General features: G+C 44.3%; 3 protein-coding genes and 2 long non-coding RNA genes across 7 annotated transcripts; 3 read left to right on the top strand and 2 right to left on the bottom strand.

Annotated features, from left to right (window-relative positions):
* Window positions 1-3,222: 3,222 nt before the first annotated feature.
* On the bottom strand, window positions 3,223-12,749 carry LOC122458196. The gene is made up of 3 exons (XR_006278101.1): window positions 11,950-12,749; window positions 6,239-6,387; window positions 3,223-6,066 (listed from the first exon to the last, which is right to left on the bottom strand). It is a non-coding gene; the product is annotated as an uncharacterized LOC122458196 (long non-coding RNA).
* A 4,380-nt stretch (window positions 12,750-17,129) lies between these two features.
* On the top strand, window positions 17,130-22,819 carry FZD5 (frizzled class receptor 5). The gene has a single exon (XM_038422457.2). The coding sequence runs from the start codon at window positions 17,371-17,373 to the stop codon at window positions 19,252-19,254; it is 1,884 nt and encodes a 627-aa protein (XP_038278385.1). The 5' UTR covers window positions 17,130-17,370; the 3' UTR covers window positions 19,255-22,819.
* Window positions 22,820-27,815: 4,996 nt separating this feature from the next.
* Window positions 27,816-31,860, top strand: LOC122458195. The gene is made up of 2 exons (XR_006278100.1): window positions 27,816-28,972; window positions 29,194-31,860. It is a non-coding gene; the product is annotated as an uncharacterized LOC122458195 (long non-coding RNA).
* On the bottom strand, window positions 29,553-83,917 carry CCNYL1 (cyclin Y like 1). The gene is given in 11 exon segments (XM_038421560.2): window positions 29,553-29,873; window positions 33,116-33,278; window positions 40,267-40,334; window positions 40,336-40,434; window positions 43,487-43,607; window positions 47,961-48,011; window positions 52,449-52,484; window positions 54,770-54,870; window positions 56,909-56,943; window positions 62,518-62,592; window positions 83,523-83,917. Coding segments are annotated over 11 exon segments (1,077 nt in total). The 5' UTR covers window positions 83,734-83,917; the 3' UTR covers window positions 29,553-29,756.
* Window positions 83,918-109,511: 25,594 nt separating this feature from the next.
* METTL21A (methyltransferase 21A, HSPA lysine) lies at window positions 109,512-118,687 on the top strand. Of its 3 annotated transcripts, none has more exons than XM_038421032.1 (4): window positions 109,512-109,588; window positions 111,227-111,403; window positions 112,887-112,998; window positions 115,918-118,687. In XM_038421032.1, the coding sequence occupies exons 2-4, from the start codon at window positions 111,245-111,247 to the stop codon at window positions 116,313-116,315; spliced, it is 669 nt and encodes a 222-aa protein (XP_038276960.1). In that variant the 5' UTR covers window positions 109,512-109,588; window positions 111,227-111,244; the 3' UTR covers window positions 116,316-118,687. The 3 variants fall into 3 exon arrangements, with proteins under 3 accessions (XP_038276960.1, XP_038276962.1, XP_038276961.1); XM_038421034.2 differs by having other exon boundaries at window positions 109,554-110,807; XM_038421033.2 differs by lacking the exon at window positions 109,512-109,588 and adding an exon at window positions 109,903-110,849 and having other exon boundaries at window positions 115,918-118,655.
* The last annotated feature ends 3,209 nt before the right edge of the window (window positions 118,688-121,896 follow it).

Here is a 121,896-nt window from a genome sequence, read left to right as displayed (position 1 = left end):
TCTCAGTCCAGTTCCAAAGAAAACCTCCACCTCATTGTCATTCACTGTCACCTTTGCAGGACAAAATTTTGAGTGAACCATGGGCACTGAGCAATTTGTTCCCCCCAGGAAGCAGTCCTTACTGTTCAGACACATTGATGGACAGTATGGGGCCGGGACTCAGGAAAAAGCTGTTGGAGTTCGTGCTTCAATTTGGCAACTTTCATGAAACCCAAAATTCACTACAACTAGTGAAATTTTTAAACATACAAATTTCTACCCAACACAATTCCCCTTGCTGTTTAAAAATCCCAAATGAGCAAGCTATTTCACATTGCAAAGTACCCAGAGCAATCTCTTTTCAGGAAACATTTCACTATATGTAGCAATATCCATTTCAGAACCCATCCAACTATGTATTTAAACACCCATTAAAGTCTTTTGGGTAAATAACACATATTTTTAAAATTTTCTAAATAGACAATAGGCCCTAACCCAATAGACACTAATTGCTTTGAAGGAGCCATTAGATTCTATCAAGTCAATAGACTGGGGAAGGGGCTTAAAGTCGCTCACTATCTAGTTAGATAATCCACAATTTTAAGGTCCATAAATAAGTATTTACATAATGAACACTGCGGGCTTTGCAAGAGCCATAGTAATTTATCATGTCAACTTCAGCATGGAGCCTTTTCTCTTTTCCAAGGGCCAGTGTAAAAAAAAAAAAAATGTAAACCACAACTTGATGCTCCAAAAAGTACATATATGAAAAATGTCAGGTTCTGATGCACCGCAGCAGGGTTGCCAGGAAGATCAAAGGTAAAGCTCACATGCTGTCCTTAGCGCCCATATTGTTATCTTGGTAGTATGTCTGTCACCCACTTGTGTGAAATGTCAAGCACAAAGTAAGCTGCCCTGTTACTGAATGTGGGACTCTGGCTACATTGTTCAAAGGTAATGTAGGGCCTTGGCTTCGTATTTATAAACCATTCTCCCTTGGTTCAGGTAGTCAGAAGCAAGGCCCTGCAGTGAAACAACACTTGAGCAGGGAAACCACACAAGTGCAATTATTTAGGTACAATCCGTACATGTATTCCAGATACCCATATGCTGAGTGTTTAGATACAGAAAATGTGTGTCTTCCAAGACATGCATCTGATTGATACATATACATTATGTAAAAATAAAACAAATCATGCCTAATAAGGCAGTACCCAAGGGCCCAGCAGATGTGGCGTAAATGTGAGGTGAAGAGATTGCGATGGAGGCCAATCAGCACAAGGCTGAGGCAGACCAATCAAAACTGTAGGCAGTTCTCTGAATATCCACAGGCCCTTTCCCCGCTTTGGTGGCTTCTGCTCTGACCTGCTGGAGTCGCTGACTAACTCCTCTCTGCATTTTCCCCCCAGGGCAACATGGCAGGAGGGAGAGGAGGCACTTATTCTCCTCTGCCTTGCACCTGGTGTTGCTATTTTCACCTGGGCAAAGAGGGTGCAATGCGCTACCAAATCTGCATGGTAGAGGTGAATGACTACCCATGGGCTAGGCCATGGAGAATCAACCTCAGCAGCCTTGTGTAACTGGAAACATTTCCCTGCCACTGCTCGCACCAGTTCTGCTGTACTGAGTTTAGCAATGTTGGGATTGGCCTACCATATATGGGCCACTTACAATTTTAGCACCATTTCAACTAATCCTGTTTGGAGCAGGTCTAATTGTCATGGTACTTAAACAGATGGTGTCAACCAGCAAACTATCTACACTGGGGATTTCAGTGTTAATGCCAGTGGAGTTGACACAGTATTAACAAATATGGGAAGTATCTGTAAAACTCCCCGAGTGTAGACAAGGGGGATGGCTGGTATCTTCGAAGAAAGCAAAGGGAGTTAGACATCCAACTGCCTTAGGTCTTTTTGGCAATCCCAGCTGATATGTACAAAAATCCCAGGATTCCCTCATCAAGATAATTATTCAAGTTAATGCTTGTAGGCTAACAAAAGATCAATAAAAGAATCAAATACAGAAATGCTCGTCAGTTGATATGTCTCATTCTTACCAGGAATAGCTCCACTCTCAGTGAGCAGAAATGATCTACAACAGCGATACTCAGACCTCCGTGGTTCAGGAGCCAAATTAGTGATCAACATTACCCAAAAGAGCCACAGTAGTGTGAATTCATTGTTTCATTTACTATCGATCCATCTATCTATCTAATTCGCACAGCAAAATGACTGGCCGAGTGGTCTACAATTGGCTAATAACATAGTAAAAGCATCCTGGTTGGTTAATAACTTAGATTGGTTAATAATTAAATCACACAGTTTTAATATCTTGTGCTGCAAAGAGCTGCAGGGGCCATATTAAAGAGCCACTTGTGGCTCCTGAGCTTGTCTGAGTATCACTGATCTACAATGACAAGATCTATCTCCAGGAACTCGTATCGTGTCAGCCTAGGCCAGCAGTCTCCTGGAAGGAGACTTCCAAACAGAAACTGCTGGTAGAGTGGGGGATACACCAACATCTTTATTATATGGACTTTATTATATCTTATTTATTATATGGGGGGAGGGATAGCTCAGTGGTTTGAGCATTGGCCTGCTAAACCCAGGGTTGTGAGTTCAATCCTTGAGGAGACCATTTAGGGATATTGGGGATTGGTCCTGCTTCAAGCAGGGGGTTGGACTAGATGACTTCCTGAGGTCCCTTCCAACCCTGATATTCTATGACTAAAGGTAAAGAGCTACATTATAAATTGACAATATTTATCAACCATGTACTCCCTTAGATTGTTAAACTCTTTGGGGCAAGGCCAGTCTTTTTGTTCTGTGCTTATACAGCGCCTGGCAAAATGCGGTCCTGGTCTGTGACAGGGACCACAATACAAATAATACATTATAAGACCAACGTATTTGTTTGTAATGCAGTATGCTCACCTATGATACTATAAAGGTAAGTAGTAATCCTATCAAATGTGCTTGCACTGATACAATACGTAATCCTATTATGGATGTTCTGCTATGTATTCATAAAAAAAAAAGAACAGAAGCATAGACAAGCCAACAAATGCCTGCTAGATTTCATGTATCCTCAGCGTAGAAAATAGAGCATTATTTACAGCCAGGCTCTAAGACTTAGGGCAGGTCTACGCTACGCGGGGGATCAATCTAAGTCATGCAACTTCAGCTACGTGAATAATGTAGCTGAAGTCAACACACTTCGATCTACTTACCATGGGGTCTTCACTGCGGTGTGTCAATGGGAGACGCTCTGCCATCGATGCCCCTTGCGCTTCTCGTTGAGGTGGAGTACCGGAGTTGACACTAGAGGGATCGGCGGTCGATTTATTGCATCTATACTAGACTCGATAAATCAACCCCGCTGGATCGATCGCTGCCCCTCAATCCGGCTGGTAGTGTAGATAAGCCCTTAGATGCATCTGGACCAGTGGCAAAAACCTGCAACAAACTACAGCTGATAGAACAACTGGAAGCCAGAGCTTCTCTGTTTCCCCTAACCTGCATGTACACACTTCCCAGGACATATTATAACAAAGCGACATGAAACCACTCATAAAAATAAAAAACGCTAACAGAAAAAGAAGAGGAGGCTGTGAGTTTGCATCCAGCCATTCCTAATTACACAGTAAACATCACAGAAGAATGTCCTCCGCCACATACCATAGTTTGGATAAGGAACCAAAGGCCATAGTGAAATTTCCAATGATTGTTTACTGCCAGTCTCCTAATTTACAGAAACTCTTGATCAGGAAGAATTAAAAAGCTGCAAGTCGTGCCAAGGAGTGTGCTATTGTACTTCAGAGAGAAGGGGGGGCTTGTAAATAGCCACAGTCAGCTTCTGTGTAGCTTCAGCACAGTCAAACCTTAGCTTAACAGAGCTCCGTGGATGTGATGTGTGATTGTGTCAGTGTCGAGAACTCAGAAAATGATAACTGGGCCAAAACTATGACGAGTTACAGGTAGGGTTTAGAAAGCACAGCCTAGTTATCATTATTACAAACCTTGGCCTGCCAGGCACTAAAACGTTTAAATCAACACTGGCTGGCTGCTCTAGTTCAGTTACAAGCAGGAATTATGGGATGAAATCTCTGATTGGTGTTATACAAGAGTTACTTTAGCTGATCATAATGGTCCCTTAAACTCTATGAATCTGTGACCATTTTGACAGTAATGACCACAGAATCAGCACGAAGGCACTACACTAATGGGCACTGTAGAAATACCGACAATAGATATAGAGATTAGCTAGCTGGTGAACATTTTCCCCACCGGAGAAGTGTCAAGGTAAGAAAAACTCGATGAACGAAGGAATGTCCAGATTTAGTCTCCTAACCTGCTACCTGGTAGACTGAGCACTTAGGCCAGTGCTTTCATCTGAGTGAAGTGGGCCAGTGTGATACACGCCATCCATGTCTCGTGGCACATACCACACACTGCTTGGCTGGGGCACTGTGAAAAATATTGTCTGTCTGGTAGCCAATGGGCTGCCAATTTTACCTCCAGAAGAAGGCAAAAGCTGGATCTTATTTTGCATTTTGCATCCGGTCGCTGTTTAGGTTCTCATGGGAGTGTGCGTGGGAGGTCAGCAGTGGCTTGAAGGCGGAGGGGGACTGCCCCCCACACAAACAAAGTAGGGGAAGCTGTGGGGAGGAGCATGGCTTACCCAAGCCTACCCGGAAGGTGGTGGATCATTATAGGGTCAGTGCTGTGAGTCCCTCCCACTGCCCTGAATTGCTATCAGGGGCCCCGCTGCTCAAGGCCCCTGCCTCAGCACTGATCCATGCAGTCAGCAGCGGTGACTTCCTAGTGATTTCCCAGCCCTGCAATCTGGTGTTTCCTGTTAGCTGGCAGTGAAGGATTTGGCCATATCTGCACACAATGGGGACATGACACTTTAACAGCATTATGTCAGCTGATGATGGTGCAATTGACCCATGTCATCAATGGCTGTACACAGAGCTTTCAACAGGAGCAGGAAATTAAACTACGGCCGCCACTCCAAGGCGACAAAAACTGCAGGAGATATTTTGTATTAAAATGATGGATGGCAAAGGGAGAAACCTGATCCCATGCTCAGCCCCCCTAAATACAATAAACACTAGGTAGCTGTGCAACAGGGCCAGTTAGGAAAGAACCCTCCACCAGCCAAGTCACTGCACTGCTTCCGGGGTGTGGATGTGTATTATTTATTAATGTGTTTTGACTGGCAACAGAGGCCCTAACCTTAGGCTGGATAGCATACCCGTAATTTACAACGTATAATTCATACATAAGCTCAGATCAACCCAGCTCAGATCAACAGCCTTCCCCCTCCTCACGGCAGGCAACCAGGCAGATGAATCACAGAATACAATATTTTAAAAACCTGCCCCTGAAAAGCTCGGATAACCTCCCCTCAAACTAGGCCAGGGAGGACGCTTGTTTCATTTGCCTGAAGAGGGGCTCAGCTTTGCAAAGGTTCGCAGGGGCAGCTGTACCACAGTCTTTCCTGCTGTCTAAGGGAGTACACCCAGGAGGGGAGCTGAGGTACTACCATGACCTTTGTACCAAGGCTGTGGTGTGATTGCAGTTACAAAGCAAACAGTGGTCACTGCTGACTCACCCTGGCTCCAACACCTTTCCCCCAGCACTACTTCCTGATGTCTTCGCCAGGAGATGGGCTAGGTTGGGGGGGGGAGGGCATGAAACATGTCAAAAGTCCTGGGGTCCTGGGCGGGGGGTGGGGCAGCAGGACTTAACCTAATGGCTGTGAGTGGGCGTGAAAAACAACAACTAGGGAAAAGTCCATTATGGAGCCTTTATGGAGAAGTCCATATTACGAGGCGCATGAGAACCTGAAACACCACCCTTGTTCGCCAACGCCCAGACATAGGCTAAATCCTCCCGCCAACTCAGAAGGGGCGAGGAGAGAACGAGACTAGAAAATAATCTTTAAGCTCCCATCTTCCAGTTCCATCCATTGCCACAGGACAGTTTTGTTCTCTTTTCCATTGCTCTGCTCCGGTTCTGGGCTATTCGTTGACCACCTGCGAGAGCTGTCGCTGCCCATAGAAAATCCAAACAGACCCACCTGCGAGGGAAACAACGAACGGGGACACGCGACGCCCCCGGAGGCAGTGGAGCTATGAAGGGGATTTTCAAGAGCGAGAGGTCTGTTGGTGGAGCGGGGAGTGAGTTAAAATGCCTAGAACAGACACCGAGGACAAAGGCACAGGTTGAAAGGTTAATAGGTTAGACAACACCTTAACCTTTTCACTTCACTGACTTCTTGTGTTCCTTCGCTCTCAGCCAGGCTGCTTTAACCCAGTCTCCTCAGCATTGCTACGCGGTGTGTTTAGGAGCAGTAGAGTGATGGTGCACTGCACCTTTCCCAAGCTGTGTGCCTCGCGAGCTGAATAGGCAGAGAGGGTTTAAATAAGCAGCGTGTAATGCAGTAGACAGCAGTGGGGTGACCTTTTTAGCATGGTTTTTGCATCATGGGCAGGGTGTGGGGTTGGGTTGTTTGGGGAGCGAATAACAAGTTATTGACAAAAAAAGAAAAGGAGTACTTGTGGCACCTTAGAGACTAACTAATTTATTTGAGCATAAGCTTTTGTGAGCTACAGCATGAAGTGAGCTGTAGCTCACAAAAGCTTATGCTCAAATAAATTTGTTAGTCTCTAAGGTGCCACAAGTACTCCTTTTCTTTTTGCAAATGCAGACTAACACGGCTGCTACTCTGAAAGTTATTGACAGACTCAGCAAAACAGTTTTGTCCCTGTCCTTGTCCCCCCACCCTTCCTTTTTGCAGGCTAGCCGGACAGGCTGTCCATTGGGCTCAGCAGAAGTGGGCCTTGGTGGTCAGGAGCCCTGGAACAGGGCAGAGCCAAGGCCCTCCTACTTTTGGACGTGGACAGGCCTGACCAGTCCACATTTTGCCCCAGGCCTGGCCCCCTGCCCCTCCTTTTTCCCTCCCAGACAGCCCAGAAGCTGGAGCCCAGCCCGGGTAAGAGTGTCCCGGGACCCCAAGCAGCCATGGGGAGACAGGGACCCACCACCTGCCCGGGGTGGGGTGGCCCGAGAGCAGCCCCCAGACAATGTTCCCACCCCCGCAGACCCCTGCCCAGGGCAGGTGGAGGATCCACAGCACTCCACAGCTGCCCGGGCAGCTCATATCATTGCCCGGCTGTGGCGCTTTGGTGCAGTGCAGGGTGGGGGGGTTACGTCACTGGGTGGAGGAGACATGTGGGGCAGACACGTGTCTTCCCCTTTAGATTGTGTCCCTGCAGGATGGGGAGGCATGAGTCGTCTATGCATCTCCTGATGGCTTCAGTTCAAGATAGGCCACCTGTCTGGAAGAGTCAGGGCTTGTTTATATGTAAAACACTACGGGTGGTGCAGCTGTAGCCTTTCAGTGTAGACGCTCACCGCAGCAATGGGAGGGCGAAGTCTCCCATTGTTGCAGTTAATCCACCCCCCCCAAGGGGCAGTAGCTAAACCAACGGAAGAATTCTTCTGTCGACCTAACACTGTCAATGCCAGTGGTTAGGTCAGCTTAACTACACCACTTAGGAGTGTGGCTTTTTCACAGCTGGGTTGACCTAACTTTTGAGCGGAGACCTGGGCTCCGTCACAAGGTATTCGGCTCAATGTAGGAGTAGCTGGATGGAATTCTCTGGCCATGTGTGATCAAGCTACATGATCTAATGGCCCCTTCTGGCCTTTACATCTATGAATTTACACTACGTAGCTCTGAAGCAGGGCTACGAGACCGTGCCATTGGTTGTGTTTTGAATTCTGAAATTTATCTGCACGCCCCTCCGGTCGTGCTCCCCATGTTAGGGGTAGCTGCACTGAGTGGTGGAAGGATTAGTTGGGGAAGCTTGGCAGAGCTGTGCCCTGTGATAGAAAGGGAGGTACCGTGAGAGATCAAGTCTGCCTCATTTCACCACTGGATTTTGTAGGCGGTCGCTAGAGATGGCTTCGTGCCGTGGGAACTGTCGGCAGGCCGGGGTCAGACATGACAGTGGGCGGGGGGGGGAGGGGCTTCGTGAGGGCAAGCGAAGGCAATGTCTCCGAAGGGCTCCTCAGGGCAACATGAAAGCGTGGTTATATTTAGCAAGTCAGGGGTGATTTAGCTGATGTAGGCGTTGGAATGTGGGTCAGGTGTAGGTAGCTCCTGTTTGCCCTAAACCCATGTTTTGCCTTAGCAAAGAGAAGATGTCAGTCTTTCAGTGTTCAGGCACTCTGCTCCTCACATGTTCTGCAGCGTCTGGGAAGGTGTGATGCTCCTCTATGTGTTACTGGCAAATTGGGGCGGCTCTCAAAGAGGGCAGAGTTAAGGTTACATAGTGGGGGTGGCAGGTACTGTGTATTTCCTGGTTTGCAGAGGTTTACATTTAACTGATCTCCACATTCTCTGAAGGGCCCAAGGGCGCCACTGGGGAAACAATGAAATTATGGAGCTTTTCATGTCCTGGATTTTTTTTTAAATCATTTCTCCACAGCCCCAAGCACCACAGTCTGGCTCTCCCCCTCCACTGCCTCTGGCTCCTTGGCAATGATTACCCCAGCCACCAAATGCACTGGCTGCATGTAGGTCCCCTCACTGCCCCTGTATCATCTCCCCATCTCATGTCTCTCTGCCTGTCTGGCATAAGCTGGTTCTCTGGCGAGGCAGGAGACAGCAGTAGCTGGGGAGAGGATGAAGGAAGAGTGCTGGGACGAGCATGGGGCTGTTTTGTGCAGGGAGGGAACAGAAATGGGAGGCATGGATCTGAGGGGATTGGAAAGGACAAAGATGAATCCCCCAAACAGCTCTCACTGCACAGCTCTCTCCCCCTCCTTTTCACCCCTCTCTTCCTTGTTCCAAGACCTCCCACCCAATCCCCTTCACTACTCTGACCCTCCACCCCCCACTGCTCCAACTCCTCAAACAGCCCCTCCATCACTCCCATTCCCCTGCCCAACCCTCCCGCCACTCCACGCTCCCCCCCACATACCCCCCACTGCCTCGAGCCTTTTCACCCACCCACACACCAGCTCCACCCTCCTCCTTGCCACTGCATGCCCCTGTAAGCTGGTTGGGGCCTTGGGGAGGTGGTGAGGCTGTGCAGAATGCAGGTACCAGCTGGAGGCAGGAAGGGGCAGAGGGGTGGAGTGGCAGAGACCCTACCCCTGATCTAGATTTAGAGCACTAGGAATAGCCATCTTTTAAACAATCAGCGCCTTGCCACCTAAACGAAAGCAGAGCTATCCTTTTCATTCAAACACATTTTCAGTGTGCACATTTAAAGTAAGACTCGTGCCTGCCAGCCCAAGTTCTCCTTTGATGATGCAAAGAGTGAGAGAAAGAGTCTAAAAGATTCGCAAGTATCTAGTGCTCCAACTTGGAAACTGGCATGGAGCCAGTACTAATCGTAGAGTGACAGCCGGGCCATTTGTTGAAAACCTTTCTAGATCCAGCGCTGCTTGCTGAGTAAAACACAGGCCCTACTCTTGTCTTGCATGTCGAGCTAGAATTTTTTTAAAGTTGTTTTAAATGAGCTCTTGTGGCTGACGATCTCTTGTCTATTTCATTATTGGCTTCAAGAGCAAGACCCTAACCCTACCCACTCTTGCTGATTCACCAACACAAAGCATGGGAGTGGACTCCGTGGTCGGGGCAGGACACAGCACCTGGTCAAAATCCTCATAGTAGGGGCAGGCTGATGGGGAGGGTCTCAATATGCAGTTGGCGTCTTCTGCCTTGCGGAACATGCCCTTCCAGCTTTGTATTCTCTTCCTGCACTGGATTGCCACTTGCTTACTCCCCTCCTCCTCCAGCCTGTTGCAGAGATGCAGGTTTGGGGTATGTCTCCCAAAACCGGGCTGCTTACTGAACGAACACCAGCCCTCCAGCAGGATAGAGTTGAGCGTCTCTGGCCAGCTGGCAGCACGCTGGGATGAGGGTCTCCCAGACAGCAGCTCGGCTCTAGCACTGTTCGAGTGAGCTGAGCTGTGCAGATGTACAGCAGGTTGCGCGGAATGAAGGGTTTGAACGCTGAGGACGTGTATATCAACCAGCAGGTGGTTCACCATACAGAGGAAGCCAGCAGGTGGAAAAACAGGAAGAGACAGCCCCCAAGGAATTGTGGGAAGGCAGTGAAGGACTATTACCTAGCTCTATAAGCTGGGCTTCAACTCCATCCACACTGCAAAGTGGGTGGGTTAGAGCCCACCATAAAGTAAAACCTGGGTTCTAACTTATACCCGAAGCCAGGTAAACAGCGCAAGTTCAAGCACATCTAGACCTGGCTCGAAGGGTTTTGTGTGTGGACGGCAGAGGAGTTTGGACTAAAATCTGGATAAGAGCCTGAGTTAACTCTCACACCCTAAGAGGTACTAGCCTCAGCAGAGCCAGTCCCTGGAGGATTTCGCTGCAGGTAGGGTGATCCTCAGGTAGTGCGGGGTTCCTCTTAACCACCCCAGCTGCTAGTTTGGGGGCATAGCAGGGCAATACGACTCGGCTCTGTCTACACTGAAAACACTGCAGCGGCACAGCTGTAGAAATTCAGTGTAGACACTCAGTACAGCGATGAGAGGGGTTCTTCCATCAGGGTAGTTAAGTCACCTTCCCCAGAGGTGATAGGTACGTGAATGGAAGAATGCTTCTCTTGACCTAGCGCTGGCTACACCAGGGATTAGGTCGGCTTAATTACGTCACGCAGGCATGTGGATTTTTCGCACCCCTGAGAGATTTCGCTGTGCTATGTTCTAACTTATCCCCCCCCCCCCAGTTTTCAGCATTGAGCAGCTCTGTGGCTGCACTGGCATTTTTGGAGAACCCGCTCACCTTCTGGAGAACTAGTGTAAGCAATGCACAAGGGTAACAACAAACTGACCTAAAGCTGCTGATAACGAAGTGAAATGAAAATCCCCACTTGCTTCAGTGCCTTTCATTGGACTTTCACAGCTCATCCTGTTCCCTGCCTAGGCAAATCCCATTGTCATTAACAGCACTTAGCACCTGCCCAGGAGGTGCTAAGTGCTGCGCATTGACAATGATTAGCACCTCTTCCTCCTCCTGCTGCTGCTTTCCCTGCTCTGACAGGCTTTGTGTACCTTGAAAGCTGTAGGGCCAGCTCCTACTGTTATTCTAATACCAGGGCAGCTCCACTGGGACTGGTAACGATGGGAGCTGTGGCTGCTGGTATTTTTACCAGCCTGCCACCTAGATCTACAAATTTAGTCAGTCAGGCAATTTTTCCTACCAGGGTCAGATGAAATGGAGTCTGATCTCCCAAAGAGGGCTATTTTATTACTGAAAAATGCTGAGGCAGACTCCAGTGCTGAATTCATAGACATATTCCTGCCACCTGGATAGCAATGATGGCTGCAAATAAATACACGATTCCAGTGCAATTGTTTCTCTAAAACTGCAAGCCAAACAAGACAGTATTTCAATCTGGGGCCCAGCTGGTACACGCGCTTGCATTTGCACATGTGGGCAGTATTTGCATGTAACTGGGACACCCTACCTGCACCTTTGCTCCCACAATGTTTTGATTACACAGGCAAATACCAGTTTGCATGTGCAAACACTCAGATCAGCAGGTTTCAGAGTAGCAGCAATGTTAGTGTGTATTCGCAAAAAGAAAAGGAGTACTTGTGGCACCTTAGAGACGAACAAATTTATTTGAGCATAAGCTTTCACATCCGATAAAGTGAGCTGTAGCTCACGAAAGCTTATGCTCAAATAAATTTGTTCGTCTCTAAGGTGCCACAAGTACTCCTTTTCTTTTTTCAGATCAGCAGGAACATCTCTTACGCCTGCATCTGATCATTCGGTCCTAAGTGACTGAAAGTGACAACTGAGTGCATTCCGGGGGGGATGGGGGCTCACAATTAATGGATTAAAATCCCTCAGCTGGCATGGAATTTAATTCATTTTTTCATTGTTAACAATAACCAAGAAATATACAAAATAGGATACCTTAGACCAACTACCAATGGAAGTGGTAGATTCTCCATCTCCTGATGTCTTCTGATCAAAACTGGATGCCTGTCTGGGGAACATGCTTCAAGTCAGACACAAGTTATTGGACTCATTCCAAGGGTAACTGGATGAAATGCAATAGTCTGTGATATGCAGGAGATCATATTGCATGGTCCTTTCTACCCTTAAACTCTATGAATGTAAGAATGAATCAGCTTTCCTGGAAGCAGCAACATGCTGTCATTTTCTCTTGTTTCACTCCCATCCTCTCCCGTACCACTCAATGCCTGACTTGAGCATTGGCCTGCTAAACCCAGGGTTGTGAGTTCAATCCTTGATGGGGCCATTTAGGGATCTGGGGGAAAAAAAAATTGGGGATTGTTTCTGCTTTGAGCAGGGGGTTGGACTAGATGATCTCCTGAGGACCCTTCCAACTCTGATATTCTATGCCTGTGTAGTTTTGTTATTTAGCTGATCCAATGCAGCAAACCCTCACTCACGCATGCAGTCCTTAAGGTTTTGCAGATATCAGGCTGCCAGATGATTATTTAGATTACAATCATGACCCGTTGTGTTTGACACAGTAAAAACCCATAACAAAGAGCTGGTCCCTGTCCCAAAGAGCTTACAGACAGCATTCAATGAGATGCAGCAGACAAAGGAGACCACGAGGAAAGAATGAGTCAGTGACAAGGTTGTAAGCACTCTGAAGATGGGACCTGGTTGCTTTAAACCCTGCTAGCACTAGTTTAAAAAAAAAAATCAAAAATTTTCACCCAAAAAGGAACCAAGTTTTTGCAATTCTCTCCCCCCCCCCACCCTTTTTCAGCCAGCTTACAATAGCTGCAAATTGCCATTTACACCAAAGGTTGTGTTATCAATCTTACAATATTGATGACAAACTGCATTCAGTTTTGGAATGCTGAAGTGGCTGCAACATGAAGGAATCATAGCATCTGCTTATGAACAGAGAATATCCTTTTTCTAGCTGCTAACGCTCCAGACCTCTAAATTCTGTACGCATCTTCAAAAATTCTAGGAAAAGGAGCTCATTCGCTTAGACATTAGGCTTGTTAGTGTCTATAGAACCAGATTGTTTTCATCCCTGTTAAATTCTATAGGACATTTCCATAAGGAGCAGTGAGATTGAGCTTGAAGAAAGAGATTTACCAGGCCTTCTAGCTTGTCCAGTCCACTTCCTAATATGTTAAGCGCTTGTATAAGTATCAACTGATTATTTTTTGGTAAAGTGGCAGTTTTATATGTAGACAACAAAGGGACAAAAAAAAGAACAACTCACTATTATTACAGGACAGCAGTTACTAATGGTGGTTAGACCCCCAATCGTGCAAATATTTATGTACGTGCTTTAATACACACCAGGGCTCCCTTTGAAGTCAATAGAACTAGTCCCATGTGTAAAGTTAAGCATCTACTGAAGTATATGTCTACGTAAAGACCTGCACTGATTTAACGAACAGTAAGGTGTTTAAATTGATTTTGCTAAGCTGGTGCAATCCTGTCTGTAGGCAATCTTATGTCAGTTTAAATCTGGTTTCTTTTGATTTAGTGTAAATCAGTAAACCGAAACAGGGTTAAATTAATGTAGGGCCTTGCACTGTTTTCAAGAAATCGATGTAAAAATCCAGTTTTAGCAAAACTGGTGCACATTTTGTGTGTAGACAAGGTCTAAGTGTTTGCAGAATCAGAGTCTTGTAGTTGGGATTCACATAGGTATTTAGGCACCTAACTCCCATTGACCTGTTGAGAATTAGCACCTAACGTGACAGGCACTTTATAAATACAAGAACTGTGTTCGTTATAGTATATTGATTATAATATGAATGAGCTAAGATGAACCAGGAGCTGGCTACTGTTTTGAAAAATATCAGCAACTTCTTGCTTCTTCATGCCACTCAATGAGCTGGATATACAGCTGAGTGACGCTGCCTTGGGCTAGCGTCCAGCCTGTGGTAGCCAGGGAGGTGACCACTGATATTGTCCCTGTGGACACAGCACCCAAGGTGGGCCAATGCCACGGCTACTGTTCCCTGGTGGTACTGGGGGGGTGGAGAAACAGGAGAAACTGCTGACAGTTTCTGCATGCCAGGGTGCTCTATTGCTACTCAGACTAAAGCAAAATATTCAAGGGGACACCCATCTAAAAGGAGAAGGGATGGGATGTCAGACTCACAAGGTGTACCCTGACAGGTTTCAGAGTAGCAGCCGTGTTAGTCTGTATTCGCAAAAAGAAAAGGAGGACTTGTGGCACCTTAGAGACTAACAAATTTATTAGAGCATAAGCTTTCGTGAGCTACAGCTCACTTCATCGGATGCAGGGTCCAAGGTGTACCCTGGTTCATCATTTACTTTCTCTGGGCTGATGAGTTGGTCTTCAGGGCAAGCCGTGGGCACTAGGCCCAGGGTTTTGTAGTCGGGAGGCTCGATGTCTACTCTAGACATGCTACGGCAGCACTGCTGTAGCACTGACACTTAAAGCAATGGACGGGGTTCAGCCTCTCTGTGAGGTGGCAGCTAGGTCGAGGGAAGAATTCTTAGCGCTGGCTACACTGGTTGGCTTACCTACATCTCTCGGGGGGGTGGAGGGGGGAATTTTTCGCACCTCCCAAGCAACGTAGCTGGGTCGACCTAACTTGGTAGTGTAGCCCGGCCCTTATTTTCTTTGGAGAAACTAATTGGGCATGATTCTGTCATATCTAATCTCTCCTAGGCGGGGAAACAATATGGGACGATCCAGCTCCCACTGAAGTCAATGGGAGTTTTGCCATTGTCACAGGCACCGGATCAGAGCTTGGGTCTGTTTATACAGAAGTGAGAGCGGAATGGGATGTTCTCTGGGACACGTTCCAAAAGGAGTTCTAGTCTTCCTGAGCTAGCCCGGCAGCGATTCACTCCTGAGATATCCCTAGCTGCAGTGGCCCAGGCTCCAGCCAAACCGTCATTATGCATCTGCAAAGTAGATACTACCACCCAGACCTTGACTAAGAAAGGGCTGTTTACATGAATAATAATCTCTTTTAGACACAATTATACAGAGAAGACTTTGCAACCTATGTGCTGTTTCTGTATTTGTTTCCTGCTCTGGTTCTTTCTGGTTCAGTGTAGAGGGGGCTAGTATAGCATACTGCGTAGGGAAATAGGCGGTTGAAGGCCTGGAGACGTGCACCAATTCCCGCTGCTTAATCTTACATGCCAAAGTCCTACTCCACTTGTGTTCAGTGGGTGAAGTGGGAAAAGTTAATGGAGGGAGCAGGACAAAGATACTGCACCTTTGAGGGATGGGAAGCGAAGGGGGCAGTGAGGAGATGAAGAGGAAAAAGTAAGTTTCAAGATCTGCTTCTTTCCTGGGCGTGTCAAATTCCCCACTGAATTTAATCTGTGTCCCTGCGTCAGATGCTCAGCTCTCATGGTTTGGTATCTAAGCGAAACTGGGAGCTGTTCAATCAGCTTTTTATCAAAGAAAGCGAGCCGATCCCGGGCTGGTAGGGCCACAGACTGCTGCTGAAAGAGCAGCTGGGATTCTGCAGGGCCAGAAAGAGCTAGATGAGAGAGTCCAAGAGACCAGCAACGCAAACAAGAGGGACCCAATTAGAAAAAACTAACAAATAGATTCAAAATAGCTCAGACAAGGGGTTTATAAATGTTTCCCTGTTAAATTTGCTTATCCTGTTACTGGGAGGTACTTTTCATAGCGGAAGGATATGTTGGAGAAACATCCAAAAACTGTTGTTTGTGAGTTTTTAATGAAATGTATAATTAATGAGCGATCGGGCTCTCCAGCATATGCATTAGTAGGTTATTGATGCACTTCTTAGGTATTGAAAGCACAAAGCCACAGCTTATTTCTATCCTGTTCCTTCCTGTTCTCTTCACTTTAACTTATCTCTGTGGAGGGAACTGGGTTTGTTTCAATGAGCGCCATTATCCCAGTCCACCTATTGCCAAGCTTATATATAAGGTTACATAAACTATCGTTGCGTACATGCAAGGGGTGAACAACATCTGAAGCATATTAAATGTATATTATTCTTTTCGAGATGTTGAAATATTAGCAAATTAAAATATCGGGACACCTAGAATGTTTTTAGAGGCACTGTCATCTTACAAAGCCTAGGCTGAGATTTTAAAAAGTCCTCATCTGTGTCATTAAGCAACAGTTGTGACTGTGACAGCTGCATGGATGGCACAGCTCTAGCCTCCTTTATAGGGTTTGTTTACTACTTAGGTTTCAGAGTAGCAGCCGTGTTAGTCTGTATTCGCAAAAAGAACAGGAGGACTTGTGGCACCTTTAGAGATGAACACATTTATTAGAGGGTAAGCTTTCGTGAGCTACGGTTCACTTCATCGCATGCATTTGGTGTTTTTTTCCACCAAATGCGTCCGACAAAGTGAGCTGCAGCTCACGAAAGCTTACGCTCTAATAAATGTGTTCGTCTCTAAAGGTGCCACAAGTCCTCCTGTTCTTTTTCCTATTTAGGTTTGTGGTAGCTGCAAAGAGACTCTTGGCAAGTCAGTTTCGGGCTGTGGGTCTCATGCAGGAGCACAGTGCGGTGATGTTGTGCAACCAGGGCCTGCAAGGGAAGGGCCACATCGCAACACCCACCTTTGCATTTGACGGGGCGAGTCCCTTGCCCCAGCGCTGCCTGGGTGGAGCTGAGGGCTCCCGAGCGGCCGGGATCATAGAATCATAGACTATCAGGGTTGGAAGGGACCTCAGGAGATCATCTAGTCCAACCCCCTGCTCAAAGCAGGACCAATCCCCCATTTTTGCCCCAGATCCCTAAATGGCCCCCTCAAGAATTGAACTCACAACCCTGGGTTTAGCAGGCCAATGCTCAAACCACTGAGCTGGATGCGGAGCTGTGCCCGAGAAGGGCAGTGGCCGTGGCTTCCCCTGGGAAGCGGAGACTCCCCGGTGGCTCGGGGAAGGGCCCCAGTTTGAGCAGACTCAGAGGTGGGGCGCCCCGTCCCGCGCCGGCGTGTGCCCCGATGGGGGGGGGAATGAGACGCTCCCTCGGGGCATCACCGTGCGGAGTGGGTGGGGCTAAACGCGGGGGGCGTGGCCCTCGGCCGGGGGCGTGGCCAGCAGGCGAGGGGGCGGGGCGGCAGCCCGTGCATTTCAACTCAGGTGGCCGGCGCCGAGGCTCCACTCCGCCCGCGCCGGCTGCAGCGAGGGCCGGAGCCGGAGCCGGAGCCGGAGCCGGAGCCGGAGCCCGAGCCCGCGGCGGCAGAGGGGGGCGGGCGCCCGGGGCAGCCTGATGCCCTGCCCGCCCGGCCGGATCGCAGCGCTGCCCTTTCCCCTTCGCGGCAGGTGGCTGCCCGCGGCCATGGAGCCCGGCGTGCGGGGGCAGCGGGCCGGCCGGGGCTGAGCGCCGAGCCGCCCCCCGCGGGCGGGCCATGCCCCAGGGGCCGGGCGCGGCGCCGGGACCGCTGCCGAACTTCTCCGCGAGCCGAGCGCCGCCCGCGCCCAGGCAGCGCCCCGGCCCGCCGGCGGCGGGGGCCGGGGCCGGGGCGCGACTCCGCGGCTCCCGCCCGAGCTGGTCTGCCGCTGCCCCGGGCCAGCCGCGGCGCCGGGCGCTCACCATGCTCGGCGCCGGCCGGGGGCTCCTGAGCCTGCTGCTCCTGCTGCGGCTCCCGCCGGTGGCGGCCGCCGCCGCCAAGGCGCCCGTGTGCCAGGAGATCACGGTGCCCATGTGCAAGGGCATCGGCTACAACCTGACCTACATGCCCAACCAGTTCAACCACGACACGCAGGACGAGGCGGGGCTGGAGGTGCACCAGTTCTGGCCGCTGGTGGAGATCCAGTGCTCGCCGGACCTGCGCTTCTTCCTCTGCAGCGTCTACACCCCCATCTGCCTGCTGGACTACGCCAAGCCCCTGCCGCCCTGCCGCGCCGTGTGCGAGCGGGCCAAGGCCGGCTGCTCGCCCCTCATGCGCCAGTACGGCTTCGCCTGGCCCGAGCGGATGAGCTGCGACCGGCTGCCGGCGCTGGGGGACCCGGAGACGCTCTGCATGGATTACAACCGCAGCGAGCCCACCGCCGCGCCGCCCGCCCTGGCCAAGCCCACCCGCGCCTCCAGGGGGCCCCAGAGGAGCCTGGCCCCGGGCGGCGGCGCGGACTGCGGCCGGGTGTGCCGCTGCACCGAGCCCTTCGTGCCCATCGCCCGCGCCTCCCACCCGCTCTACAGCAAGATCCGGACCGGCCAGGTGCCCAACTGCGCCGTGCCCTGCTTCCAGCCCTACTTCACCCAGGACGAGAAGACCTTCGCCAGCTTCTGGATCGGGCTCTGGTCCATCCTCTGCTTCCTCTCCACCTCCACCACCGTGGCCACCTTCCTGATCGACATGGAGCGGTTCCGCTACCCGGAGCGGCCCATCATCTTCCTCTCCGCCTGCTACCTCTTCGTCTCGCTGGGCTACATCGTGCGGCTGGTGGCCGGCCACGCCAACGTGGCTTGCAACCAGGAGTACCGCCACGTGCACTACGAGACCACGGGCCCGGCGCTCTGCACCACGGTCTTCCTCCTGCTCTACTTCTTCGGCATGGCCAGCTCCATCTGGTGGGTGATCCTGTCCCTCACCTGGTTCCTGGCCGCCGGCCTGAAGTGGGGCAACGAGGCCATCGCCGGCTACTCCCAGTACTTCCACCTGGCCGCCTGGCTCATCCCCAGCGTCAAGTCCATCGCCGTGCTGGCGCTGAGCTCGGTGGACGGGGACCCGGTGGCGGGGGTCTGCTACGTGGGCAACCAGAACCTGGACACCCTGCGGGGCTTCGTGCTGGCCCCCCTGGTGGTCTACCTCTTCACCGGGACCCTCTTCCTGCTGGCGGGCTTCGTGTCCCTCTTCCGCATCCGCAGCGTCATCAAGCAAGGGGGCACCAAGACCGACAAGCTGGAGAGGCTGATGATCCGCATCGGCATCTTCACCGTCCTCTACACGGTGCCGGCCACCCTGGTGGTGGCGTGCTACGTGTACGAGCAGCACTACCGGGACAGCTGGGAGAAGGCGCAGAACTGCTCCTGCCCCGGCGACCCCCGCAAGCCCAAGCCGGACTACGCCGTCTTCATGCTCAAGTACTTCATGTGCCTGGTGGTGGGCATCACCTCGGGCGTGTGGATCTGGTCGGGGAAGACGCTGGACTCCTGGCGGCAGTTCACGGGCAAGTGGTGCCGGGGGACGAAGCCCTCCGTGCGCGCTGAAGCCGGCTCCGCTCTGACCGGGCGGGCTGGGGGGGCGCCCTCCGCTTCCTGCCCCAAAGCCGCCCCGCTTTCTCGGGTGTGACGAGCGCCTGGCTGGCTCACGGGGCCGTGCCAGACCCCCCCCCCCGAAGCGCGAGGGGGAGCTCTGCAGCGGGGGCCCGGAGAGCTGCGGCTTCACCCCGCACTGTGTGACGGGCGGGGGGGGGGATCCTGCTGGGACGTGCCCGAGGTCCACCGGCCGGAGGCGGGGAGAGCTGCCTGCTGAGGCCGGCCACGCTGGATGTACAGCGCCGCTGTACGATACCTGGGCTTGCAGGTAACTCCCGCCGCTCGGGGCGGGTACCCCCGCGGCGGCGGGGCACGGGCCGGCGCCGAAGCAGGACCGATCTTGGGCTAGTCCCTTGCCAGCGCCGAGAGCAGAGACCGCCAGAGCCCGGGACCGCGGAGGAGCGGGACTCGCAGGGGGAAGCTCCAGGGACTGGCGGGCCGGGGCAGGGGCCGGAGCCGGAGAAGCGGTTCCAATACGGACCAAGCCTGCGTTAGGGATCCCTGGATTTTTAAACCAATTCCGTTGGGCAGGGACGCCGCCGATGCTTTAATCCCCTGCGTGCGAACGCAAATAGCCCTCGCTGAGCCCACCCGGCTCCCTGGCCCGGGACCATACCCGCGCCCTTCCCCCTGCAAGGGGGGTTCCCCTGTCCCCCTGCGCCCCCCCAGGGCCTTCGGCCTCGTGGGGCGTGTTAGTTTGAGCTCAGCGGCAGCGGTGATTCGTAGTTTACAAGGGGCCTTTAAGTCCGCCTCTTTAACACGGAGTCAGTCCCCCGGGTTAGTAAAGCAGGGGGCAGGGAAGCAAGCGCAGGTTGCAGTTAGTGTCCTTACACGGGGGACTTTCAAGGAGCTGCGAGGGGGGCGCTTGTCATCGCCCCATAAGGGGATGGGGCCCCGGGGTGCTAGAGGTCGTTTATTGGCGCTGCGCAGTCGAAGCCTAACCGTGTTTGGAACCTGCAAGTTTTGCCGCCGCCTTGAGCAGGGCAAAGGTCTGTGCCTGCCCCAGGCTGCCAGGGTGGAGTTTACTGCCGCCTTTTCTCCCGCTTTCCCTCCTGTTTCTTGCAGTGGGTCAGGGCCCGACGGCCTGGCAGGCGCTAGCCAGCTCCTAGCGGAAAGGCTCCATCTCCCCCAGCCGGGCCGGCAGAGCTGAATCCGGGCGCACGCTGCCGAGCCGCGCCGGGCTGGGCTTGCCCCGGCTGCCGGGGGAGATGCCTAGCGGCTGCCCAAAGCATCGTTTAGCCTCGGCCGCCTGCAGTAGCCCTGGCCTGGTTTTCACTCCCCCGGGGGGACGAGGGCCAGGGGGTTTCTCTTGAAAGCGGCTTTGCCATTTCCTCCTCCGCTCCGTTCCCGGCAGCGTGCCAGGCGCATTCAGCAGTCGGGCTGGGCTGGGCAGCTGCTGGAAACAGCGCCCCACCCTCGCCCCCCCGGACGGGCCGTGGGGCTGGAGCGTGGCCGGATTCAAACGCTCTACAGCCAAAGCCCCGGCGGCCGGGCTCTGCCAGTACAAAACACGGGCGCTCTGCCCCGGCCCAGGCCACTTTCCACCGCCGGCGTTAGCCAGGCTGCTGGGGCCCTCAGCGGCTGCCCGGCCTTGGACAAACTAGTCCGGGGCCCTTTCCCTTTAGATCCCCTTTCGAAAGGGAGAGGCCTTGGCAGCAGCAGCACGTGTCGTGTTGCCTCAGCTCGTGTGTCAATTTCACGGGCTGCTGCGACTCTCCTGAGCGGCCAGGGCGCAACAGGCCCGTTTGCCTCTGGTTTTAGGCCTGGGCCGGGGAGAGGATCTTCTCGCCCCTTCCCCTGGAGAGCTGGCAGGAGGGTCTCACTGCTCCCTACGCCTGAATGTGGCCCAGGAGTGCCAGTGAGAGGCGGCTTCCCCTCCCTCTGCAGCCGCCTAAACCCTGATACAGACGGGAGCAGCTTACTCCCCCTGAGGGCAGCCAGGGCCCCGCCGGCCGGAGTCTCAGGACTGAAGGAGGCTGGAGGAAGGAGCTGTTGTCAAAGGGGGCAGGCAGCTTAACCCAGACTAGGGAGCTGGATGGCAAGCTCCTGGCTGCTAAGAAGCAGGAATTGCCAATTCTCAAAGGAGCAGCCCCCTGCAGCTGAGTTTAGTTTCCCAGGAGCTGCTTCTGCGCCCTGGGACGAAATCTAGGAATAAACCCCCAGGATGCGCTTCACTTTCTGGCGAGCCAACGCCTAATGCCCTCCCCCGTCCCTGCACCGGCCTCCAGCTCTGATGCAATGTGGCAGCAGCCCAGCGCCGGCTTTTGGCTATAAAGCGGGGCAGCTTTAAAGCGGCCGCTGACCCGGGAGCACTCAGGCCGGGCGACCCTCACGGGTAAGGGGCCAGGGCTGATGCATCGACCTTCTCTAGCTACCACCACCACTGACCTGCACTCCCCAGGCTCCGAAATGAACACAGCCCCTCCCCGCAGCGGCGGGATAGTGACCAGCCCCCCAACTCCAGCGGCCCCTTTCGCTTTGGGAGCAGCAGAGGGAGGGGGAAGCGCCAATAAACCCGGACTTCCCACAAGCCGCGTGTTCTCCTCTGAGCTGCACCACCTCAGACGGCCGCTCCAGCGCGGCGGCGCCAGAGAGCAACGGCGCAGGCAGCTGAACGCCCCTGGGATGGGCCGGGTTGGGAAGCTCTGCACGCCCCCTTCCGCCCAAGGTAGCTCTGTAGACAAGCTCTACGCCCCCTGCAGCAACAAAGGGAGGGGAAGCGAGCCTGCTGCCAGCCAGAAAACCAAAGACGGCCAGGGTCTTGCCCCTCCGGCGGCGGGGGGGGTGTATGAACAAGCCACCACCAGCCTGCCAATAACTTCCCCCAGCACAAGTTAGCAGCAGCTGTGACCCAGGGGCACTGCAATGCAGTGTGTGTACAGTACTTCACCTGGAGACGGCTCTGTTACACCCTGTAAATAAGGGGGCTGTAGAGACTAGAGAGTTTTAGTGAACTTTGATACGGGTTTGTTCTCATTAAACAAGGCAGCTTCAGCCTAGCTACACTGGGGCTAGTAGTGGCATGTAGTCCAGGGCCCCGACTCATTTTACATTGGCCAAAGTCATGACATCTTAACTGGGTCTTGCTGTAGTGACCTTTTGTAGACACAGCTAGACACGCTTCATGCAATACCTCGCACTAAACCATGTCAAAGGACTTTTCTTCAAGTGTAATTCCTCAGTGTGCATTTGTTTTTTAAAATCAGCTGCAAACGGTGGACTACTGAAAAATGTGAGCATAGTTGAAGCAAGGAGCAGAGTAGCTTTAGCCTAGTGACAAATCTTTGCAACAGACAATCATAACGGCTGAAACTTCACTGCCCCTGGCTTTCAGGATTCTCCTAAGTTTTCACCCCTGCACTGCAAGCAGCAGCAGCAGCAACTAAAAGCAGGCGTTATTTTGTGCTGAAGGGGATAGGGCCAACATCTATGCCTTAGACATCACATGCTGACTGACTTTTTTTTGTTTATAAGAAGTAAACTTTGTATGTATTTTGTGAAAAGTTGAAGAAAATCTGAGATTTTATTCAAAGAAAAAATATGGAGATTAGCTATTTATGAGAACAAAAGTGTCTATTTTTGTTTCTTTATTCCTGATGGTAGAGCAAAATAAAACAAACAGAGGGGAAAATGAGAACATGCTGGAGAATGTTTTTTCGCCAGTTTCTTATCAGCAGGAGGCACTGAAAGGGATGGGTTGAGAATAGCCCTGAGGCAATGAAATGGGGCTTATAGGAGTAGGGCCTCATGGAGCAAGCACTATTCCCACATTAGGGACTCCAGGCATTATACAAATAATAAACAGGTCACATTTCCTTGCAGGAACTAGGAATGCAGCTAGTGGAATCTCACCAGAAGTCCTCACACAGGTTATAAACAAAGCCTTCTAAGGAAACATTACAGAAATGGGGGGGGGGGGGGGGGGGGGGGAAGAGAAAGAGGAGAGCTTGGGTCTGTGTGGTTTTTTTTTTTTTTTTAAGTCACAGAAAAGAGGGTAAACACACTAGCAGATCAAGAGTTGCTTTTAAGGCAAGTGTTGCTGTTGGCTTGTGTCTATAACAGCTCCTGTAAAGTGCACTGCCCTGCCCGTTCAGGGTTACACCCCATAGTTAGAGCATAGGCCTTACTATAAAATGTACTGGTTTTTTGACTTGGAATAGTGTCAGGTCCTTATCCAGCAATAAACTCAAGCACCTGTCTCTCACCTCTTAACTTACCAGTTAACACAGTCTACCACGTCTCAATCAACTAAGAGTATATGCCACTCTCAGTCCTATATCCAGATTTGGTGCAGACCCACATAATCTAAAGACAGACCCTGGAAATCTTCCTCAGCAGGAGGTAACATCTCATTTTGAAAGGATTCAGTCTAAAAAGGTACTGATGCTGTAGGAAGAGCGTTTAAAATAGGAAGACAAGGGGTTAATACTTGCTCACTTGTGACAAATCACTCAGCTATCCAGTTAGCTTTGAAGTGTGCACACCTAGCATCCAGACTGGATTTCTGTCACCTGAGCAGCGCTATCAGAAGTGATCTTAAACAAAAGATAGTGGACAAAATGCAGATACTGACCCCCAAGATTACGATTCCAAGGCACCAATACCTGTCTGGCCATTCTCCATCAATGCACAGAAGATGGTCAGAGGGACTGATCCTGCTGTGCGTCAAGATCCACAACTTCCTTTGGGCAGCACCTCTCAAAATGGGGCCTTTTCTGATAAACTAGGGCACACCCACTTTCTTTTAAATACACGCTTTAAAACACACACTGGGTCTTGCCTTGTTCCAGCCTTCCCCTTTCCTGGAGTCTGGCATGCTCTGGGATCTGGAGGCCTGGAGCTGCATGGGGAGTTAGAAGCCATAAGGGAATAGGAGGTATGCAGAAGTAGCACACAAGGTTTCAGCACAGCACTGGTCCAGAGTTCATCCCTATGGATGGGGAAGGAAGCTGGTTACTGTACATGGCAGGTTGCTAGTCACTTGAGGTAGTCAGTCCCTTACTAACAAGTAAGGTATTGGAATAGTTTATCCCACAATTAGGCATCTCATCACTAATCTAGGGTGCGTTCCATCCTTATCTGTCTATTCAGACTAATCTCAGGGAAGCTGCTGCCTTTTCCATTGTCTTGTACAGCACCAGTCACAGCACATAAGAGCTGGCAGGGTTAACTCAATCCCTTCTCTTTCTGAGGTAGATACCACCCCCCCCTCCCGCCCAGCTGCCCTCGAACAAGGCATAGCCTTTACAGACTGACATTAGCCTAATTTGCCACCCAGTACAGCAAATCAGCAATAGTTCAATGGAGCCACAAAGGTGTGTGTGACAGGAAGATCAGGTCCAATGACCCCGAGCGCCTAGAACTTCTAAGATACCATGCACCATGAGAAAGGAAGGTAAACATTGTGAGCGTTAAGGACAACAGTGACAACACTTTAAGAAAAGAGGGGTGTAATTTGGTGCACTCTATAAACCCTTTCTGCATTTAGCTCTGGCATGCCACTTGGCAGGAGAACATGTACCACATAAGGATGGATATATTTCTTACAAAAACTGGGTACAGGTCACTCAAGAACTACACGAGTGACAGGGAATGGATCACTTGATGATTACCTGTATTGTTCATTCCCTCTGGGACACACTGGCCACTGTCAGAAGACAGGATACTGGGCTAGATGGACCTTTAGTCTGACCCAGTAAGGCTGTTCTTACATGGAAATTAGGTCTGAACAGATACTACCACTTCCTTTCTGGTGGAGCTCTCTCCACTACTCAGATCTACCCTTCAGCATTGATCAGCAGCCGTCCCTACTTAAGTGCTTGGAGCACACTCTGTAGCATGTACTCCACCTCTCCTTCAGCGCTTGCCTGAAATCACTCCCTTGTCCTCTTCCACTTGCCCACATTATGCCTGTTCTTGGTAAAAATATGGGTGGTGTTGACATTTATTCTATCCTAGGAGTACCTGTCCCCCTTAAAGTGGGTTTGGTGGGTCTCATACCAAATTGCCTTAGCAACAAAACACAATTTCTGTATCTAAAGGGAAAGGTTGCGCTGAAGCAAGTTTGCATTCTATCAGACTAACCACATATCAATGAATGGTTGGTAGAGTGTTTGATCTCCACCTAACACTAGTTGTGGATGGAAGCTGAGTGGATTCTACTAGCCTGCACTGAAGCAAGAAAGCAGCTGGGCAATTTGCTGCCAGCAATTGAGTGTCATAGCTACGACTAGAAGATGACAGTGTTGCAGCTCAATAAAGATTTAAGTACCCAACTGTTGGATTGGTGGGCATTTTTAATTGGGTTCTCTATACCCAGTACACATAGCCCAATGCACACACTTATCTATCCTGCCAGGCTGGCTCATAGGCAGAGAGAAAAAGAATTAATTTGTCCTCTATAATAAAATCCCATTATTGTTTTTAAATGGACATTTCCAATAGTGATTATGAATAAGTTCCCTCCCAACACCTGCTGTTTCAGAAACAAGACGTTGCTGATACCATCTAGGGAGCCTTTTCTAAAACCATCAGGTTTCCAGAGGAAAAACTGGATGAGATTCCCTTTGAAACACGCAGATGCTGTCTCTCCTTAAGGCGTCTTACAGCACCAAAAAGCAAAATCCAACTTCTTTGCTTTTGTGTGTATAAAAGGTCCAAAAGATTTAGTATCCAGATTTTTCTGAGGTTGAAGAGCAGATTTTAAAGGTTTGTCTTTGTGGTTTTGCTGGAAAACTAGAGCACTGGAGTGGGAGTTCAATCCCCAGTTAAAGGGGAACAGATGTTGCCAGGTTTAATTTCTCACAAGCGGTTGTCAGTTCTTTTGTTAACTCCTAATAAACTCTTTAAAACAATTAAAAATCACTTCCCCCTCAGTAGCTCAGATTTCAGTTTGATTATAGCAAGTCTCACTAGTTCTCAGTCAACCACCACCAAACTCCTCCTGCAAAAACAGGGTAGTAAGACTTGCTTTTTTCAAAGAAAGCGTTTAAAATATTCTGGCCTTTATACATCATGAAGCAGCAAAAAAAAAAAAAAAAAAAAAAAAAAAAAAAAAGCGTACCTTTTAATCCTCCCTACGTCATTTTCAATTGCTTTACATCTTTGCATTAAAAGCTATGGGTAAAGAGACTCAAAGCATCTATAATATAGAACTATGATCACCTACACCTAAAATGAAGAACACTGAATATCAGTAGAAATGCAGAGAACCTAGGAAGTATCTTACTATGTAGAAATTTCATACAAGGGTTTTTCATAGGTTGGAGAGAAAGGTGGGTGAAGTAATATCTTTTGTGGGACCAACTTCTGTTGGAGATGGAGACAGGGTTTTGAGCCACACAGAGCTCTTCTTCAGGTCTGGAAAAGGTCCAATAAAGATATTACTTCACCCACTTAGTCTCTAATATCCTGTGACTGACAAAGCTATAACTACACTGCATGTAGCATCAGTAGGGGTTGGTCACCAAAGGCTGGCTGAACCAAAGTGGATTTCCATGGGGGGGGTGGAAAGGGGAGAATGAGCATTCTGACTGGTAAGTAGCAATTTGTTAGCCAGTCTGTCCGATTAATGCATCAATGAAAGTTGATTCTTAAGGTAAACTGACTTTCAAATTCAGATTTCATCTATTTTGCATGGGTCATCAGATGCTCCATGCTGTTGCAGCACCACATATCCTGCATGATACTTGGTAACTTAAAATGCACTGAGCAAAGGCAGCTCCTTATTTCAGTCGGTTATGAGGAGTCAGATACAATCCTAGCCTTCTGTGAGAGCCTGTACTAGCTACACAAAAGATTAGCAATACGTCCGGCAGATTCAGATCACTTTGTGGGGAGTTCTTTTCCGATTCTCCCACCCTGTTAGGGAGATGTCTATTGACACATCCTAGGATCGGTCATGTGCCTACAAACCAGGATCATAAATCTCTTTTCTTACTGTGCTATTACATCCTCACTATTTCATCCGTCAAAGAAAAGGTGAATACCGGGTACAGGTGATTCTTTCCTTAGAAGTTCACACACCTGCTACGTGTATATCCAATCAGCAAAATAAACAGAGGAAAAGTGCGTTATAATCACCTCATATAAGCCAAAAAGTTCAAATCAGGTTGCAGAGTATTAACTAAAACACACACTTGTAAGAATTAGGTTACAGGTCAACCTGAAAGCCAGAGATTGGAAATTACAAGCGCTAACCTTGTTCCAACATAGATTCAAAAGGAGGACTAATGCAGCAGTGTGTGACAAGTTACCTCCAGAAAGTTTCCTTCCTTTAAACCAAAATCTACCAGTCACCATCAGTTACTTAAACATTATTGTTCACAAGATTTTAACAATAAAAAGGACCTGGAATCACAGAAATTGTCAGTCAGTCAAAACCTTTCCTTCAGCTTAAAACACACAAACCACAGTTGACTGCAAACTCTATGACCCTAGCAGACACAAAGCTGTTTGAAACTTCTAATAATATTCATTTTTGGCTCCTAAGAGGTGGTAAGACAAAAAATTTAATCAGCTCATATTGGGGTGGATTTCACACACACCATAGAACTAAGATTTGGTGAGATTCTAAAGTAGCCACACAGGGCCAAGTCATCATTTTAATCTGTTCAACAAGTCATTTTCAAACAAACTCAGAGAAAATGGTACAAAACATTCTAACCACCTTTAGCTTTAATTAAAATAGAGTTTATTATTAGCTTTTATTTTTTTTAATACAAACATGAGAAAGGAAAACCACCTGAAGATGTAGCATTATTTTCAAAATTGAATCGTGATCAATACCTGAAGTTCCAAGTTCCATGATTGCGGGCCCTGGAGCTGGTAGATTTGCAAACTTTAAAATACTTTACATATTTAAATAGTTTGAATGCTGCCAAACTGTTATGCTCAGAAGTCCCTAATCTCAAAGGCATGGGGACTGATAATTTACAGGACCTTGGATGGAAGCAGGGTTGAACAAAATTTGTCCTAGGAACTAATGTTATTCAGTATGGCACAAAGTGCCTAGAATCTATCTAGAACTGGGAGAAGGAGGTATATAAGGGCTAGTAACAGGAAAAGTCTATTAATACTTATCCTGTTTAGAGTTTCAAAGTCTGAAAGGAAACTCCATCCCAAATTCTCATTCTAGAGGAGTAAACTCTATCTTCAGGAAAAGCAGAGTGGCACAAACTATAATGTTCCCTTCTCCAAAAAAAATATGTCTGTCAACTTATACATTTGGGATTTGTTTTTTTAAGAACTCCTTTGAACGAAATCTTATGTGCTAATTGGGAATAAGTATCTACCCCACTGGTGAGTCCAGGATCCTCAAACTCACTACTGTCCCACCACAAAAAGTAAACCCCCCCGTCTGAAAGCAGGAAGTCTAGGGGAACCAAAACAGATATAATAATCTTAGCATCAACTTTGTCAGAACTCCACTGCATAAAGCACAACGGATCTGTAGTGGAAGAATTCAGAGAAGCAATGCAGTAGGCTATTCATCACTGGATTGCCACATGGTTTGGGATAGTGACATTGTTTCCAAAACAGCTCTCATTCAGTGCCTCAGAAAGATATACAGGATACATATTTCCAAGGCAGTAGTAAAAGTATTAGAAAGTGAGAAGCACCATAGTTCACAAGAAATGCAGCATGGACCCTATACATTTGAACAATCAATACGTAACACCATTTCTCTGCTTCCACCAAAACATTCAAAATCCTTTGACAGTCTCTACCGGAATGACACTGCTGGTACACAGGTTTCAGGAGTAGCAGCCGTGTTAGTCTGTATTCGTAAAAAGAAAAGGAGTACTTGTGGCACCTTAGAGACTAACAAATTTATTAGAGCATAAGCTTTCATGAGCTACAGCTCACTTCATGCATTCGATGAAGTGAGCTGTAGCTCACAAAAGCTTATGCTCTAATAAATTTGTTAGTCTCTAAGGTGCCACAAGTACTCCTTTTCTTTGCTGGTACACAGTTATTATATCCTGCTCAAACAGCTCCTTGGTTTTGAACTCATCACCAATAATAGCAGCTTTTGAATAGCAAAAACCCTTTAACACTTATCTATGCTACTATTTCAAGCTCCAGAGTGGCTTTATACTTGGTTAGAGTCCTTTTTTCTTTTTCTTAACACTGCATTCACTCAAAGGCAAATGCAGCAAGATTCTGGATGAAGCGGAGAAGAGGGAAGAACACTATCGTCATGTGGTTAGTGTTTAAATTCTAAAATTTAAAACTACTCATTATTAAAAACCTCATTGTTCACAGCTATAGGCCTACACAGTAAGCAAACATCTGTGGGGGGAGGGGAGAGCTTGTTTTTGCACCTCTGGATACATTAAAAGGAGGAGCACTGATTTGACAAGGTCCCATCTTTTGAATGGACTATGCTCCTCAGACCCTGGGGTCTCTAGGCTGGTTTTATCCTTCCTTCCCTTACTGGAAGACACCATCACTGCTGGCTTATGTGCATGGAGTGATGGTATTCCTCCGGTTCATACGTACGCTGGCTTCACGGTGCTGCACCCTTCTCTCCCCTCAGGAGAGGATGGCATTAGAACGACGGATACCAACTAAATTATCAGCACTGAAAGATCGTCTCATAGCAGCTTTGGACAAGTCTTTGTATTTGTCCTCACAGAGCCTGGAGATAGCCTGTAAAAATAAATTCAGATACAAAAGAATGAAAGAGTGAATTAGAAGTGTTCAAACATTTTAAAGAAAGCTCTTACAATGGCAACACTAATGGACCGAGCACTTACACTGCTTATATCTTTCAGTGACGCTACTGGCTGCTGCCCTGGGTATGCAATTACAAAAAAGGCCTTTTGTTGAGGGAAAACATTAAGGGGCTGTAGAAACTGCATCTTTAAGGATCTCTCCCCATGTTCACCCATATCATTATTAATCACAGGAGATTCTGATTTTTAAATGCAGTTAAATCTCCACATCTCTAAGCAACTTAAATCTTATACCAGCCTCTACATCTTAATGGAAATCTTGGATCCAACTTGAAGTATGTGTGTTCATGTGCAAATTACACTCAAAACTCCATGTAAATAAATGGGGTTTGGAGCCCAGGCTATGGATATGAGGCTCAGGAGGGATTCTAGAGATCCCCAAGCCCTGAAGGAAGAGGTTACAGGTGGCTGCTGGTCCCCCCAGCTCAACACAACCATCTAGGATTCTTTGGGTGTATAGTGGAGAATTTGAAAGGGAAATTTATTAGGGCTGGTGTTTTTGCCCTTCCTGAGCCAGCCAATTTTTTTTTTTTTTTTTTTTTTTACACTGACGTTTAAACCAGCACAAAGGTTTGTGAATCCAATAAGGAGATCCCGGTGCTGAACTGTACAGTACCATCCACCCTGCTTTAGCGCAGGTAATGTCCTATTAACACAGGTCTGAGAATTTTATTTAGTATTTGAACTGCTTTAACTAAGCTGCAGAGTAGCTCCGTTTATTGAAAGATTAAAGCAGCATGTACACGGGTGCAGTTATTCCAGTAGTGAGATTCCCATTAAATCTGTGTGTCAACTAATTCGATTAGAAATGCTTCAGGACAGCGTTTCAAGCCCTGATTGGGGCCTTTTGGGGCTATCATAATGCAAATAAATAAATAAAATAAATAAATAAATACAGAAGGGTGTCACTTTCTATCTGTATGCTAAGCCATTACTATTAGGCTTAGAATGTCAGTTGAGTGTATTAACTTCCATTAAAAATTTACCACCATCACCAGATGAGCTTTCACTCATTCAGTAAAAAGACTGCACCTTCCCTCTAGGGTAGCACCCATTCTGCACAGCCCAATATTCTCAAAGTTCAAAAGGTGAGCAGCGCTTCTCAGCATGAATAAATTGCTAAGTGTATTCTAAAATAATTATTTAGATTTCTTTCTGTCAACCTCCTTTTGGAGGCATTTATTTGGCTCACGAGTGGCACGTTTTGAGATACTGGCTGCACAAGCCCCCGCTGCAAGACCAGACAAAACCTCTCTGGCATTAATGCTAGCATATCTATCATAAAGGAACCTGTGTGTCACATTAAGACCCACTCCCCCCTATGGAGCAGATCAGTTTTCAATCTGCTGGAATACTAATTCACTGCTTAAGACAAGCTCCCAAACTGACCTTTGTGTGTTTTTAAGCGAAAGGCAGGTTTGTTTTTAAATTCAGAAACGTTTAGCAAATACTTTGAAAAAATATTTACTGCATATCTTGTCATTTAGAACGTTTACAATTTACTTACACACACACACACACACACACACACACACGAGTATGGTGTAGCAAAATCATATGCTATACTGAGAACCATTCAGTGAAGTAATACCGAACAACAGGTACCCGAATATTTGCAACAAAACTGGGGCTCACACCTGTCCAGAAGTCATCCACTTCTGCCTATGTACTGGCAGATTAGAGAACAATTTTCTGTCGAATATAGTAGTAGTAGTATTGGAGTGCTCAAATATAAAAAAAACCTTAGTTTGTAGTACAGTGGTACCTGGAGCCCCCATCCTGGACCTGGACCCCGCTGTGCTAGGCGTTGTACAAACAGACATTCCCTGCCCAGAGCTGCACTCTAATCACAGAAGCAGTTAGTGACAGTATGAGCTTTAACGTTACCTAAAAGGTTAAAACAAACACAAAACACCCAAAAAGCAAAACAAAAATCTGCAGAAAAGTAATGAAGTGACAGAGCACCATTGTTAGGCATGTCTTGTCTACCATTTCAAAAGTAAGTTCAGTAAGTGACTCCCCCTGTAATGCTCCTGGATGCCACCATTCCTGAAATGGAGGTAAGAACCCAGCATGCTGCATAATTTCTGCGGTGTAGATAAAAAGTGGTTTGAGCCATGGATGAAAAAGTGGTTTGTGGGGCCAAGACTAATGTAGCAAAACTCTATTACAAAAGGGGCTATCGGACCTTTTAGTATCTACACACAGTCTGTTTTTAAGGTCTCAAATTAAAGACCGAAAACTGCATGGACCTGTTATACATCCAGTCAATGTATCTACCTCAGAAAGAGAAGGGATTGAGTTGACCCTGACAGACAGGGGTCCCTAGTAATTTGTCATTCAAATGGTTCTCCTTGCATAGTACCCCAGTATCATGTTAAAGCAACCATGAAGAAAAGTTTGTGCTGTGAAAAGCAAGGTCTATTTTAATTATGTGAACTTGAATACTAGAGAACAGTAATGGAGATCTTGAGCAGTCATAAGGACTCTCTGGCAGGAGGTGTTTTTACTAGCCAAGTTCCGCTAGGTCAGTAATGGTACATAACACTGAAAGTGGAGATTTAAGATGATTTATAAAATAGTGCTTCCCATTGATAAAGGGATATTAGTTCACCGTGATTTGTTTTCAAGTTGTGAAATGAAACTACCACCTTCACGGTTGCTACCAAACATCCAATTTAATAATCATAATTAGGAGCATTAAGAGCTCCTTTAAAGCTAAAAGGAGCTGTGCACTGGGTGCTATGGAAACCTGCAGCCAGTATAATTTCAACAGGTTTGAATAGGATGTTTTAGGGTGCTTGGAAAGGAGAAGCGACCAGGGAAAGAGAGAAACCGTCCATTACGAATACAGCTTTTACAACTAAGTGGCCTAGCCGAACTACAGCTCCAGAAACCGATGCCTCGTGTTTTATTTAAGGACCCAAACAGACTGTAGCCCCTCTTAACTCCTGTCTCCTCAGGATATTTGCTTAGGTTATAAAGCACCAATGTGTTTTACAAGTGATAACTGTCATTATTAAGGGATTAAACCTCTCTAATACACTACTCTAAAAGCTTTTTAGTTTTGCTAACCACCACATAATACAATTAGCCAGAGATGCTGTTATTATGCAGACACAGGCGTGCCCAGCTCACCAAGTCTCAGGCCATTACCTCCAGTTTCTGTGCTCTCTCTTTACTAAGAGGCTCCAGCAGAAAATTCAAGTTGTTGTCATCTGCTAAGGAGCGAAGGTCAAAGTAGTATTTGGCATAAACACTGGCAGGAACATTGATATTAAACTGCAGCAGCTCCAAGAAGTGTCTTTCCATCTCATTCCTAAAAAGGGTAGTAGGGAAACAAAGAAATGGGATTCAACATTTGCAACCAAGTCAAGCTGAACAGACCACAGGTCACTTTCACAATTACCGGTTTTACAACAGTCCTTCAAATTATGTACTATTGTAGACTAACACGGCTGCTACTCTAAAACCCAATGGATTACTTCGCTAGTGCTCAAAACAAGATACAGCTTCTGAGCCCCTGCACCTTCAGCTTAGGGAGAAAGATTATTGCACTGTTGCACACTCACTCTACTGACTTAGAAGGTTCATTCTTCAGACTTCCATTAGTGCAGCTGTACAAGTCCTACTCCATTCTCATCTCTCATAAGGCCCCACTATAGAAGTCAGATGAAAGGAATGATGTATGCCATTTATTAGCTCTGAAGAACTTGCAGACATTTCCACCGGGCTGATAACAGGAAGGGGGTTTATTGAAGTAGAAGGGGACCAACAAAAGGAGTAGTCATATCACCACGGCAACAAATGGATCTATGAAGAGCTGCCGCTATTATCTCAGAGAAAAAAGCCTCTTGAGGCAACATGGATTCATCTCCAATAAGTAAATAAATAAGCAAGCAGCATTAGGTGGGAAAAGGACTTTTCTTCTCAATGGCATTAGGCAGGATAACAAAGAACTTGTCAGAGCACAGGCACTAGTTCTGACTCACTATGCTATCTGTAGTGTCCAAAATATTTGGGGGGGGGGGGGAGACAAAAACAAAACGCGTTCTTTGCCTATTGCAGATATCGAACAGACCAGAGATATTTTACAAAGAAATAAAGAGTTTTAAAAATTAACCGGTACCTCGAATAGGCAATTAAGTTCAATGCTGACTGAACAGCACCATAGTTCCCAAGAATAATACACAAGTGAGCAGATGAATAGACAAATTATATGCAATTTGAAAGGTAAGCCACAAAAATTCAGTAAGTTTTCTTGCTCTTTGGAAGCTTTTAAGATGGATGTTTTACCCACCGGAGGGAAAACAAATCGAGGAATCATCCAGATTGTGTCTTGGGTTGGATGGCTGGTCTCATAATGCGAATAAAGTAGCTTTGTGTTTGTTTCTAGCAGGGTGGACTTGACTCCCATTGAACCTACTACCAAAATTAATTTCCTGTTCATATGGTCATAAGCCTATAGAAATGTAAATCAGATAATGTTTTGATGATCAGCTGATCAGGGCTTGATTTATCCCATGAATAAATGCTCTTCATCACCCCTTTTGTTCTTGCTACACTAATACATTTTAATTGTATAAAAATACAATACTTCATAGGATTAAGAAGTCTATTAATGACAGTTTAAAAGAAAATCTAGCAAAAGCATAATACCCATGCATTTTCTGTACAAATGTAGGTAGACAAAAGAATGAAGAGCACGTTCCCTCCTTTGCACAATGTAATTTACAGGATTAGCAGCTGCATGGTTAATTTTGTCACTGATTAGACACAAACTCCATCAAGGCAGAAAAGTTTATAGCAAAGAAGAGTTTCCAAATATCAAATTAATTTTCTTTTATCTTTCAATTAAGAAATTAGAAAGTGTCTTTTGGTCCAAACTTTCTGCTGGGGAGATTGAGGCGAGGCAGAGGATGACGATACAGAATGTTGATGCTTTACTTTTGGTCATGTTGCCTCTCTATTTGCCCTTCATATCAAAATTAAATTCATATGCCCTTGAGAACTTCAGATAGCATTCACTTTCCACAGCCCCAAAAAGCTAATTTTTAACAGCTAACCAATGCATTTGGGACCTTAAGTACTGTACCACACTGCAAAATTAAGCACTTCAGTGGCATTATAAATAGGGGAAAGTGAGTTTATTCTGCAATATGCCTTCTTCTGTGGCACTGCTTACTTGGTTTATAAGTGGCTATAGAACTGTAAAGCACCTTTTTCATCAGTTCTGCAATTACCACTCTCAGGTAGGTAGGGGTGTGAAAGAAAGATCAATCATAGTCCTCGATCTTCCAAATTTCAGCTCAGAGAAAGTGAAGCATACAGGCTACTAGGAGTCAGCTACGTCGAACAGCTGTAGAGAGTGAAAGGCTTTATTTGCACAAAAAAGTTGCACCAAACTGATTTAAGTAGAACTGGTATAAACCCTTGTGACACAAACTGATTTAGGAGTGTTCACATAAGGAATTACACCAGTTTAGTTAGATCTGTTTCTAAATTGATTGAGGGCTTGTCTACACAGGGAAATTTACCAGCAGAATAACTATAGCAGTATAATTATTTAGTATGGGTCCCCGGTAAGTTTCCCCATTTAGAGAAGTCCTTAGTTAAAATCAGAGCAGCTTGTGTTTAGATATGGCCCAATTGTTTGGAAAATAAAAGTTGCACTGGGATTGCTGCTCTGGTGTCACTCAAACAATAGGGCTCTGCTTAACATTTGCAGCAAACTTAGCACTTGCTACAAAGCTGTCTCCAACATCAGAACATGACCATTTCTGAAATTCTTTCCCAAGTATTTCACTCAGTAGGATTAACATACAAAACTTAATTCCCACCATTGGAAAAGTAGTTTAAAAATAGCAGAACAGCTAATATTGGCAAATAAATACACTGCCAAGTACTAATTAAAGGGGCACCGAGATTGAATTGGGCCTAAGTTAGGTTTGGTTAAGAGGAAATCACTTCCCAGTAGCAGTTTCCTAAAGATCTAGATCACATTAGGCCACCACAATTGGGTCTGTTCTGCACAAACTCCAAGCTCAGAGTTCTAAGCTTCTAGTTTCAAGCAGAGGCCAACCCCTGCAGTGAAACATAAGCCACCTCCTAGAATGCCAGCTCCTTTCAAGCCAATGGTGGAAAGTTTTCCATGTGCACGAGAGACTTGATCAAAAAGAGCACAGAACCTTCAACTCAGCAACTGTCCACACTAGGGAAAAAATCTAAAAAAATTAACTTCTTTTCAGTCCTACGTCCATTCAGTTTGCTCCTAGCAGGGTTAAAGGATGAGATGCTGACTGTTAATAATCAGCAGGATTCCCCAGCATTGCCAACACCAGTTCAGCTGTACCAGTGATACCCATGTGAAATTTTTCAAGAATGCCATTAGCGTAGACAAGCACTTTGAGGTAAGGTGAATGGTGATTTATCACAACTGGTATCTGCTAAAAGAACACCAGTTCCACTTCTCCTCCAAAACAGTCAGTCAATGGAGCCCCATTCTTGAAGACCTGTCTGCAGGAAAGGGTGTGGTATAAAACAAGCAGTGACAGAGTAAAAGCCAAGGGAAATACCCTGAACTGTAACAAAGGAATGTTTTTGGTGTGAAGGATGATAAAACACAAAGTTGGTTGGTTTTAAAAGGATCATCATCTCAAAACACTTTTCTAAGGTTTTTTCTTTGGAAAGTACAATTACTATGTGGGAAGAGAAATGTGTGACCCTGGTTCTCAAAAAAAAAAAAAAATCCGTGGGGAAAAAATCCTGTAAACCAACAGGTCAAATTTTGAGCCCTAGTTTGAGGCTGAATCCAAAGTACAGTGCTTAGGGAACATATGCAGAGTACGTCACATTTCTGCATTACAAAGCTACCACTGAGAAAGAAACCAGATGCCTACTGTTATAGCACACACAACTGCCTTATGCTGAATAAGGCTGAACGTGTACTTGGAATTATAGCTCTGTCAGGCTGTTTATTATTATTGTTAACACACAGAAGAGCTAGCTAGAACCTGGAGAAGTGAAGCACCGAATCCAGTGTGAAGTTCCCCATGTACAATGCTTTGTGGATCCTCTGAGGTGCTTAGATACCATGACGATAAATAATTGAGAACAGAGATAAAACCAAGATTAACTAAAATATAATTAAACTGCTGCTTTGAAAATGTTCTCTTGGAGACCAAGCCTATTGGAGTTGTAAATTGAAATCAAGAGCTGATGGGTTTTGAGAGCTTAAGTCCTCGCCATATAAAAGCCTAATGACATTGGTTTTGGGGAGAATGGCCTTTTCTAGAACATTAGCAGGTTGATTAAAGGTATCAGTTAAAACCACCTTCGTAGGAAATTTAGTATTTGTCCTAAGCACTACCTTATTTGAATTAATTAAATAAATGGATTAGTCCCTGGAGCTTGATGTTCAGTTTGACATGAAGTCACTTCTACGAGAACAAAAACAGTAATGAAGTACGAGAAAAAAAAAAAGAAACAATGGGTAGAGATGCAAATAATATCAGGATGTTCATATTAATATAAAATGTCATGCAGTTTAAGTGCACCAATCACCATACAAATCCAAACCCCAGGAGGGATTACAGAAGGAGTGATCTACTTTTAATGCATGCGTAAAGCCAAATAGCTGGCCAAGTGAATTCTTCAGAAAGTATTCCAGCAAAGGCTTCCTAGTTACGGAGACAGATAGCCACATCAATTTACCTCAGTCAGGTTACCCCACACATCCAAAGGAAAGGTTTCCTCTGCTCTTTAGCTACCCTACCTGCTATTTTACCTCCCTGAATTCTTCTCAATCTACCCACAACAGGTAGTTCAGTTGATACTCTGCACTGGCTTTCATATTGCTACCCTTAAAAGGCTGGTGGGGAAAAGCAGCAAGATGAAGAATCTTCCAGACTGAGGATTCCCACCTCGTGTAGACTATCTGTCCTGAAACCTGAAGTGTTTAAGACTTCACATGCAAGATGGGCCTCAGCCTGTCATCCTTTGGGGAAATAGGAAAGTAGCTAGAATAAAATCTTCCCCTTTTCTGATGGGCTTTCAGGAGGGAGTGGTTGCCTGTAGTCTCAAACTGCATTCGCAAGGGGCAGTTTGGAGAATTCTCTGAAGCTAATTAGTCCTGCTAGCTAATGCCTAAGAGGCACAAATCCACAGCAATGCAAGTTTACTGGGGACATGTAGGGACACCAAAAGCCTTTTTTACCTCCAACAAAGATCCTCTGATAGAGAGAGACCCTGGTAGTCTGACTGGTTTCCCTCCTCAGAAACCTTGACGCTATTTCTTGTCTTAGGGCCTCGGAACACACTGCTTTTCGCAGGAAGGCAGAACCAGTTTTGGATGTAGTAAGCAACCCTGCAACCAGACTCATGGGCTGGCTTCTGCCTGATGCAGTCTCTTTATGCCATACTTGATTGGAAGAGGACTGGACTGAGCGAGCTTAGCATCTGCAACTAGCCTTTAACTTTTTCCTAGAAGATGTTCCCCATCCGTCTTTTGGCAGATCCTTGAATTTCTGCTGAACATGTGTGTGAAGTCTTAAAAAAGACAGTCTTGTTCTCATGGAAACATCAATACTGTAAATAGTTTATCATACTATCATCTCACTGATGTCAAAGGAGACAGATACCACTGCTGTCTCTACAATGCCAAATCAGCTTTTTGAGAACCTTTATTCTGTTTGGGAAGAGAAACTAACAAGTGCCTGGGCTGTCTAACACAGCTCTAGTTAGCATCTGTCCATGAAGTACAGACTCAATGCTTCCAAAGCACAGGAGACAACTAGGTCTTAAGATACCATGTCATAAAGTGGTTTAGTGTAGAAATCTGATGCAACATGAGTTCAGAACAGAAAAGAAGGCATCAGGCTGATCGATGCTTCCTGCTGTCTTGCACCAGAAATCCTGCTGACGAAGCTGAGGAACCTGAAGGTTTTGACCAGTTGCTTGCTGAAGTTGAAGTCAGCATAGGCCAGTCTTAATGCATACTCATCTTGCAGTTCAGAAGAAGAAACATTTTGCTAAACAAAGAGTCTGAATCAATCCCCACTGAAGTAGTATCAGGGGGACATGTAGGGACTTCAGGACGTCCTAAGGAAAGCAATATATTGGGTCTTTCTGGCCACTGAGGAGCTGAAAGGTTGGGATGCCCTATGATGGGAACACACACAAGGTGCCAAAAGAACTAATGACAGCTGGTCACACATGGTCAAGAGCCTTTAAGGCCTTCTGAGCAAACTATGCATCTGAGTAGGCCAGAAGAGATTCAGATAGTCAGGTCTTGACCTGAGCGCCTCAGGTAACATGTGAGGAAGAGTCATTGCAAAACCAGTCATGAACTGCTGAGAGGCAAAAATACAAGTCTAGCTTCTACACGAGGGACACACTGTGACTGTTCAAACATTCACATAGTTTTGTAAACGGAAAAAGTATTATCCCCCAACCCAACTCTTCTTCACACATTTTACCCATCAATACAAGCACAGAAGAACACAGCAGGAACTGTGGGGCTCAAGGCCTATGTGTAATCACAGAGGGTGGTTCACAGTTTCCTAAGATTTGCTATGGAGAACATGAGGCAAAAAGAATAGGCAAGAGAACAAGTTTATTTGTACAATGAGGCAGTACAGCTGAAGAACTGATTGCAGAGACCACGGCAGAGTGCTTTCAACAACTCATTCAGAAGAGAAAGGCAGTCGCAGTACTAGGGGTGCCTATGTGCCACAGTAGGTTCTGGCACAAGATGATACTTGGCTTCTGGACTAAACAGAAGGGGGTGTTCCTGATTTGGCTGAAAGCTGGAATATGGATCCGGGAGTGAGAAATCACAACTAATCCTGAAAGCTCTTACAAAAAAATCCAAAGCAACAAAAAGTATTTTAATTCAATTCTACTTTAAATTTCAATGGATTTTTTTTTAAAAAGTCCATTGTGTCTATAAACAAAGTATTGTTTAATTGCACTAGAAACGGAAACCTGAAAGTGGTATCGATTAGTAACTAGCTTGAGGTTTTTGTTTTTTTTTTAAATCAGGCTAAGGGAAGTGAAAATGGCAGACAGCAAAAATTAAAAGTTATTGTAACATCAATATGGACTTGTTCTAAGAGAACGCTTTTATCTGGAGTTTCCCTGTTAACAGACAGATAATTCTACTTTCAAGGGAATGAAGCCTGACAACGTGAACTATTTCAATTCTCCATACTGCACACCAGCCTTAGAATGGACAACTTTACAATAATGGCAGCTCTCCAAAAACACTGTTTTAAGAAAGCAGCAAATTGACCAAACTTGCAACTTACATGTCCTCAACCGTAATGTCCTTCAATATTTGGCAGTAATCCACATTCCACACAGCCTGATCATCCCAAAACCTTAGAAGCCAGCAGAATAGCTCCTAGAACTATTCTTTTCCAGTTACTAGGACAGATGTCAATCTCCGCATAGGTTAAGAGTCTTTCCAAGTAAACCTACAGAAAGAGAACTCATCTTAGACATCTCAATCTGAAGTTTGAGTTCCAAACAAGTGTTCAGTTGGATTTAATTAGACTTTACCAATTATGTTCATTTATTTATCCCATATCCATTAGCTACCAGAATTAGTGGCTATTACTGAATGTTAGCATTCAGACTTTCAAAAAGATTACACATTCCATTTTAAATACAAGACATTAAAGGACTGAATGATCCTGAAGTGCAGGAATACAACTCATGAAGTAAACCAGTTTCTAACAATAAGCTCTGCTGCACAGTAAGACTCATGATGAAAGTCATTAACAACAGTGTGACTTTTTCATTAATGCCAATCCGGGATTATTAACCACTCCACTCTAATGCATTAGCCTTCTCTCTTCATGGCTGGGCTGGTGTGTTTAAAGCAAGAGAGTAAGTATTGAGATCTGCATTTAAGCAAAAATTTTCACAGCCTTAAGCTGTATTGCATCTATTTGCCCCCATGCCTATCATTATGGTATCCAGGTTCCTTCACATCACATCTCCACTTCAATCTGAATGAAACAGATTGTTAGCCACCACACACACATCTCAGTAAGAGCTACCCTCACGTCTCAGCTTGCCGCACTGAGAGGTAGGTGGTGACAAAGCCACAAGTAGAAAACTTCCAAAGTTCCAAATGGATTTCCTACCTCCTCAGATGCAATTTCTAACAGCCCCCAAGCAGCTTTAATCTCAACTGTTTCCTTACGGACACTGCGTTCCTACAAGTACATGCTGTTTACTCCAGGGCTACATGTGCCAAGCAGCTGACACTTTTATAGAAAAAAATTACTTTTGAAAAAAAAACTCTACTTGTGAATCTAGATTTTAAACTCCATTCACAAGTGGTGTGAGGGCCTGGAGAGAACTATAGCTTAGTGATCTCAATGTTTTCAATACTTTTTCATCTATTCATAAGACTTTTTGAATGGAAAAAATGGACTCTAATAAATAGTGAATTAACCTTCTGCTTGTAGGCTGAGACTGGAATCCCAAAGTTTTTCCAATAGCTAATAGAGCCACCTACTGGCTGAAGTGCACTTTTTAAAAACAAACTTCTTTCAGCTCAGGGGAATGCTAATTTCCGAGTATTTGTATTGGCCAGAATGCCTGAGGTCAGATACAGCCTGTCCTGTAAAAATGCCTGCGTGCTTTAGGAAAGCAATACAAAATGCTTATAGAGTTTCAGTAGCTCAATGTAGTTATTTAGCCTTCTTGGTCACAATGTTATTACATCATTCTTAACTTTAGGAGTCTGCTTCTTGCCACACTCATTTCTGTTACCTCTTTTTGGTTGCAATTCTTTCCTCCTCTACTCATCTCTGCATTATTGCTTCCTATACCAGATGTGAAACTAAACTGAAATTATCATATAGTTTTAGTAGGCAACCAACGCCAAATTTCAGTAGTCTCTCATCCCCAGATATTTATATAAGTTAGGAAGTGATTTTTTGGGACAATCAGTGTCAATCTTCAGTTTCTTTATCTGCCACACTTTTCAAAGTCTCATGGCAAGAACATAATGAGATGGTTGTATGTTTTGGATGGGTTTTTTTTTTTTGTTTTTTTTTTTTAAAAAGGTACTATCAAATATACCTGGAAGCAGTCAAAGGACTGAACTTACAGCTGGATATTAATAAAACTGGAGGAGGGGCTCCAGCATTGCAAGGGCAAGGTGGCTCAAGCTGCTGGGATTCTACAGAGTGCTGTTCCTGGACCCACTTAGGGGCTCTATCATCTACCTCCAGTCTCTGGCTAATATACATCTGATAAACTAGAAGAGGCCCACCTCCTCAATTGATGGAAGGGAAATTGAGTTAATTCCCCCCCAACTCTAGAGGTGTTTAGGGTGGTGGTCCATTACTGTATCTTCCTCTAAATTCCCAATTCTGCAAAAGGCCTCGACTATATTATACACAACCACATTTTTTGTTTTCTCCGCCACCAGTACATAACTCCTCTGTCCCTCTGGTATCATGCAGAAGCAGAGTAAATATGACATGGTTAGTTTTACTGTTGCTCACAGGTTTCTGAATAAACCAGTTACATTCAGTGCACTGTGGCTTGGAAAAGTCATGAGCAGCAAGGGCTCCTCACTGCTTCAATTTACCCAATAATGCATCTTATTCACTGTAAGGGCAAGTAGCTTATTTTAAAGGAAAGCTAAAATGCTGTGAAACTGATTACTTAAGATCACTTTAGAAAAGTTTCACTGCTCTCCAGGAAATTATCCTACATACCACTGGTGAATGGATTTTTCAAGCCCTGCCTGCATACCTCAGGAGAAATGAGACGTGATGTCAAAGGCCACTGGCCTTCAGCCACCTTGTAAAGGAAGGTCACTGCTACATCTGCAGTTAAGAAAAAGTAGGGAAGTCCTATACATGAATTTGAAGTTAACGTGCCTGACTGACAGTCTTGGAAACCAAATACTGCAGATATCACATGGGCAGATATCGCACGCTTCATAGTGCTTCTAGGATTTAGACAGCAGTTCAGTCAATTCAATCCTAGGCATCTGTGCGACGAGAAAGGGCAATAACTTTCTAATGTGGATATTTCCCTTAAGAATTACATTGAAGCCACAACTCAGTTCGTATTGGCCAACCAACAGCCATTCAATAGTGGTTGTTTTAATATCACTACTGACGGGCCAGATTTCAACCAGTGGCCCAGGGGTTAAAGTGCCATAACCCTGTCACCATTCCCCTATAACTGCATCTCACTAGTAACTATTCACTTTTCATTAATAGTATCAAATTGGAACAAATGGTTCATTTACAAAACTGATCAGACCTCAATATGCAGACACAGGAAAGGAACTGTAAGTGCCATTCCTGAAATATCAGAACCTTATAAATAAATGTTACAGCTGATTGATCAACACTGATTTGCAGTTATATCTGCATTACGTCCAGACAGACTCCTTTTTCAATTTCGTCTACCTTCTATCAGCAAAGTTTAATCAACTTGCTCAATGGAAAAGAAATGTTGACAGATTGAATTGAATGACCGAGTATGTCTTACCAGTGTCACTATTGCACATTCAGCCGTCAGCTGCGCCGCACTAAAAAGCGTCCGGTACAAAACGGTAATGTGCTTGTGATCAGGGTCATGCTTGCTGTAGTCATCTGGAACTTCTTTCCCGCTGAACAGAAAATGCCTAGAGTTAGTCACTGCACTTCTATGTTTATTTGGAACTGCTTTTTACAGCAATACACTATTGTTTCCTTTCACCAGTCTGAAAGACAAATCTACACAAACTTTTGCTTTGGAAAGAGAAGAAACAAATCCTATACAAACAGAAGCAGCATGGCCATACAAGTAATATTAAGAGAGGCCTCTAACAAAAGTAATAGTTTTACCTGGACTTTTGTAGTCCAATTTTAATTCACATTTTCTCCTATAAGAATATAGGTTTGAATGAAAGGCAGATGATTGCTTCTGTCATCCTGAAGTTACATTTCTTGGTTATATCCTTGGAGTGATGATTAGAAGTACATAATTTTGACAGGCAAGATGGTAGGTAACATTCTTGGCATATCTATGTCCACATTGCATTTTTTCTATATCCACACAGCAATTACATATACATCAGGAATCCCTAAGCATTCGGCTTCTCTGAAAGTATCATGCAAGATTTTCACTGCTCTGCATGAACTACCTAGCATGATGCAAGGGAAATTCCAAGTTCTGAAAGGTAATTCTTCCCTATGGCAAGAAGGTAAGAGCATGAACCGACCCCATGGGGGACTAACTCATCCATGGAACCTTCCTATTTAGCAGGAAGAAAAAATTCCATCCCAAAATAAGCCACAATCACAATATTGGAGCACTGACTTTTCAAAAGAAAGTGAAGCTCTATACAGATACCTCATAAGGTTTCCCTCCAGGCTGAGGGGGAGGGTGGTGGATGAGAAAAATCCTGCAAATGATGCCAGAAAAACAAAATTAAAAGGTAACTATCCCTTCTTTAAAAGATAGGATCCGTCAGGGATTTACTCCTGGCAAAAAGGAAGAAGTTTAAAGGAAATCCCAAAACAGTTTCAGTAAGACAAACCAACAGCTACAGCAAGGCCAAAGCCAAATATAAATGTTTTAGAATATGGGAGAAGACAGGCATAAGGATTAAGACAAAAACAATCAAAGTCTTCAAAAATTGGCCCAATCACGTATAGGACATCTGGTATCCAAAACTTTATGGTGACATGAGAGAGTTTGGGCTCTCCTATTTTAGGAACAGGTTTTGCAGGACTGAGATGAAGAGTTCTTCCTCGAGTCCAAAGCAAAGCAAAAGGCAGCAATGTATGGGGTGAGAATTGAAAGCTGCTTTGCATATGTCCAACAACATTCTTAACATAGGCAGGCAGAGGCTGGTCTGTGTCTGATCAAATGAGCTGACGTTGTCCTGGCTGGCTTCAAACTAAGCTTAAAAAGCAACCAAAAACACAAGCCATCCAGAAAGTCAGACGTGGTGCTCTTATATAAGAGATGTCAAAAGAAATAAGACTGATGAGAACAGTTCTTGCCAAATAGAAACCCAAGCCCTTTTGACAAACCACACATGAAGAAAGGCCTCTCCAGGACAGGCATGCAAACATGGGAATAATGCCAGCAGGAGGTCATCTGAATCAGAGGCCATGCCACACACACCTGATGCTGAGCCAAGCTCAGGCCCTTATGCCCTGACTTTGAGCTCCTATCATTTGTCTAGGGAAATGACAACCTGATAAAAGGTCTCTGCCCTGAGGTCCACCTGCCTTTTGGCCATGAAGGCCAAGTTGTCTATAATGTAACGTTTTACCTCTGCATACTGGTTAACCTGTCAGGACAGATTCCAGTATCAAATATCAGGTTTCCTGGCTTCTGTTCTTCCATCTGGCCAGACCATCCACAACCAGCAAGATTTCAGGTACAAGGTGGAAGACTTAACCAAGAGTTGTGCTCAGCACAATATTTTCTCAGCTGCCTTTGAGACAGGGCCAGTGGTGAGAATATCTACCACAGCTTCACTCATTGATCTGAAATAGGGTACAACTTTATTGGACAAGGATCAATAACTAATAACCCGGAGAGCTCTGATGACACACAATATAGTTTTAAGGAGAACATCTAAGGTGGTACAGCACTCAGATGGCTAGGTCTGGTTCTGAACTTGTCTAGAGAGGAGAGAACCTTTGGGTATGTCTACACTGCAATTAGACACCTGTGGCTGGCCCATGCCAGCTGACTCAGACTTGTAGGGCTTGGGCTAAGGAGCTGCTCAAATGCAGTGTAGAGGTTTGGACTTGGGCTGCAGCCCGAGCTCTGGGACCCTTCCACCTCACAGGGTCCTAGAGCCCAGGCTCCAGCCTGAGCCTGTATGTCTACACAGAAACCGAGCAGCCCCTTAGCCCGAGCCTAAGTGAGCTTGCACAGGCTGGCCTCAGCTGTCTAACTGCAGTGTAGACAAGTGCTTTGAAGCAGAGCTATCCTAAGTTAAAGGCTTTAGCAGCTGAGAGTCAGGGGCAACTAGTCACTTGGAACCTCCTGCTGATGCTCCTTTAGAACGTAAAGTCTTGTTCAAGACGGACCAGACCTCAGCACTACTGACTCAAAATAGACCAGAGGATATTGGGAACTCTGCAAACGGTGAAGTTTCTATCTTTGTAAAGGATGATGTTGGACTCTGATCTCTGGGCTGAAAGGGAAGCAGAGTCTGAGAGGGCACAGTGGCACTGGCACAACCCAAGTGTCCAGCTGTCAAACCTGACTGCCATACAATTCAAGGATTTCTTCTTCAAATCACTGAGCCAGATTCATAAGTTTCTGGGGTATTTAAAGGAGGGAAGAAAGGATGCTTTTCTCCTGTTCCAAGTGGCTGAAACAGAGGATGATATCCGAAACAGACAAAGGAATTCTAAAAGCAAGTAGCAGTGGAGTGAGTGAACTTTAAGGCAAAGCTACCTGAAGTGCCTGACACTGGAAATAAAACACAGGACACAGAATCAAGATTCCTCAGAGGCTGCTGGAGCATGGAATCCTACTGATGATCTTAGGCCAGCAGATTCAGGAGAGAAATAAAGTGAAGAAAAAAGAGTTATGATCTGACTGGAAGGCAGGGAGGGTCATGGAAAAGGATATCGGGAACAGTCAAAGCTGGACAGGATGATACTGAATAGTGTGGTACTGAAACATCTGCCGAAGAGATACAAGCAGGAATGTAAAATTTCAAAGCTTAATCTCTGTGGTGACAAGTGATCAACAGGCAAAGGTGACCTGCACTCCTACTCATCATCACTGTCTTCAGGGACAGAAAAGATGTAGAGCTTGCAGATTTCTGCCTACCTCACACATGGAGTTGAGACTCCTCTATGGAAGGTATCTTTACAGAATAATTCTTTTGCCAATTTAACTTCTTTTAAAGAAGTTTTAGATACTAGAGGTCAAACGCCGCCACTACACAGACACTGTAAAGAATGATTTGTAAAGTTACTTTAAAAAGTATGAAAACTCAGCTACTGCAAGTCAATACACACACCCAACACCAGAAATATCATTTATATTTTTAACATTAATAGTTATGCTAATACTAATGCATATTTTTAGGATCTGGCAGGAAGATTAATCAAAGCTGTATCCGTTTAAATATTTGAAAGGCAATTTTTTTTTTTTTTAAACCACAAGTCTTTTAAACCAGCACAGGCACTTCTAAGTTCAATCCTGATGAAAAGGAAAACAAAAGTAAATGATTAGGACTCTGCAAGGCAGTCAACTTGACACCACTCAACAACTGCATGCTGAAGCACACAGTCTTCAGCTCAAATCTACTATCAGGTTTATACCTTAGAAGACTGTCTGTAAATAGGAGCATGAAAACTAATAACTTTAGAATAATGTTGAATGCCTCAAACTGCCAGGATAAGAGACGTTAAGCGTATTTACTTTAAAATTTTGCCTTTCAGGTTCGTTAAAGGCCAGGACTCACCGTCTCCTGCTTTGTGTGATGCTTATGAACTATGTACTCCTATTTGCTATCACTTAAAGGTTAGGCACAAGGCTATAAAGGTAAAGCATGCTTCCTCCAAATGATTATACAGCCTTAGCAAGTGCTTGCATGAAATAGTGTTAAAACAAACAAAAAACAGACACAGGGAATAGTAAGAATCAGAATAACATGGAACTAACATAATGCATGTTAAATGTCACCACTTAACTTTTTTGTCACATCTTGTTCTTCAAATACCATGAGGAAAGTGAAGGGTACACCTGCAATTGCCTATTGACATAATAGTTGGTCGTCTAGTCATAAACCAATTTGGTTTTAGAAGCTCCAAGAGGAGAAGACCACATATCTTTGCCTGCACTGAGATCTATATTAACAAAAAGTAATTAAAAAAAAAAAAAAGGTGATTTTGCTCTTTTGAAGTGAATGCTATTTATATTGGATATACAAGACCGACAAGGATGAAATAAATACATGAGTAACAACACAAAAATAAGCTCAAGAAATTACACTTACCGTGAGAGGATGCGATTTTTCATCAAAATATCCAATGATCTGACTGAATCTCTATCAAACAAGAGTATGCATTTACCAATGGAGATTAACTTATTGGCAGAGCAAGCATTTGATACTGTAAAAATGTTCACCACATTAAAGCACATTTTTTAGTTTTGCAGAGTTTTTCCTGGAATTTGGCACTAGGTTTTGCTGTAATCCTATAAGCGTGATTATGAAGGGATTTTCCATAACTGAAAGAATTTAATAAGCAAAATCAAGCTAGCTGTTTCACATGCTATGTTCTCACTACCAGAAATTAAATTAAGTATCTGCATAAAGGCCCTAGAGTTGACATTATATTAAATGTCTTACTGTATAGGCTCTTCTGAAACAAACTCATCTCATTATAAAGTAACACTTCTCATACAGTCATACGATGTATGCTGCAGCTAAATATAATGCGATACAAGCCCTGGCAGCATGGTGCCAATGGACCTACTGCTAGGTCTTTTGCCGCAAAAAAAAACAAAAACATGTTTTTAACATTGAAACCGCTAACTTGAGTGAGCTGTCTTGATGTAAAAGCCTAGCAGAGACAAAGCACAGGTGGTTTGCACTCAGTGTAGCTAGTTGAGACAAACCCCACGTGAGGGCTATAGCTTTAACCTCAACTAGTGGCATCAAGGCAAAAAACTACCTTCACCTTGTCTCTACTAGGATTTTACAACAGAGTTAACGTGAGTTAACTATCTCAATGTCAAAAGCACCTTTTTTCCAGGGAAGATATAGCAAGCATTATTGAGTGACTCCCTCAGCTGCAGCTACCCCTGGGAGCTCCTATTGGCCCTGTCCTCACTAGGAAAAATGGTGTCATTAATACATGTTAAAATCCTAGTACAGGCAAAGCCACTACATTTTTAACTTGTGTTAGCTAATCAAAATAAAACCTTTGCTCCCCAGAGTCTCTCTCAGCCAGCTAATGTTCGTAAAACTACAACAGCCTTGCCGAGAGTAGAATTTTAGCATGCTAGCTAACGTGCTTTAGAAAATGCACCTTTTTTTCTAGTAAAGGAAGGCCCTGATGTATTTTTTTCAATTGTGTTAGCTGAATTAAGTTAGCTGAACATGACTGAAAAGCCCTCTTACTGTTCCTCATGATGCAGGCTAGCGCATTTGAAGCCATGTCGCTGGCCACACTGAAACCTAGGGCTTCCCCTAGACTTTAACTAGATTAGTTTAACATATGTTAAAGGCAGTATGTCTCGTCTACAAAAGACTTGGTACGTATCAGCATGTTAGCTAACATCACATCTTAAATCCTAGTCTATACAAGACCTCAAACATGAAAAGTGCTTTTCAAAACATGTTAGCTCATTGAGTTAGTGTAACAGTGTTAAAACTGCCCCATTTTTGCCCATCAAGAAGAGTGGATACCTTTCAAGGATATTCTCCCCTCCCTAAGAAGAAGGGCTCTGTAAAACCTGTAGGGGTGAAGTTAAGATTACATGCATCCTTCCCTCCACCCCACGCCACTCTTGGGGCTGCCCACTCTCCATCCTGAGGTTTTTTTTTTACCTCAAATTAATCTATTCATAATTGATCAAGGCAGTTTATAGGATTGTAGAGCCTAGCCTAGATAGTCCCCCAGACATTTGTGGTTTACTCTAGGGACTAGTCTCTGCCATCACACTGGCAGTTCTCTCAAGGTAGTAAATCTTAGGTAAGCCCTCTAGTGAAAGAAAGACTGCAGCAGATCCCAACTCTACCAAAGTGACATCTCACAAAAAGGGACAGTGACAGAGAGATGGCTGGCACCCCTCTGCTGCCAAATCTTATAGGACATGATCTGGCTTGTTTTTAAGAAGCTGCTGATTGTTTAATACATGATCAGACAGTTCATGTTCTTCTCTATTTCCATTCCCTGGAAAGGGCAGCGCTAGCAGCTTCATTTGAGTGGCAAAATGTTCTACGAGGCTCAAGCTTCACTTCCCAATTCAATATTAAGCATCATACCATGAAAAGGGATTAGGTCATAAAAGAATCCTTATTGAGGTTACAGGAACAAACCATCCCTATGTGTAGAAGAATAGTAATATGTCAGGTGACCAGCTTGGCTTAACAGTGAAATCCTTGCTGACCTTAAACACAAAAAGAAGCTTACGAGAAGTGGAAGATTGGACAAATGACCAGGGAGGAGTATAAAAATATTGCTCAGGCATGCAGAATGAAATCAGGAAAGCCAAATCACACTTGGAGTTGCAGCTAGCCAAAGATGTTAAGAGTAACAAGAAGGGTTTCTTCAGGTATGTTAGCAACAAGAAAGTCAGTCAAGGAAAGTGTGGCCCCTTACAGAATGAGGGAGACAATCTAGTGACAGAGGATGTAGAAAAAGCTAATGTACTCAATGCTTTTTTTGCCTCGGTCTTCATGAACAAGGTCAGATCCCAGACTACTGCACTGGGCAACAACAGCATGGGGAGGAGGTGACCAGCCCTCTGTGGAGAAAGAAATGGTTCAGGACTATTTAGAAAAGCTGGACGAGCACAAGTCCATGGGGCCAGATGTGCTGCATCCGAGACTGCTAAAGGTGTTGGCGGATGTGATTGCAGAGCCATTGGCCATTATCTTTGAAAACTAATGGCAATTGGGGGAGGTCCCGGACGACTGGAAAAAGGCTAATGTAGTGCCCATCTTTTAAAAAGGGAAGGAGGAGGATCCAGGGAACTACAGGCCAGTCAGCCTCACCTCAATCCCTGGAAAAATCATGGAGCAGGTCCTCAAGGAAACCATTTGAAGCACTTGGAGGAGAGGAAGGTGATCAGGAACAGTCAACATGGATTCACCAAGGGCAAGTCATGCCTGACTAATCTAATTGCTTTCTATGACGAGATAACTGGCTCTATGAATGAGGGGAAAGCAGTGGACGTGTTATTCCTTGACTTTGGCAAAGCTTTTGATACTGTTTCCCACAGTATTCTTGCCAGCAAGTTAAAGAAGTATGGGCAGGATGAATGGACTATATAAGGTGGATAGAAAGCTGGCTAGATTGTCGGGCTCAACAGGTAGTAATTAAGGCTCCATGTCTAGTTGGCAACCGCTATCAAGCGGAGAGCCCCAAGGGTCAGTCCCGGGGCTGGTTTTGTTCAATATCTTCATTAATGATCTGGAGGATGGCGTGGATTGCACCCTCAGCAAGTTTGCAGATGGCACTAAACTGGGAGGAGTGGTAGATATACTGGAGGGTAAGGATAGGCTACAGACGGACCTAGACAAATTAGAGGATTGGGCAAAAAGAAATCTGATGAGGTTCAACAAGGACAAGTGCAGAGTCCTGAACTTAGGATGGAAGAATCCCATGCACTGCTACAGACTAGGGACCGAATGGCTAGGCAGCAGTTCTGCAGAAAAGGACCTAGGGGTTACAGTGGATGAGAAGCTGGATATGAGTCAACAGTGTGACCTTATTGCCAAGAAGGCTACAGCATTTTGGGCTGTATAAATAGGGGCACTGACAGCAGATCGAGGGACGTGATCATTCCCCTCTATTCGACATTGGTGAGGCCTCATCTGGAGTACTGTGTCCAGTTTTGGGCCCCACATTACAAGAAGGATTGTGGACAAATTGGAACACGTCCAGCAAAGAGCAACAAAAATGATTAGGGGACTGGAACACATGACTTATGAGGAGAGGCTGAGGGAAGTGGGATTGTTTAGTCTGCAGAAGAGGAGAATGAGGGGGGGGATTTAATAGCTGCTTTCAACTATTTGAAAGGAGGTTCCAAAAAGGATGGATCTAGACTGTTCTCAGTGGTAGCAGGAGTCGAAAAAGGAGCAATGGTCTCAAGTTGCAGTGGGGGAGGTTTAGGTTGGATATTAGGAAAAAACTTTTTCACGAGGAGGGTGGTGAAGCACTGGAATGCGTTACCTAGGGAGGTGGTGGAATCTCCTTCCTTTGAGGTTTTTAAGGTCAGGCTTGACAAAGCCCTGGCTGGGATGATTTAGTTGGGGATGGGTCCTGATTTGAGCAGGGTTGGACTAGATGACCTTCTGAGGTCCCTTCCAACCCTGCTATTCTATGATTCTAATATGTGGTATTTGCATATTAATGTAGTACACAGGGCAAAATTTTCTTATGAACATCTAAACTGTAATTATCTAAAGCCCATTTTATTTAGAAGGAGGCAAGCCAAAGCCCAGATCAAGTGCTGGTACACTTAAAAGCAGCAGCAGGTTTTAGAACAAGTTCAATATGTTTTTCCAACACTGCCACTTTAATTTTTGTGCTTCACCCTTGACGCAATATTGAACATAAGCATTGTTTTACAAGGTTGATCAGCCTATGACATACTATGAGGGAAAAGCAGAGGCTCCATAAAACTGTTTTGAACTTAAAATTAATTACGCCAACAGCTGCTCAAATGACTGGGACATACAACGGCTGCTTGTTGTTAAGCCACAGTTATGATTTTGCTTAACTAGAGAGAAATTTAGAGAGAGAGTGCTCACCTGTTCTTTATGTGGTAGTATATTGCTAACGTCACACTGCGAGGAAAGGGGGAAAAATGGTTATTTTATGAAGCATATTCTGTCTTGACACAGATGTTGCTCATGACAAAAACAGATTTCTAGAACCCATTTAGAGTATGACTTTATTCTATTTCTGATGTGGAAATGAAATTAGTGATTCCCCAATCTCCCAAATACATTTTTTTCTTAAGTTCTCATTCCCTGGTTCTGGTTCTCTCCTGTGAACAGAAGTTAACCAAGACACATACAATAGCTGAACTCATTTCAAAATGACATATATACATCTTTGTATCATAAAAAAAGTCTGTGGCACCTAGCTGAATGCATGTCTGATTAACCACTGACAACAAGCGTAAAAGCTTCAGCATGCCAGAAGCCAGCTCATCATAAGCTCCCTTTGAAGTTTTGTTTTTTTTTTAAACAGTGTACTTTAATGGTAAGATGGGCTTATTGGCTGAAACACCTATTCCTTCCACAGCCAGAAAGCAATCAGTCCATAATGGCATTCAAACACTACAGCGATGTGCCATATAAGTGGAACAGATGCAACGGTGGAAGGAGGCTAGCACTCACTACTGTATGGTACCAACATATACCAGAAACAAATCAAGTTATTGATCCTGAGTTATACTGACAATATCATGCTTTGAAAATAAACACGGCCACATTTATTAACAGGATACCACTAGACTAGCAAAATAAACTATTCAATTATAAACTGTCATTTTAAATTAGTCATGTTTTTATTTTACACCTAGTTCACCATTAACCATCTAAATTAGATCTGCTGTCTTCTTCGTTTCCAAAAACTGGCCAAAGAAAATTCTGAGTAAGAGTCTCACTTCATCTTCAAATCAAACAATTGGGCCTAAGTTCTTCTGTACGGGGGTTTCTAAGAAGCGAGCAGCCTTAAAAATTATGACTCAGACGGAGACAAAAACACAATGTAAGCAGAGCTTCAATTTGGAAGTTCCCTCGCTACAAAGGAGCATTTTACATTCATAGTATATACTCAAGATCTGATTTTAAAGTTTCAGGTACTTCACCTGCCCAAGCTCCCGCCAAATTGTTTTCGCTTGTTTCTTACTGTGTATGAGACTCACAAAAACAAGGTAAGTAGTAAAACTGTGAGAGACAAAATGGAAGTGAAGCTTCCTAATCCCATTACAATTCTGAGCCGCACAGCCCTCTACTAGTCTAACCTTAGAGTCCTACCAAAAGGAGAAACTTATCAAGTCCCAAACAAAGTCAGACATGCCCAACAGGCCACCTAAACCATTGCTGAAAGGACAGCCAGGCATATGGCAAGGCGAGAGAGGACAAGAGGGGATGGGATAGTTTGAACTCCTCCCCTTCAGCATTTCCCTTCTGGACGAGCGGCAGCTGTGCCTCATGCTGCTGTCTCACTTTCAGGTCTGGGTTTCAATAGCCAAATCAGCAGCTTTATACACTTCCAAAATGTGTTCAAACTTTAGCATCTGTCTGCAGGTGCAATGCCTTGGGGGAGCTACCAAGTCTTCTTCTGTGTTGCAACAAGGAACGGAAAATCACTTCTCAGCTTTGGCTCCCTACCAGCTGTGTATGAAACTAGTTCTCACTATGCCATCAGCAGCACGTGGATCAAAAAGAAGCCTCAGATGGGGAACAACAAAGGCTGTAGAGTCACTTCTTTGTAAATGAAGACGTTTAGAACTATACTCAAATACATGACTACAACTGTGGAACCAGAGCTAAAACTACACACTAGGTATAGTCTGTTACCGCTAGAGGGCAGACTAGCACTACAGGCAGCTTGGGAAGAAGTTCCAAAGGACTCCCTTATACGGAACACCACACAAAACCACTTCCCATTTTTCAATCTAGAGTTTTTGCTTTGCTTTCATTTTAAAGAATTAAAAAGCCCTTTTATTCAACATCGATGCTCCAGTTCTGCACAAAATCATCAAGTGAACTGAGCGTGGCTGAAACTAAGGTCTTGTCTACACAGGACATTAGTGTGCAGCAGAGTGTGAATCTACAGTGCACTAGCCTACCATGAAGCAATGTCCTATGAAGACAAGCCCCGACATGTGAAAACGCCTTAAGCAGCATTACCGGATGCAAAGGGAAAAGCTCAGCCCTCATGCCTCCCAAAACCCTGCTAGCCCCAAGTCCCTTTCTGTGTCCAAACTGTCAGGGATGAACTGTCAAATCAGAGCCAGCTGAATACCTGGACTGACAGAGACCAGCATGATTAGCCAATCGCAGGCTCAAAGCCTGCAATGTCACTCTGCCTCTTGCATGAGCAGAATGGTACTTACCATTTTATTGTGCTTCTAAGATTAGGCTGGCTGACTGTGCTGTCATCTATAAATATGGTTGAGCATGAGCTATACTTTTTCGTAAGTTGCCCTGGAGAAACCTGAAAAAAACCACCACCAAACAAATTTAAGAAAGTGCTTCTACAAGTTTGTTTACAGAAGTTTGGGTTCTGGGTGTACAACTTCATCAACACATCCAAAATACCGTAGATGGATACTAAGTAGCAACCAGAAGGCACTTGCAGATAAATGCTCTTTGCGTCTAAGCTGCCCTATATCAGTACAGTTATTCAAGATGCTGCTAATTCTGCAACACATACAGGAATGTTCATGTACATAAACATAAAAGACAAAAAACATAAGATTTCTAATTTTAGTTTTATATCAGCCTTTTCCTCCTTTTAATACATTTATCTACTTCCTCTGCGCCAATTGCTCCCATATCTCCTTCTCCCACTCCTTTATACCACATCCTGCACTTTACACATGCTCCCATTTCCTGGGCACTCCATCCTCCCTTTAAATCCCAACTCTTCCATAAACCCTTCATAACATTAGTCTCTTCCTTGTATCCCGTTTATCATTTTGAACCAGAATGTGAGCTATCTGGAGATCTTTGTTTTAGTGTGAGGCTGTAATCTCAAGCAAAGAAGGGTCTGTACTTCGGATAGGAAGCCTCAGAAGAAACCTAAGCATGCTGGAGGTTGCAACATTGATAATTTCATTACCAATAAGTGACTCTTCCCTAGTAAGGCATAACTCACTTCCTGTCCTCCAACTATGTAGTGTCTGATGTATGAACAAGGTCTGATTGTTTAAAAAATATTTAAAGGATTTTTCTGCCTTTTAGTATTAAAAATATCAGGATTTGATTTCCCTTTTTTTCTTGGAGGACTCCCTGAACAACTAAAGGGACATGACCTCACAATCAGGTTGAAGAGATTTAAATGAACAGTTTAAGGTTTGCCAACTTCTACTTAATACCAAACCTCAGTCACTGAGAAAGCTATGTAAGCTCCAACACTCTTCACTCCCTCCACTGAGGCCTGGGGAAAGATCCCATGACAGTTCTTAAGTCCTTCAGCAAAACCAAGAAAGCCTTCAACCTGAGTTTTGGCAGACAGAACTGGAACTTAATATAAAAAAAAATATATGAAAATAAGAATGACAAAATACACAAGTCGTTGTGCTATCAATGTGGGCATATACATTTTACCTTCAATGGCACATCCAAAAAGCTTCAGCACCAAGGTAGTTTTACTAATTTAAGTACGAGAAGTGTAAGTTATTAGAAGACATCTCCTTGACCTATTGTTCAGTGGCATACGAAAGTCTCATGCATTTCTCTCTCTGGTGCGATGTCAAAAAGGAAAAAAAAAGGGAAGTGAGCTAGATGTGTGAAGTATCAGCAAATGATAAGATCAGAACAGTTTTGCCTACTAAAAAGTTACTGCTAGGTTATCATGGGCCCAATTTCCAGAGGTGCTGAATCCTTGCAGCTCTCACCGAATTCAATGCTACTACGGATGCTCAGCACTTCTGAAGAGTCAGAGCACTTCCTTCTGTTTATTAGGCACCATCACTCAATTTTTAATTTCTTTTAACAAGAAAGTTTGCATTGAAGAAAAGTCATTACTTCAATGAAGACTAGCTGCATTTCCTAAAATTGCCTTTAGATAGCAGCACTCATAATAGCAAATCTTTCTCGAATTAAGATTTAAATAGCTTGTCATCTCAGCTTTTAAATGTACCTGGTTTTACTTCTACTTTAAAGAGAAATCAACTAAAGAAACACACTTGTCTGAATTTTTCCCCTACGAAGGTTTATAATTAATACACAAGGTCAGTAGAACTGAAAAAAAAATAAAAATGCTATTTTGTGCTTTGACAGCTCATTCATCGCGGTACTCTCCTGTGTCTGTTTCCTCCATTTGCGTAATCTTTCACACAGCAATGTAGGAAAAAAATAATTGTGGGGTTTTTTAAACTTGGAAAAGGTAATTGTAAAATCAATAATATTAGCAGTGGGGGTACATAAAGGACCTACAGCTACTCCGATTTTGTTTTTGAAATGACTAGGTTCCAAGTTGACAGTATCCCTTAAAACAAACCATCAGACGTAAGATGCCGTTTACTTACATGATTGATATGGTTACTCTTCCTCTTCTCTCGCACTAGGAATGGGGAAAGAAAATGAACTCAGTTATAAATTAAGAAGTTCCATAGCAAGGCACACAGTGGTATCAAGCAAGCTATATAGTTTTCCCAAAATATAAACAAGCAACACACAGGATGCTCTTTTAGCTTTTGTACTTTCCGTATCAGGAATTCAGTTTTGAGGACAAATCAATACACTTGTTTTTACATGTTTCACAAAGCCATTATTAATAAAGTTATCCAAATGACCTGGGGACAGCCAAAACTTTCAGATAACTGGACATTTGGATAAACAGAAGTGCAGAGCATTTAGTGCTAGAAGCCAGAGGAAGCAAGAGGCAGTGGTTGAGCCTTCCTGTGCTTTGAATCTGCATGCTGCAGCGATGCCAGATGATGCTGCATGGACAGAGTCCAAAGGGAGGTAAAGAGAAGGCAAAGGAAACGGTGAGTAGCCACAGGAACATCCTTGAGAGCCTCAACCTCTGCAAGCACCACTACAAATAGGGAGAGGTAGGACTGGCCCCGGGCCACTGGGACTTTCAGTGCCAGGAAGCACTCAAGCGGCACCAAGGAAGCTATTCCCCATTGCACCTACTCCCTGCTCCGCCTCCTCCTTTCCTTTCCATGCTCTCCCCTTCACCCTCTCCTCTGCCTCCCTTCCTTTCCCTTCCTCCTTCCCCATTTGCTTTCCTTAATCCATCAAGTCTCCCTCTGTCCTCTCACTGACCCCCTCATTTCTTTCTTGCCCTCACCTCCCCTATGTTCTCATTCTCCCCCCCACCTCACTTTTCTCACTCCCATCTCTAGAAATCCTCTCAAATCCCAGTTCCTGCAACCTTAATGTTAACCAAACAGTAGGTGATAACTGAGATTTTTGTTGGGGAGGCAGAGATACAAAGCCATGGTGCATAACTAGGGTTTCTGGATAAAGGCAATTCAGATAATGGAAATTATACTGTTGTTCAAATAAAATCATTAATGACAGAGTCTAAACTCAGTTTACAGCCACAATTAAGAATTGCAGTATTTCACTTGCATAGTCTTCTAAAAAGTACAGTAGTCTTGAAACTATGTGTGGAGGCTAAATGAACTATTTGGCAGCCAGAAACACTTGATAAAAGTTTTACATTCAAGACATTATCTTATCTGTAAAAGTTGGGCACATTTTACAAATAGCTGTTAATTTTCATATGCACAGATGGAAATATTCTCAGCATTCTGGCCCTACCACACAGTTCAAGGATAACTACCTCAGTTTTGGGAAGACTTCAGAGGTTCAGAAAAAAACTCCATTTCCGCTAAAGACGATTAGACTAGATGAAAAAGCAGTCACTTAGCAAATGAGTAGCCAGCTTTCATAAGGTTTTCACACTAAGTAATGGTAAGGGCAAAGTGATGGGCATATCAGTATTTAGGCCTGAGTTCTCCCGCTACCTATCAACCATAATAGCTTTGGTCCTGGCTATTAGCTCGGATGGACAGAGATAGTGTCCCTAGCCTCTGTTTGCCAGAAGCCAGGAATGGGCGAGAGGATGCATCACTTGATGATTACTTGTTCTGTTCATTCCCCCTGGGGCACCTGGCATTGGCCACTGTCGGAAGACAGGATACTGGGCTAGATGGACCTTTGGTCTGATCCAGTATGGCCATTCTTATGTTCCTCTCCTCTCAAGATAGAGAGAAGCATGGGGTTAATTCCACTCAAATTGGGCATTAACAAGATCTTTAATTTAATATCTTTTTATTTACTGCCACCTCTGCTATATTACTTCAGATCAGAGACCAATACTATTTTCCATATTAACCACAAAGGAGCGAAGGGTGATGCTCGATCCACAAGTCCATTCATTGCCACCACGTTGCATAATCAAGTCAGTCCAAGAAATGAAATACTCTGGCTATCACTCAGATCAGTATTGTATTATCTCTAGGTGAGAGGTCTATGGCTTGTAGCTCTTCCAAGATACCCTACCTACTTAAACCCCAGACACTTGCATGACGCTCACCAGCTTAAGTCTTAGTCAAGAGTACTTCTGAATGAACTTGCTGTAACTTCTGTTTCAGCAAATGGAAGTGATATAACACACACAGAGAAAACAGAATGTTTCACAAAGCAGGAAAATACCTTAACCGATCGTATATTTAAATTGAATGAAATATGACACTATGTCACACAACGTCATAAGAGTGCCCATACTGGGTCATAAAATCATAGAATATCAGGGTTGGAAGGGCCCTCAGGAGGTCATCTAGTCCAAACCCCTGCTCAAAGCAGGGCCAATCCCCAACTAAATCATCCAAATTTTTTCTTTTTTGCCCCAGATCCCTAAATGGCCCCCTCAAGGATTGAACTCACAAAGCTGGGTTTAGCAGGCCAATGCTCAAACCACTGAGCTATCCCTCCCCACAATGGTCAGACCAATGGTCCATCTAGCTCTGTATCCTGTCTTCCGACAGTGGCCAATACCAGGTGCCTCAGAGGGAATGAGCAGAAGAGGTAACCATCAAGTGATCCATCCCGCTGCCCATTCCCAGCTTCTGGCAAACAGAGGCTAGGGACACCATCCCTGCCCATCCTGGCTAATAGCTATTGATGGACCTATCCCTCCATGAACTTACCTAGTTCTTTTTTAACCCTGTTAAAGTCTTGGCCTTCACAACATCCTCTGGCAAAGAGTTCCACAGACTGACTGTGCATTGTGTGAAGATATTACTTCCTTTTGTTTGTTTTAAATCCGTTAATTTCATTGGGTGATCCCTAGTTCTTGTATTATGAGGAGTAAGTAATATTTCCTTATTCACTTTCTCCACACCAGGCATGATTTTATAGACCTCAATCACATCTGCCCCTTAGTAGTCTCTTTTCCAAGCTGAGACGTCCCAGTCTTATTAATCTCTCCTCATACGCAGCTGTTCCATACCCCTCATCATTTTTGTTGCCCTTTTCTGAACATTTTCCATCTTTTTTGAGATGGGGCGACCATAGCTGCACACCGTATTCAAGATATGGGCGTACCATGGATTTATATAGGGGCAGTATGATATTTTTGTCTTCTTATCTAGCCCTTTCTTAATGATTCCAAACATTGTTTGCGTTTTTTGAATGCCGCTGCACGTTGAGTGGATGTGTTCAGAGAACTATCCACAATGACTCCAAGATCTCATTCTTGAGTGGTAACAGCTAATTTAGACCCCATCATTTTATATGTATAGTTGGAATTATGTTTGCCAATGTGCATTACTTTACATCTATCAACATTGAATTTCATCTGCCATTTTGTTGCCCAGTCACCCAGTTTTGAGAGACCCTTTTGGAGCTCTGCGCAGTCTGCCTGAGACTTAATTATCTTGAGAAGTTTTGTATAACCTGCAAATTTTGCAACCTCACTGTTTACCCCTTTTTCCTGATCATTTATGATTATGTTGAATAGGACCAGTCCCAGTACAGACCCCTGGGGGACACCACTATTTACCTCTTTCCTTTCTGAAAGCTGACCATTTATTCCTACCCTGTTTCCTATCTTTTAACCAGTTACAATCCATGAGAGGACCCTCTCTCTTATCCCATGACAACTTACTTCACTTAAGAGTCTTTGGTGAGGGACCTGTCATACAATCTTTTTATGCCATAGACTTAACAGAGGGTGAAAAGGGACTTCTCATTTCAAAGATGACACAAGCTGATGCTCATGGCCATCTGGCCACATTTTTATTTGTTATAGAAAGTCAACATGGGGTTGGAACTGCTTCAATTTTCTCTTGATACTGTGTTGGTCTTTTTAAAAATACAATAAGGATTAAAAGCCAACTATAAAGTAGCAGCAGTAAACAGAACTAAAACTGGCTAAGCAGAGGGAGCAGTTGGGGATATTTATATGTACAGTTCTAAAAAAACAGGACAAGCTGAATGATAATCAGCAGTCTGGCTAGCTGCTTGTACAACATACCCCCTTTCCAAACCTTCAACCTTTGACTTTACGGATTGCTAGCTCCTGAAAGCAGAGACTGTCTTCCTACCTGTCTGTACAGAAAGCAGCACATTTGACATCAGTCTCTAACTACCACTTTTAGCAAACAAGAACTACTGGCCCCGATAAATGTTCATGTCTCAAAGTGGAAATCATTGATTTTACTGACCTGGCAAAAAGTTCAGAAATAAAAACAGATCCAGTACAGTCTAAATAAAAGAGTCTGCATCTTCTACTCATGGAAAAGTCCTGTCCACTGTAGCACAAACAGTTACTAATCCACTTAGCAGATCCATACTACTTTTCCAAAACAAAATGTTTACACATCAGTTCCAAGGAATACTGAACATGTCAGACCCACGTTTAAGACCGAGCCTCCGCCAGCAGGACTTTCGTATAGTTTAACAGATTTCTGGCATGGCTTAAATACTGCATACTGCACAAGGAGGCCACATTCCCAAATTTGTCAAGTTCCCTGATACAATTTAAAGTGGTATTTGGTTACTAAGTTCTAATATTTGCATCTTCAGCTCTATAGCTGCCCCAACCTCTCTCTCTCTTTTGGTGTGGGGGGGGGGGGGTTTGGTAGGGTGGGAGCTAGGTGGAGTCTTCCTTCCCTGTGACTAACTGCAGTGCCCACCTCTATCACTTAGAGAGATTTCCCAAGCAGCATAATCATGATGCTGACATGACTGAATCTCCCTAGAAGGGCGATTCTGAATAGCAACTCTGAAACCAACAGATTTGTCAATTTAACTCTACTGTTCTTTGGCAAAACTATAAGTAAGCAGCAGCCACATGGAAGCTTTTTGTCAAGGCAAGTAGGTCCTTAACTCTTATGACTGCAAAGATAACATTCCAAGTAAGGGTTAGAAACTTTAAAAGAACTGAACCTTAAAGGGACCAATCAGTTTAAATCACCGATTTTTTTTTTTTACACTACTATTGTTACAAATAACAGATTTCTGTAACTAACAGATGAAAATATATTTCTCCATTTTTCCAGTTTGTTTAGCTTGTGCATTCAACAGCCTTTTGTGATCAGACAGCTTTACCCTGAACAGTCAGTTTCCAAAGTGTGGGTGTTTCAAAGAAAAGGAGATTTTTTTTAAAGTTAGTAAATCTATTCATGTGTTTAAGGGAGGCTCAAGAATAGGTGTGCTTTCTGAAACTACTTAACACTTACAAAACTGAACAGATTTCAAATGGTCAGTCTTCTTTACAGAATTCATAGCTTTGGCCCACCATTCCCCGGGTCAAGCTTCCCACTTGCAAGTGGATTTTTTTTCAAGCCCTGGTCATAAGACAACTGTCTTCTGCAACTAAATACCAAAGTGAGATAAGGCAAACCTGTTCTCTCAGACTACTAGAATCAAGAAGTTTGAATCTCCTGATATTTGACACCAATAAAGCATAAATGGCACTGTTATAATAAAACAGCCTATGAAGACACTTCTCTGAAGAGTTGCAAATTTTTAAGCTAGTAACTCCTTATTGTGACTAAGGTTAAACACAAAGACAATTTATGTTTCGAAGACTCAGCTTGACCCGCAGTTCAAATATCTAGTTATTTTTCATTGTTCTCCCACCCCCTTTCAAAAAGGGAAACAAGTGTTCGCTTACCATCTGTTTGGGACTTGCTCAGGAAAATTGTGCTTGCTCTGGGATGGTCAGATGGATTTGATTCCAAGGCTAAATCTGAAAGACAAGGGACAAAAGATGGAATTTCAGTTTGGGGTGGACAGAGAAGAAATGACCACGGAGGGGTAGTAAGGATGACTATTGATGAGGCTGAGGTGAACATTCTGAAGGTTGTCCGACTCTTGGAGAGTTCTATCAGCTTTCAAATCAAGGAGCCAGTGTTAAAATCTTGGCTTTTTAGCTTAATGTCCCAAAGAAAAAATCAAGTCTACACTACCAGTTTTAAAACTATAAGCAAATGGAGGTACAATTTACAAGCCAAGTTGTTTAGGGTAGAGGACAAAAAAATGGTCTCACTAAGAAAACAGATTATTTTTCACTTTAGTAAAGTTTCCTTTCCCACAAAGAAAAGCTGCCTGATATGAGTAAATAGCATCAGTCCTGAGAAGTGGCAAGATTCATAGATACTAAGGTCAGAAGGGACCATTCTGATCATCTAGTCCGACCTCCTGCACAACGCAGGCCACAGAATCTCACCCACCCACTCCCACGAAAAACCTCACCTATGTCTGAGCTATTGAAGTCCTCAAATTGTGGTTTAAAGACTTCAAGGAGCAGAGAATCCTCCCTCAAGTGACCCGTGCCCCATGCTACAGAGGAAGGTGAAAAACCTCCAGGGCCTCTCCAATCTGCCCTGGAGGAAAATTCCTTCCCGACCCCAAATATGGCGATCAGCTAAATCCTGAGCATATGGGCAAGATTCACCAGCCAGATACTACAGAAAATTCTTTCCTGGGTAACTCAGATCCCATCCATCTAATATCCCATCTCAGGGGATTAGGCCTATTTACCTGAATATTTAAAGATCAATTAATTACCAAAATCACATTATCCCATCATACCATCTCCTCCATAAACTTATCGAGTAGAATCTTAGAGCCAGATAGATCTTTTGCCCCCACTGCTTCCCTTGGAAGGCTATTCCAAAACTTCACTCCTCTGATGGTTAAAAACCTTCGTCGAATTTCAAGTCTAAACTTCCTGGTGGCCAGTTTATACCCATTTGTTCTTGTGTCCACATTGGTGCTGAGCTTAAATAATTCTTCTCCCTCTCCGGTATTTATCCCTCTGATATATTTATAGAGAGCAATCATATCTCCCCTCAACCTTCTTTTAGTTAGGCTAAACAAGCCAAGCTCCTTAAGTCTCCTTTCATAAGGAAAGTTTTCCATTCCTCGGATCATCCTAGTAGCCCTTCTCTGTACCTGCTCCAGTTTGAATTCATCCTTTTTAAACATGGGAGACCAGAACTGCACACAGTATTCCAGGTGAGGTCTCACCAGTGCCTTGTATAATGGTACTAAAACCTCCTTATCCCTACTGGAAATGCCTCTCCTGATGCATCCCAAAACTGCATTAGCTTTTTTTCACAGCCATATCACATTGGCGGCTCATAGTCATCCTTGATCAACCAATACTCCAAGGTCCTTCTCCTCTTCAGTTACTTCTAATTGATGCGTCCCCGACTTATAACTAAAATTCTTGTTATTAATCCCTAAATGCATAACCTTACACTTCTCACTATTAAATTTCATCCTATTACTATTACTCCAGTTTACAAGGTCATCCAGATCCTCCTGTATGATATCCCGATCCTTCTCTGAACTAGCAATACCTCCCAGCTTTGTATCATCTGCAAACTTTATTAGCACACTCCCACTTTTTGTGCCAAGGTCAGTAATAAAAAGATTAAATAAGATTGGTCCCAAAACTGATCCCTGAGGAACTCCACTGGTAACCTCCCTCCAGCCTGACAGTTTGCCTTTCAGTAGGACCTGTTGTAGCCTCCCCTTTAACCAATTCCTTATCCACCTTTTGATGTTCATATTGATCCCCATCTTTTCCAATTTAAACTAATAATTTCCCATGTGGAACGGTATCAAACACCTTACTGAAATCTAGGTAAATTAGATCCACTGCGTTTCCTTTATCTAAAAAATCTGTTACTTTTTCAAAGAAGGAGATCAGGTTGGTTTAGCACGATCTACCTTTTGTAAAACCACGTTGTATTTTGTCCCATTTATCATTGACTTCAATGTCCTTAACTAATTTCTCCTTCAAAAATTTTTCCAGGACCTTGCATACTACAGATGTCAAACTAACTGGCCTGTAGTTACCCGGATCACTTTTTTCCTCTCCCCCCCCCCCCCCCCCCCCCCCAAGATCTGCCACCTCTTGCTGGAGCGATCACAGGGGCTAAGAAGCGATCTCCTGTTATCCCCCACTTCAGGAATTCCCCCATCCCAGTACAGGAGATCCTATTTTGTGGAAAGCAGGGTAAGCTGAAAAGGTACTTGTTGTCGTCAGATCCCTCTTGCTCACCCCCCTCCCATTCCCAGCCAGCCAGGTTTCCATTTGGTGCTTGTTTCACCACACTATACTGCCTCCTATGAGGGTGGTTCACATCTGTTTCAAATAAGGTTCTACTTAGCTATAAGCATGCTCAAGCCTCACTGTAGTCTCAAGCTGTTTGATTTTATCTCATCACTAGTCCTACCTTTATAGAAGCTATGCCAGATGCACAATTCCCAGAATATCATGTGGACAAGCTAACCTGGCTTTAAAAGCCGTTTCACAAACTGGGATAAATACTTAAAAAGCAGTTTGGCTTTTAAACTACATCTATCCCTGCACTAGTGGAAAACTAATCTCATAAAACTTAAATTAGATTAATTTTAGGTAATCAGGAAATGTTTATGAATATTTAAGACTGAAGGGGAGGACACTTTTAAAAATCTTACCCAGTCAGAAATGAACACGAGAGCCTGCTCCTCCACTAATCTATGAAACACTGATGTAGACTAAGTAGTCAAGTAAGGAAATGTCAGAATTAAGATTGATTTAGTCTCTTGCTATGATGAATCAAAGACATCAGAAAAGAATCTACATCTCACGTAGACTGAGACAGGCACAGTGCCTGGAAAAGTTGTAGTAGTGAAGGGGTGTAAACATCATGCTAATATCAAACTGGCACTATGTTTATGAAAGGGGAAACAGTTGTTCTGAGGGATTCATGTTGTAGAAATACCAACCTATGCCTCATGATCCAATTCATGCATGTTCTGGTGAGACTTTAAAAAAAAAAAAAAAATACACCACAACACTACGCTCTTACACCCTAAGAAACAAAATTCCTGACTATTTACATTGGTCATTCTGACAAACCCTCTTCCAACTTATGCTGCATTTAGTACATAAACTATACAAACCAGGAATAAGAAGTCTAATATCTCAAAACAACGCGACTCCTTCAAGGGTACAAACCAACTTAAAATGCCCCATACCACTTTCCCCAGAAAAAGTAAAGGGAGATTAAACTAAAAATAAAAGGAGTACTTGTGGCACCTTAGAAACTAACAAATTTATTTGAGCATAAACTTTCGTGAGCTACAGCTCACTTCATCGGATGCATTCAGCTGTAGCTCACAAAAGCTTATGCTCAAATAAATTTGTTAGTCTCTAAGGTGCCACAAGTACTCCTTTTCTTTTTGCAAATACAGACTAACACGGCTGCTTCTCTGAAACCAGAGATTAAACTGTTTACACCCTTAATCCCGGCGCATTGAAAAGTTAGGTCAATCCAGCTATGTAGTTCAGGGGTGTGAAAAATCCACATCCCTCAGTGATGTAGCTAAGACGACCTTCTTCCACTGACCTAGCTACCACCTCTCAGGGAGGTGAACTAACTACAATGCTGGGAGAACCCCTCTTGTTGCTGTCACGAGTATCTACACGGACATGCTACAGCACTGTGCTGGTGTAGTGTTCTAAGTGTAGACATAGTTTAAGCCAAGTTACTGGTTAGGTGAATGGACTCCTCTTGAATGAAAGGACTGAGATTCCCCAATGGTACACTACATTGGTTTCTATCCCTGGACATTTGCCAAATATCTGGCTTAAAACATCATGGATCACAGTCCAACAGTATTGTTTTGACATTAGTCCAGGATTGAACACAGCAAGTTTCACCACAGTGTAATTCTGAATCTTACTATACAAATATGGTGCATAAAGAGCTCTTCTAGCAATATGAAGGTCTGGGTTTTTGGGGTTTTTTTGTTTGTTTTTTTTAATTCTTTCAGTCCTCCCACTTCAAACAGGTCATAATCAATTAAAAAAATTGATTCCCCCCCCCTTTTTTTTTTTAAACTTAAACCAAAATTTCTTGGTACAATTTTACACACACACACACACACACACACACACACACAGAGTAAGTTTAGTGCTCATGGTGCCCACGTAAAGCTTCCTCATAGTCCTGAGCAATAGGCCATAATGATTTGGCAGGACCACCTCTAAAAGACGGGTGGTTTACCCTCTACATCCATTAATTCCTTTGTTTCTATGCTGAGGACTGTCAACAAGAATATTAATTTTAATACTTCACATTAATATTTTGAGGATGTGTGTGACATGGACACCTGCCCACTAGGAAATGGACAAAGATCAACACATTTCATATATGACTGTCTGGATTGCTAAGATGGTTGCTACTTTGACTGCCAGTCACTACCAACCTGAATGGGAAAAAAGCAGCAACCCAGATGTAAAAGTGCTCTGTATCTCATCTACCATGCAAGTTACATTTCCTCATTAGCTAAGCAGACAATATAGCATATCATAATTCAAACTGATGTTTGTAAGTCAATGCAATACAAAGACTGTGGGACAAGTATCATGGTTTTAAAGCATAAAGACGACAACTGGACGGACAGCTCCTTTAATGTATCATAATGGAGCAATATCTCCGTGAAAAGTTGGACGAAAAGTTTTAAGACCAAAGAGTAATGCTGCTTTTTTTTTTTTTTTTTTTTTTAAAGTCAGTCAAATGAGATATACCCGCTATTGCTTCTTTCACTTCGCTAAGGTTTCGTGAAAGTGGTGTTTGTCTAACCGACTTTGTTGGGTTAAACTGACCCCCACACCACCTCCATTATTTTGGCCTCCTCTCATTCTTCTCTTCTGCCAATCTCTATATCCTTTCATAGTATTAGATACTAGAAGGTAACAGAAAGTTAAAAGTACTACCAGAAATACAGATACAGCTCTTCTTGCTTCTCGTTACACATACTAGTAAACCACTTTGAGACAACATATTGTGCTGTCCCTGGGACAAAACCCCAGCAACACCTGATCAGGATTGCATGTGTACCAGTGCTTCTCATCCCCTGAGCAGTGTGAAAGGACTAGCAGGAATAGAAGAGCTGCATTCCTCCAAAGCTGCTGAGAATGCAAGGGAGGAAGAGATGCATTTGGTAGCTCACCACTCTGAAGCCCCTACCCTCTGAGCAGCCATGGAGGATTGGTATCTATATGGCTGCACTGTTCCTCCTGCACAGCGCAAGCAGTACAAAACTGGTCAGCTGTGGCAGTTTCACTTTTCTGGTATTTCCGTCTGTGTCACTGGGCAAGTGCTATAAGCAGGAGCAACAGAACAGGTGGTGAACAAAGCAGAACATAAGGAGGACATCAGGAGCAGTGAGGAAGAAGACAAGAAAGCAAGTGGAGAGAAAAACCCAGGGAAAGGGCTGATCTGCTAGTAACACAGTGGATTCGTGACCAAACCAAGTCCTTTATGCATGGAGCATCTGTGAGCCAGAAACCAGCACGCTCAGCTTTTGAGAAGATGTGCTTTTAAGTCATTGTCTGGCTACTACTCCATGACAACTGAAAGATCATCAAGCTTGACAAGTGGCCTTGCAGATGGAGGAAGTAAAGGGACAATCTTCTGAAAGAGCACAGAATTTCAGGGAGGAAAAAAAAAACTGAACTTCTTAGTTTTATTGGCTACCAGTCGAGCAGAAGTCAAAACACAAAGTCTTCCCATAATTTTTTTCAATCAAGCCCACAATTTGAAGTAGAGAGGAGAAAGGAAAGCTCCCAGACAATTGTGAAATCAAGTCACTGCAACGTACATCACAACCATAGTAACTACATTACTAAGAGATTTAATCCTGATATCAGAAGCAAAATACACAATTTAGCAAAAAAAGTTTTCTTCCCATTCCTTCACTTCTTGGAAAATAAAATTTATTCACGAAGTGCCTCAGCTTGTCAAATTATTGGATCACCCTGCTCAGCTAAAGTGACATGGAACTAAAGTAGGTTTCTGATCACGCTTCATTCTTCTACAAAACTTTCATTTATGAGCATCTTCCTCATAATGGCTGTAGTCTGAAAGGCAAGCAAACCATAATCTCTGCAAACACCAGTGCTGCTGTTCCATGCATCTCTTCCCGCCCCACCCCAAGGCAGATCACGACTTCTAAAAGCAACCATACTTTACCAGCTCACACCCGTAGTTTGCCCACCTCTAATCTAATCTCTGTCGATAAAATTAAAATAATGCAGTGTATTATGTACTAATTTCCATAGTACGCCATCTGATTAAGGGGAGGTTGTGGGGTTTCTTAACTTCAGTTTAAACAGTGAAGTGAAAATGCAACAATACCTTCCCTCAGTAAAAATTTTATACGCTTAAAATAGGCGGCTTGGGCTTTTATGAAAAAGTTACTAGAGGACTTTTCAAATTTCCTTTTAAAGGTCACTTCAGGCACCAATCCAAATTCTCCCTTCATAGTCGTTTTGATTGATGGTAGCCTAACTGCTCAGCCTTTAACATTTTGTTTTCTAAGAGGTTAGATAATGTCATTTTAGTTTAAGTTTTTTTTTTTTAATTTAGTAAAAGCTGCTCAATTTCAACAGCGTAAAGGGTTTACTCCTGATGTGCTCCTGTCACAACTGATACTGAGCCAGTATTATCTATAATATTGCACAAAAACAGTAAGAGTCTTACAAGAATTCCAGCAGTGGAAGGCAGTTCTGTATATCAGTATGTTTCATTAACAACTCAACAGAATTTCATTAGGCTCAAATTGGGATTTTTTTAATTAAAAATCCCAATTTGTATCAATCCACACTCATGATCTTATTAATTTTAGTATTTTTACTATATGCTTGAATTTATGCTCGTAGAGTTCTCTGAGCACAGCCATCACCTTCTTTCTGATGTGGATTTTCAGTTTATCTTCCTTACGGACACTGAAAATAGGATTTTATTTCCCTTTGTAGATCTATTTCTATACAATATTTTTTTCCAAATTCTCAGTTCCATTTGTATGGATAAGGAATAAAATAATGAAAAAAAGATAACCCAGAACCATAAAGAGAAATATAGTTGTAGTTACAGTTCTAAGGTGAGTGATGTGTATCCGAGATCTCAGTGCCAATTTCACACTAATATTCTGCCCCACACTCCCAGCCCCACTTCCCTGTTCTTCCCAGGTCCTAAATGAAGTGCTGTCAAAGGCCTGAAGTTAGCTCCCACACACAGCAGCAAAAAGCCTCACGGTCCCCACTCACTTCCCATTAGCCAACTTTTTCAGCATGAAACCACTATAGGCTCTAAGCAGGCTCTGGGATATCCCTGGACGCTTACACACTCTTAGCCAACTTCCCCCTGCTACTTCTGGACACGAGACCTGGCCAGAGAGAAGCAAGACAAAAGACACCTAAACAAGGCAAAAAAGGAAAGGGGTTCTCAGTGTGAGGGAGTCAGGGTGGGAGGCAGACTAGAAATGCTATTTTAAAAGCTGCTCCTACTTTAAATTTTGAAGTTTATTCCACTGATTTTTCTCTTTCCATTCTTATGCACTTTTCTGCTGCTATCCGTGTCCTCCCCCCATCCCCTTTCTGCAGCAGGGCCAATATTTTACAGTAACAAAAAATTTTAAGTAAACCTATGACAGGTCTATCAGTCTGTCTTTTAAAAAAAAAATTAAAAGGAGTCCTATTTAAGATGAAAGGAATTACAGTTCTGAGTGAGATACCAAACAGAGCTCACACAATATGTGGACGAAGCAGAGAGCTGAAATTTAATCCTGAATTTCCCTTACTTTGTAAGTTTCATCAAACCAAGCTACTGTTTATGCTCTTATTGTTGCATATTTTAACCAGCATTTCCAAAGTTAGATTGCTTTTCATGTTTCTTGGAATTTTTATAGCCAGAAAAGAGTTCCACATAGCATGATCCCACAGGGCAGTAGAGCTAGTATCATAAATTAATCAGACAGCTGCAGCGGCACAGGAGCTAGCAAACAGAGCTCTAAACAGGGGAGTTTGAGTGGGAGTTTGCAAGGGGCGTTTGGCTTGTGGTGCTTGTTTGGGGTTTGCTTTTGCTGGGGGGTGTGTGGTCTTTTTGGTGTGGCTTGTGTTTCCCAGATTAACAGGATTTAGGTGGGAAAGGAGATGACAGATACAGAGGCAGCTGTGGGAGTGATTCCTGTAGTGAAAGACACATTGAGGATGACTGGATGTGGAAGCTGTGGTATGTACATGATCCTGGAGGGGGGAACCGGTAAGAGTTTTTTCTGCATGAAATGTCGTCTGATAGAGCTGATGGAGGAAGAGATCCGAGGTTTGGAGATGCAGGTGGAAAGTCTGGTTGAGTTTAGGAAGGGGTTTGAGCAGATGATGGAGCAAAGACATGAGGTATCTGAAGGGAAAAGCTCAGACTTACAGATGGAAGCAGGGCTGGGGAATTTTGAGGAGAGACTGGATGAGGAAAGTGGTCAGTGGAAACATGTGACTCAAAGAACCAGGCAGAGAAAAAGACGGGCTAGTGAAGGAGAAATAGAGCTTAGGAACAGGTTTGCAGAGTTGGAAAATGAAGAAGGGGCTCAGCAGGTACTTGTTGAAGGTGGAAGGGTAAGGAAGAAGAGAAGAGAGGCTAGTCCTATAGAAAAAGGGGAAGAGTCAAGGGAGACTACACCAAATATGAGCCCCAGGAGGATACAGGATGGGTTGAAGAGGATTGTAAGGGAACATAGGAATGGAAAGAACTTGCAGCCAGAGGGAACAGGGGAGAGACTGGAGAATAGCACTGTCACCAGGAAAAGGCAGGTCTATGTGATCGAGGACTCTTTATTGAGAAGAATAGACAGGCCTGTAACTAGAGCTGATCCTGAGAATAGAAGGGTGTGCTGTCTTCCAGGTGCTAAGATACGGGATGTAGACCTGAGGTTGAAAAGGATCCTAAAGGGAGCGGGAAAGAATCCCCTAATTATCCTTCATGTGGGAACAAATGATACAGCCAGATTCTCGCTGGAAAGTATCAAGGGAGACTATGCTAGGCTGGGGAAGACGCTTAAGGAAATTGAGGCTCAGGTGATCTTTAGCGGGATCCTTCCTGTTCCTAGAGAAGGGCAACAAAGGTCTGACAAGATTATGACTGTCAACAGATGGCTTAGGCAGTGGTGCTATAAGGAGGGCTTTGGGATGTATGGCCACTGGGAGGCATTCACGGACAGAGGTCAGTTCTCTCGGGATGGACTTCATCTGAGTAGGGAAGGAAATAGACTTCTAGGATCGAGGCTGGCACAACTGATAAAGAGAGCTTTAAACTAGGAATTGGGGGGAGATGGATGGGAGATGTCCAGAAAATCTCCACGCCAGATTTTAGCATTGAGAGGGAAGAAGATGAAGTAAGAAAGGATACAGCCATGGGTAGGAGAATGTATATAAGGAGCGAGGGCGGTGTGGATACCAGTCTAATAGGTTATACTGGCTGTAGAATGATTGTGCCTAATAGGGTACAAAATGTGAGCGAGTCCAAACAGCAAAAATTAAGATGTTTGTACACCAATGCGAGGAGTCTAGGTAACAAAATGGACGAACTAGAGCTACTGGTGCAGGAAGTGAAACCAGATATTATAGGGATAACAGAAACATGGTGGAATAGTAGTCATGACTGGACTACAGGTATTGAAGGGTATGTGCTGTTTAGGAAAGACAGAAACAAAGGTAAAGGGGGTGGAGTAGCATTGTATATCAATGATGAGGTAGAATGTAAAGAAATAAGAAGCGATGCAATGGATAAGACAGAGTCCGTCTGGGCAAAAATTACATTGGGGAAGAAAACTAGTAAAGCCTCTCCTACGATAGTGCTTGGGGTGTGCTATAGACCTCCGGGATCTAATTTGGATATGGATAGAGCCCTTTTTAATGTTTTTAATAAAGTAAATACTAATGGAAACTGCATGATCCTGGGAGACTTGAACTTCCCAGATATAGACTGGAGGACCAGTGCTAGTAATAATAATAGTATTCAGATTTTCCTAGATGCGATAGCTGATGGATTCCTTCATCAAGTAGTTGCTGAACCGACTAGAGGGGATGCCATTTTAGATTTAATTTTGGTGAGTAGCGAGGACCTCATAGAAGAAATGGTTGAGGGGATAATCTTGGCTCAAGTGATCATGAGCTAATTCAGTTCAAACTAAATGGAAGGATTAACAAAAATAAATCTGCAACTAGGGTTTTTGATTTCAAAAGGGCTGACTTTCAAAAATTAAGGAAATTAGTTAGGGAAGTGGATTGGACTGAAGAATTTATGGATCTAAAGGTAGTTGAGGCCTGGGATTACTTTAAATCAAAACTGCAGAAGCTATCGGAAGCCTGTATCCCAAGAAAGGGGAAAAAAATTCATAGGAAGGAGTTGTAGACCAAGCTGGATGAGCAAGCATCTTAGAGAGGTGATTATGAAGAAGCAGAAAGCATACAGGGAGTGGAAGATGGGAGGGATCAGCAAGGAAAGCTACCTAATTGAGGTCAGAAGATGTAGGGATAAAGTGAGAGAGGCTAAAAGTCGAGTAGAGTTGGACCTTGCAAAGGGAATTAAAACCAATAGTAAAAGGTTCTATAGCCATATAAAGAAGAAGAAAACTAAGAAGGAAGAAGTGGGTCCGCTTAACACTGAGGATGGAGCGGAGGTTAAAGATAATCTAGGCATGGCCCAATATCTAAACAAATACTTTGCCTCAGTCTTTAATAAGGCTAAAGAGGATCTTGGGGATAATGGTAGCATGACAAATGGGAAGGAGGATATAGAGGTAGATATTACCATATCAGAGGTAGAAGCGAAACTGAAACAGCTTAATGGGACTAAATCGGGGGGCCCAGATAATCTTCATCCAAGAATATTAAAGGAATTGGCACCTGAAATTGCAAGCCCATTAGCAAGAACTGTTAATGAATCTGTAAACTCAGGAATAGTACCAAATGATTGGAGAATTGCTAATATAGTTCCTATTTTTAAGAAAGGAAAAAAAAAGTGATCCGGGTAACTACAGGCCAGTTAGTTTGACATCTGTAGTATGCAAGGTCCTGGAAAAAATTTTGAAGGAGAAATTAGTTAAGGACATTGAAGTCAATGATAAATGGGACAAAATACAACGTGGTTTTACAAAAGGCAGATCGTGCCAAACCAACCTAATCTCCTTTTTTGAAAAAGTAACAGATTTTTTTAGATAAAGGAAATGCAGTGGATCTAGTTTACCTAGATTTCAGTAAGGCATTTGATACCGTGCCACATGGGGAATTATTAGTTAAATTGGAGAAGATGGGGATCAATATGAACATCAAAAGGTGGATAAGGAATTGGTTAAAGGGGAGACTACAATGGGTCCTACTGAAAGGCGAACTGTCAGGTTGGAGGGAGGTTACCAGTGGAGTTCCTCAGGGATCGGTTTTGGGACCAATCTGATTTAATCTTTTTATTACTGACCTTGGCACAAAAAGTGGGCGTGTGCTAATAAAGTTTGCAGATGATACAAAGCTGGGAGGTATTGCCAATTCGGAGAAGGATCGGGATATTATACAGGAGGATCTGGATGACCTTGTAAACTGGAGTAATAGTAATAGGATGAAATTTAATAGTGAGAAGTGTAAGGTTATGCATTTAGGGATTAATAACAAGAATTTTAGTTATAAGTCGGGGACGCATCAATTAGAAGTAACTGAAGAGGAGAAGGACCTTGGAGTATTGGTTGATCATAGGATGACTATGAGCTGCCAATGTGATATGGCTGTGAAAAAAGCTAATGCGGTTTTGGGATGCATCAGGAGAGGCATTTCCAGTAGGGATAAGGAGGTTTTAGTACCGTTATACAAGGCACTGGTGAGACCTCACCTAGAATACTGTGTGCAGTTCTGGTCTCCCATGTTTAAAAAAGGATGAATTCAAACTGGAGCAGGTACAGAGAAGGGCTACTAGGATGATCAGAGGAATGGAAAACTTGTCTTATGAAAGGAGACTTAAGGAGCTTGGCTTGTTTAGCCTAACTAAAAGAAGGTTGAGGGGAGATATGATTGCTCTCTATAAATATATCAGAGGGATAAATATAGGAGAGGGAGAGGAATTATTTAAGCTCAGCACCAATGTGGACACAAGAACAAATGGGTATAAACTGGCCACCAGGAAGTTTAGACTTGAAATCAGACGAAGATTTTTAACCATCAGAGGAGTGAAGTTTTGGAATAACCTTCCAAGGGAAGCAGTGGGGGCAAAAGATCTATCTGGTTTTAAGATTCTACTCGATAAGTTTATGGAGGAGATGGTATGATGGGATAATGGGATTTTGGTAAGTAATTGATCTTTAAATATTCAGGGTAAATAGGCCAAATCCTCTGAGATGGGATATTAGATGGATGGGATCTGATTTACTATAGAAAATTCTTTCCTGGGTATCTGGCTGGTGAATCTTGCCCATGTGCTCAGGGTTTAGCTGATTGCCATATTTGGGGTCGGGAAGGAATTTTCCTCCAGGGCAGATTGGAGAGGCCCTGGAGGTTTTTTTGCCTTCCTCTGTAGCATGGGGCATGGTTGACTGGAGGGAGGCTTCTCTGCTCCTTGAAGTCTTTGAACCATGATTTAAGGACTTCAATAGCTCAGACATGGGTGAGGTTTTTCATAGGAGTGGGTGGGTGACATTCTGTGGCCTGCGCTGTGCAGGAGGTCGGACTAGATGATCAGAATGGTCCCTTCTGACCTTAGTATCTATGAATCTATAAGTTGCCTTTCCATATGAACTACACTTGGCTTTTTATGAACTGGAACTGTAGATACAAGCCACAGACTGATTAACATATCATATAAGATACCCTGTTTACGGAATTATTTGCAGAATTTAATGTAGGAAAAAATGGAGAGGAGAACAAAAGATGCTTTGGTTACTAGTATCATCTAAGCATGGAAGAAATAATCTAAGCATTGAAGAAATAAAATGGGTACACAACACTGGCATTTTTCTTCATGTCAACTACTACGTGGATACAGTACCTTCATGGGGAAGACATTTCAATCCACCCTCTCACCTCCATCTACCCAATGGGAACTCATCAAGTTGACCACTGATCAGGTGTTGACTACAATAGAACCTCAGAGTTAGGAATACCTTGGAAAGGGAGGTTATTCATAACTGACATGTTTAACTCTGAACAAAACGTTATGTTTTTTTTCAAAAGATTACAACTGAACCTTGACTTAATACAGTTTTGAAACTTTACTGTTCAGAAGAAAAATGTTGCTTTCCCTTTTTATCCCCAGTAGTTTACATTTAAAACAGTACTATACTGTATCTGCTGCTGCGTAATTGTGTACTTCCAGGTCCAAATGAGGTGTGTGGTTGATTGGTCAGTTCGTAACTCTGGTGTCCGTAACATTGAGGTTCTACTGTACCTACCACCAGGAAGATACATTTTAGGTAGTGTAGGGCATCAAGAATTGAGCCAACATGCTGCAGGTGTGTGAGAACATGTTATACCATCTGTAATTCTGGGAAAAATAGAAGATCACAAGAGGGAGAGATTAAAGAGAAGAGCAAGAAGGATAAAACCCAGAATGCAAACAGGACAGCAAGCCTGAATAGCACAAAATGGACAACACAAAAAACAAAACCAAAAGAGATTGTGATTGTGTCAAGCAAAGCTTGTCTTCCACTAGCAACTTCATCTTTTACTTCAGCAGACAACTGAATGCACCAGTTCTTTCACTACTGATCTTCAAACACAATGAGCCACAAAAGACGACACAGTATAAGCTGGTTAAGCCTTTGATGCCAGCAGTTGCCAGCATGGGGAAAAACTGACTCCTTGAATCAAAGGATATTTTTGATTTAGCTTGCAAACTATTTTACTAAGATCAAAAAGAGCAAAACACCCACACGCTTTAGGCTATCTGACATGTTATGCTATAAAATGGAATAGTGCTTAGAAATTTGAAATGAAGATTTGCGAAAAGACCATAGTTAGTAAATGTATTATTGCACTGTATATTCATCACTGAATAGATAACTAAGAAAAAACAAAAAGAAAAGAGTACTTGTGGCACCTTAGAGACTAACAAATTTATTAGAGCAGGAAGAGTCTTTCCAGATTATGCCTTCCTCTAGCTAGGGAACGGCTTCTGCGCTCCTCTGGAGAGGCTTCATCTTTTGAATGGGCCTTTAACTAGTTAGATAAATTATACTAATACTGACAAAAGGGAAGAAAATAGGATGGCATGTTTATCAAAGCAAGAACCAAGTACTGTGCTGTATTCCAGTAGTAAGGTTCTCATCCTAGACAGATAGACTTCACTTCTCTCTTCCCTGCACTATGCTTTTTCATTCTTTGTTAGCCCTGATCTTCATCTTAACCTTAAGTGGTTATTTCACCCCACCTGGTGCCTCTCCTGATCTTGCCTGGTTCTCTTCCCCATTCCTGGTTATCCCAGTTCTTAGTTCAACCCAGTACTGTTATCTCAGATCTACTTCTCATTTCTCTTCCTTTTCTGTTCAGCTTCCTCTGTTCCCCATATATATCCTCCAAAAGTGCTTTTAAGAAGTCAACACTGACTTGTTTGGAATTCAGATTTGATACATGTAGCATTTCTCACACGGATTTGATTCATGTAATGCAAGTAGTGCTATTAACGATCCTTGCTGGGACAGTGCAAGGACATACTGTCCTCCCTAGGAGTACACAAATCAATTGATCTCAGATCAGGACCTTAAGCCATCAGCCTGCAATAAATACAGAAACTTCTTTTTAAATGACTAAATTTAATGAGTATTCATATTGAAGTCCAATGAGCCACACCACCACCAGGCTCCATTGCAAACAGGTTAACAGTGCTAAGCCTCAGGTATTAGCTGTCAAGTTCCTGTTGCCACTGAAACATTCAATTTCAGCAAAATAAAGGCAAGAGTGTTAAAGTGTGGATTTAAAGTGTAATCCCTGCTTTACTGTCATCGTCCCCGCAAACAGCACTTCAGAGAGAATTCTGTTTAAGCCAGAAATTGAGCAAGATGTCTCTACTGTCACTTTCAGACACTAGTGTTACCTGTCAGCTCCGTGTTCTTGGGGAACAAGGTCACAGTATCCAACCTGTCTGATTCACAAAGCTTCCCCCCCCCCCGTGGCATCTGCTTGAACCAAAGCTGATCAGAATAAAGACTTACAAAAAGCAACGAAAAGGCAGTGGGAGATACACATAAACCCCTCCGGACAAGGGTGAAAAGGAAACTCCTCTAGATTCATTTGCATCGAAGATGGGACAGGGAGACATCCCTATTAGCATACAGAATGGAGAACAGAGATTCCAAGGCAAGAACCGCACTGAACTATGGGTCTAGGAAAGCACTGCATGATGGGGGACCTCTGCTCCAGATGTTAATGAACCCACACCTGCACACACCCAGTTCAGTAGTTATCAGACCAATTCTAGTAATAAATCCTTTTTTGGTATCCAAAATACTGAAGCTTCCCAATTGCATTGTGAGCTCCCTGGAAGAAATGCCACCCATAGCCAGGAGCAATTAGCTCCTATTGTCTAGCTGAACAAAACAACTTTGGTATACTCCCTTGAGCCATCACTTGACCCATAAACAAATCTAGTGTTCTCCCTGAACCATTGTTCTTTCCCTACAAAAACCCCTACCCATGCTCAAGTAAGTGTTCTGATGCCTGTATCCAACATCTGCATCAATTCCACTGGAACTTCACCTTCTCCTGACTGATCACGTTGGGGGCTCTGCCTGTTTCCAGCACTTCGGATCACCACCACCTGGGAACCCTGATCAATTCAACCTTCACAGAGTGGTGAGAACTCAGCTCTCTCTCTCAGTATAGCCTTCTGACCCTGATTTATGTGATCAGTTATAGTTTTCTAAACCTGACTTTTATAATCAAATTTAAGTTAGATTTAAATATTATAACTGTTTTGTTTGGCTCCCCTCGTATGGTTATTACCTGGCAATAAATAACTTTCACAGTTAAGCTGGTTGCTTCTCTCCCCCCACGTACTCCATGTGGCCGTTTTTTGGCTTCCTCATTCGCTCTGCAGCAACACTCCTCGTACCTAAGCTAAAGATCCCTGCAACACCCAAAAATCCTGTGGAGTTTGCACATCAAGTGGGTTACTACCAGAACAATTGTGACATGAAAGTGGGGATAGGGACGTGCTGAACCTGGGACATATGACGGTGGCAGCTTGGAAGTGCTGCTCAACCCAGCCTGCTCAGGTGAGCTCTATTCCAGTGCAGTGCCCATGGCATGAGGGTGACAGCTTGGAGGTACTGTTCAACCCAGCATACTGTCCAGGGACATATAAGGGTCAGCTTGGGAGAGCTGATTAACCTGGTCCTCTCAAACGCGGTGTGTGCGTGTCTGAGAGCGCATACGTGTGAGATTCTGGGGCTGGAAGAACCCAGCCACGGGGAACCTCGGTCCTGCAGGATAGCTCCATTGGTAGGGAACTTGTAGAAGGGAGAAGTAGCGCTCTGTATGAGAACACAACTGACACAAGCAGTATATTGACAGAATTACAGAACACCCCCCTCCAGCCCTGAGGAGTAACCCTAATAAATGTGTACACCAAAGTAATGGGCAAATCGGTAATACTAGCTGCCTGCTGCGTAATGAATAAGTGAATGTTCTCAAAAAACCTTGAGAACAACTGACAAAAAAAATTGTTGGGATGACCATTACTTCTGTCCCTTGAATTGTTTTAATCATTAGAGAAAGGCAAACTGGCTAATAAGTTCCAACCCAGCAGTTACTAGTACAACTGGAAGCATCCTCAACCATCACATCATTCCTTTCATAAAGCCCTTTTCATGTAAGCCCTTAAATTGCTGGGGCAAATCAACCAATATCAGTAAGGCTGCAATAGTCAAAAGTATGGAACTTGTGTAGTTATAGTGGATGCTTGTATGTCTTGAGTGCCATGTGACAAAGCTAGCATCTTTCAACATCTTGATAAACACAGGTATCTAGTACACAACAGCAACAGTTAAAGTTTGTCATTTTATAGATTGTTAAATTATACTGACACCTGCACAAACCGAACCTTTATGAGAAGCCTTCCTTCAAAACGCTCATTTTTTAAATCTTGCATATTGAGAGTCCTTCATGGTGTGACGTGAACCACTCCAGGATATTACTGTAATTACTGAAATCACATTTTAAAGTTACGCACTCATTTTAGAACTTTAAAAAATACAGTTGTAGTGGTGGCCCACAGTACATCTATTTGCATGACTGTCATTCCAAATTTACCTGGGACAATTCAGTTTTGTTCTGCAGCCTCATAAACAGGAACCAAATATATTCAAGACACACAATAATATTAATAGAGATTGGAAACAGTCAGTGATTTACTGTAATGAAGACTAACTTACCAAAGGCAACATAAAAAAAAAAAAATGAATTAAGAGCAATGTTGTGTGACTAACTATGCCTCTGAAAGTCTCTTATAACATGTCTAATTTGTGCCTATCACAAATTCTAGAATTACGTCCAACCTCAAGATCAAAATTTCCACAACCCCAAAGCCAATCTGTGTTAAATAGCCAATATGTTATCCTTTGATTATACAGGACTGTCATAATAGTCTGCAAACCCAGAAAATTAAATGCTTCCCTTCTCCAAGGCCAATTCTGACATTGGGATGAACTCACAATTAAGCTTACCATAGCTATTCAGCACTGGATCAAAACTGAAGTGATTACGTAGTTGAGAGGTTCAGACAAACACAGCCCTTATTTCTGAGCAGCTTTTTTTAGTTTAGGCATTTTTGCTCAGATTACTAGAATCTTTATTAGAGAATTTAATGTAATTTTATACTCCTACCCAAAAAGAATTAGGAGAGAAATAGTTCATAGATTCCATAACAGTTTCTTGCAAGATTAGAATTTTCCTTTTCCTAAACCGTAAATGTGACTTTTCCCATTGCCACATTACAAAGCTGTCTCAGAGGAAATCTGGCTATTCTATTTAGTTTCATTTCTATAAAAACAGCTGCGCCATATGGTCCTGTGTGCAGAACCACAGATGTTTAAACGTCCCATTTCTGACGGTTTTCTCACACTCCTCTGCAACTAGTTTCTAAATGACTGCCAAAAACGTGTCCCTAAAATTCAGGAAGAATGGAAGACCAATGTTAAATGTTATTGCAGGAATCCTACACGTCAGGTGGCAAACATGCTGTCTCTTTCAAACTGTGTGTATTTTGCATAGCGATGGTTGTTATAATCATGAAGTGGATGCCAAAGTTTTCTTATACAAGTTATACAAGTCAGAAGTTAAAGATGCCAAGCAGAAACTCATGAAACATGAAAGATTGAGCGTAATAGCATTTGAAGTTCACACACACACACACACACACACACACAGAGCAGCACCAGTAAGACATCAGGTGATGTCTAAACAATTCCCACCACAGCATAACCCTGTCAGTTCTTCCTCGGTGGTAGGTGCAGTTGAGAGATTAGAAATTAAACTTATAAGAACAGATTTAACAATTTTATTAAGATGTTAAAATAAAAAAATGGTACAGAGTTTAACCATAGAAGTTCCGGTTATCAGGGAATAATGTACAGATTACCAAGGGGTGCAAAACTTGGTTTAGGATCGGATGGTGTAAGGAACACAATCTGCAATATCCCCAATTGGGGGTAAAATGTTAATGGGTCAAAGTACAGACACTGAGATACGAGGGTATGTTCTTCATATAATGGCTATGTTCAGGCGTGGAGTATAACGAGTGGATACAATGAGGAGGATGGATTTACCCTCATTTGGTGAGATTTAATGTTCAGTGAGTTTATGGTTCCAGTTCATATGGTCCAATGGAAAAAGTCTCTCCATCTCTTTCTCATAGTTGATGCACGATGTCATTCCGGCTCACGCCTCCTGGTACCGTCAGTGACCAGTGATGTATTCGATGTAGATGTCCCTGGACCATCGGATAGTATCTGAGACCATGAAGCGCTGCATGAGCCGTGTGTAGCGTCGACCGATCCCACAGGTCCGCAGCACACACTCGTTGCAGGGGTCCCAGGCATCCAGGGCTCCGACAATCAGGGCATCCATCCGCACCTTGTAGCCCTTTGCTCTCAGGGCGTCCGCCAGGGAGGCGTATTTTTTCAGCTTACGAGCTCGGGCTTCGCGGAAGGCCAGGGTCCTGTTCTCAAAGGAGACTGCGACATTGACGAGGATGATCTTTTTCTGGGCCTCGTCGGTGACTACCACATTAGGTCGCAACTGGCTGTCAGTACTGGGGATGGCGCAGTTCACAGCAACCTCCCCCACGTGCGGTGCAATGGCTTTCACCAGACGGTTCTGGATGGCATTGTGGCACAGCTGCCAGGCTCTGAAGTGAGGCTTGCAACTGCACAAGACATGGGGCAGGGTCTCGTTGGAGTAGCCGCACTTCCTGCAACGCTTGACTCGTTACAGAATTATGTTCACAAGCACACCCAAGTTTGCTGTTCAGATTGCAATTAAACTTCTGGCATCCCTAAGCCAATGGGGAAGTAAGTGTAGAACCACAAGAACTATGTGAAAATGGACTTTCAGTGCAATGTATCTACTGCTGTAATTTAGCTCCCTGTGGGGCTAGTTTATAAATTGTCCTTGTCTCCCAGGGTGGTGTCACATTACATACAATCTTTATAATCCCTTTACTCTCCAACCCTCCTCCTCCTCCTCTCAGCTAAACAAATATTGGGAATGCAGCAACTACTGTCAGCTCCATAAAGGTTATGAAGTTAGTTATGACTCCAAAGTTAAAGGACTATCATCAATATAAAAAACATTTACACCTAAAAGTGTTTTACTTACTGATATTACCACTGGCAGCTAAAATTTAAAGAAAAACTCTTCAGAGATTGCTTGTCTACAGCCAGCGTCACTGTTTTCTCTGTTGAGTTAGCCTTTCCTGCTTTGGTGGGGCTTCCACACACAGTCTAGGAGGAAAATCTTATGAAACCACAAATTTGACTGTGAATTCCAGGTTAAACTGTAGAACTTTTAACTTTTTTTTTTTTTTAAAAAAGACACTGACTAGATTGCAAACAAATAACGTCCCTCTAAGCTCGTCAGCAGTTTTCCATTTTAAGCCTTATTTCTGATCCCCCCTCCCCAAATTCCTTAAGAAAAGTTCTTTGACCTGAAATTTCTCATGTTTAGTTTCAAGCCAAAAATAAATTGTTCTAGAAAACAAAGAAAACCCAGTAATCTGTAAGCATTATAAAATTTAGAAAAACCCAAAGAATCTTTGGTTTCAGCTACATCATGATCTACAGAAGACCATCTAGAGGAGCGGTGCAACACTAACGAAAATGAAGACATGGATGACAGCACGGATCTTCAGAGGGCCTCAAAAGCAATAACATGCCCAAATGAGAAGCTGCTTCAGTCTTTGTCCACCCAAGGGGCAGAAGACTGTATGCTGCATCTAGTCTCCCCGGCACACCCCCTGCAGCCAGGCCATCGATGGGGCAAGGGATGAGAGAGGCACCCCCTGCAAGAGGTGGGTATCCACGGGCACCCATCCCAAAGGAAGCGGGGGGAGGGGGGGCGCCTCCAATAGGGGAGAGAGACATCAGGTAGCAGCATCTCCCCCTCCCACCCCAGTGCCGGGGGCTCCCTCCCGCATTGGGGTGAAGCAGGCTCCATCACACCGCAAGAGGCCCCCCCATCCGAAGGGCGCAACCACAGGCAGCTCCCCTCGCTCTGCCCGGTGCCCCTCTGCATCCCCCAGGCCGCCCGGCCCCACCCTCCGGTCCAGCCCCCGGCGCCGTGCTCCGCCCCCCCGGGCCGCTCACCATCCGGGAACTCCCGGTCGCTGATGTGCTGCAGGTGGGGGCCGCCCCCAGGATCCGAGTCCCCCGGCTCGGCCTCCGCCGCGGCCGCCGCTACCTGATAAGCCTCCGCCCGGCGCTCGGGGCCCGGCGCGGCCCCGCCGCCGCCGCCGCGGGCCCGGCTGAGCTTGGGGCTGGCGTCCGGCGACACGCAGCAGGTGACGGTATTCCCCATGGGGCCCGGCCGGAGCCCCCCGGCCCCGCTGCGCGGCTCCCAGGCGGGGGCCGAGCCGGGCTACGGGCGGGCGCCGCGCCGCATCCCGCCCCGCCACGCACCCGGCCGCTGCCTCAGCTACGGCTCATGGAGCGCGAGCGCCGGAGCCTGCGCCGCCTTCCCAGGAGCCCCGGAGAGAGGCCCCCCCCGCCCGTCACATGATGCCGGGCAGCCAATCCGAGGGCAAGAACGGCCTGGGGGGCCCGCCGGGTCGCGTGACGCCGCGGCTCCGCCCTCTCCCCTCCTCGCTCCGCCCCCTCCGCCCCTCCCACACACGCCGGCCGCTCCCCGGCCTGGGGACGGTTCTGACCTGGCCCTGGCACGTCCCACACGCCTCCGCTGCCCGTGCCGGAGCCCAGCCTGCCAGGCTAGTCCCCGCAACCTCCAGCGAAAGGCCCTGGGCCGGAGCGAGCCAGCCTAGAGGTGAAAGATCCAGCAGAGGGGACGGGCCCAGGCCGCTCCACGTGGTTCCCTTATGGCCCACTGAGGCGGGGCACGTTTTACAACTCATTTTTATGCCGCCTAGTGTGGACGGGGTCTGAGGTGACGTCAACCAAACAAGACCAGTCTACGAGCCTCGCCTGAGCCAGACGTAAAAGCTGTTCAGCTCATCCAGATTGAATAGTTCCCGAGGGTCCGTAGGCGCCTGTATTGCACAGACACGCCTTGTGCGGCTCTCCCCTTCTCCCCGCACGGTAGTAGGCAAGAAGTAGCATGCAGAGGCCCCCCATCAGGGACTGGGGTTCCCTTCGGGGATGCAGTGTACATGCACAACCCGGAAAGGATGGTCCTACCGAGTTTCAAATCTAGGTTCATTTTACGGAAAAATCTATACGTTTAAAATCTTTTGAGTTTTAAACATTTTTAGTGGCTATTCATATATTTATCCCTCAACCGCTAAACCAGGACCCTTAATTATCATAAGTCCAACTGCATGGGAATCAGAAGAAGAGGGCTCTAAATTCATCTAAAGTCACCCTTTTGACATTGTAAGATAAGGTCTACCAAGCTGCTTGGGCTAGAAACAAGTGTTGTATCCCACTAGGGACATGGGATTCCCATGAGAAAATGTATATGCCTTATGGCGATGGTTTGAGAGATAAGGAACCATAAATCCATCACCAGTTCAGGACTGAATATTTCCCATCCTACTTTTAAACCAGTGTGGTTTGGAGGAGAAAACCCCTACAGTTAATGAGGGAAAAAAACCCTACCCTTCCCCAATAAATGTTGGGGGCGGGGGGGTTGTCTGTTTTTTGTAAATAGCAACTATCTGATGGCTGCTCAGAGGTTAGGAATGTTAGATTACACCCTAGGGAAGATGGATTACTAGGCAAGATACCTCATGACACAGTCAAAGTTCATGATAAGTACAACCTATGCATGGCTCTGCAATGTATCACCACAAAAAAATGTATAAATCTAGATCCTGATAAGAATGAAACCACAAAAGATTGAAGAGAATAAGATTTTTGCAGGAATATATTGAAATAAAGGACCCTAGAACACAGGCATTTATCCAAAAATTAGTGGAATTGATATCCGTTTTGTAGCAGTAATCCTAACAACTGAAGGTGCATCTTGCATATATGATTGCATATATAATTTTATATATTTTTGCATGTATAATTTTAGAAACAAGATATCCACCTTATGAAGAGAAGAAGTTATAAATGCTATATGACTAGAGTCCAGCTGAGTTAACAGTGTTATAAATACAGGAACCTATTGATTTATATAGTCCTAGTCTTACATGTGGGTTAAACCCTAATACTTATAAATTATGTTTTTCACCTGCATGCTAGTTCTGCTAAACTTTAGTACCACCTATGTCCATGTAACATGTTGTTAAAGTCTAAAGGCATGTTACCCTAGAGAAATGTGTCATTTCATACAAGAGTGGTTTGGAGTAGACCAGCAGTTTGGGACGGGACCCCAAAGTGAGTCGCAACCCCCTTTGAATGGGGTTGCCAGGGCTGGCTTAGACTTGCTGGGGCCTGGGGCTGAAGTCCAAGCCCCACTGCCCGAGGCTGAAGCCAAAGCCCGAGGGCTTCAGCCCAGGGCGGCACGGCAGGGCTCAGGTTTCAGGCCCCCTGACTACGGGCTGAAGCCCTTGAAATTCAGCTTTGGCCCCCATGCCTAGAGCGGTGGGGCTTGGGCTCCCCCTTTCCCCCCCAGGGCAGTGGGTCTTGGGCAGAGGCGACCCCTGCCTGCCTCAGTACAAGCAACAAATCAGGGGGAATGACCCTGCCCGCCTCCCCCTATGCATCTCCCCTGGGCTTGGGTGGGCTCAGGCTTTGGTCCCCCCTCCTGGGGTCATGAAGTAATTTTTGTTGTCAGAAGGGGATCGTGGCTCAATGAAGTTTGAGAACCACTGGAGTAGCCTTTTAGTGCTTGTGTACACAAAACACTGAGGCTAGGTCTACACTACAGCTTATATTGGCATAATTTATGTCGCTCAGGGGGGTGAATAAATCAGCCCTGCTTGGCGGACCACCTGAAACCTGCTCGCAGACCCCTGGTTGAGAACCACTGATGTAGACAAATCCTAGCCCCCGAGTAACCCCTATGTTTCAATGTGGTCTTAAAGGGCACTTTGCCAAGACTGAGGTTTGGGGATGCAAAAAATCTGTTGCAGGTTAAAACACAGACAACTGAATGAGAGAGGTGAGGAACAGTGGTTAACTAGACTCCAGCCCAGCTGATCATTAGGACTCACCCTATGATAGAGTACCAGTCATAAAAGCCTGATGGATTAGTACAGCTATATAGAGGTAGATGGGAACCAGGGTGGATAAAAATCTATGAAAATCCAATTTTTTTTTATTTAAATCAGACTTTTTTTGATAAAATTCTTTTTGAGGAAAAAACCTATCTAAAGATAAAGATACATTATAGCTCAAAGATATCTCATCATGGAATAGGGATTATAAATTCTAATTCTTATAGTATGAATTCTATAGTATATATTCTAGTTCTATAGTATATATTCATGTAATGTTTAAGAAAAGTTTTGTAAATGAGTTCCAATAGTTCATGGATTAGGGACCCAATCTTATGGGGTTCCACAGGCTTCTGTATAGATTATTTAGGTTAATCTTTCTATCTACCCAATGGGACTCAGTGCTCAGTCTAGAAGATACCATCAGAGATGCTTAGTTTTGCAGGTCTCAGACTGTGGATTTGTGTCTCCAGAGATAACATGCCTGTTAGCTGCAAAAATGTTTTAAAATAAATAAATAACTACATATATACATACATACATATATAAAGGTGAGAAATAAGAGACCCTATTGTCCCTCTGCAAATTTGTGTACAGAGAGTCAATCCCTTACCTCTCTCTAAAAGTGCAAAGTTTCAAAAAGTTCAATGAACAGAAGATTGTTGGGGGCGGAATAGATCTGGACAAGGAGAAGTCTGGAGATAAATGTGAGAAGCAAGGTACATATGCTTGTTTTGTTAAAATATTATATGTTTGCTGTTGAAGAAAAAAATCCAGAATACATAACATCATTGTTTTAGTTAAATATAACAATTTAAATGCCTGTCTGGGGATGTTCTCCTCCTAATATAGCATGGCAAGAAAATCCTCCAAATATTAATGATTAACCTGTTGAATTGGAGATAGTTCACCTCCCAATGACTTCATAAATATCTGCTTCAATTACCTTTGGTAAATGAAATAACCAAACAATCATTCATTTTCTGATACAGCTGTAAAACTAATCTGAAAAGTTTTCAAAATAAATCACTTTAAAAATGTATAGTGTGTATCTTCTAAAAATGAAACCTACATCTATCTCTGAGTTGTGAAGAATCTGTCTTAAGGTTATAACAACCAACAAGAATGCACTTTTATGTAGAAAACCATGATTAAATCAAGTCTTCCTGACTAGTGATTTAAATTATTATTTAAATCAAATCCACCACGATGGCCATAGGCGCCGACTTCTGCTGGCGCCGGTGGGTGCTCGACCCCCTCCTCCCCCGCCCCCTGCCAATCCCCTCCCGCACTTGCCTTGCCCCCATTCCAACCCCTTCCCCAAAGTCCCCACCCCAACTCTGCCCCCTCCCTGCTCCTATGCCAATCCCTTCCCCAAATCCCTGCCCCAGCCCCATCTCTTCCCCGCCTCCTCCCCTGAGTGCACCGCATTCCTGCTTCTCCCCCCTCCCTCCCAGAGCTTGTTGTGCCACGAAACAGCTGTTTCGTGGTGGCAAGTGCTGGTTGGAGAAGTGGTGGCAAGTGCTGGTTGGAGAAGCCCTGGAGCACCCATGGAGTCAGTGCCTATGATGGGAACCAGCGTTGATGTGGGTGTTTTCTGCCACAGTTACTAGCAAGTGGAAGTTTATGATTTGCACAACTCCCAGAGGCTGAAGTTTCTTGCTGAATTTTGAGCTTGATACATCAGGCTGCAAAGGAGATTGATTAGGATAAACATATTCCTTCTGCAACAAGCTCTTTACAAAAGGAGCAGGATGCAAGAAGAAAAGAGACTAATCAGAAGTCAGTTTCCCTTTACAGCCTTGTTCATAAAGATCAAAGTCCAAAAGGAAACTCCAGCCCCTGGGAACCCCAAAACTGCAAACTGTGTCACATGTCAGTAACTCCAGAAGAAGAACACTTTTCCTAGTATCTAGTTTAACCCTTTCCTTCCACATTCCCCAAATATGGCCACACATTATACTTCCCATCCTGTAAGAAGTCATATCCAGATCTTTTTATGTCCCTTTAGGTACAGAAATGGGGGGTCTTCAGTTTGTTCCCCAAGTTTATCAAGTTAACTCTTGGGGTATGTTTATACGGTGATAAAAACCCACGACACGGCTGAAGCTGGCCCAGGTCAGCTGGCTCAGGCTCATGGGACTCAGATTATGGGTCTATAATATAGCAGTGTAGACATTCAGATTCAGGCTGCACTTGGGCTCTGAGATCCCGCGATAGGGAAGAGTCTGAGCTGAGGCTCCAGCTCGAGCCGGATCATCTACAATGCAGTTTTTTAGCCCCGCAGCCCATGCTCTGTGAGCCCAAGTCAGATGACCCACCCAAGCTCTGAGTCTTGGTGCTGAAAGTTTTTTATTGCAGTGTTGTTTTGCCACTGGAGGCTTTGTTTCTTGATAAACCAGATCCTTCGTATCATGAATCAAACTCTGTATTCTCTCCAGGACCAGGATATCCTTTTTTAATCAGGTTTCAGAGTAGCAGCCGTGTAAGTCGGTATTCGCAAAAAGAAAAGGAGTACTTGTGGCACCTTAGAGACTAACAAATTTATTTGAACATAAGCTTTTGTGAGCTACAATTAGTCTCTAAGGTGCCACACGTACTCCTTTTCTTTTTTAATCAGTGTTTCCTTACTCAGGCCTGTGGAGAGGGACCATTATATCTTTGATTGAAACATTATTCCCTTATTTATGAAATTTAACACCCTATTGACTCCTTGCTAATAGCAATACACTGTATCTACTATCACAATTTATTACCAGCCGTAGGTCTCTTTCTTCTACTGTCTTACTTATTTTGATTTTCTGCTTGATCTAAGTCGATAAATCAGACAGTTCCCACTATAACAAAATCACTTTTGATTACAAATATGGACATTGTTCCATATTTCACACAATAAACGGGGTTTGAATATGATCAATGAATAACATAATGAATTCATGTGCTGCAAGCAGTTTACTCTATACATGAGATTTGAACCATTGTCGTGCTACCTCAGAAAGCCTCCACCCCTTGACCTAAAGGAAAATTTCCATCGTTGCTGCTATTAGTAGACCTTTTATTCTCTGTCTGATAGTCGCTAGAGAGCAACTAGTCACCGACTCCCACCCAACCAGTGCCATACCACTATGCAGTCCAGTGGATTGGAGTCAATATTTTCTTGACTGTTTGCAGGAACGAGGAATTGCCCATTACATACAGAATCCCCTTACTACACGGTTTATCCTGTCTGGGCCCACAGCATATATAGGACAATTGAAACTATAGTTTCACTAAAGTGCAAAGAAATAGAGATAAATCCTTAGCTGTGGTAAATAGCTACATTGAAGTGTGGCAGTTTACACCTGGTGAGGATCTGTGCTATAAAGGTCAATATAGCTTTATTACAGATCAACAGTTATAATATACGACAGCGGGAGAGTTACTTACTAATTCTATTTATTAGGCAATTAAATCTATATTAATTATTTACAACATTGGTAGTGTGGGTTAGTGCTTCATTGCTATGAGACCTGTACCTTTTGAGTACAGTAAGTTTAAATTCATACCACTAATGCTCAATTAACCTTTTGTGGATTACATTTTATCTTGTCATTTGAACACACAACTCCACGTTGCACAAGACTAATACAGATTCATAGATTCCAAGGGCAGAAGGGACCCTGTGATCATGTAGTCTGACAGTAGTCTGACCTCCTGTATGACACAAGCCACAGAATTTTCCCAAAATAGTTCTTTGTGAACTAGAGCATGTCTTTTAAAAAAAAAAAATCCAATCTTGATTTAAAAGTGGCCAGTGATGGGAATCTAAGGGGCAATTGAAACAAGAAGTACATAAACCAAACTCCTGGATTCAAACACCCCTATATCCCTAATTAAAGTAAACTTTTCAATTTGTAATCATATTTCAAACAAATTTCAGCCACTCACTAAAGAAGAGAAGAATCATTCAACATTGTTTTCTTATGAATGTGTAATGTGAACTTAAAAAGTGGTATTTACATTATTGTTCCCACGACACCATGTGATATTGTTAATATAAAAATGAATGCTTTATCAAGAATAGATCATGCTAGGTTTTGTTTTGTTTTTTAACAACATGCCATCCTATGGTTAGATATGCACTTCTCAGTATTTTATGGCCCCACAGAGAATATCTATTTGCTGGTTTCAGAGTAGCAGCCGTGTTAGTCTGTATTCCCAAAAAGAAAAGGAGTACTTGTGGCACCTTAGAGACTAACACATTTATTAGAGCATAAGCTTTCGTGATGAAGTGAGCTGTATCTCACGAAAGCTTATGCTCTAATAAATTTGTTAGTCTCTAAGGTGCCACAAGTACTCCTTTTCTTTTTATCTATTTGCTAGAGAACTAAACTGATCCAGTTGAGGTGATGACATAGGCAATACTGTGAATATCAGAGACTGGTCATACAGCAGTGAAAACCAAGAGCAGGAATCCCATTAACTTATGGGAGCAGGAGCAAGCCCTAAATCAGTGTTTTCCAAAGGGTAGGGAATATCCACTCTCCCTCCCAAGAGCCAAAGGGATGCAGACAGGCCTTTTAATTGTTCTCCAGAATCTCCACTTTCACAAAGAAAAAAGTAAGTCTCTTGTTGTTATGATTACAAAGAAAATCTTACCCAAGTGTAACATATTCAGCCATGAATGTCTGAGTTTGCAGAGAGCCTGACACAGTAGTTCAAAGGTGAGAAGTCTTGATGCATTTCAATGAATGCTAACAATGATAGTTAATGTTGATAGTTAAAGTATGTTTCTGTCAAATTATGTAAGAAAGGAGAGCAAGTATATTGTGTAGATCTGCGCATTCTACTCTGACTGCTTATTTTGGATGGGGTTTAACAACATAAGTTTGAAGGCGGTGTGATGAGTTTCATTTTCCTGAAAGGGGGAAATCAACTTACAAAAGCGTGGAAATGCCGCCTAAGGTTACTAGGGAAACTTCAAGCAGCCTCTGAATATTGTTCAGGATTCATAGGTGGACCTAGTTGTCACTGTCACAATGACATTAGGAGTAGCCTATATCCTAATAGGTCCTTTCTCTCTCCAAAGTCTATGATTCCTTTAAGCTATGAAAATACAATGGGACAAATTCATTCCTGGAGTAACTCCAAGGACGTCAAAGGAGTTATACCAAGGAGGAATTTGGCTCAGTGACTATTGTACATAGCATTTAGGTGATAAGCATATCTTTGATATGCATCCCGCAAGTTATTATATCAAATAATTTGTAGGATGCATATTAAATGAAGTCTGTCAAGGCTAGACAGACTAATATTAGAGCCAGCAGCTGTGGTTGTGCACACATGACAGCATGTCATTCTGTCTTTTCACTGTGTCTGCCTGCTCCGTACATAGAATCAGGCAGGTCCTTGAAAAGAATCCTGCATCTCAGATGAGTCTTTTACATTTTGAATCTCCACACTGACCCAGGCATGGTTAGCTCTCTCTGTTGATTGCTATATGTTTTCATGAACTCTCCCCCTCACTTTATAAGCTCAGCAGTAATGTTCATAACCACATAATTAATGCTGTTTCCTTACACCCTTGCTTCACTGTGTAAAATCATTCTCTCCTGAGATCTGGGGAGCAGAGGGGGGAGAAATAGTCTCGTGGAGAGAAAAAAAGATACAGTAGCTGAAACCATAGTTACCGGAATTCCGGTCTCAATAATGGCTCCTGAAAAATGCCAAAAATTTAGGGTATATTTTTACCCAAACTAATTGCAGCAAGGAATTGAGATGCTCCTAAAAGCTATTTCAGAACCAACAGAGGCTCTGATGCTTTCCCAGTCCTTTCCCTCCTCTCCTTTTGTAGCAGCCCTTATTCCTGTAATGGGAGAACAGCTCTTTGAAACATCTATGCTGTGCTTCCCATTGCTAAGAGTCTCCTCTTGCAAATGCTAACTGAGATCTTGACACTAAGGGGACATCTTCACCCAGTGTTGGATATAGAATCCGCAACCTCTTTCCCAATGCACAACCTCCTCTCTCGCACATCCATAGGTGGATGCCACCAGTTTAGGAGTGCTCTTCCTTCATCTTCTCCCTTCTTAGAAAGTATTTCAGCTGTCACAGATGACTGTATTTCTGCTCTTCCTCTCAGGACATTCTATGGATCCTTTGGACAGGAGCCAAGACAGAAACATAGCTACAGGAAGAGTGAATCAGCAGCTGAACCTGTATAACCAACTGAAAACAAAAGCTCAGACTTGGGTGTTTTCCTGTGGCACACAGCAGGCATTCTGGGAAAAGAAAATCTTCTGTTTGGAAAATCCACCACCAAGCAACAGGCCAAGAATGTTGGCTAGAATGATTTTCTTCTGAAGCTGGCAAATAATGCAATGAAATTATAGCAGGCAGGATCATGGCCATTTAAGTGAAAGAGCCGGAAGGAAAACAGTAGTTAACAGTGAAGTATAAATTTCGGACCTATTCATTAAGACTTGATTTAACCATTCATTAGTGAGGGTGAGTGAAACACACACGCCTAGATTTTCAGTAACCACATAGATTTGCACTTTTCTATCATCTCCATGCTACTCTTGGCTACTGCTAAATATAACCTAACTAAGGCTATCATCCCGTGCTTGATAGCACAAAGGCAGACTGCTATGCCTCTGTCTTAGATTAAATGAGTACCTTTGTTATCTCAGCAGCAATCTAAAGTGCTATTATGGGCAATTTAAAGTTTGCTGTATTGATATCCATAGTATGTCAAAACACAACCCTATATAGAGGTTTGGTTTGACTTTCTCTCTTCTGATCCTACCTTCAGTTTGTCCTTAAGTAGACTAATTTTGTGGGTAGCTAAATAGTACAACGAAGTGCAGCTAGTAGAAATCAACCAACTCTTTAAAATGCTTGCAAGGGAAATCTATCAACTCAGGTAAGCATAAAGCCTAGTTAGCTATATTGTGTGTAAAGTGAGGCAGAGAACTGGTAGAACCACTTCTATGACTTAGCATGCTCTAGCAGAAAAAAAGTTGATGCTACAGGTCGTGTTTAAAAGTTTCCTTTGCTGTGAGAAAGAGGTAAATCTTTTACAGCACTTTGGCCTGGGGCAGTGGAATGTCAATGTGAAAGTTCTTCTGGAGGAATAATGTTGCAGCCTGATTAGTCAGTGCTGTTAGAGGGCTCATTCCATCTCTGGCCCACCGCTAGTACCACCCACAATTGGGGAGAGGCTATAAATGAGCCTCAGAATAGCTTTGACAGGTTTCAGAGAAGCAGCCATGTTAATCTGTATTCGCAAAAAGAAAAGGAGTACTTGTGGCACCTTAGAGACTAACAAATTTATTAGAGCATAAGCCTTCGTGAGCTACAGCTCACTTCATCGGATGCATTTGGTGGAAAAAACAGTGGGGAGATTTATATACACACACAGAGAACATGAAACAATGGGTTTTATCATATACACTGTAAGGAGAGTGATCACTTAAGATGAGCCATCACCAGCAGCAGGGGGGGGAAAGGAGGAAAACCTTTCATAGTGACAAGCAAGGTAGGCCATTTCCAGCAGTTAACAAGAACATCTGAGGAACAGTGGGGGGTGGGGTGGGGAGGAGAAATAACATGGGGAAATAGTTTTACTTTGTGTAATGACTCATCCACTCCCAGTCTCTATTCAAGCCTGAGTTAATTGTATCCAGTTTGCAAATTAATTCCAATTCAGCAGTCTCTGGTTGGAGTCTGTTTTTGAAGTTTTTTTGTTGAAGGATAGCCACCCTCAGGTCTCTAATCGAGTGACCAGAGAAATTGAAGTGTTCTCCGACTGGTTTTTGAATGTTATAATTCTTGATGTCTGATTTGTGTCCATTTATTCTTTTACGTAGAGACTGTCCAGTTTGACCAATGTACATGGCAGAGGGGCATTGCTGGCACATGATGGCATATATCACATTGGTAGATGTGCAGGTGAAGGAGCTTCTGATAGTGTGGCTGATGTGATTAGGCCCTATGATGGTGTCCCCTGAATAGATATGTGGACAGAGTTGGCAACGGACTTTGTTGCAAGGATAGGTTCCTGGGTTAGTGGTTCTGTTGTGTGGTTGCTGGTGAGTATTTGCTTCAGGTTGGGGGGCTGTCTGTAAGCAAGGACTGGCCTATCTCCCAAGATCTGTGAGAGTGATGGGTCGTCCTTCAGGATAGGTTGTAGATCCTTGATGATGCGTTGGAGAGGTTTTAGTTGGGGGCTGAAGGTGATGGCTAGTGGCGTTCTGTTATTTTCTTTGTTGGGCTTGTCCTGTACTAGGTGACTTCTGGGTACTCTTCTGGCTCTGTCAATCTGTTTCTTCACTTCAGCAGGTGCGTATTGTAGTTGTAGGAATGCATGATAGAGATCTTGTAGGTGTTTGTCTCTGTCTGAGGGGTTGGAGCAAATGCGGAAATCTATCAACTTCATGAAAAAACTCGTACAGATACAGAGAGACATCATCTTCCTCTCCAAATGCAAACAGATGGACATCATACCAAAAGGACTCAAGGTAAAAAATCCGTTACAATCTACATACCAACAGACTATGCTGACAGCTTGTGCCACACACTCTCAAAGAAACTGCGGAACCACCTGATCAACATCCTCTACAGCAAACAGGGACAGATTAAGAATGAGCTCTCAAAACTGGATACTCTCATAAAGAACCAACCTTCCACACAAACTTCCTCGTGGCTGGACTTTACAAAAACTAGACAAGCCATTTACAACACACACTTTGCTTCTCTACAAAAGAAAAAGGACACTAAACTATCTAAACTACTACATGCCACAAGAGGGCCACAACAGTGGTTCCGGTAACCCACCCAGCAATATTGTTAATCTATCCAACTATACTCTTAACCCAGCAGAAGAATCTGTCCTATCTCGGGGCCTCTCCTTCTGCCCCTCCACCCCCGAACATGATACAGTTATATGGTGACCTAGAATCCTATTTTCGACGTCTCCGACTCAAGGAATATTTCCAACAAACCTCTGACCAACATATTAACTCACAGAGATCTTCCTACCAACACTGGGTGGACTCCTCCTGAAGGACGAAACAGCAGACTGGACTTCTACATAGAGTGCTTCCGCTAACGTGCACAGGCTGAAATTGTGCAAAAGCAGCATCACTTGCCCCATAACCTCAGCCGTGCAGAACACAATGCCATGCACAGCGTCAGAAACAACTCTGACATCATAATCAAAAAGGCTGACAAAGGAGGTGCTGTCGTCATCATGAATAGGTTGGAATATGAACAAGAGGCTACTAGGCAGCTCTCCAACACCACTTTCTACAAGCCATTACCCTCTGATCCCACTGAGAGTTACCAAAAGAAACTACAGCATTTGCTCAAGAAACTCCCTGAAAAAGCACAAGAACAAATCTGCACAGACCCACCCCTAGACCCCCGACCTAGGATATTCTATCTGCTACCCAAGATCCATAAACCTGGAAATCCTGGACGCCCCATCATCTCAGGCATTGGCACCCTGACAGGAGGATTGTCTGGCTATGTAGACTCCCTCCTCAGGCCCTACGTTACCAGCACTCCCAGCTATCTTTGAGACACCACTGACTTCCTGAGGAAACTACAATCCATTGGTGATCTTCCCAAAAACACCATCCTGGCCACTATGGATGTAGAAGCCCTCTACACCAACATTCCACACAAAGATGGGCTACAAGCCGTCAGGAACAGTATCCCCGATAATGTCACGGCTAACCTGGTGGCTGAACTTTGTGACTTTGTCCTCACCCATAACTATTTCACATTTGGGGACAATGTATACCTTCAAATCAGCAGCACTGCGATGGATATCCACATGGCCCCACAGTATGCCAACATTTTTATGGCTGACTTAGAACAACGCTTCCTCAGCTCTCGTCCCCTAATGCCCCTACTCTACTTGCACTACATTGATGACATCTTCATCATCTGGACCCATGGAAAAGAAGCCCTTGAGGAATTCCACCATGATTTCAACAATTTCCATCCCACCATCAACCTCAGCCTGGACCAGTCCACACAAGAGATCCACTTCCTGGACGCTACGGTGCTAATATGCAATGGTCATATAAACATCAACCTATACCGGAAACCTACTGACTGCTATTCCTACCTACATGCCTCCAGCTTTCATCCAGATCATACCACACAATCCATTGTCTACAGCCAAGCTATACGATATATATATATATATATACACGCATTTGCTCCAACCCCTCAGACAGAGACAAACACCTACAAGATCTCTATCATGCATTCTTACAACTACAATACCCACCTGCTGAAGTGAAGAAACAGATCGACATAGCCAGAAGAGTACCCAGAAGTCGCCTACTACAGGACAGGCCCAACAAAGAAAATAACAGAACACCACTAGCCATCACCTTCAGCCCCCAACTAAAACCTCTCCAACGCATCATCAAGGATCTACAACCTATCCTGAAGGACGACCCATCACTCTCACAGATCTTGGGAGACAGGCCAGTCCTTGCTTACAGACAGCCCCCCAACCTGAAGCAAATACTCACCAGCAACCACACACCACACAACAGAACCACTAACCCAGGAACCTATCCTTGCAACAAAGTCCATTCCCAACTCTGTCCACATATCTATTCAGGGGACACCATCATAGGACCTAATCACATCAGCCACACTATCAGAGGCTCATTCACCTGCACATCTACCAATGTGATATATGCCATCATGTGCCAGCAATGCCCCTCTGCCATGTACATTGGTCAAACTGGACAGTCTCTACGTAAAATAATAAATGGACACAAATCAGACGTCAAGAATTATAACATTCAAAAACCAGTCGGAGAACACTTCAGTCTCTCCTGTCACTCGATTACAGACCTGAGGGTGGCTATCCTTCAACAAAAAACTTCAAAAACAGACTCCAACGAGAGACTGCTGAATTGGAATTAATTTGCAAACTGGATACAATTAACTTAGGCTTGAATAGAGACTGGGAATGGATGAGTCATTACACAAAGTAAAACTATTTCCCCATGTTATTTCTCCTCCCCATCCCACCCCCCACTGTTCCTCAGATTTTCTTGTTAACTGCTGGAAATGGCCTACCTTGCTTGTCACCATGAAAGGTTTTCCTCCTTTCCCCCCTGCTGCTGGTGATGGCTCATCTTAAGTGATCACTCTCCTTACAGTGTGTATGATAAAACCCATTGTTTCATGTTCTCTGTGTGTGTATATAAATCTCCCCACTGTATTTTCCACAAAATGCATCCGATAAAGTGAGCTGTAGCTCACGAAAGATTATGCTCAAATAAATTTGTTAGTCTCTAAGGTGCCACAAGTACTCCTTTTCTTTTTGAGAACAACTTTGAGTTACTTGAAGATGTTATTATGTAGACTTGATTACAGCCTATCAGCGGTGTGAAGGGTTTAAAGTGCTTAGAGAAGAGAAAAGACATATAATTAATGCAGCAGGCACAGTATTTGATATTTGTATTTGTAACCTAGGATTTTGGCTGTTTTAATTGGAAAACTTTGCACAGGTTCAGGTTGCTTCTGGGGATGCTATTTTTTAAAGGACTCTGCTTGTTTCTATAATTTCTTCTCTAATTACATAAGATAGCAGCTGTAAATAAAACTGAAAATCTGGGTGCCTAAAGTTTAAGCTTCTAAATCCATATTCAGGCTCCTAAATAGAAGTGAAATGTGGCACAACTTTTAGAAATTCTGAACACCCACAAATCCCATTAAAGTCAATGGGAGTTGCAGGTAGAATCATAGAACTGGAAGGGACTTTGAGAGGTCATCTAGTCCAGTCCTCTGCACTCGTGGCAGGACTAAGTATTATCTAGACCAGTGGTCCCCAAGCTTTCTGTGGGAATAGCATATTCCTATTCCTAGAAGACTGTGGTGGGTGCCAGACACCCTGCCGCTGAAATGCCGCCAAGAAGCAGCAACGGCAAGAAGTGTCGCCGCCGAAATGCCACCAAGAAATGGCAACCCTTCTCGGCAGCATTTCGGTGGCGTGGTGTCCTGTGGGTGCACAGAACTGCCCCGGCGGGCGCCATTGTGCCCGCGGGCACTGCGTTAGGGACCCCTGGTCTAGACCATCCCCGACAGGTGTATGTCTAACCTGCTGTTAAAAATCTCCAATGATGGAGATTCCACAGCCTCCGTAGGCAATTTATTCGGTGCTTAACCACCCTGACAGTCAGGAAGTTTTTCCTAATGTCCAACTTAAACCTCCCTTGCTGCAATTTAAGCCCATTGCTTCCTGTCCTATCCTCAGAGGTTCAGAAAAACAATTTTTTCTTCCTCCTCCTTGTAACAACCTTTTACATACTTGAAAACTGTTATCATGTCCCCTCTCAATCTTCTCTTTTCCAGATTAAACAAACCCATTTTTTTTCAATCTTCCCGCATAGGTCATGTTCCTAAACCTTTAATCATTTTTGTCACTCTTCTCTGGACTCTCTCCAATCTGTCTTATAAGCACTTCAGCCCTTTCTAAAAAGAAGGTACTCAGCATTTTCTAAAAAGAAGCCAAACTTTTATTTTGGAGCCTAATTTTAAGCACACAGGTTTGAAAGTGTTGTTAATTGGGCATCTAAATGATACTATAAGGTAAATAACATCAAGGCTCCACTGTGCTAAGCAGTGTATAGATACATAGGCCCATATCCTCAAAGGTATTTAGGTGCCTTGCCGCCAGATTTAGGTGCACTTTTGAAGCTCTGGGCCATACTGAGAGACCATGAAGTGCTTATAAGACAAAACAAAAGTTGGCAGAAAGGAAATATTATCCCTATGTTAGGTAAGGTACTGAGGCAGAGAGGGATCAAAACCCAGATCCTCACAGAAATTTGGGCTGCTCACATCCATTAAATGTTTGCAGTGTATATGTAGCCATGTTGGTCCCAGGATATCAGAGAGACAAGGAAGTAATATCTTTTTTGGGACCAGCTTCTGTTGGTGAAAGAGGACAAGCTCTCAAGTTTACACAGAGCTGCCCAGGGCAGTAGAATGCATTACACCACCTCAGACCCTCTATGTTAGTTTTCCTAGCACTTTCTGGAATGACCACAGGGCTGATCATTGACACCAGCAAACATTATTTTGTTTGGGCAGGGGATATTTAATTCAGATCCTGGTGCTGTAAGAAGATAATATTTTGGTACCAACTGTTTAGCCTCACATCTTGAGATTCTCAAGTCTTTTATTACAAAGACAGTTTGCTGGTGGTGGCTGCTGTGGAGGGAAAAATGGTGAGAGTAGCACTGTAAACACGTTCATAGTTTGTGATCTAAGTGACAGCACATGTATAAGTATTGTAGCACATCAGGTTTGCATGAAACATCTACTGTATCATGCTAATATCCAGTACATGTTCATTTGTCTTGTTTCTTGTTATCATTGCTTAATTAAGCTTTCAGATGTTATCTTTTAAAATTGTTATTAAAAGTTATCTTTTAAAATTGCAATGCCTTTGAATCATAAGTTATATCATGCCATTAAAAGCAAAGCGTTTCTTCTGTAGCAAGGCATTTTCATGAAGGTGGAGATTATGTGTGACTAATCATCAAGGTGAGGTTTCAGGCACTTACATATTACTGAAGGAAACTATTCTGCAGAAGAATCCAAAATCACTTACATTTCAGTTCATGCACAGCTCTCTGTTATTAAATTGTGCATCTGTGTATTTTTGTAGCTGAGTGTGTGAAGGAACACACAAATTGGATTCCTTTCCAATATCCAATAATTCTTTGCAGGAGTCTTACTAAACAGGCAGGACAAACTGCCTCTTCTCCGTTCAGTTTCTGCAAAACTTAAGCTTTCATTTGAAACAAAGATTTTGGCCTCCCTGGTTTCAAAGATAGATCAAATGAGGTTAATGCTATCTTCTTGTGTCTGCAGACTGACAGATACAATGAGCCAAATTCATCCCAGGTGTTACTCCATTTGCTTCAACAGAGATTAATTTAGCTCAATGCCTCTGAAATGTAAACTGCCCAGCCATCTTATTTGTGTGATAAAGTTGAAACCTAATGATGACTGTTTAAATGTAAAAATTGTTAATCATTTCACTGCTGAACATTTGAGCAGAACCGTCCAGTTGTTTGTGACTGTGTGTGGTGCTTAAGAAGAATAAATCACTGTCTTTTCCTTGTCTATTTTCTTTGCTGACTAATCATAGTTGTTTCATGAAATTTTCATAGCAAAGTATCTATGTATAAAATGTTCGTTTCAAAGATACTTTTCAATAATTCAGCAGAATGGAGCACAGAAGGGACTGATGTTCTTGTACAGAAGAAAGAAATAAGCAGCATAAATAACTGGAAATCTTTACCCAAATGGTTGTTGTTAGTCTTTTGTTGAACAGAACTGTTTGGAATAAGCTACAGCTATTAGGGACTTGTGGACAACATAGGTTTTCACAAGCAAAGTGAAAAAAATCCAAATGTTTCTATTTATACCACATTTCCCCTTGGTAACTAGAGATGGCTTGTTTAGTGCAGTATTTTCTCTACATCACAAATCACTGTAAGCTACCATGTGCAGTCACACAATATATGTAGTGGGTAGGGTTTCACATTATGATCAAAGTAATCTCAACAGAAGCCAAGGATTTTAGTTATTAAGCAGGAAAGAGAAGATTTCAGTGATGTATTTACAACTATTGCTTTAAAAATAAACCTTATTAACTTGTATCCATCTACCTGACTCTTTGATCTTCTGAATATTATTTGCACAATAACACTTAAAAGAAATTGTTAGATATCACTTAAGAAGCTTACCTGCTTCTGAGCTGGCAGCGTTCACTGATAGTGAAATACAGACCTGGATGATCCCATCAAGTGGCCAACTGACCGAAAGACCCCTCCACCCCATTAATCACATAATAATGTATCTGAAGCAGTGTTTCTTGATATAAACCTATTTCAGCTCATCCTACAGCAGACAAGTATCTATGTTACAAGTTTTTTAGAAAAAAAACAAACAGAGAGGGAAAGCTATCCTAGTAATGTACAAGTATCACAATGCTGTCACACAACACATCCAGGTTTAAGGATGACTTCAGAACTGTGACTCCTCAAGTCAGCAGAGTTCAGCACTTGCATACCTCCCAAAAAAGTTGCACCTGTGTAATGTAGGGCATGAATTTAAACCAATATAGTTAAACTGCTGCAAAAGGCTGCATGGATGCTCTTATTTTGGCATTGGGGGTTTAAGCTGATCAGGAGCAGGGTTTAGCTAAACATAAATAACCCACTCTTACGCAGAAATAAGAATGTCCGCAGAGCCTTTTGCTCTGGTTAAACTACATCAGCTTAAAAGCAGAGTCAAGTAATACTGATGCAACTTTCTTATTTAGCTAAGCCCTTAACATAAGAGAGATTAAGTATTTCAGCTCTTGGCAAGGGTTTCTGGATCAGTTCTCTGTCGGTACCTCCCGCCAGTTATTTTATTGTCCCTCACTGTGGTGGAAGCCATGTATCTCTTCTCTGCTCCTGTAATACCCGAGATAAGATATCATGAAAGCAGGTGAGTTTGGACAGAAAAAAAAATTGGTAAATAGCAGATTTAGAATGACTAAAGGGAAATTGTTGCAGAGAGGGCCAGATCCATAATCCATTTAAATCAATGAAAAAATTGTCATTCACTTTAGTGGGCTTTGGATCAGGAATCTAATCTGTACCGGCCTTCTAAGCAGCATGGATGGCCTCCACGAAGGGACTTAGGTGTTAGCAGCACTGAGCATCGTAGCAACTACTTTTAGGTACCTAGAAAAAATCACAGGAACGACACTGCAATCCACAAAGCTAAGTCAGCCGCCTAGGCTCCCTATACGATGAATGGGGAGAGATAGGCCCCTAAGAATTCAAGCCACAAAAGCCAGCATGCTAAGAGGGGAACTGCCTAAGGTAGCCAAAGAGATATGCCAACAACAGGGGTGTGTGCTAAGCCTCTCCCTTCTCGCAGAGATAGGCGCCTAAATCCAGGCTGCAGGGAGGTGCCTCGTTCAGTTAGTGATCCATGAATGGGAACCAACTGTCTGGATCCAGGTTTCAGAGTAGCAGCCGTGTTAGTCTGTATTCGCAAAAAGAAAAGGAGTACTTGTGGCACCTTAGAGACTAACAAATTTATTAGAGCATAAGCTTTTGTGAACTACAGCTCACTTCATCGGATGCATTTGGTGGAAAAAACAGAGGAGAGATTTATATACACACACACACAGAGAACATGAAACAATGGGTTTATCATACACACTGTAGGAGAGTGATCACTTAAGATAAGCCATCACCAGCAGCGGGGGGGGGGAAAAGGAGGAAAACCTTTCATGGTGACAAGCAAGGTAGGCTAATTCCAGCAGTTAACAAGAATATCAGAGGAACAGTGGGGGGTGGGGTGGGAGGGAGAAATACCATGGGGAAATAGTTTTACTTTGTGTAATGACTCATCCATTCCCAGTCTCTATTCAAGCCTAAGTTAATTGTATCCAGTTTGCAAATTAATTCCAATTCAGCAGTCTCTCGTTGGAGTCTGTTTTTGAAGCTTTTTTGTTGAAGGATAGCCACTCTTAGGTCTGTGATCGAGTGACCAGAGAGATTGAAGTGTTCTCCAACTGGTTTTTGAATGTTATAATTCTTGACGTCTGATTTGTGTCCATTCATTCTTTTACGTAGAGACTGTCCAGTTTGACCAATGTACATGGCAGAGGGGCATTACTGGCACATGATGGCATATATCACATTGGTAGATGCGCAGGTGAACGAGCCTCTGATAGTGTGGCTGATGTGATTAGGCCCTATGATGGTATCCCCTGAATAGATATGTGGACGGAGTTGGCAACGGGCTTTGTTGCAAGGATAGGTTCCTGGGTTAGTGGTTCTGTTGTGTGGTGTGTGGTTGCTGGTGAGTATTTGCTTCAGATTGGGGGGCTGTCTGTAAGCAAGGACTGGTCTGTCTCCCAAGATCTGTGAGAGTGATGGCTCGTACAAGTACTCCTTTTCTGTCTGGATCCAGGCACCTTAGGCCCCGTAGCCACGTGAGGGAATGAATTCAGTGCGAGAGGAGAAGACAGTGACCTATAGCTTTTAGTCTAGTGGTTAGAACACTCACCTGGGATGTGGGAGACCCACATTCAATCCCCCTGGGGCAGCCAGAGGGGGAAGAAAGGATTTGAACAACAGTCACCCACATCTCAGGAGACTGCTCTAACCACTGAGCTATGGGATATTTTAACATGGGGCTTCTTCAGGCTCTCCCGCGAGAATGATTCTATAGCGTAGGGCACCCTGGGTCTAGACCCCCTTCTCCAATCACGCTCATTATTTATCCATGGTGGAACAGCTTCAAATCCATCTTCTCTACTTGCAAAGGTGGGGGGAGGGGTGGGGGGAGGAAGAGGGATTGAACCTGGGTTTCCCACATCCCAGGTGAGTGCTCTGACCACTGAGCTGAAAGTTATAAAGTTACCACCACCAACTCCTCCTCTAGATTTTGAATGGAACCCAATCTGGTAGACATGATGCGAGGCCACCTATGAGATCAGGCCCCACATGCTAGTTGGGCAGATGAACACCTATTTTCCACCAGATTAATGGGATCCCATCCAGTAGGCATGATCAGAGGCCATCTACAAGATTGGGCCCTACACGCAACCTAAGGCAAATGCTTATCGTCCCCCAGTTCATGAATTACTCTGGGCCTTAGAAGATAGGTGCCCGGGCACCTAGAGGGTGGCAGCAACGCACTTGCTCCACGGTCTAAAACTCAGAGACCTAGGGAACTTTCAGTGGAAATTTAGGTGCCAAATGAATTTAAGCAGGGTTAGGTGGCAGCCAAGCGGGAGTTTTGCATATCAAAGTAGTGTCATGCAGGGGGGGTTAGGTACTTAAGCTGCTTCATGGATTGCACCCTATGAGACTAATCTACTTCCTTCAGTTCAAGGGAAGTCAGTACCAAACAAAGACATTACCTGGGAAGAAGGTAGAAATAAGTAAGTTTTTCTGCGACATAGAGCTGGCCTGGTATGGTATCCACTGAAGGTATTTAAGGATCTCTGACTTATTCATTGTGCTGTCTTGTTATCATGTCATTCCCCAAATGATCTCCTTTGGGATCACTGGTGTATCACTTTATGGACAGCATTTTTTTCCAGGGTTGGTGGTGGTGTCAAATAATTTACCTGATGGTAGGTCTTCTGAGTCACCTTATAATAAGGAGATTACTCAAGAAAAGAAACAACCACCCTGCCTGCCCAATGCTTTCTGGAGCCATGATAGGCACAGGTTAAGTGATTCCAAAACTAAACCAATCTGAGATTTCCTTCCAGGTGCGATTGCTCTCATCACTAGGTGAGAGCTTTTTCTTATACCGCCCACACATGTAATATTCAGAAATGCAGCCAGATAACAGCATTAGCAACTCGAGTTCCCACTTGCTGTACTAACAGCAATAAATCGGCACTTAAGGCACTAAACCTCAACATGCTGAATCATTACACCTGCCCTGGCATGCTTCTAATCATGGGGTTTACTTAGCGTGAGGCACGTATAAACTGGTTTGGGGCAAGTGAAATTCCAGTTTCCATTTCCCTATGGCAACAGTTTTTCCCTCAAAAAAGTTTGGTTCATCCCATCCTTATGCAGACTATTATTGTCTCTGAAGAGCTTGCACTGATTTTGACCAACTGTGTTGAAAATGAGAGGCTTCAGATGTTACCACATTAGTTTCATCTAGCTTTGGACAGGTTCTCTCCTGCAGCCAAGCTGTGCTCAGTGCAGAAGAGCAATAGGACATCTGGGAGCTGGTTACGTTCCCTGATCCTGAGGGCTGGTCAGCACTGGCCCTGATGAGGTTTAGAGCAGCTGAGGAGGATCGGCAGATTCTATGCCAGTGGTGGACCGATGTAGTGGAGCACTGCCATAGTCCCTTGCATCCTGACTGGGGAGATCCAGGGGGTGGTGCATGTGGCATAGGAGCTGGCAGCAGCAGCTTTATGCCAGGTGGGAGTGTGATAGGTTCAGTCACAGAGACCCCCTTGAGGTTGTTACCTGATGTGCTGAGATTACCTCTGAGCCTGTCTTCCCTGCCAGCTTGGGACTCCAGAACCCTGCCTTGTTGAGCCAGACACACTAGCCTGCTGCAACCCAGGCCCAGGTCTGGTCCACGCCCCCAAAGCTGCAGACTTTAACCAAAAACTGCTCTGCATGTCACCTATCTCCAGCACCCAGGAACCCTGTTCCCAATGGGATCCAAACCCCAAATCCGTTTTATTCTGTAAACTCATAAATTGTTCTCCCTCTATAACACTGATAGAGTGATATGCACAGCTGTTTGCTCCCCCAGATATTAATCACTTACTCTGGGTTAATTCATAAACAAAAGTGATTTTATTAAATATAAAACATAGGATTTAAGTGGTTTCAAGTAATAACAGACAGAACAAAGTAAGTTACCATGCACAATAAAACAAAACACGCAAATCTAAGCCTAATACATTTAAGAAGTTGAATACAGATAAGTCTCACCTTCAGAGATTTTCCAATAAGCTTAGTTCACAGACTAGACTTCTTAGTCTGGGCCCAATCCTTTCCCCTGGTACAGTTCTTGTTAGTTCCAGCTCACGTGGTAACTAGGGGATTTCTCATGACTGCAGCCCTCTTTATTCTGTTCCACTCCCTTTTATAGCTTTGGCACAAGGCGGGAATCTTTTGTCTCTCTGGGTCTTGCACCTTTCCTTCTAAATGGAAAAGCACCAGGTTTAAGATGGATTCCAGTACCAGGTGACATGGTCACATGTCCTGTGAGACCCCAAGCCTCCATTCTTTCCGGCCTGACTCACAGGAACACAGGAAGCCTTAAAGTAAACAGAGCCATTTACAACCAGTTGTTCTAGTTAATGGGAGCCATCAAGAGCCTAAGCCACCATTAATGGCCCACACTTTGCACAATTACAATAGGACTTTAAAAAGAAAAGGAGTCCTTGTGGCACCTTAAAGACTAACAAATTTATCTGAGCATAAGCTTTCATGAGCAACAGCTCACTTCATCGTACAAGAATGATACATTCATACAAATAGGATGAACACACTCAGTAGATTCGCAAAAAGAAAAGGAGTACTTGTGGCACCTTAGAGACTAACAAATTTATTAGAGCATAAGCTTTCGTGAGCTACAGCTCACTTTATCGGATGCATTTGGATGAAGTGAGCTGTAGCTCACGAAAGCTTATGCTCTAATAAATTTGTTAGTCTCTAAGGTGCCACAAGTACTCCTTTTCTTTTTGCGAATACAGACTAACACGGCTGTTACTCTGAAACCACTCAGTAGATTATAAGCTTTATAATGACACTTTACAAGAGACCTTTTGCATAAAGCATATTCCAGTTACATTATATTTACACTCATAAGCATATTTCCATAAACATATGGAGTGCAATGTCACAGGGCGTTTCCCTACACCAAGGCAATTCCCTGCTGCCCCTTCACAGCTAGATTCAGTCTCATTTGCACGGCCCGAGGGATCTCATTTAAGAATCTGATCCTGTATCTTTTCAGGGGATAGACCTAATCTGTGCCATAAGGTCAGACCCACAGCTCAATGAAATCGATGTGAAGACACCCAGTGGCTTCAGAGGGCCTTGGATCAGGCTCCACATAACCGGATATTGAAGATGGAAAAAGAGAGACGCAGTATGTCAGGTCCCATTGCTTTCCTAGGCTAAACAAGTAGCGTTTGAACAGAAACGGGATAAGATGGACAGAAACCCCCTACACAAACAACTCTGCAGGGACGTTTACACCAAACAGCCACTATGCAGAGCATCTTCCAATCCTGAGATATGCTTTGACCAAGATACGCTAAAAGTTCAGTGCTGCAGTAATGGTCAATTGTGGTTACCCAAGAACTATTTAGAGATCAGTAATGAAAACTTCCTGGTGCTTAGGTCTTGTTCATAGCCGTGCAAATGCAAATAGGCAGGTATGTCCTTCGGCCTGCGCCACTTCCCGCAGCCTCCATTGGCCGGGCACAGCGAACCGTGGCCAGTGGGAGCCGCAATCGGCTGAACCTGCAGACGCAGCAGGTAAACAAACCAGCCCGGCCCGCCAGGGGCTTTCCCTGCACAAGTGGCGCCCCAAGTTTGGAAACACTGGTCTACCAAACTCAGGCTATTTAAAGCAAGGCAACGGACAGTTAAAGAAATAATAAATCTTACTTTGCCCACATTATATATAAATTACATTATTAGGGATAGCTGAAAATTTTCTGTCAAAAACAGATTGACAGAAAAACAGATTGCCGACTAAACAAAACGTTTCAAAGAAAAATAACTGTGCGCCTTGAAAAATTTTGATTTTTTTGTAAAATAAAAAACCCCAAACCCTGAATATCAGATTTTTTTTTTAAAAAAAGGGTTTTCTTGGCCCCAAACTGAAATATTTTAGACAAAACCCCTAATATTTTAATTCTAAAATGCTGCCATAGTGGTTCATATTCCCTTCCTCCTCAATGGGCCCCCAGCCGGACTACGTCTCCCATGGTACACCATGGTCACGCAACTTCCCTGACACGTGGCCTCACCATAGGAAAGATTGTGGTGTATCAGGGAGATGTAGTCTGGCTGAGGAGTTCTGTCTATAGAAGATAACTCCCATAAGGTACAGTGTGGGCATTTCGGAATCAAAATAGTTCAGTTTTTGATATTTTGCTGTAAACTCAAAATCTCCCCATGTGTAGCCCATAGAGCTAGTTTAGCATTCTTTTAGCAGTAGCGCAAGAAACCTACCGCTTTATATCCAGAAAGCATTTTCAGACCAGCTGTAATTACTATTAAATAACATGTATATTAAATCACACCACTAAAACCTTAACTCTATTTATTGGAGTGTTTTCTAAGGGATAAAACAGTAAAGATTGTCAACACACCAAAGCTGTATTGCTTTAACTGTACCACTATAGTTAAAGCAGTGTAATACCCACCCACCCAGTGTGGATGCAGTTATACCAGTGTAAAAGTGCTTATAACTTCCATCTGGGAAAAGAAATACATTTCACCAGTATAAGGCATCTTTATAACTGTATAACTGTGCCCACTCTAGGTTGTACTGGTATCACTATACCAGGAGGAAAAAAAAAAAATCACACCCATAACCAACATAGGTTTCAGAGTAGCAGCCGTGTTAGTCTGTATTCGCAAAAAGAAAAGCAGTACTTGTGGCACCTTAGAGACTAACAAATTTATTAGAGCATAAGCTTTCGTGAGCTACAGCTACAGCTCACGAAAGCTTATGCTCTAATAAATTTGTTAGTCTCTAAGGTGCCACAAGTACTGCTTTTCTTTTTTTATAACCACCATAGTTATACTCCTGCAAACAGTGTGTAAAGCAACAGGCCTTAGGAAGGCTGGATGTTTGCCAAATCTCAAAAAGGAAATATTTTAGAGGCTTTCGATTTCAAAAAGGCTTCAATTTATTCCACCCTTTCAGAACAAATCCCAGTTTGTCTCTAACTAGCTGCCAGCATGGCAAAGTTGGGCTTGTAGCCAGAAGCCTAGGGGATTCTGGTTCCACCCTGAACTTTGCATCCACCGTCTCATCGCTCCCTCGCACGCCCCAGTCTGTCTGGCTCCACCTGGTGCGGCTCGCCCAACCCTTACACTGTAAACTCTTTGGGGCAGGCACTTTGGGGGCAGGCACTGTCTCTCCGCTCTGGTTTGTCCAGCACCTGGCGCGCCGGGGCCCTGGCCCAGGACTCCTCTATGCCACAGGAATGCAAATAAATCATCATCTCCCTCAATCAGGGTCACTGGAGGCTTGGGGGGGGGAGCTGTGCCCTCTCCCCCAAGGAAGGGAGGGGCTGCGTTCAGACGGGGGGGGGCTGGCCCCACGCGGGAGCAGGGCATCCGCCCCCTCCCCCGACTCACTGCAGCCACCGCGACTATTGCAGCACCCCCCCCCCCTTAAACCAGCGGCCTCCCCCCGCCCCCCGCGTGCCCAGCTCCCCCCGCGCCCCGGAGCGCGGCGGGCGGAGCAGGGAGCGACCCCGCCCCTTTAAGGGGCGGGTGTTGGCGGGGCTCCGCGCGGCCTGCAGCGAGGCGGTGGCGGGTGAGTCTCCGGCCCCGGGTGCAGCTCGGGGCTGCAAGGAATCCTCGCGGCCCCTGGCCGCCCCTAGGGCTCGCTTGCACCGGGGGGGCGGCTCCAGCGGGCCCCCCCCCCCAGCGTGTGCAGGGCGCTGCGGGCACACTGCGGTGCAAGGGCGTTTGCAGCCGTGCGTGGGGCGCCGAGCACTTCCCGGGTGCCCGGGCAGCTCCTGCCTCCTCAGCCCGGCCGTGTGCCCGTTGCGAGGCAGGGCAGGCGGGCGGGGACGCCGCAGCCAGGCACAGGTTTCCTTTGCGTTACAGAGCCCCCCAGATTACACTCACCTTCCCCCCCCCACGCCCCCTTTTCTTTCCTGATGCAGGCTTTGGCCGAGACCTGGGCATTCTTAGGGGAGTTAGTAACTAGCATTACTCCCAGCGGCCTGGCCAAATTCCCCCGGGGGGATAATTTACCTTCTCCTTGAATTCCTCCCGCAGCTTCCATTAGATACAGTGGTATTCCTCGCGGTATGAAACTGCCTTTGTTCCGCCCACCGGAGCGGGTGATGCGATTCCCAGGAGTATATGGGGTTGAGCATCATCAGAAAGCACGACCCTTTAGGGCAGGAACCCTAGACTGCCGTCGCCGGAGGGTTCAATCACTCAATGGTACCAGCGCTCTTTACGGAGCGTGGCGTATGCGCCAAGGTGGCTGCTGAGCCCAACGGGCTAGTGACGGTTCTGTCCACCGGTAGGGCACACCCACGCACGAGCAACGCTCTGCATCCAAGCAGCAGATTCCTTCCTTCTCTGACGCCGGTCATCACAAAGCTTGATCCGGTCCACCTTGGCAATGCTTCGACCCATCTACAAGCTGACTCCATCAACCAGAGCGGCACTCTGCGTTCCTTTCCCAATCATCCACAGAGATTCCAAAGGATTCTGAGTTCTCTTTGCAAGCATCCCGAAATCGGCGCTGTCTGCCTTTCTTTCTAGACCCTTCGCGAGCTTCAGAGTACAGCACGCTCTTCGGGATCCTGTAGTCCAGCATTTGCTTCACATGTCTAAGCCACCTAAATCTTTTCTTACTAATCAACGTTCCCGTGAATGACATACCAGCAGGATTAAACACTTCCACATTTGTCACCCTGTCTTGCCATCTTATTAAAAGAATTTTACACAAGCATCTGATGTGAACCGGGGAATATCCGCATTCCTCTGTCTAACTCGCCTGAGGGGCGTATTTGGTAAGTGTGCTCAGAGAGCACCTACTGCATGACCCCCTACAGGTGAGTTTACACAAAACAGGGTGGGAGAGGAATGCCATCTTCCTCCACTTTTAGCCCAGAGGTTAGGGTACTCAACTGGGATGCAGGAGACCACCCCCCCCGTTCAAGTCTCCCCTCCAGATGAGTGAGAGAAGGAATTTGACCACCTCTTAGGTGAATGCCATAACCACCAAGCTAAGGGAAAGTCTCACGTAGGAATCCTTCAGTCTCTCGTTGAAGCTGTTCCACTGTAGCTAAACGATGAGTGAATTATTAGGATCCAAAACGGTATTTGGAATCTCCGTCATTTAAAACAAGCCAAATTAGTTTGAGAGGACAAAACAGATATTCTTTTCCCACTGAGGTTTCACATAGACTTGTTCTCCCTTGTTCCATAGGTCAGAGAGATTTGATAGATGGATAATAAAATGGCATTGGTTCCCTATGATGACAGTGCAGTCTGGGGATTGCAGAAGTTCCATAAATCTTCATCTGTGTATCATTTTGCCAACCACACAATCCAAATCAAACAAAACTGGAAGCAACTGGGTGTAGCTGCAGTCGTATGGGATGCGGTATGTATGATTAAAATAAAAATATTTCAATTTGTGCAGAACATGTGTCTGCTTCAAGTCCAACCCCTAATAATACCAAGCTTTTGTGTAGTGTATTTCATCAGTACACTTCAAAAACCTTTACAAAGGAGGCCAGTACAATTATTTCCATTTTACAGACAGGTGAAATGACATGCCCAGCAGCTTAGGAGAGCTTGCTGCAAATTCTCTGCATGAGAAGTTTTTTCCCCCAATTGAAAAGTGCTCTTTTTTTTATATTTAAAAAAAAAAAATCTTTTCATGGTACGTTGTCAGCATGATCAAAACTTTCCATTTCACAATTTTCTGCAACATTTAAAAATTAATAATTCGATCTAAATGTTCAATATTTTTAGAATTTTTTTTGTTAGATTGCTAGTGTACTGGAAACTCCCGTTTTCAGTCAGAAAATTCACTTTTTGGTAAATGAAAAATGTTGACAATTATTGCAATAGAAAGTTTAACATTTTGGAAAAAAAAATCGTGAAAGACTTTGTGGGAAATGGGGCCTCTTTCAAGATTTATCACAAAGTTGTTTTCCCATTTTTTTTTCAACCAAGTCTTAATAGTAATAAAATAATACTTCGTATTTGCATAGCTCTTTTAATCTTCAAAGCACTGGACAGCCACTAATCCCCATACCACCTTGATGAGATAGTTAAGTAGCCTCATGTTGTAGCTAGAGAACCCAAAGTACAGGAGTCGTTAGTGGTTGAGTTTGTATTGGTATTTAGCTGTACCTGGGTTCCTAGACCTGTGCTTTGACCACTAAATCATGCCCCTCTCTCTGGTCATAAATAATGACTTTGGCAATTGAACTGCTTGCATTAATTGGAGCATATACACTAACACAGCTATCATCCTGTTCCTAAGGATACTGGTGAGACAGAATTTTCTATAGCAGATGCTCTTGCAAAGTCATGATTTGGATGTAGAAACTTGCTTAACAGTAGCTCACATTGGATTTAATTTGTACTTAAATAGAAGTGCTCTTAATCCATTACACTCAACTGCTTGACCTTCATGCACACTATGGAAGAGCATGCGTACCAAGATTAAACCAAAAGGTTTTAGAAAGTTGTAAGAAATATGATAAAGGGCAATAGTGCATCTCAACAGTTCTGCAATTTTGCATTAATTTTTTGCATAAAAAAAAATCCTGCTTTTCCTTTCTTAGTGCAACTGTTTCTTTTTCTGCTTCCTTCTGTTGTGTTTTGGATTTAATGGAGAAATCATCCCATGTCATTATTTTAACCTACTTCGAAGGATTGATAGTTTGGATATTCCACTCTGCCTCCCGTCAGCCTTTGTATAACACGGATGGTGAAGTATACCTGTAGACTTGAGGTGCTTGATTGTCCACACCTTTCTAGCAACCTTTTCTACTGGTTTCAATCAGAAATACTGTGGTCTGGCATCACTAAAATTATCCCCAATTCTGAATTCGTCTTGTCTCTTGGTTCAGGCTGTAGTCCTGTGTACTTATCTGGAGATGGGAAGTATTGATCTACAAGGGCGCTCAGTGATTGAACTAGGAGCAGGAACTGGATTGCTGGGAATAGTGGCCACGTTATTGGGTAAGTTTTTCTTTAAGAAATTGGTGCTGCTGTAAAATTCACACATAGGTGACAGGGTTGCTGTGTAAGTTAACAGTCACGCTATGTGACGGTTACTGTGATGTTTCATCTTCCTTTCTTATTAGGCTTTAGAGCCTCCTGCGTAATTTATTGTGTTGATGGTGCTACATCAGGTTTCTTCATAGTAGAACCCCCTTAAGGCTGCCTGCTATTTCCATGGCTGTGAGCTCAGTGGCCAGGGCCGTCTTTACCCATACACAAAGCAGGCAGCTGCATAGGGCACCAGGAAATTTGGGGCACCACGTTTCCTGGTGCCCTGCACAGCTGTCTGCTGCTCCAGCCCCTGCCCCATCTCTTCCCCATGGCCCTACCCCTGCTCCGCCCCAGCCCTGCCCCCACTCCCCTGAGGACTCCAGAAACGGTGGGGCCTGCACTCACCGGGAAGTGGAGTGACCCGGCCCCAGCCTGCTCCGCTCCCCTGGCACCCAGGTCTGGGGGGATAGGGGAAACGGCTGGAAGCCAGGTTTGGGGGGAAGGCAGCACAGCTGGGAACCAGGGGAGCGGAGCAGGCTGGGGCCAGGTCACTCAACTTCCCACAGGAAGTAGCCATCCCCCACGGAGGCCTGGGGCGGGGTCCCACACAGCCCCCCAGCAGAGGCCTGGGGCCAGCCCCCCTGCTTCCCTCTGTGGAGGCCTGGGGTTTCACACAGCCCCCCCATGGGGGGGGGCCTCATAGGGCACCAAAATAGCTAGGGACGACCCTGTCAGTGGCATTCCCTTCTTTTCTGTAGCTATTCTCCCACAGGGAATAAATGCTGTGCTTATGTCCTTCAGCTTCATTAAAACCTCACATTTTGTACAGTGAGCTCCATCAACAGATAGCAAAGCACTTTTCAAAGATGCATAAGCATTATTAACCCTGTTTTTGCAGGGAGGGAAACTGAGGCACAGAGCAATTCAGCAACTTTCCCAGTTTCTGTCAGTCACCCAGTGGCAGGGCCAGGAACAGAACTCAGGTCTCCTGATCTAGTCTGATGTCCCATCCGCTGTGCTGGGCTGCCTTCCCTTTACAATGGGTGTGCATAGTGAGTCATGGCATCGTTAGACCAACAGTAGGGCCAGTCATAAGTCTGGTATCTCACAGCCCTAGCTTTGCTTCCTGTTATATTCACGCGTTGTTTGTTTCAAAGTTTAATTAAACACCCTGGCGGTAGCACAGATTAAGAGTAAACGTGGCCCAGGACTGCTTTGTCTGACCACCGACAACTCTTGACAAACGCTCAGTTCCCCTAACCTTAACTAGTATTAGTTTGATTTTCATTTGAAAAGCAACCGATATTTGATGATTTTAAAACTAGCGCCACCTTTATCGGAGAAACTCACTTGTTCTAACTGTAATTAATTCCTGCATGGTGTGTGTTAACAATACATTATTTCCCTGTGCCCCCCCGCCCCGGTGGGCATGGATCAGGGTTCATGTCGCACTCCCCCCTTGGTGCCCAGTCCAAGCAGGGAAGCTAATGATCCGACAGCGGACCAAATTCGGTGACATGTGACCAGGATTCATCCCTGGAGGCATGTTACGCATACACTAAAACGACATTCTCCCCCCTTACTTTTTTTTTTTTTCCTTACCTTCAGTGTAGCCATAGGATTTGATCCTGCACTTGGATCTGTGAAGGTAGATTTGATTGGAGCCCTAGGTGAGGATTTTTGAAAGCATTCAGTTTAGCCTAAATCTGTACTCAGTGTAGTTAATGAAGTCAATGGTAAAACTCTCATTAGGCCAATGAGTTCTTCTGCTAATTTACATCAGTGTAGAAGTGATGCTAATCTACATCAGTCTGCCTCTGACCCCACTGAAATCAATGGAGTTACGACAGTTTGCCCTGGCTGAGGATCTGCTCCAGTGTGTCAATTCTTAAATGTTAAGTCATCCTTAACATGTGTTAACTAGCACAACTCTGTAATCTAGAGCAGACAGCACACACGTTTGTGTAGTGTCTAAATTTGCCATGCCGATCATATCTCATTGAACTAAAACATGACTACATTCAAGTGTAATGTCCCTGTAGTGATAAATTCTAGCCACTATGGCAGACTTCCTTTTAAAATGGGGATGAAAAAAAAAATGAAATATTTATTAAATTATAAGATAAGAACGGCCGTACTGGGTCAGACCAATGGTTCATCTAGCCCAGCATTGTGTCTTCCAACAATGGCCAATGCCAGGTGCTTCAAAGGGAATGAACGGAACAGGCAGTCATCGAATGATCCACCCCTGTTGTCCACTCCCAGCTTCTGGCAATCATGCTAGGGACACGCAGAGCATGGGGTTGTGTTCTTGACCATCTTGGCTAATAGTCATTGATGGATCAATCCTTCAGGAACTTATCTAATTTTCTTTTGAACCCCATTATAGTTTAAAACTCTGCCCAAATTCAAATAAACTATCACAACCATTAACTTAAACATCCATTGAAAAAACAGCTGTGGCTAAGGATCTTCAGTCACCCATCTGCTCTGCCTGGATCCCTAGGGGTAATCTGATGCTACACCAGGGCAAAAACCAGTGAGACTTTATTATAATAATCTCCCACAATTTATTCTGTAGTTTTCTAATAGAAAGACAGAAAGCAATTGGCTCCGTCTTTCTAAAAAGAAATAGTAATTTATTCCAAAAACAATTTTGATCTGATAGTACTATTTTTACCATTAAACATAAATAAAACTAAATATTCCAAGTGTGGTTGACTTTTAAAAACAAGCAGCTCAATAAATGTTTTCGTTGTTGTTCAGTAATTTTGTTAACTCTTAACGGGAACTCGAGGTTGCGTCCCTTAAAGCATTGTATTCCAAAAGCTGTATCGGTGGACAACAGTTATTTGTCTTGAGACTTACACTCCTTGTGCCACACAGGTGCTCATGTCACCATCACAGACAGGGAAGCTGCATTGGAATTTCTCGAGTCAAATGTTCAGGCTAACTTACCTCCTGACCTCCAGCCAAGAGCTGTGGTAAAGGAACTGACTTGGGGAAGAAACTTGGGGAACTTCTCGCCAGGAAAGTTTGACTTTATCCTGGGCGCAGACATCATTTATCTGGAAGACACCTTTGCAGATCTGCTTCAGACACTGGAGCACTTGTGCTCAGAACATGCTGTTATTCTGTTATCATGTCGGATTCGCTATCAACGGGATCAGAATTTCCTGGAGATGCTGAAGGGACGATTTTCGGTATGTGAGGTCCACTATGATCCCAGTAAGGATGTACGTGTATTCAAAGCACAGAGGAGCATTCACAAGGAAGACTTTTGACTGCATTTCTTTTCTCTAATATCAAACAGTACTTGAAGGTTTGCTACTACTATTTCTACTACATATACTGTACTTGTACTGATGAGCTTAATTTCAAAAGGATCCATCTAGCCTCTTGTGCCACATCTGTTGCCATGGTATCTGAGCACATTTGAAGTTTGTATGCTCCGCCCTTCTCATGTGTATAAGGCTCATTGTCAACATCCTCATTATCACTGAGTGAGCTTAGAAAAGGTCATTTGGTTTAAACTTTTTCAGCCAAGAGACTTTCCCTGTGAAAAATAGGGTTTAATTGAAAACAGCTGTTTTGCAGGAATAATCATTTCATGAAGGTTGTTCAGTTGGTTGACAGGAAATTACAAACATTCTTTTTTGTTTCAAAATGAACATTTTCCTTTTAGTTCTTGTAAATTAAAAATGTTTCAAAATATCAGATTTTGGGGTTTCCCTCCCCATTTCTGCCCCTCAGTAGAACAGAATGAAGGATGTTGAGGGATTCCCCTTTCACTTCTTCTATTTTTCCTCTCATTTTTTCTCTCTTTCCTTGCTGTAACTTTTCAAAGCTCCCTCAACTTTGGAAAGTTCGAGTGGGGAAAAATGTAAACTAAACAGTGTAGAGACAAGTAACTGTCCCAGGACACCTCATTGTGGCCTAGGGCAGCTCTGTAGGCACCCTGCCTTAGTTTCCCTCTGAGTTCTGCTAAAATAATTCAGTCATAAGCAAAGTCTTTGAAACAGTATTACTCTTCTCCTGGGGTCTAATTCGTTCAATATAATTAAACTCCCACAAAGCTTCCTTTCTACTCATCTTCAGATTTAGGGTCTGAGTCCTCCTTGCGACTGTGGCTTTAAAGTTTGGCCTCCCCAGCCTGTAACTTACTTCGCAAGTCTGGGATCTCACAGTCCTCCATCCTGGGGTTATGTGCTGGTTGACTTCTTTATCCAGCAACTTCCTAGTGTCCCCGAGGCCTCTCCCGTATATATCCCTAGGCTTGGCCTGACTTAGTCCCATGACTTTCCTCTCACATGACCAAAATAATTTTCTCACCTGGGGAGGCAAGTTAGGCTTGTCACTGGAGGACGTAGGCCCACCTCCCCTTAAAGGGCCTGCTGCCGCTAAGCAACTGTAGTGTTGTAATATGGACGCTTCCTACATTAACAGAAAGTGGTAGTTATGTCCTATGGGGTGGAGCTTTTGCCTCCCTGTTATCCTTGCTCTCCTCAAACCTTAAGGTGCGAAAGAGAGCCCCTGTCCTCCCACTCCCACCAGGCTCCTAGAGAGGGTGTGTGGTGTCCCTTCTGATGACCTAGCTGCATCTACTCTGGGGATAGGTTGCTGTGGTGCTCCAGGCATGATATTGTTTGCATCCCTGAGCAATGTAGCTAGGTCAGTCTAATTGTTCAATGTAGACCAGGACTAAGAAAAAGGAAAAGTGTCCAAAAATCTGAAACCATGGACACCCAGTAGCAGAAAGGAAAAAGTGAGGGGAAAACAAACAATAGTTTGAACGTTTTCAAAAAATATTTCATGAAAATTTTAAAAAGCCCTGCTAAACTGAAACAATTTTGAAATTTTGTGGTTGGGTTCCCCCCCCCCCCCCCCCCGCACTGGCTGTAGGAACTGTGACACTGAAGTCCTGTCAATAGCAGGATATGCCAAATAGCAGGGTGATTTTAGAGCCAGAAATGTTAAGATTCACACAGAGAGTGAACGTTCCTGGGTGTGTATGCACCCACGTGCGTGTGTGTACATGCACAAAAAGAAGGGATATTGTGAGATCAAGACAAATGGATTTTTAAAGACCTACTCAGCTTTTGGGTCTCAAAGAATGGTTACAGCATAGTGTTCTAAGCATCACCACCTCAGTTACATCATTGTCATGAAACTCCTTCTATTAGTCTGACTTGATAAGTTTTCAAATAGGTTGAGGGCTCTCATAAAGAGGATGGTGATGAATTGTTCTCCATGTCTGATGAATGTAGGACAGGAAGTAATGGGCTTAATCTGCAGCAAGGGAGATTTAGTTAGAGATTAGGAAACACTTTCTGTCAGGGTGGTTGAGCTCTGGCATAGACTTTCAAGGGAGGTTGTGGAATCCCCCTAATCGGAGGTTTTTAAGAACAGGTTGGACAAACTCTTGTCATGGATGGTCTAGGTCAGTGGTTCTCAAACTTTTTTTTTTTTTTCACGGACCACTTGAAAATTGCTGAGGGTCTCGGCGGACCACTTTAATGATCTTTCCAAATGTTGTTTGTACTGTTAGCCAACTATTGTAAAGCACTTTGGATAAAAGCACAAATTAAAAAAAATACCCTTAATAATAATAAACATTTTTTTTGTTCTACAAATAAAAGCACACAACTCGTATTTTAATATCAGTAGTCTTACCTTTCTAATGTGATGGATGTGCCCTCTCTCCCCCGCCGCGGCAGTTCCCCAAGCTGGGGCTGGGAAGGAGGAGGGTCTCTTTCTCTTTCCCCCGCCATGGCAGCCCCCGAGCTGGGGCTGGGAAGGACTGGGGGTGTCTCCCCAGCCACAGAGCTGAGGCTGGAAAGGGGGTCTCTCCCGGGCAGCCCTGGAGCTGGTGAAAATGGCCTCTTTCTCTGGCCACCGCAGCCCTGCGCGTCCCAAATTCCCCCCACCCCCTCTTCTCAACTCCACTGCCCCCTCCCACCTACACCCTATTCCCCCCCCCAAGGCCACCACCTCACGTTACGTGTGCGTCTTCTCCATGGTCCAGGCACCTAATTAGTGGAGCAACGCCTGTACGGCTCCACTAATTAGGGGGGTGGTTCTTCATTCTCTTGTGTGCGGCAGCCCAGGTGTGCACCTTAGAAGGAACTATCCACGGACCACCTGAATGGAGCTCGCAAACCACTGGTGGTCTGCAGACCACAGATTGAGAACCTCTGGTTTAGGTTTACTTGGTCTTGCCTCAATTCATAGAACTGAACTAGATGCCTATGGAAGTCTCTTCCAGCCCTACATTTGATTCTCTACCCTAATTGTTTATGTAGCTAAATCATCTATTTTGACTACTATCCTTGAGAATTGCTATTTCTGGGTGGAGGGTTTTTTTGTAAACAGACCTCTCAGAGTCGAGTGATTGTGTTTATAATTTGTAATACAGCCGAGGGTCATAGAATCATAGAATCATAGAATATCAGGGTTGGAAGGGACCCCAGAAGGTCATCTAGTCCAACCCCCTGCTCAAAGCAGGACCAAGTCCCAGTTAAATCATCCCAGCCAGGGCTTTGTCAAGCCTGACCTTAAAAACCTCTAAGGAAGGAGATTCTACCACCTCCCTAGGTAACGCATTCCAGTGTTTCACCACCCTCTTAGTGAAAAAGTTTTTCCTAATATCCAATCTAAACCTCCCCCATTGCAACTTGAGACCATTACTCCTCGTTCTGTCATCTGCTACCATTGAGAACAGTCTAGAGCCATCCTCTTTGAAACCCCCTTTCAGGTAGTTGAAAGCAGCTATCAAATCCCCCCTCATTCTTCTCTTCTGCAGACTAAACAATCCCAGCTCCCTCAGCCTCTCCTCATAAGTCATGTGCTCTAGACCCCTAATCATTTTCGTTGCCCTTCGTTGTACTCTTTCCAATTTATCCACATCCTTCCTGTAGTGTGGGGCCCAAAACTGGACACAGTACTCCAGATGAGGCCTCACCAGTGTCGAATAGAGGGGAACGATCACGTCCCTCGATCTGCTCGCTATGCCCCTACTTATACATCCCAAAATGCCTTTGGCCTTCTTGGCAACAAGGGCACACTGCTGACTCATATCCAGCTTCTCGTCCACTGTCACCCCTAGGTCCTTTTCCGCAGAACTGCTGCCGAGCCATTCGGTCCCTAGTCTGTAGCGGTGCATTGGATTCTTCCATCCTAAGTGCAGGACCCTGCACTTATCCTTATTGAACCTCATTAGATTTCTTTTGGCCCAATCCTCCAATTTGTCTAGGTCCTTCTGTATCCTATCCCTCCCCTCCAGCGTATCTACCACTCCTCCCAGTTTAGTATCATCCGCAAATTTGCTGAGAGTGCAATCCACACCATCCTCCAGATCATTTATGAAGATATTGAACAAAACGGGCCCCAGGACCGACCCCTGGGGCACTCCACTTGACACCGGCTGTCAACTAGACATGGAGCCATTGATCACTACCCGTTGAGCCCGACAATCTAGCCAGCTTTCTACCCACCTTATAGTGCATTCATCCAGCCCATACTTCCTTAACTTGCTGACAAGAATGCTGTGGGAGACCGTGTCAAAAGCTTTGCTAAAGTCAAGAAACAATACATCCACTGCTTTCCCTTCATCCACAGAACCAGTAATCTCATCATAAAAGGCGATTAGATTAGTCAGGCATGACCTTCCCTTGGTGAATCCATGCTGACTGTTCCTGATCACTTTCCTCTCCTCTAAGTGCTTCAGGATTGATTCTTTGAGGACCTGCTCCATGATTTTTCCAGGGACTGAGGTGAGGCTGACTGGCCTGTAGTTCCCAGGATCCTCCTTCTTCCCTTTTTTAAAGATGGGCACTACATTAGCCTTTTTCCAGTCATCCGGGACTTCCCCCGTTCGCCACGAGTTTTCAAAGATAATGGCCAAGGGCTCTGCAATCACAGCCGCCAATTCCTTCAGCACTCTCGGATGCAATTCGTCCGGCCCCATGGACTTGTGCATGTCCAGCTTTTCTAAATAGTCCCTAACCACCTCTATCTCTACAGAGGGCTGGCCATCTCTTCCGCATTTTGTGTTGCCCAGCACAGCAGTCTGGGAGCTGACCTTGTTAGTGAAAACAGAGGCAAAAAAAGCATTGAGTACATTAGCTTTTTCCACATCCTCTGTCACTAGCTTGCCTCCCTCATTCAGTAAGGGGCCCACACTTTCCTTGGCTTTCTTCTTGTTGCCAACATACCTGAAGAAACCCTTCTTGTTACTCTTGACATCTCTTGCTAGCTGCAGCTCCAGGTGCGATTTGGCCCTCCTGATATCTTTCCTACATGCCCGAGCAATATTTTTATACTCTTCCCTGGTCATATGTCCAACCTTCCACTTCTTGTAAGCTTCTTTTTTATGTTTAAGATCCGCTAGGATTTCACCATTAAGCCAAGCTGGTCGCCTGCCATATTTACTATTCTTTCGACTCATCGGGATGGTTTGTCCCTGTAACCTCAACAGGGATTCCTTGAAATACAGCCAGCTCTCCTGGACTCCCTTCCCTTTCATGTTAGTCCCCCAGGGGATCCTGGCCATCTGTTCCCTGAGGGAGTCAAAGTCTGCTTTCCTGAAGTCCAGGGTCCGTATCCTGCTGCTTACCTTTCTTCCCTGCGTCAGGATCCTGAACTCAACCAACTCATGGTCACTGCCTCCCAGATTCCCATCCACTTTTGCTTCCCCCACTAATTCTACCCGGTTTGTGAGCAGCAGGTCGAGAAAAGCGCTCCCCCTAGTTGGCTCCCTTAGCACTTGCACCAGGAAATTGTCCCCTACGCTTTCCAAAAACTTCCTGGATTGTCTATGCACCGCTGTATTGCTCTCCCAGCAGATATCAGGAAAATTAAAGCCTC

Source organism: Dermochelys coriacea, chromosome 11 (assembly GCF_009764565.3).
Source record: "Dermochelys coriacea isolate rDerCor1 chromosome 11, rDerCor1.pri.v4, whole genome shotgun sequence".
Lineage (NCBI taxonomy): Eukaryota > Metazoa > Chordata > Testudines > Dermochelyidae > Dermochelys > Dermochelys coriacea.
Note: the sequence above shows the minus strand (reverse complement) of the source record. Positions and strands in the feature narration are given on the sequence as shown.

Coding starts and splice junctions, on each gene's coding strand:
- METTL21A (XM_038421032.1), top strand. CDS start 111,245: ATGGATAATAAAATGGCATTGGTTCCCTATGATGACAGTGCAGTCTGG. Junction 111,404..112,886: donor CTGCAGTCGTATGGGATGCG/GTATGTATGATT, acceptor CTCTTGGTTCAG/GCTGTAGTCCTGTGTACTTA. Junction 112,999..115,917: donor AATAGTGGCCACGTTATTGG/GTAAGTTTTTCT, acceptor TGTGCCACACAG/GTGCTCATGTCACCATCACA.
- FZD5 (XM_038422457.2), top strand. CDS start 17,371: ATGCCCCAGGGGCCGGGCGCGGCGCCGGGACCGCTGCCGAACTTCTCC.